Genomic DNA, 121,896 nt, shown 5'->3' with positions numbered 1-121,896 from the left:
AAGGAGAGAAAATATACAAGCATTTGAACTTTGTTAGAGGTTAAATTGGGGTTTAAGTTAATTTAAAAGTTACATTAGTTATGTAAAAGAAATTGCAATCTTCATCTCTTATTAAAATTCTGTTCATCAGTGTTCAAAGTTTATTGACTTAGGTTATCCAGGTCTCTTGTAATTTCGCACTCCAACTTACAGACCTAAATCGGAAAGAATTATGAGGTAATAGAAAAAAATCATGACATAATAACTCCTCATAACTCGATCCCGATATGGGAGTACATAAGTAAAGGCCCGGCGACCCAGTTCTCATTACTTGAGATTGACTGCACCTCCCAGTTTGAGTAAACATGTGTAAGTTGAACCATTTCAATTAAAGATCCAGCATGTTGAGAATAATTTTTCTGCAAATATCAACAGATTTTTAGCTATTACAGTGCTAAGTCCAACCAGTTACAGAAGGAAACTTGTGTTTCATAAAGCAATCTTTTTTCGCCTGTTCCTAGCAAGCTCATTCAATGCTGTTACAAGTATTAGGCAATGATTGAGATATAGTGTAAAAATATCTTTTTTTTTATTTTTCGGAACTTCAAAAAGTTGTTTTTCCTCCAGAATTTTTTAAAGTTCTTGTCCTTTGAACCAATTGCTGGTATTAGACATACACTTCAAAACTTTGGTGATAGACTCAGGATCAATTTTTATACTTTGCTGTTTGAAGCATGATTCCAAAAGAAAAACAAGTAAGCAAATATGTGGACATAATATTGCTCGAACTGAGCTATTTTTTGATTGTTTGATCAGCAGGCAAATGGATTTGCAAAGTGCTGATTGCGTTTGCCAAATTATCATAGAAGAAACAATGATGTAGTTAATGCAGATGATATTATTATCAATCAGTTGTATCATTTCTGTTTAGCTGGAATCTCAGCTTAATGACACCACAGGAATTGAAGATTTTTTGATCTCACCAAATGCATCTGTGCAACAAGAATGCACAGCAAAATTTGAACCTAACCTTAGAAGAATCACATTCCAGGTCACATTTAAAAACATTTAAATTGAACTTTGGAATTCTCGTGGGTACAGTAAGGTGGAACCACCATTTCAAAAGCACAAAGTTACACTAACCCCCAATGTTTACAGGCTATAAAAAAAGAAGAGGTTCATACCTTATGTTCCGTGTTACGTGTTATAAGATATTTATGTCAGCAAAATAGTCAGAAAGGAATACACAGACTAATCTCTGGAGGCCTACTGGAAATCCTAGGTAAAAATAAACATTTCTTTTTGTATTCATTTTTATAACTGTTGGTTTGATTTTGTGTTTATTTTGAAAATATTTTGTTTGATGTAACAGAAAAGTGATGCCATAACAGTAGCTTAGAATTTCGAAATGTGCTAAAACTTAACGTAGGATACAGTCTATATCGTATATAACTTATGAAATCTGTGTTTCACTCAACAAGTTTCTTGCTTTGCAGACAAAATAATGGTGTATGTACAGGAGATGGTAACTGAAACACAATGTGAAGGTTATGAAGATGCCTTCAGAATCTTTATGGAAACAGTGCCCGTTAGTCAATTTTAAAACATCCAAAATGAGATGTTGTTTAGAGTTTTATTTCCTTAATTTTTTTTCCTGAACACACATTTGTGTCACACAGACTTATCCAATTTTGCAGATGCTGGTACCGCTTTTGCGTGACAAGTGCAGCTGGTTCATTTCAAAACTAGGGTATTTTATTGCTCTAGCTTTTGACCGCCTTTTGGACTTGAAGATAAGCGAACGGGTAAGCAAGTATCTTTTTTATCTCCTTATAACTTATAAAATTGTCACATTTCAGTAAACGAGCGCATGTTTCAATGTTAGATCATGGAAATGTTGAACCTGATTATGGAAGACATGTCAACAGATGGTATATATCAAATACGATATGCTGTGGCTAAGTCGATAGAAATTCAGGATATGTGGTAGGTAATAGGCATACACACTGTGTTGATAGTTATCCCTATAGAAGGCTCTTGATAAGTCGTGATCTAATATTGTACCAACTTACATAATTTTTCTTGCCCTGAAAAGAAACAGAATTCTTATAAAAACTCTCTTTTGTCAGCGCGAAGATGATGGGCAAGATACACCAAGTTGGGTGTTACAAGGTGCAGTTCGCACTCGTTGAGATGATTATCAGAATTTTCAGTAGCAAGTATAGAGAAGATCATTATCTTGAATGGAACAACAACAACATTCAACAGGCTGAAGCATTTCTTAAAATCCAATACAATGATTTTGAAGAGGTGTGAAAACAGCATAGTAATAATTAATGTTATATACAATACCATCTTGACTGTTATGAAATTGAACAATAGAAATTTTTTCCAGAAACATGTATTTTATTTTGGTTTCAGACTGCTCGTATATACTTGAACATATGCAACAAGCTGTTTCATTGCTCATGGTGGGTGCTGGGTAGAACATATCATGCAAGTGATTCAACAGTCTATTAACTTTCATATGTGTTTAAAAGATTATTATGTTTCCAAGGAAATGTAGGCAACTTGATGATATACATTAATATTTCACAATACTGTGACGTCAAACCCATTTTTTCGTTAGGGTTTTGTCCCTGCAAGTTTTTGACGTTGAGATCGAAAGCACCAAGTACAAAGGAAGAGGCACATCCTGGGTCGATTTATGTAACCGGAGTAAACATGTAATGATAACATTCGTGGGCAATGATGAAGAGGTAAATTTTTTCTACTTAAGTTTTGGTTAATTCATCACTAAATGAATTAAATAGGTATCATAATCATATACATTTTTTTTCTTGTGCTCTTCACTCTAGTTGAGTCTTTGGGGCATTTAGGGGATAAACTGTACACAACTTTCTTCCATGTAACTGACAGGTTTATATATCATCCTTTACGCATCTGCAACAAATGCAAAAAAATTGTACACAAAAAAATCACTCGTACCTAATATATATTGGTCTGTTGTCAAAATTTAATATCATTTTGTTGTTTAATCTGTTTCAGTGCATTCATTCTGCATCTTTTCAAGCTGAAACAGTCAATTCATATTACATACAAGGTACCTACAACATGAGGAATGTTGTATTTGATATTGCCAACTACTTGCATTTAGTTTACAATGTTAACACTCACACGGCTATTTTAAGGTACCTACTTGTGTTAAACTTCTCGCTTTTTTGTTCAGAACATGGTCCCTTTATCTTGCTTACAATACAAGCAAGAAAACCCCTCAAGAGCATATTTGATGACTTCCGTTTTGCTTCTGAAACTAATCAAATTATTGTTTCGATTCATAAAGAAGATTTTCCTGTTTCAAAAGACATTCTGGATGCAAAATTCCAGCATCTACTTGGAAAACAAAGAGAACCAACGGTGTGCATTTGTTTTGATAAAACTTACATAACAATATATAGTATATACAATAAATTATATTGATATGTTGTTTGACTTTTTTCGTCACACTGCTTTCTCAATTTCCCAATGTTTCAATTTTTGTAACTTGAAGTGTTTTAAGGCAATTTTTTTATGACACTGCTGTTGTTATGCACTCATCCTTTTACAGAATGGAAATCCTTGGTGTTGTTTTTGCAAAACTGTAATGCTATAGGCTGTGTCTTGTCTCAAAAAATAATTGCGTTTGTTATAGGAGATGGAGGTTTAGGAAAAATATGCCGTTAAAGGTAAAAATGCCTTTGATGTTGTCTAATTCAGTTCTTTTCTTTGCAGTCTTCCCAACCTTCAGTAAATAGACAAAGTCGTCCAAAGAGCAGGGCATTTGTAACTAATAACAACAACAAGTTGCCCACAAAGGGAATTCACTCACAGGATGTGGTGGTAAATTCTTGTAATGCTAACTTTAAATGGCTGTTTGAGAAATGAACACTGCAAAGTTAACTGTACTTTCAGTCCATTACTTCATTGCATTTTATTGCTATTATTTGCAAAGTATTTTTTATAGATATCTTTTCTTTCACATATTGTTTTGCAGTTGAACAGCCAACCAGCAGGTCATAAAGAGAGCAAAACTTCATTCATACATGCTTATGGTAAGCCACTGCATAAACATGCAAAATAAGCTGCTGCATTGTTTGTGTTGCTTTTAAATGTTTAAAAACGAATTTATTTTGTAATGACTGCATATCAATAATATTATAGTCATATCAGCAACATTTAATAAGTTTAATACTGTAGTTGTTGTGAGTATTTCAATACGATAAAATGGTGCTCTCTCACTGAATGTATGGCTAATAAATTCAGTTAGTTATTACTTTCAGTTATCTTTCGAAACGGCCTAAAATATGCTGGCTAATGAATCCAGTTTGTGTTATAACAAATTTCATTCACATAATTAACAAAACACTTTTAATGTGGAAGTAACGAAGTTTTTGTAAACAGACTTCCAAATCCCACCGTAATTTTCAAATGTTTTCTATTGCGAATAAACAAAAACCTTTTTTGAATGAACGATTTCATTGTTGTCTATATCAATCTCATGCTAAGCTTGTGTTATGCACAGACGAAACTTGTCAATATGGCTTTTATTGTCTAACGAATAACCATGTTGCTTTGCTTATTTAGTGGTGGAAAACATGTAAATAAAACTATACAGACTGAAATTGATTTGCATTTCTGTTGGTGTTATGAATCAGTTTATGATTCCTCCACTTATGAACTTCCCTTATAAGGCACTCCCAGTAGAAGAGGACGTCAGTCTCAAAATCTACATCTTCACAATTTGGAGTCATCTTCTCAAGTTAGTGGACTTTGGAATTATTTATTTGAATCGTCTTTCATACAAAGTGAATTCTATTTAGTTTCTTTAAACTTTAAAACTATAGCCCAAGGTTTCGTCGTTACAAAACATTTCATTCGTCTCAATACCACGATCTTCTCGCCCAAGGTCTGGAAGGCATGCCTGTGAGTAGTTACCCCTCCTTTTATAAGTTATTACAGGCTAAGAAACCATTACGTTTACACTGAAAACTTAAAGTTGAACATAGCCTGCCTTTGGACTATAGTTTTGTTTGCTTGTTTTTCAGCGGGATGTCATTCTGATTTGGATATTATTCCAGAAACTCAGTATGAAGGAACCAACACTTTAAACAGCTCTATCAACATGCACCTTTCTCAACTTTACAAACGGCCATCACAGTTGTAAGTTTCCATATCACAAGTACCTGTCAATGTATCCAGTCTTTTCTGAGTGAATTAGGTTGCAGTTCATATATTTACAAGGTTTAATGGTCTGCAGAGTAAAATCACCAAGTTCTGTGGACAACTTAGCTAACCATACCTCCAGCAATATTCATCAACCATATGCAAACATTAGTTCAGTGCGTGTAGTGGAACTTTCTGGTCTTGCGTCCTCAACAGAATCCTCTGTTGAAAGTTCATACCCAAATTCTCAAGGAAACGAACCTGAATGTAAGGCATTTTTTTCATCAAACGAGTCCAATCACAATGAAAAGGAAGCAACTAAATTACTTGTCGAAGTCCCAAACAAAACTAAATCGAACATGTCTCAATCGAAACCTCAAAAACCAGTATTGAGCCAATCAGTGAAGTCATCAAAGGGATATGGAAATTCTGTTTTGGGAAGGAATAGAAATGCTGGTGAATCTGACCGTAAAGAAGAACAATCATTGCCTGAGGTTAGTCACCAACTGCCAAGATCACACACTTCCATTTTGGCCACTTTATTGCCGAGCAAGAGCCCAGTCAGACAGGAGAGGCATGTGAGAAAATCTTCCCATGAAAGTGGAGATAGTGTAAAAATCAGTAAAGCTCATCAACCTGCACAAAGTGATCCAAAACCTTCATCAGGTGAAGAAAAAATTTCTAATGAAAATAGCACAATCAAGTCTGGTCCAAACAATAAAAAGGGATGCAAGGATAAGAGAAAAATATCGACTGAATGCGCAAGAGAATCTGAACAAAAATCATCCAAAGCATCCCAGATCATCAAAGAGACGCAAGAGTTCCAACACTTCACAACAGACACTGATATTGATGAAAACAATTCCACTATTCCAATTAAAAGTTACGCCAAAGCTGGGAATAAAACAACATTTCCAGCGACCGAAACCCAAAAAGAAAAGGCTACCACAGCATCCAGCATGCAAGATAGCTTACAGCCAAAGAAAACAAATGAAGATACTCAAGATAACAACGCTAATGAGAAAAACAAGAAGAAAAGAAATAAAAAGAATGTTGTGAACGAAACATCTGACAAAGGTAATGATCTGCTTCTAAAAGCTTAAGATGCTCTGTACGAATTGGTAGATTCAAGAAGGAAGTTTAGTAAAATAAATGATGAGCTGATCATTGCTGAACTCAATGCGTAATGTGTATATCTCGTTGATAACTTAACTATATTGTCTTTAGACTCCTTGAAGAAGAATGAAAAATCATCCAAAGTAATCTCATCATCATCTGATGAGATACTTAAAGCTAGTTGTGTAACTCGAAGTCGCAAAGTTATTAATAGCAAGTCGCTTAATGGTTTGTGCTAAGAAGATTTTGTTAGCGATTTTACCATAAATCCCACAACCAAGGAATAAATGCAGAAGTGTCTAAGCTAACATAAGTTTCCTTTTCAGACACCAGATGCATTCAGACACGATCGAAGCAGAAAACTCAAACCAGAGCTAACAATACTAACATAATGAATTTGATTTCCAAAACATGTAAGTCAGACACTGTAAATTTTATATTTCAATGCTCTAATTTCATTGTTTGAAATAGTTTCCTCCACAGACGACCACACTACTATTGGTGCTGTAACATCTTCAAGCAATGAGAGTGAATTCGTTAGATCGAAAAAGCAGATTGCAGAAAAAGTTAATGCCCAATTTCAGGTGATTAAGCCATCGACTTGAAGTTATATTGTGGTATTGTATCAGTATGTACCATACATAACTGATATATTCAAAAAGGAATACTACTACAAAGTTGAGTTGGATAATTGTTAGATACTTAAGTTCTTTTAAACTGCTGATAACATTTTACAGGATTTGGAGAATACTTTGCTGACCCCTGAACCTGAAGAGGTAGATAAAATGTACTCTCGTAATTATTCATGCTTTGATATTGATTAATTACGTTGCTTGGTGTATTCAGGTCAGAAAACAACCGTCAAGAAAGAAAAATCCATTTTCCAGTGCCACAGATAGTACAAGTGAAGCAGTAGAACAACCAGTGCTTAAAACACTGAATGGAGTAAAACAAAAATCTGCTGACAATCAACTGGACAAAACCAAAGGTATAAAGATTCATGGATTGATTATGTTGGATTCAACTACAGTATATACTTTTTATATGTCAGTATAAAAATATTTTTACAACGGTTTAACACTTTAGCAAGCAAAAGTGCAATTGTTGCAGGGACAGTCTTGCGTTAGGTTTTATTTGTCTTAAGTTCTGAATTCATAACTGAACTGATACCTAAGTTTAAGTTAGTAGAATTGAATTTATCACTCAGTGACAATTGTTCCAGGCACCAAAGGGCAAAGCAAAGAGCCTGAACAGAAACGAAAGAGAAACACAGCGCGTAAATCTGCCCCGAGTAGAAACATGAAGAAATCACAAGCAAGATCATCACCAATAGAAACACCTGATACATTTCCTAATGAAGGTATTGCCACATCCTTTATTGTCAGTATTTTTTTGTATGTTCACTGTCTGTATACACCATTTCAATCGACCTCATTTTTGCCATATTCTCAAAATAATTCCATTTTTTAGATGAGCAACCTGAAACTGTTCGCCGAGAACTTGAATTCCAAAAGCAAGTAAGTTACACATTCATGTAATGCAATTTGGCTTCATTTCCCATGATAAGACATTACAGTGATGACCTTACCACTTTTTTGTACAGCAAAATCTTTTCCGTTTCACATCTGGATCAGACGAATCGATCAAGCTAAATGCATCTGGTTGTCGTGATAACAACGTATTCAATTTAAGCGAGTCACCATTGAAGGTAAAACTATGCAGGTTTTCGGCAACTTTTTTAAATGTAGCCATGAGCTCTTGAGCATTGCATACTTTGCTTCTTTGTTACTACATTGACGGTCAGCTGCAAGTAGGACAAGGATGGAAACTTTCAACCTTTTTTGAAGCTTTTCTTATATCTTCATGTCCTGTAGGTGATAACGACAGGAGCAAGCAAGAAAGGAAGAGTGTCTTTCGAGCCAGGTTATATTGATGAAGACAGCCCAGAAGAAGGTCAGTCAACCTACTGTAATTAACCACACACTGCGAAATTATTTAAAAATTTTAAAGAGACGAATGTAGTATCATACTGTGGTGTATTTTTTATTGAGTCTTTCTGTTGTTTTCTTGTTTAAAGATCACGGAGTTAAACAGAATAGAAGAAGAAGGAACAGCAAAATAGATAAACTTTTTGACACCAGTGGAGTTTCATCAGGTAAGTGTAACTAGAGATCACCTTCCATCAATTCTATGCATTCACTCACATGTAAGCGGAAGCTTCTAACTGAAATGTATCAAAATACCAATAATTTCTTCTAATTTATAAATTCAATGCTTCTTTGCAAGCTGCTTCAACAAGCTCTGAACTAAGTTGGGTGAAAGCACACAAGAAGAATATGGAGAAAGAACGCAGTGGGAAAGATTTATTTACAAAATCGATTAAGAAGTACACAGTGAAACAAAAGCAGCCGATTGGAAAAACTCTGACTCCAGTTTCTTTCAAGAAAAAGAAGCAAGCCATTGAAGATAGCATTAATGGAAGTGTGTGCCAGGTATTGTGTTTCTTCCACACGTCATAACATACAATGCTTGTCTGGTGTATGCTTATTTTGTCCTGCTTTTGGTACTTTGAAAGCAGTAGTTGAAGTTAATGTATGGCTCATTAGCTCAACTAGTTTTTTCCTGCCCCATTTGCAAACGTTGAGGATGATGCTGAAACTGATGCAAGAACAGTCGGCTCAAACTTTAGTTATAAACATTGACAAAGCTTTTTTATTAATTTCTCAACATTCAACCTAGTTTGATTCATAGAACTCCTAGACCTGGTACAAAAAAATAGACAATGAAAACAACTAACGCCTGTGTTGGTTGTTTTTCATTAGTTGATCGTTTTATTTCCCAAGACAGACAAGGCAAACATTCAAAGTATACGTACCCCACCCAATCTCAAAATAGTTACTCCAAATATACTAGTTAGTGTAGACTACACACGTGGTTATTCTTACAACTTTAACACTGGCAACTTACCTGTAAATTTCCATTTCGTAGGAAAGCCCAGAAGTACAAAGGGATGCGATCTCATTCTCACCCAGACCAGTAAGAAAACTGACAGAATATTAAGTTCATTTGTGACCTTGACATGCGTGCCAAGTTCTATGTGCATTGTAGCCCAGATGTACTTACGTAATGTTGTATTCTGCTGTTATAAAACTACAGAATCCTTTGAATCAATCTTTTGCGGAGATCATTGAAGAGGAAGAAAGGCGTCAGCAACAGAAGAAAAACTTGCAAAGTACTACCAGCACCATCACTGAGGTTCTTATCATGGTTTAATGTTCACTTATTCACTATATTGGATTGTTGACACCAGAATACCTCATATTTAATCACACACCTTTGACACTGCTGATGCCAATATACTTAAACACATTGATTAAAAGATTCCGTAACTGTTGTTTGCCTTATTGTAGAAAAAACTCACGGTGGAATTGCCAACATCACAGTGCAGCCATATATCTGTGATCACCACACCACCAATTTGCACTGATCTGCCTGTTGTAAGTGCTACCCAAATTTTTCCTTTAGTTTTCCGTCACTGTCGATTTATAGAAGTTAGTTTTTACATAAAATCTTTACGATCTTTTTTAGTCACCGTTTGCAGCCTGTGTTGAAGAAACCCCCTTCAACAATTTAACGAAGACAACGTTAGAATCAGTAGGAGAACTGTCACTTTGTTTGCATGATCCTTGACGTTATTTTCATATTAATGTCAAGACACATGTACAACGATCTATTTTCAAACAGGTAAATAACCATCCTGATACTACTGGTAGCAACTTGCTGCCAACGTCAGATCCAGTGGAAAAACAACCGACGTCAAAAATTCAAATATTAGAGACCATTTTAAACCAACAACCAGAGGTTAGTTACTGGTGCATGGTGAACGTACATTTAAATAAGGAACCAGTTTTTTAACTGGTGTGTAACCCCCAGGTACCATCCTTCCTCCAAGAGGAGTTGGATGAAGCGGATGCAAGTGAGATAAGGAGGAAGAATAACACTACTCCTGTGGAACCACTTCTTAAATCAGGATTTGTTACAAATCCCAAACGAAAGTTTAGACCAAGCAAGAGAAAGATATCCTTAAAAATAAATTTCGATGAACTTAGTTAACTGCAATAAGACTTATACTTTAAGTTATAGTATAGCAATATACAGTACAGTAATAGTAACATAGTTTAGATTATGGCAGACTGGTTTTAATTAGTTGCAGATTGATAGTTTAAACGTTTAGGATGAGTCAGTTTGTTTACTTTATGGAAATCGGTTATACTTCTTGACTAAACTGTGTTACAATGCTGAAGAAAATTTCACTTCTTCCGATGAATCCGCCAATGAAAAAACAGCCATGTCTAAACATTTGCCTAAAAAGCTTAACTTCACAAAAGCCAAAGTGTTAGTCTTTTTTATTTCTTACCAAATCAAATTGGGTTCAATTATACAACTAAAACTAAGCTACTTTGTTAATAATAATTTAATGATTTATAAATCATGTTCTAACTCTTCACCAGGGAAAAGAAGAGAAGTAAACCCAGCATGCCAGCTTCAATGCTCACAACGTCCTCTAATATGGTAGGTACCACCACTTGACATTTATAAACATGTCTTGTATTTGATTATGGTTAAAGCACCCAAAGCGTATTTTTGTGCAGGTAGTTTTCTATTTTTACATGGCTCCTATTTTACCAGTATACCGGTATTGCATTACCTCATTTTAGGTGAAACCTAATTACCCCTCTGTTTTAGGATGAAGATTGGAGCGATGAAGATATTGACGATTGTGAAGCCCAGATGAAGTACAGTTCTTTTCTTGATAAAAGAATAGCAGCATATATGGAATGAAATAACCGATAGTTATTAGTCAGAATGCTACTAAGACTTTTGATACAACAAATGCTACCTTATTGATACAATTTTTTTATGGTATCAGATCCAGCGTCAAAAAGGTGCTGCACATGGCTGGGCGCTTATACTGGCGAAACAGAGTATTCAAGCAACGGCCGGCCAAGCGGGTTTGCAAACTAATGAAGCATAACATGGAAGAAGTGGAAAAACTTTGGCGTCAATTCAGTGCAAAACGGTAAAATGATTCCAATAGTGGCAGATGTAGTATAAGCCAACTGCCGGCGTATTTTGGAGGTTTATTGACTAAGTTCTACTTTTGCATGGTGATGTAGTATTGCTTGTTCTTACAGGACTACCGATATTGGAAAATTTCAAAAGAAATTCAGCACAATATCAAAACGACACGAGGCATTGATGGAAAAGCTTAACACGATGGAGCAAAATACTACAAAGTACATCAGCGATTTACAACAAAACATGAATGAAATGCTGCAAGAATCAATGTCCAAGTAAGTTTTCAACATTTATCTTAAAAAAATTTGCGTGTGTGTTCAGTTTTCAGCTGAAGCTACTCCAAGTAATATTTTTATAGCTGTTGAAACAGTCTATAGAACCTTGCATAACTATGCAAATACAATTTGTTTACTGTATAACAAAATGTTTCATCATGCAGCTTGGAAGATCTGAAGAAAGCACAGGGTGATTTGAAACAGATTCAGGAAGATAACGACGATGGATTGAACACTGCCATGAAACAACTATCCGCCCAAGTTTCAGAGGATTTAAGAAGAATTATGGACGGTACCGTCCTTTAGGAGGCTAAAATATGAATTTTGCTACTAGGTGTTTGTACGCATTTGGTGCCTCTTTAATATCAATTGTTTTGTTTGCAAACTGCCAAATTGAAATTTTGTTTTACGTGTTCAAAATTTTCTTGTTGCATTTGTTTTTCATTGTGTTTTTTTTTTGGTTTTGCTTCTATAATAGGTTAGACAGTTATATTTGCAAGTTCCAATAAAATCACTTTTGAGTTTGCATAAATATTAGCATTCCAACAGACCGCTAGCTTTGCGGGATATCAATCAGGTTTTCTCGACTTCTACGCAACAGACTCGTATTATTGTTGTTTCTGTTTATCGTAAATATTAGCACGAAAACACGACCCATGAAAAAGACACAAAAACAAACACACGCAATGAAAAAAGTAAAAAAAAGCAATTGCAATGTAGTTTTTTTAATACTACTACATGATCAAAAAGAGCAATTAATATTGTTAAACGAACTCTGGGGCGTTGGCTGTGGTCCAAGCTCCTATTTACAACATCCTGCAAAATATAATCATAAAAACGGCGTTAGTTGCAGATCTTAGAAATTGAACCGGACTACACAAACAGTCAACATCAGCGTCAGAAGTTAGTTCTATGTAAAAGTATGCCCACTACAAACTGACCTACATCAAAATCTCACCTGAACAATTTAAGTGGTCACCAAGCTACTTCGGGCAGCACGATTTTGTGCACTTGCAAGTTTTTGGGTTGCAGTTGCACTTGCTGCAGTCAGTGCAGTTTTCGCATTTACAGACACCGGTTTCTAAAAATACAACGTGTATGTTCAAAAACCATCCCCAGTTGACACGAAGTCCTACAGAACGATACCATAATTTTACCGTTTATAACAAAACAAAACAACAACATACCAGCACAGTTGCAAGGATCCATTTTAAATTTTCCAAAGTAGATTTCTTCTCACGCTTCAAACAGTGACTGCTCACAAATTTTGAAATTTCCGCGAAGTGTAAATGAAAGTGACAAGCCTCTCTGTATTTATATCCATGCTATGATTAGTCAGTGTTTTTCTTTCGCACATAGTAGTTAAAGAACAACGAACAATAATGTTAGTTATATTAATTATATGGTTAAAATTTAAATTGTTGTTAGATAATAAAAATTACTTACAATTAGTATAAGTTACTTTTAATTTTTGTTTAACATAATGTTTTAAGCTTCTAAAGAAATTGAATTTTTAAATTTAAATAAATTTGGATAGTTCACTTTAACACCAGCTGATTTTGCACACGGCACTACGTTTTTACTTTGCGCACGAATCGATAAATACCTGCTGGAAATAGGTTTGAGCGCATTTTAGCGTCGCCGTGTGCAATTTTTAGTACTTTGTTATGCTGTGACATAAGGCAAAGATTAGGCGGTATAAGATATTATGGATACTTCTTGCGTTGCATGTAGGTCCATAAAAGCTGTTGTTTCACAACTAAAATATCCCCGCAAACGAATACCCGTCAGACGGGTCAAACAATTGACAAAATTGTTTGATTTTCCAAATTTGAAGGATTGTTATTTATTACGCTATTATTTATTCAACCAAATTAAGACCGTGTGTACTTTTAAGCGCTCCACACAATAGGCTCATGAAAACACGCGCATATTTGTGTGAAGTTTACCAGTTCAAATAAAAGGAAAGTTTTCGGATGAGGTTCGAACACGATGCGTGGTTTGGTGATCTCAGGTTCGTCGTGAGTTTCCACCAAATTTGCTTGATTGTGCTTAACAAGTACAGTAACCTACTGTACAAAACCGGTGAATACTGTTCTCTCGTATACGGCTTGTTTTACTAATTAAGTCCGTGAGGTAGAGTTTAGGGTCAGACAGCGCCGAACTTGTGCAAGCAAAACCCTCCTGTACTATTTGTCTCTGTGTGCGATTTACACGAGAATGCATATTTGTCCTGTACGTGGTAGGCCGGTTCTGTTTTAAAAGCGCTTCGTTTTTCATAATTATTAGTTCTTTTGCTTTTTTGGCGCTTATGCATGGAATCAAAATTAATAAAAAACCGTATTGGGATAATTTGTTGTTAGAAGTTCGTCGTGTTAATCCCATGAGCATGATTCGCACTGCCAGAATTTATCCAGTTTTACAACCACAGGCATAAGCGTGTGAGAAAATGTTATGACTCAATACCGGATTTCATCTTCCTGTTCCTTTTCAACCAGCTTTAATTATGCAGGCTTCGTGTGGTACAGTATGATCGCCAAAACGCCAGGATTTCTCAGAAACTCTCTATGATGTACTCTCCAATCAGAAACAGTTTTAAATTGATGACGTAGTGCACGTCCAAACAAAGCCCATTTAGTTGCACTCGTAACCAGTGAGTGTCTTTTTATTGATGCAATGACGAAGCAAACGATGTAATGCTATGATTAACTGCATGTTGAATTCCGCAAGAAACTTGCATTCTCATCAGAGTTTCCTATTTGCGCCACACTGTGGAACCAATTGTATATTTCATACAGAATCACCGACCGATATGCTATATGCTGGTTAATCACAACAAAAAACTCATCAACTCTTATTTTAATAGCATTAATAAGCAGTTTATTTATGAAGACACAATAGAAATTGACTTTTTGTTTGTGATACCAATCTTCGTCGTATTAACAAGCGCTTTGTTTTTATATATAAGAAACATTAACAGGAATATTACATCCATGAATTGGTTCAATAAACGCTTTCGCTGACCTTTTTCAGCCAATAAGTAAAATTAATGTTATGGAGAAAAATAAAGACAATTCAAAGTTCAGTACGCATAAACTGTAACGCAAAAAGCAGTCAATTCGGCAAGCAACAAACAAAAAGGTTAATATAAGAAGCTCTCTCATAGCAAATGTACTCATAATAGCAACTATTCTATCAAACATTACTTTACAATTACATTTAGGAAAAGTATACGGGCAAATTTCTACTTTTAATGGCGAAGTTATACGGAGGCGTGATCTAAAATTTCGCTTCATGGTGTAGAAATTGTCATGCGACATTCTCTAAGGCTATTTGACTAAATAATCTGAGATTGATTCATGATAGCAAGATTGAAAAATAGCAAACACACTGAGTATGCAATTGAAAACCGATTTACCTCTAACCCATTAAGTATTGTAAGTGTGAATAATAATAACGCTGCAAAGATTTATTTCTGAACTCAGGTCAATCTAATCACTGAAATGTAGCAAGAGCACATCAAGAAGAGGTAAAGAAAGTAAAATTTAACTTTTGTGCAAAATTTACGGTTTCACTAAAAAGAAGTATTCGCGGGTAAGATGAAGAAAAGTTCACACCTCAAAATTAATTTACCTACAGTAAGGTAAAATAGTGAAAGTAAAACCAATCATTGTGTCAAAGTGGTTCAAGAGAAAACGAAAATTAATAGCAAAACAGTTTACAACAGTATTAATCAGATAAGATTAACTCATATGACCTATCAGTGCATAGGATAATGTGCAATACTTGAGCGATCTGCCAAGCGCAACCAGCTTTCTTAGCAATAACAGTTTTGCGATTATCTTAAAAATTTTCAGTAAAACATGTTACATGAATACCCGACACTGTTAACAACGGCCTCTGTTTACAAGAAAATCGTTTATAATAAACTGCAACGTGGTATTTTTGCAGTAAAACATCCCTTGCATGACAGTAACTTGATTCTTATAATGTAATTAATCAAGGTCATCTTCATCAGAAGCATAGTTGAACAATCTTCTGCCAACTTTCCGTAATGATAGTTCAAGATCCTGCAAAAAATAATTAGTTACGAGGTGCATTCAACCACTAACTAAATTAAGAGATTAATTTACAAATGTAAGCATAAGCTTGCTTTCTACGTTTTCAAGAAAAATTTTGCAGAGTTTTAGTAGCAACAAAAGTTTGTTTATCTGCAAAAATATTCCTATGTGTTCAAGCCTGTTCATTGAATTATTACTCCTCAATATACTCACAGTAAGTTCACGTTGTAGATTTCTTGGGTTGCTTTTCTTGATGGAATGATGCAAATCATCATATATATGGAAGTTAAAATGCTTCACTAGTTCCTCACAAAACTGTATCCCACGCACAGAGTTTCCTGCTTGAAATCATACAACTTGGAATGGAGATTTTAATTTAATATTCAATAAAACAAAGTTAATCCAATATAGTCAGATCTCGTTAATCCGGACCACTTTGTTTCGTCATAAAATGTCGGTTTAGCGGGGTATCCGGGTTATCGAAAAGCGAAAAATCAATCAATCTTGCAAATGCAGCACCGTGTTCAAAAAGCAGTATGCACCTTACTCCAATTCAAAGTATGCGTCGGAGTTTAAAGAGTGAAATTGCAACGTTATTATGCGTAGATAAGTATCGGCTATTGTTTTCGTCAACTAACTACTGTATCTAGGACAATCTTGAATCATTTTCGCTTCACTCTTAACAATCCCGTTTATTCGATTTTAAAGCTATTTATTTAGCACATTTTATTCCAAACTTTTGTCTCGGAGTCGGACAGCGGAGTTTCCGGATTAAAGGAGTAAAATGCATAGGATGAAATCGGGCTTCGGATTAACCAGGTCTCACTGTAATATGACTTTTATAACAATTAGGTAGAGTTATAATTGTTGCGTGGTATCGTATTGGATCTACCAGTAAATCATCCTTAGACGAAGCAAAACCATATTCAAAACTCAGCAGTGGATATACATTGCGCAAACACCAGCTTCCAAGCTTGCCAATATGCATTTTCTCACAGAAACATTTTTATGTTTTGAAACTTCAAGTATTAACGTTTACAACAAATAAACACAAATACTGTTTCAAGTGTTTCAAGCCACTTCAAGTGTAGCAAAGTTAAAAATGCAAGTTTCACAATAGGATCGTATATATTACCTTTCTCATCCAGTAAGGGACTCCTGCACATTATTCCCATGACATTTGGAACAACCACAAAGAGCCCTCCTGCAACACCAGACTTGGCAGGAAGTCCAACCTAAAATTTTACTGTTTTAGTATTTAATGCTGAAATTTGTAACACAAGGAAAACTTTAAAAACTTTGTAATCTCCATTTTTGTTACAGATTTTCAAATGCATAAAGTCCACAAAAAAATTATAGAACAGCAAGAACATCTTACGTGAAAAGCAAATTTTCCAGAATAGTCGTACATGCCACAGGAATGCATGAGAGAGAGGGTGTTGCGAACAGCTACTGGGCCCAGCAACCTTTTCTGATGCTCAAAAAGTGGACTGACGCCTCCGTTAGCAAATGTAGCAGCTGCGACGGAAGCGCTCTCACATGTTGCCGTGATTGCACAAAGTTGAAGGTAAAAATCAAGTGTGGGCTCAAGTTGAGTATTTGGGGGGAAACACTGAAAGTACGATAGAATAAAAACACAACAAATTTAAATATTTAGTTTTATTTAAGTTGAACCAATACTTTAGAGATAGATACTCTGGCTTATATTATTTTTGGGTATCTGGTTTAGCTTGACAAAACACTGGATACCAAGAGTCTACTACGTCTTTAGTTTAACCCAGTGAAGAACAAAAAGAAGAGAAGCTAGTAATAAGAGATTAAGAAGAGAGATGAGAACAATAGCAATGGAAACTGAAATTTAAACCCTAACTGACATGCTTTTGTAGAATTGATTTTTCAATATAGTGACTAATATTTCAACATAGAGGTAATGGATACACAACAGATTACAATAAATTACAAACAAAACAAAAATATGAATTATGCACTAACATCTTTCTCCATTAGGTAGTAAGCAATAGCAAAATTACGGTAGGATGTTTCTTTCTCCGAAAGAAAGACTGTATTGTCAAAACCAACTTGCTCTCTTCCACATAATTCAGTTATATTGTCCAAAACCTGAATAGGTAAGGATCTTGAGTCAGAACTAAACAGTTTTTACTTCAGTTAGCATTTAGAAGTAATGCAAGGAGGTTGGAGTTTACTGATATTATTTGACAAAACACGTCAACTAATTCACTTGCACAGATTTATTATGACAATCCATTGCCACAAAAACATTTCGTAATGTAATACGGAACTATGATTTCTCAAACGCTCTTCTATTTAAGCTTAGCAGATAAATAAGCTGTTTATAACATCTGCATGCATAGGCCTATATTTACCAATTTTGTTCACAAAGCTCCTTCTATTTTAAATTGGCCACACATGAAACATTGCTATCAAACTTACATAGTGAAATCGATCAGCAAGTGGCAATTCTGGTTTTATCAAAGAACAGATAACGATGGATCCAGCATTGATGAGAGGATTGTGAGGTTTATCTAACAAGACACTGCAGCTGTAATTACTTTCGAGATGCATTTACTAGACATCCACAAAGGAAGCAAAAAGGCTTACATAAAGTTAAACATAAAACATTATGCAATTAAGCTGCATGGTGAGAAATACAACAATAATATACTGTGCTCATGTTTCAAGTTGTTACTGTTAATAATTAAATACCAGTATAGTAATTGTCAATAACAATAATATTGTAAATGTTACTAGGATTGTATTAAAATTTAACTGAAATTACAAATTATACCTTCAGTGTTTAAATGAAGAGCATTAAAATAAAGGCCACTTGGTTCTTCACCCATATACTGATGAATTGTGGATGCATGGTAGTCTGAAACAGCAACAGCATATGCAATTGGCTTCACACATGATTGAAGGCAAAACGGCTGGTCCGTGTCACCAAAGGAATATCTAACAATGGAAAACTATGCTTAACTTAGAATTAACTCAACCTACTGTGCAAAAAATAAACACATGATTCATGTTAAAGGATTATACCAATCAATGGAAGCTAGGTATTAACAGATATTTAACTACCGTTGACCGTCTATCGTGCAAACAGATACTCCCCAAAGGTTAGGATCGGCTTTTGCTAACTGTGGGATGTAGTCAGCCACCTACCATAAAAATACATTTTTCAACAGCTAAGATTAAATGCGTAGCCTACCAAAGCAATAAAACATGCATTTGGGCAAGAATGGGTCCTGTCTGTAAGTGCTTTCATTTTAGGTTGAAAATCTGCCTTAAATGAGATAAACTGACAATATATAAACAATAACATAGTAAACTCACCTTTCCATCCATGTTATTAGCTGCTTTAAGATATAGCTTCTCAATCACCTTAATAAAATTTTGAAAGTTCGGAATGGCACAAGATTTCGAAAAAACTTTGCACATCAACTCCAAAGTCTTGTTATCGTCATCATCAAGAATGCTGAAAGGTTAAAAATTATAAAACCTTCACAGAGGCACTTCAGACAAATTTAAATACCGATAGTAAACATTTTATTCTCGACTTGTGCATAATATATTAAGAAGTGAATATACGCCCAAACAATGAAACATATAACATTGTCATAGATATGTATCAAGTGATAATCTCATTAACCCTAAAACTATGAAACAAAAAAATGGTGAAACCTACTGCAGAAAATCGTTCAAATTGATGTCGGTAGCATCATATTCTTTTTCATTTTTGTTCAACAATGTTGTTATTCTGTCACGAAAATTTACTAATCTTGGGTCTTTCCATAGAATGCCAGAATTTTTAATTCCCTATTGAAATAGTGTAGTAATAAAAATATCAATTAAAATTTGAAACAATTACCAAATCAACAAAAAATAGGCGAAACACCTTTGTTATAAAAGATAATTCATAACAAAAGATATTATATTTACTTCACTAAACATAAATCAATATGACTGTCTGTAAATAAGCCAAAACAGGTAATTTAGCAATAAAAAGCATAGTTTATGATTATGAAACTGTAAACAAGTTGTTTGCAGTTAACAAATTATACAGAGTTTTGTTTAATTGACTGACATCTTGTATCTTTTTAACAGTTACTGTTGAGTCTCCATTAGCAAGGATGCGAAATATCAAAGTGCCGGCTTCTTTTTCATTTTCTTGGTGTGTAGAAAAGGCTGAAGTGTTATTCCTGGTAAAAAATAGACACAGAACTGCTTGAATTACGACTACAGAATTACTGATTAAGCTTTCGTTCTATTTGTCCATATTCAAACATAATGCAACAGTACTTTCAACATATAGGCAATACACATAGATTATTTTCTATTCATAACTTTTCTGATGTTATTAAACCTTAAATTACCTTGCAAATGAACATCTCTTCAATAACTTGCTTGGTTTGCATAAGAATAAACTGCCAATGCGATTCATTCTTTTAAAAACTCACTATTAGCATATATATATATATATCTGGGTTACTAGCCTATTAGCAACTGTTTACTTCAACACTTCATCTTTCAAAAGCTTTAGGTATCAGTTACACCTAAAACATGGATACATTACAACACACAATACATGGATATACAAGGCACAGTGTCCACGTTTAAATGTCAGATTCCAAAACAAACAATATCCACCCATAAGTGTAACTCCTTTACAAAACTGGTGACAAAAATCTTGAACCAATAAAAAAGAACTTACTATTATACCACTTGCACCGCAACCTAAAACAATTTATCAGCTACTTGCATTGGTAACAGACATATAGGAAATATGTCAGTCGTACGTATCGTGATGAAGTAATAGTACTGTAGTATGTTCTATTCTTACCATTTGCTTATTGTAGGGAACACAAGCGACGTCGGGTTAAAATGTATGTTTCGCTTTTCTCTTTAAGTACGCCCTTCAAGCAATGCTGTCGTCATGCTGGCAATATGAAAGCCAAGAAGCGTATCATACCATGGCAGGCAGTTGATGCATTTTCTGTCATATTTGATTGAATTTGCTTTTGGAAGTATGTGTTTGCTTTGTGTGGGTTGTTTTTGGGAATTGCCCCGGGGAATTACCAATTCCTACAAATGCTTGAAAGAAAAATACTAGTTGATATTATGAAAGTTTAGCCCAACGCGGTGGGTTAGCCGGCCGAAACCTTGAAAACTACAATAGTCTTGATGAGCGTGAGACAAAAACTGGAGCCGAAAAAAGTAGTTTTCAAGCCCATGTCTTTCCGTTTCTGGTTGGCGTCCGATAAAACTATAACAAATAAATATCATATTTGATATTTCAGAAATCAGTATGTAAACTTTGGACATTAGTTAAACTTTTACGTCCCTGCGAACTATCCTGACTGTTTCTCCAGCATTATGAAGAAGCCTTAGAGAAATCTCTAACAACTTTTCTGGTTCTTCAAGGCCAAATTTCGTTACGATTCTGAAAAGTTTGCGTTAAATTGCGTATATCTGGCTCAAGTAACGTCGCGAAATATTGCATCATTTTTGTGTTCTTCTTGTTGAGCACGAGTAGTAAAAAAGATAGTAAAAGTAAAAAAAGTAAAAGAAGCACCAACGCGTAGGCTACAAGCAAGAAAGGTTTATTTGGTCAAGTTTGAAACCAAAGTTGAATCGAAATGAATGGAATGAAACGAAAACATTTCTCAGACATATTTAATTGAGGAAAAGAATGAAAAATTTGTCTCAAAGACCTATTGCGACTTGACCGCAACCCTATTAAGTGATCTACTTCGATTTTAAGCTGGCTTACAGGCACCAGGCGTGTTTCGGAATTCACACATGGGCAAAGTAAATAAAACCGGAAAGATTTTTTACTAGAAATGCATTTATAAGAAAGGTTAGGGTGCCGCAGAAATTTTTGTGTTGAAAATCCTGCACCAGCTTAATCGCAGGTCCTGGCCGTTCAGTCGTGATTTATTTAAGACATAGTATTTAAAACTAACCAGTTTTGATGAACTTTTTTAAGTCTTTGCTTGAACAAACCTTGACCGTTAAAGGGCAGTAGAGGGCAATAATAATTTAAATTTCGAATTCTAATCGTTGCAGTTAATAATGATGAGACAACCATAGGTACCCCATTTCAACGGTTGCAAGTGGCGTTTAAAAATTACACATTACCGAATGGTTACAAAATTTTGATAAGGTCCGTTATTATCAAAACCAGGAGAAACACCCTAAATGACAAATGTGCGTATTTTCAAGTGAAATTGAACAAGTGGCATTGACTTCTTGATACTTGAAAGGGAAACCAAAAAGATGATAACTGATGAAAATGTCCTTTTAAGAATAATGCAAAAGACTGTATTACAAGCCAAGTTTGGTGGTGATGGACTAAATGTAGTTTTTTAATTTTCTTTAGGCCTTCTCTATTCATTTTTTGCATTTTTAACGGGGCGAAAAGTTACTGATATCGAATGAGATAAGGAACAAGTCGACATACCCCGTCAAGAGCCACATAAAGTGGCATTTTGACCGAGAGTAAAGTGTCAATTGTTTTAGCGTTACTATCCGGAAATCTTCTAAAAGGCATTACAGAGACGTCTTTTGTGCTTTAAGGTTAACGATGGTTCCTATCAATTCGTATGGACTTAGCCTGAGAGACGAAAGTCGAAGGATCGCGTGCCATGGGTTCAAAGTTACGTGACACGAAAGTGTTATTCGGAGTATGGGCAATTGCGCGTGTTACCATCATAATAATATGGCAATAATGGCAGTCGAAGTATTTTGAAATAAAGAAACATCAGCTATAGCAAAAATTGCTAAATATGCCAATTTTATTTTACACTATATCAACATGCCACAAATGAAGTCAAATTTCAAAATGTTTGTGTTTCTTCGTAAACAAACGAAACCAAGACAGATTTTCCAATTTATATTTTGTTGCTACATACGCAGTGTGACAGGTTAGCTTTCAAAAAAATCCATACCATTGTTTAGCACGTCAAAATTGACGTCTAAAATCAAGAACACAATCGTTAAAAAGAAAGTAAAAAAACATGGCGGTTGTAGGCTGTTATGTCACTCCATGTAAATGTAAATAAACAAACAATCGCTTAAAATACCAATCATAGTTTTCTTTAAAAACCGAATAAAATGTCGAACTCTAGCGTGGTTTTCATATGTGGAAATGTTCTTTAAACAAAAAAATCTCAGACAGGACTGTGGTAAATTTAGCTCAAAATTATAGTGTTAGAAACAAGCATGTATTTTTGTCAAGTACAGCTTTGTTTTTTGCGTATTGGTATTTAGACAAGTGAGAAGTTTGAGTGAATATTTTATCTCTCGAGGCACATAATTCTAATATTTAAAACGTTCCTCCATTGATGGTCTCATTCCTTTGATCAAATTAGTATCGGGTTTTTTTTTTCAGGATATAAAATGTCGATTGTTTTAGCATTTGAAACCCGGAAATCTTCTATAAAGTGGAATATGGAGAGGGAATTATTTGTGCTTTAAGGTTGGCGCTGTAATTATTCTGTTTAGCTGAATAATGAATAAATAAACCTGAAAATACACCACCTTATATAAGGTCGCAAGAACAAATTCTTGCGTGCAAAGATTTGGACATAACATGGCACAAAATTAAGTTTTTCCCAGTGTATGATAGAAACGTGTCGCTACACCAGAAACATATATCTTTCAACACAATGGTAACTCAATTGCAGTATCTTAAAATGACAAAACAACCACTGAAGCAAAATACCCCATTTCAACTACATAAAACACACCATTTTCCCTCAAATGCGGCCAGATAGAGAATTGTTTAGTTTCTTCTGGTTTCTTTTTAAATAAACGTTGCCATAACTGATTTTTGTATTTATTATTCGTCGCTTGGTAACGTATGACAAGCAATTACGAAAATCAATATCATGACAGCAAGACCACAAATATCATCCAAATCCGATCAGATTTACGAAATCTTTTAATCGAGGTATAAAATAGACATTCGTCTGTGTGCATATACAGTTGATAAATGTCAGTTAAACAAACACAGCTCAAACAACAAATCTTTTCTTTTAAAAACCAAAGCAAAATTTAATCTTGGGCGTGGTTTCTGTGGAAATTTTCTAAAAATAGTGAATTGAAAGCAGAGCACATAGTTAAAAATAGTTCAAAACTAGCCATAAGGTATAGTTTAAAACAAACATGTCATTGTCAATTGCGATGTGTAGAGCGTTATTGCGGTGCATTGGTTAACGCTACGTGTCACGTGTCACTAAACCCCTTATGATCAAACAACTATTCTTAAATGCAACCGTCAAATTTATCTAAAGAAGTCAAAAGCTTTGATGAAACAAAATTTTTGAAGCTAAAACTTTTTAAAATGTAATAAAGCTAAATCTTCAAAAAACCTTTTTATTGAAAAATTAAAGTACACTTTCCATAAAGGGCAAGCATTAGCATTGAAATAAAGGGTTGGAGATTCTGTAGCGAAATTACATTGCCAGTTCTAAATCTTTCAAAATAATGTTTATTGCATTCATTTCCGTATTAATTGCAATTCAACAACAATAAATTTATAGCTAGTTCAGGTTTAACCGTACACAGATTTTTCATAACTAATACGAAATCACATGCCCACTAAGACATAACAAGATGTGATAACAAAATGCCTGGTTGTCTATGTCACTGTATACTGGTTCTTTTCGAATTAGAACATGATCATTGATTTGTTCTACAATTTTAAGCCATTGCTCATTGAAATGACTTACTTTTAGCCTCAGAGCTAATTGTCGATATACTGTAAGTAATCACCTATGTAAATTGAAATTACATATTTGGAATGTTATTTGCCGGTAGATTACCGCATACACTTTGTAACATCCGTGGCATTTGACCAACGCCCACTGCGTACTTTAGACATGGATTAAGAAAACCATTGAAATTAAAATTCCGTAGCCGAAAAAAGCAGATCCATGATGACGGATTTTGTTGCCTAACAAACGGGTGGTTGTTGACGCAGATAAGGTTCGTCGTTTGGAACATAAATTGCTTCTGGACCGTTGACATGGACATTGCTAGCCTAAACCGCTTAAGAAAATGAAAGACCACGTATAGAATCGATTGAAAATATTCGGAGTTGTTGTCTTACCAGGCGATTAGAGTTCTGTTGCACCTGTTCGCTGTTGTGTGTGTCATTTTTTGACTCTTGCACTCACTTTCAAACCAATCCGGACAAGCGAAAGGAAACAGATTGTGGCAAAATCAACACCCACTTGTCAGACCCTTGTGATGACACAATGCGGACTATTTACACAAGGACGTCCGAGTTCGAAGTGCGTTGGCGCCACTTATGTCAGATTTGAAACAGATTTGGGCAACCTATGGTGAAATCTGTGTTAGGTACAATGGATATAATTTGCTCTTCCGCATTTAGTATTGACTTGGTCAAGTAAAGCCCTGTCAAATAAATTTAACTCAGATTTTCTGACTGGTACGATGACGCCCAAATGGCGGCAGATTTTTTATTAGTCCTTGTTTATTTCACAGGAAAAAAAATTGAAAAAAGTTATCAAATATTACAGAAAAATGATATATCATGTGAGTTTAGCCTCAAAACGTAATTTTCGTATTAGACAGTTTTCCCTATTGACTGGGACATGCCTTGAGCTAATTAGACTTCCAGATCTTTTCTCCCATTATGACATAATTTGATGGTACATAATGAATCACAATGCTTTTTTCTCTGTCTTTGAATATTCGTTATTTTATTTGACTGGCAGATATTGCCTGATTAGGATGTCCTTAGTACGTGGGTAGCTGATGAGTTATGATGTTAAGTACTATCAATAGGTTTCAGTTAGGCGTCGCATAAGCACAGGAAAGACTACAGCTATCTGGTGTAAATGATTTCTTATCATTTGTTTAGTCTAGATGTCTGCGAAGTTTACTAAGATTTCTTAATATTGTAAATGATTTGTTGCCGTTCACGTTCATTTTTCACTATCATTTATGTCACACAAGTCAACTTTAGCGCACAGTTTTAGGGAAACCCTTCAAAGTAGAATCGATTTTTCTATTTTGAATAGGCATGACGTTACCTTCAGACGAAAACTCTGTGGGTGGCACCAACTGGAATGTCAAAACATAATATTTGGTTCCAGTCATGGTATATTAGGCCTGAGTCAACAATTAAGACGCATTGAAACAATATCTAGCATTCTAGCCTGTTCGCTTTAGCGTTTGATGTTATGTCATGATGTTACAAACATTGACGACCTTTTAGCTCGCCTGCCCGGCTCACTCGGGACATAAATCTCGGGCAAGATGAAAGCCAAATTCGGCAGTAAAGCGCTTAAATTAGCTGGGGTTGTTTTACCTTGTGTTGGTTTCAGTTTTAAAAATTTTTAATTTTATTAACTCTAGCTTTCCTTTTTGATCTGAAGAGCATCGTTTTATTCACCAGAACGGGGTCCTTTGGTATTTCGAGATTCTTATTTGCGCTTGTCTGAGAAAAATGTAATTGCAAGACAGAAGGTAGCTCGGCGTTTCACTTCACTTGTGCGTGGGCGACGTAAAGACTCGCGTAATTACGTCGAAATTGTGCGCCAGCTCAGGCAAAGTGGTATAAGGAATGCAAACAATGGTTTAAATCCGGCAATAACATAATGATTAGTTAGATGAACTCAAAGACCGACATAATTAAGCTAATTCACATAAGCAACGTAAATTGTTATAATTACTTCACGTTATATCGGCGAAAAGTTGATTCCCAGGCTTGATGTATTTCAATATTTTTGAAAGTTTGTTATGAATCAATGTAAAATGTTTGATTAATTATTATAGTTAAGGATCTGTAAAAAAGTTTGCTACAGCAAAGTTGTTCATGTTACAAGTTAATTACGGGCTAAGGGTGAATTTTGCAATTATGTCAGCAAGAAATTTGAACTGACAATATTATCTTAAGTGAATGGTTCATATGGATGATGTTTCAAAAGGTTCCTGCCCAATGAAATCAAATACCTGGCAATTATGTCGTAATAAACACCTGTCTCCTTTTCCCGTAATGACTGTTATTGTGGACTTTTCGTGGTTATTAATCCTCTGATTGTCAGTAATTGTTGACAGCGTTTATTAGTAGTACATGAGGAAGCTTTTTCGGCGAACTCATTAACTTTGATTGCAAGCTGACGAAAACGCTTGTCCTTGCGTGTTGTGTTGGCTTCCCAAATTCGTAAACAAGGTTTGGCTGATCGATATTCACCAGGTATTGCCACTTAGTTTTATGTTATGCTGTCAAATTAATTTGGTCAGCAATAATCACGAACACGATAGAAAACCCCAGGAGGCGTATGAGATTAGCGGAAAATCCGAGGATAGGACGGATTTAATTATCCGCACGTCAGTTGGGTTGCCTTGTTTTTCTCGTCGCTTGGAAAGTTAATCTTTTAAGCTTCGAACGTCGTTTATCAAATAAAGAATTGAAAACGTGTTTTGTTGGAGACTGGTGACAATGCCATGTATTGGCATGCCAGCGGATTACTACAACTAACTTATTTTGTTAGCTGGAAGATCTCCTCAGAAATCGGTTTTTATGTGTTATAATTTTGTCTTGAATTTTTAAATTTTCTTACGTTCAGGTTCAGTGATTCAGGAGATAGTGAACGATTTTATAGATGGTGAATGAGAATTGTCACAAAAACCAGTTCAGATGGTTCAAGAACGACATACTAGGGTATAGGTGCGTGGTTGGGGCAATGTTGTTAGATTTTTATGGCGGTTGGTCAACCAATTTCCGGTCGATTCAACCCTCTGACCTGGAATAAACAAAATTTAGATTTGACCAATAGTTTTAAGAGGTTGAGTTGTCGGGAGCTGAATTCACATCGAACCGATTTCATTTTTTAAGCGGGAAAAGTTTTTATACGACTGAATTCAGATAGCATTGACCTGAAGGCAATGCCGCTGTCAGTGGCACGGTCATTAAGTTATTTATTATAACCAAAATCTCAAAAGCCCCAACGTAAACTTAACATTCACCTTAATCCCATCCATACGCTTTCATAAGCGCATATGCCAAGTATTTGGACCAGTCAAGTGGTGGAAAAGCCATCAGCATTTGAACAGGTTTTTGTTTAGAGAAGGATTCGGTGTCAGCGAAGTAAAGCTCAAAAAATTTCCGAAAGTTTCAGTAAATGGATTTCGATCCATGTCCAGCTAAACCTACTTTGTGTAATTTGGGTTTATCCGAATAGCTATTTTGGCTCAACGTATATAGGCTATATGTCCCCTGCCGTGAATATTTTTAATAAAGTACCTTAACCCAACTTAACGCTGTATGAGCCGAGTCACGCTTACCAGAAGTCAGAAATGGAATGTTTGCTCAAGTGACTTTATACCATATACATAAATTAAACTGACCATGTATGTGCTATTAAGCAAATACCTAATGTCTTACTCCCGCCGTCAATTAAATACGTGACCATTTATGACGTACTTTTATGGCATTGTACGCGTATGTGAGCAACAGATTGTTTGCAGTTCGTATGAAGCAGTCATAAAAATTTGTTTCTCATTTTTATGAGTTTGTTTGATCGGTAATGCTGTAATCTGTATGTGTATAATATAACCACCACGAATAGCAGTAGGTGTTAAACAGTTCAGTTCTCTTTTCAGAAAGGAATTCACTGAATGTAATTTGTATCTGATGCCTCACACTCCTCTAAATCGGAATGCGTTGTACAGGCATATTACAGGTATAATTTACAAGTGGCATATGTCACCGGCTAAAGTTGTACAGGTTGTTTAATAGGTCAGATAGGTTGAAAATACTTGTTTCTTCTCTACTATAAGGCAACCAAAATATGTGAAGATTTATGCTGCCGCACCCTGTAAACTACATCAAACCAATTTGAAATAGATATTCCTGCGTGGACACTGGTAGGGTGGCGTGCGGCCAAGTCGTTACGCAGCAATTTCTTTCGCCCTGTACACATATACACAGCGCTTATTTCGCGGCAAATTAGAAGTACTTAAGCAGTTATAAACCCTAGTTGCGTAGCAAACTGTGATTTACTTTTTTACGTGCAGCGATAATATTTGTGACCTTTTCGTCCATTGATATCAATTAACGTGTCATGGTGGCTTATGGGCGTAGGCCGCTTTTATAATCGAAAGTGATTTATTGAAACCTGTTTTCGCTCTTCGGGAAGATGTTGTCAACTTTATTTCCTTTTTGTGAGCTTATTGAAAATGATCCATGCTGCGTTTTAAAAAATATCTTTTCAAGTTAGTTAGGGCATACACCATTACACCTTACGCGTGTTCGGCGTGAATGGGATATAAGTAATATCGATCGTAACAAAGAATCTAATTTAAGCGAGGTCAAAAGTAAAACTGAATACGATGTAATAGATTGGCCTAGACCGGGATGGGTCATTTTGCGACGGCGGACTGATAATTTCGTCGCTTGGGCATGAAATGGGGGTAGTTTCCGTTCTATTTTCAACGTTAAGCCAGGGTCATGGATGCTTTCAGATGAAAACATGACGCATCACGCAAGAAAGTCAGAAATGGAGAAAGTCGGACTTGTCCGCTCGCGCATATCACAATAAATAACATCGTGAAATGATTTGTACCGACTGAGGTTAGAGCCTAGACATTCGGTTTTGTTTTGATGAACGCCTATGCGGTCGTTATGTTTCTTCGCACCTCATCCTATATTTAGGCCAAGGCGTGAATTCTGTTAAGCATTTCCTAGGAATAGTTAATGTTGTTGACATTTCAAACTTTGCTTTTATAACGACAGTGTTTTCGAGAAACGTAGTTTATTGCGTTACCTTGTGTACCTAATGGTTTTGCTATAGCAACGATCGAGTTAGATGTTGTTTAAAAACAGCTTCGCAAAAGCATGGGGTTAACAGCCGCATTTTAGGTGACGCTATATATACATCCCGTTTTCCTAAGCCAAATGATGTGATTGCTTGTTAAAATAGAATACGTCAGCGTTGTCGTGAGTAAGTCAAAAAAATATTTGGAGAAACACAGACGTGATGCACCACCAATCTATCATAAAACATTTTGTCGCGCTGTTAAACTTTGCTGTAGAAAGAAATACAAACGGCAATTGCTCACAGAGCTACTGACAACGTTATTCTGGAAGTCAAACGCCTTTGCAGAGCCAAGTCTCTGCAACCGAAAGTAAAAACCGCTCGACTTCAGGCTCAGTTTAAAGCCAAAATAAGTAAAAAAAGGTCGGCGGCATTTTGCCTGAGGGCAGCAGGTGCGTCCAAGGTTCGACGCGCGCATTCGGAACACTTGTCTACGGTTGGCTGATGCTACCTCTCAAAAGCAAAGTTCTATCAAGGTTGCCCTGGATGCATTTGCTAGCAGTCAGTAGCATTGATAGTGGAAAGAGGCATTGCGTCAGTGAGGATTTATAAGTCTTCCGTCAGTTTATGGATTAAGTGTTGCGCAACAGCGGTGGAGATCAATGATCAAAATCTAGATCGATAATTTCTGTTGTATATAGAGAAAAGCCTAATTGGAAGTAGCTATCGATTTTAGATGGATTTCTTTGGTTAAACTGCGCATGATTAATGCATTGTGATAGGAGCTGTTAGCTTAATGCACGTAACAGTAACATAGCGTTTGTGGAGCATTTTCTCATCAGTCAGTCGACGGTTGTTTTTCTACCTTCACAACAGTTTCGAACCGTTCAGGTAGCTGACACGTAGGCTACTAAGTAGAGTATCGTCAAGGTTTCGTTGAAAAACCTGCCATTACCTTCTTAAACATAAAATTGTGCCCCTTTTTTAGTTCCTTGTGTAGGTTACTAGTTACAAGCAACAGCAGGTCTTAACTTAGCCTAAAAGTCAATCTGGTAATTAGAGAGTTTCTGCGATATCTTTAAAAGGTCTGCCATAAAATTAATGGGAGCTATTTAAGCGTGTCACTTAGCTCAAAATTTACGACTTTCACGCGGGTAGGGTTATCGAGAAAAATTTCAATTTCCTTAAAACGTGTTTTTCCGATCAGTTTTATCGGCTTGTGTGTTGTCTTTGACTCATCGTCTCAACCCTTTTATCCCGCAGCTTGTAAATACGTTAACTGGATCTCGATTTTCTTGTGGCTATTTACGCACTGAACTTAACACGGCGTAAAGATTACGGGTGGACCTACTAAAATTTTAAATTTACCCTCGTAAATACTAGTTGACACTTTACGGTAACCGTTGCCAGTTTACTACCTATGCACGTTACGGGAAGGAAGCGAGCCTGCGTAGCGTTGTTATGTAGTTGAAGTTTATGGGAGTCAGACGCTTTCGTAAAATTTACGACTTTGCTGTTGCCTTTTAAGAATGCTATGTGTTGTTATTTATCCGGAATCATGATCACTTTTATGTTGATCATTATATGGGGCTCAGTAGTCAACAGGCAGAAGATGAAAAGCAGCGTGCGTTAGTCATAAGCTTTAGAGAGAAATCTCAAAATTACAAGATAATTAACATATCCCCAACGAGATACAAATCCCACTAATTTTCTTTGTGCTTTGAAGAAAGTTGATAGTTACAGGACATGAGTTGTTCGCTGGGAAAATTAATAGTCAAAAGTTTCACTGTAGCACATCGTCACCTGCTGCAGGTTTAAGGTAATTACACTGCCAGGGCACATAACCGGGAAATGACTCAAATTTTGGGCTTTATGTCGTCACATAGTGCTTCAGAGGTGATTATTAGGTCATAATCCGGTAAGTGTTGCTTTGTCGGCCACTCTGATTATTATTTATCGAAGAAGAGTCTTTGAAGCAAATTTTCGGGTCGCTTAAACCAAGCATCTGACAACCTTGACGCATTGTTTGTCTAAGACCTAAGTCCATGATCTTCCGTTTCGAAATAGCGTAGCAGTGGACCGTTTTGAGCTCTCTATGCTGTGTTAAAATTATTTCTTTTCTACCGTTGCTCAATGTCATTTTCGTCCGTTCCGCGATTGACAAACTGCTTCCGCTTTGCATTATAAAGGTTGAGATTGTGGAGCTGATTGATAATTCTGGGAACCCCGTGACGAACCCAACCCCAGAGGAGTGTACGTCATTGACTTGTAATGGAGCGAGACAACAAACTGATCGATTATGACGTCACAAAGTTGCGCGATTAGCAGAAGAAGTGAAATTCGTTTTCCTATATATATAAACGAAGTCCGCATCACTGTAGCGCACAGTTGAGAAGGCTGTTTGCCTGATCCCAGACGTATCAAATTCAATGCCGGGCAAGCTGTGTTGGACGTGGCAATATAAATCACTTTTTTGTCTTAGGTTTTAGCCTGACAACGTTATTGAGTTACTGTTAATAGATTTTAGCGCGGAAATCCTAGAACTCACTTAAAAGCTCGAAGCAGTGAGATTATTAACTTCTCCATTTTGCGTTGCAGGTTCATTAAATTTTTATGCGTTAAGTCTAGACTAATTGCTCGAAAAAACGATGGGAGTGCTCAAAGAACTTTCCATTTCGAATAACTTTGACGTGTCTCGAGGAGCTCTGGATGATTGTTACAAGCCTAAAGAAAAGCAGTGTCACTTGAACAAGCGAGCCAAACTGCTGGCGAAAAGACAGGAGCGCCACATGACCGAATCTGAAAACCATCATCCCAGCACTCTGACATCACTTGGATGCATCCACGATGGCGTCACACATCACGAGAGTGACGTAAAATCGACGTCATCGAGAGGCAGTAACGATGTGGAGTTACCGTGCGATGTGTACGATTCAAATTTGGAGAACAGCGATTGTTATTATGACGCCAGTTTGGCGCAGAAGTGCCATAAACTCCTACATCAAAGCGGGAAAGCTTCCAGCAGCCGTATCCTCCTCTTCCCAGAGGAAGAATGGGCGAGAAATGCTCCTGGAATACAATGGAGTATTAAGATCAACAGGTGAGAACTTCTGCACGTATTAAATTTTCTGAATATTAATTTAAACCGTCGAAATCAGCAATGTAAGTTTTTCATTGCTTTGTATATACGTTAACTGTTCGCACTATATTCACATGGTAAGTTATTGTTATGTACAGTGTTTTTTGTAGCAATACTTAATCTTGAACGGCATCGATTATATCACAGCTATTTCTGTTTTGTAGGTGGTGGAAGCGATACTGCACCGTAACCGAAATCCGAGCAGGAGGCCGACAAAGCATTTCGGCGGTGGGAAAGATCGTCCAAAACCGGGACGGGACCCTCACAATCCTCGGCCGTTTCAAACGCAACGAATACCCGGACTTTCGTCTTCACTTGACCGCCCGCGTCACAAAGGACGATTTTGAGCACGGTTACGTTATGACTGGTGCTCTGCAGCTGGGTGACCTCAAAGGTCAAGGATCAATGGAAATTACGCATTTTGCCGTTATGCCAAGATACCAAGGCAAGGAAGAATAGAGGGGCGTTGAACTGATAACTGTTGTAACCAGTTGGAACCCCCTTAAAAAGACGGGCGATCACGGAAAAGTTATCCGTTTCTGCTAGGCGAAGAAAACACACATTTGTTGGAAAAATACGGATCCGTTTTCGAAAAGTGTGTTGTCGTTGGATGTTGTATTCGTTGTACAATGCAGCCTGCAGCGTTACACTGTTACAGTGGGCCTGTCTTAACAATCGTTTGTGCAGCTATAAAGTCTTAAATTATTTTTTCAACGCGGACTAAGTATTATGACGTACGTAATAGCTTATCTTTTCATCAATCAGTTGATTTACTTTTCACTGGAATCGGCATCGTGTGAAAATTTTCGTTATGCTTCGGAGCGAGACCAGATGAAGATAGATGCACAACAATGGAGGCATTGTTACGCATATTTATTACGTTTACGGCGATTACGTGAGGAACACATCGTCGTCGTTACGTCTTGTTTCAAACTAACAGTGCGAACAGAAAAAGTGTTTTCTGTAGCACCAAACAGTGAAATCTTTTCGAATACTCAGATCTTCAATCTTGTTGATTGACAGTTTCCTTGTAAGCGCCGAGGGAAAGGAACAAATCAGTTATTTCAAGCTATGATATCACGGCCCAATGGTCCGTATTTTTTCAGCAATCAACATCTTTCATCGTTTCTCAAATTACGTCGTTACTCAATATGTGACGTCATTAGTTGTCGATTATTACAAAACTGAAATCATTGTGACATACCACGTATTATTTTTGTGTGTCGAACACTGCATAGTTGTTTGTAACCTTGTCCCAAACGACAAGCAACTACGCCGATATTTGTAAACTGACGACAGTTACTTGATGGTGTTGCTCGGAGGTAAACAGATTGTTTATCGGAATTTCGCTGCGTCCCTTTGCTGAAAGTGTAAGGGCTATTTTATTCGCTTCAAGACGTTTATCAACGAAACCTTTTTCTTTTTTGCCTTTATTTTACACGTTACAGACGATCTGCTGCTAATACTTTAAAAAGTCAAACTATTTGTAAAAAAGTATTTGCCGCTGGATTTGACATTTGTTAAAGTTTGTCTGTTGTATTTTACTTTCCATTACACAACCGTGTTTTGACGTAGAATCGATTCGATTCTTATTATTTCTTTACAGTTTAAGTTCAAATTCCATTCGCTATCATCCGTCCATGGCACCGATCTTATTGCAGTGTTAGTTTTGAGATGTATTAATACGTTTTTCAGCGCCACAACTTCCGATCTAATTTAGGTGTGTCAAGTAACGCATTTTTTCCATAAGTAAAATGGCTTACGTACTCCAGTACCAAGCCTCGTCCTGTACCGATACGAACAGTGGTAACTTGCATATGTTAATTGTAATTAACATATCGTGTGTTTGGTAGCTTTCAGTTTCTTGATGGCGAAATTGCTTGCACAAGTTTCTTTAATTATCATGTTTTTTATTTTATGGTGCCAGTTTTTCACTTTTTTCTGCAATACTAACAGGTTTTACGCTTTATGTGACCTCATTACTTGCTCTCCTTCATTCTTCTTCTTCTTGTCATTGAAGTGTTTTTTTTTTCGAATAAAATTTGAATGAAAACAAATATCTTGTTCATTTCACCGCTGCAATTGAAAATTATAAGATAAAAACAGCAGTTGATAGGTTTATGTCAGTTTTAATTGAGCGAATCGAGTAGTGAGACAGTTAGTCAAAAAACAGTTTTACTTAAACGCGGCATCACTGCTGTCACCTTCCGCGTTATGACGTATGAGGTGATCGATTCGTTAAATTCTAATATTGCTTGAGTTTGAAAATAACAAAGTTATGATCTGTATTGCAAAAAAATATGTTTTTAACTGATCACTGAGTCAGTTTGATTATAACTTACGTATAATTTTCATGGTAGGCTATTTATTTTTCATGCCGTATGTAATAGCGACTTTATACATATAGTTCCATAACCTACTGTATTAATAGCACTGCAAGTATGATATAAATTCGGCCAAAAGACACAATAACAATGCTTGTAAGTATTGTATCGTCATGGTGATGCTATATTCACTTTTCTATATAGGTGTTGGTGGTGATAGTAAATCAGTATAAGATTAGGTTACAAGATTATCCCAAAACCTGTCGCCGATTTGAACCGATTTCGTTATTTGCCAGTTGATTTGAGGTTGTACACTTAAATAGATTGATCAGCTCAGAAGTACACAAATGCCTTTAACATGACAAATTTCTTTAGTGCAGCTGTGAGTTCCAACAACGAAATACGATTCATTTGCATTCATACTGTGATTAAAAGTGCGCTGCTATATTTAAAAAAACCCATTGCTTGAAATTCTAAAACTGCAAAACCCTTACACTTAGACTTAGAGGCATTGCCTTACTATCAAGACAAAGCAGTTTATAACGGGGGATACTTGGCAAAATGTTGTTAAAATAAACCCCCCTTTGTGTGTATGATTGTGTGCAAAACACTTTTACAAAAGGGAAGAGTCTTTTGTAGCTATAATTAGATGCTAGTCTTCTTTATTTTGATCAGCCAGTCCTTGCACGCAACAGGTTTAAAGTCCAAGTTAGACACGACGACAATTTGTCGAGATTATGTGATGATGTACATAAAGACAATCTATTCGAAGAAATATGTCCGCTGTGTGTATTCACTTGTTATGAGGCAACATGCGTAGTCATTTGGGGGACAAGGCGCCCGCGAGCAATATACTAGAAAAAGAGATTTTCTTACAAAAAACATACAATATAAAAATTTATTTCCGCTTGATGAAGGGTCTGGCGTCGTATAGCCGACGCATTGCGACCAACGGACTAAACTTCTGGCAAATTCAAAGGATTTCTCGTCCTACTATGTGCGTGTTGTATTCTTGTTTGGAGCCCCGCCTTCCAGCACGTGGTAATCACTGCCGCCACCTGCGAGTTAGGAAAAAACGTCGAGTTGAAAACTGGTAAACAGGTCATTCGCGTGCGAGCTACCAAGCCCCACGCAAAGACACTTCACTACAAAGCTGCGCGGAAAGGGTCCTTTCTTCCTCAATCCTGTCATTACTGGTCACGTGGGGTAAGGATCTTTCGCAGCAGGTGTTTCGTTGCCAAAAACATTCACACGCTTATGATTTGAAAATGTTTCGATGGTCTTCAAAAAAATTGGAAAGCAAAACCTTCTCAATTTTTCAAATTTCTCCGTAAAAATAGCTCCCACACAAGGTAAAAGCAATGCGAAGTGTATCCATAGAATTGCTTATGACTTCCACTTATGACCGTATTAGATGGTCAGGCAACGTTAATGATTTGTTTGAAGCTTTTGAACTTTTCTAAGATGAAACAACATACAAAATTGCTTTAGAGTAGCCAGTTACAGACGGAATCTTTGGTTACTTTACAGTCGAGTGCACGCTTGATTGCACCCGCACAGTTTTGAACCGTCCATCTGAAAAACCATATCAAAGAAAATGCGATAAACACCTAGTCCTGACCTAGATGAAACGGTTTTGAGTAGACTTAGGTAACGCCCCCATCAAAGCCTAACAGTTCTTAGCAACGTTGAATACCTGTCAAGGTTCAAAGACCCGTTAAAGCACAATTGAAGTGGTTTAACGTAACGACCGTTACCAAACTCCTGGTTAGCCAATCCACGTTGGCTTTGAAATGTTTGAATGCAAGTTTAAGCCCCTTTTATTGCAGTCTTTGAACTGCAACAGCTGCTTCCTGGGGATCTTTGTTGTAATATAAGCACTTTGTCTACGTCATTATATAACGTAAATAACGTTAACTTTGTCTTTACTTCTCTGTCTGGGGTCAGGCTGCCAGCCATCATTTACGTCAGTCAGTGTGCTGTTGAGGCCCGTTACGTATAAACAGTAGTACATTATTGCCAAGGCATTATGGGCAGACAATGTGTATAATAGCAAAACTTTTATTACCAAAGGAATACAAAAAAACTTATAAAAAAGTAAAAACGCTTCAAGTATAAAAATACCTGAAAATCTGAAAAATATTTTAAGTTATTTACTTTTACTTAAATATTTCTTAAAAATTTTTCAACTTGTCTTACATACTTATACTTTAAATATTTTTTAAAACAAAGTCTTTACAGAGATATGACAAACAAATTTGAAAAGTTAAACGCCAGTAATTAACTCATTTAAGAATAATTAAGCTTTTGTAAGCAAATGTCAAAGTTTAAAAAATTAAAAGAATACTGTAAATAAAGATGGATACCAAAATAATGTAGCAAGCTTTTGGAGATCGTAGCCTCGAAACCATGCCATACATGATTATGACGACGGTGATTCTGACGTATGACTATTTCCCAATCTGTACTGTGTTAACGCAAGTACACCCGCCATGAATCAGCTGCTTCTCACCACCATCAGTCGGAACCGTGGCGCTAATCAAGCGACTTATGCGGTTTCCATCCAGGGTTGCCTTATTGGCAACACTGATACAAGATCGACAGAGGCATGAAGCTTGCCGAACACCACCAATTAGTCTTTCCTTGTACGGTGACAGGCTTTTTCGTGACGTTTGGGAATAGGTAGGGTCGTACAAGTAATCCTTAATCTCATCGTCTTCCAAGCACTGATCAGAGGGAGAGCGTTTAAGTCGGAACAGCTTGTTTAGAATAAACTTTCCCCCATTACTTGAGTCGTTGTCTACTTTCCGTCCCAGGTTTACGTTGCCTGAAGAACGCAAATCGGTCTTGTCGCTTCTGAGGCTAAAACACAGTATTTTATGTCTCGTGAGCGACATCGTACGCAAGCAACGAAATCATATAAAGTAAAACGGGAGAAAGCAAACAGTTTCTTGAAGAAGATTGTTAAAGTATATAGTCATATGCTAGGTTTTATTTTTCATTTATGGTTGACTTACCTGCCATATGAATGCAAATGTTTTGCTTCTAATTCGCCATAAATATCAAGCATGGCTAGCAAAGCAATTACACGTATAAAGTTCCGGACTATCTTACTCATTTTGTAGTGAACAAAAACAATTACTTTCCAGCCTAATCTAAAAAAAGATATTTCTTTGCAATTATAATATAGTTTCAATAACTTATATAAAATGAGTTTAGTTTTCTGGCAAAAGTTTGCTTTTATAGCCAGAGACATTGATTACAGTTGCTTTTGAATGATGTCATGTTTTAAAGTTATCACGTCACGTCATTTATTATGCAAACGTCGTCTTTGGGGCGAAACTACCTTCTTAGATGCTTAGTCTTTTGTAAGGCAACATAATTTTTAGTTGCGTATGAACTGTTTCACGTTTCTGTCGTAAAAATGATGTATTCTGCTTTTTTTCAGCACTTCCTTTCTGGTGACTTAGTCTGTTTACATCTGAGTTGTTGCTATGTCTGTGACCAATTTACACCGACCCTTTCAGTTTCTTCAAGTTTCGCAAAAAAAAAAACTTTTAGCATATGTACATGGTATATGATTGGAAACTTTTAAATCGAAATTAAAGTCCTTTATTCGGAAAAAACGTTTTCGCTTTTGTAGTTTTGTATGTGATAAGGGTGTATAGAGAAACTTGTAAACACTAAATCAAAAAAAAAACAGCAAAATCACGTTAAATAAAAATAATTGAATAAGCTATATACACAAGAACACAACCCAAGGAAAAAGAAAAACGCGGTTGAACTTTACAAAAACACAAAATTACATTAATGACCTAGGTGACTGTTAACGCCCAACAGTAAAGTAGAAGACGAATACCAGAAAAGCTTGGTATAAGTGCATGGCCTGCACAGCATTTTATCATATTAAGTTATATTAACCATATTAAGCTTTACTTGATTATAACTCTGATTACGCAACACTGTTCTTGCAAATTCTAGACGGTAAACAATAGTTTTTAACCAAACACTTGAAGACTCTGCGGGAAAACTCATACAAAGACATTCATGCAAATTATGCACGCATAAAAGCGAGTGCAATTGTTTTTCTGGCCACAGGAGAGTTAGTTTGTAACCTAAAATATATAAAATGATTATTTAGTAATACAAATTTACGTTATCTTTTTTGCATCCAAATTTTGTAATAAAATATTTATTCAACTTGAAGTTTGTACGAGAACTAGTGGCTATTTTCTTGCAGTAGAAATTCTTTCAGGCAAAATTGGGACAGCAGGTTTTGAGATATTCAATGTTAAAATTTCGTATCATAACGTTGTAACGCATAATTGATTTTGCTCTCTGGTGGTTAACACGAGTAAAACATAAGATAGAAAATAACACATCTAGTAGAGTTTTCATTAGGTAAAAGAAAGGTTTTAAATTTGAGCTATATTAACAAACAAGCATTATATAACTACTGTGCAAGCATTATATAACTTCTGTGCAAGTTTTACACTTGAGCGATTTCAAAAAAAGCTAAAGATGTTGGCTTTTGTACTGTCTTAACTCTGGAATCGCTGGGTCGATTTCAATATTTTTTTGCATTACCGCAGAATTTGCGCGCATTCATCTCTGATATCATTGCTAGTCACCCTGGCGAATTAGCTATGTTATCAGCTGAAAGTCTTAGTACATGTCTTCTGCTGAAGTAGGCTATTGCCTATATCCAGATAATTACTTTCGGTAATTACTCCAGATATTACGAATATCCGATATCTAAGCATCTGAGATGAAGGCAGGCTCGGTTAGTTATTCAATTTTACCAGAGCTGCCAGATTTTATTCCTCACTTCTGGCCAAGCCAAGTAAAAAATGGCGATCAGTAAAAAGAAAAAACACTGTTTATTATAAATCATATCTAATGTCTTAGCAAAATAAAAAACGATGTTTCGTCAGTATTTCACATATTACTAAGAATTTCTCAACTAAATTTCTATGACAATAATAACCATAGTAACAAACAAACAAACGATGTGTCTAGGTCAGGGCTTCTTAACCAGGGGTGCGAGATCTGTTCCTAGGGGGTGCGTGGTTATAGGTCTATATAAATACGAGGCCATTATATATGTTGCATCCATTATGACCATTTTAACGTTTAATCCATCAATTTACTTCTTTGTTAATGTAAAACTAATTTATATTTTAGTATTGTGTTATTATGTAGTCAGTTACTTGTATAAACATTGAATTGCAATGGTTTTGCTATTTAAATAATTCTAGAAGAGGGTACGAGAATTGGTTTGTGATTTCAAAGGTGTGCAGCAAGGAAAAACGCTAAGAACCACTGGTCTAGGTTATTAGCTGTGTGGCGGCGAGCACCACGCTTAGGACATTTTCCTTTAAGTTCCCGTTTTCCTTAATTAGCATTTCTTCGTTGGTTACTTTTCTTTATAGACCTATACCCTTCTGTTTTCAACTTTCTTCAGTACCTTACTTTACGTTACGTCTATCAGCTTGCAAATACAATTTCACAGTTGTCGGACATTTACTTCAAAATACAATACCTGACGAAAAGAGCAGTACAATAGGTCGGACTGCTCTATTCAATATATAAAATGCACAGTTCACATTATAGTGTTCAAGAAATAGGTTAAAAACTTTAAAAAATGTGTAACATTAAGATGCAGTACAACAATATCAAAAGAAAATTGCACTGCCAAGGTGTTGTAAGGAAGCAATGTAAAAGTTGGGTAGTCTGGCTGGCAAGGCATATTAATTTGGAACTACGGGAGAGGTTCGATACTGAATGATTGTTCTTATGAACAGATAAAATTAGAAAAAGTGCAAAAAAACAAACCTTAATGTCAGGTGCAATTGCAAAAATACAAGTTCGGTGACAGAGCCCTGGAGGGCTGAGGAATCATCGTCAAGATTAAGAGCTGCAAAGGCCGATTACCAATCCTGTTACTTTGAAAGTATTTAAACAAATTTAACCACGCACGTCTGTCATATACGACTGCATCATCAATAAATACTTCAGACATTTTTAAAGCATTTTATCAAGTGCTGAGCTTACGAAATATTTGCATCAGTTAAGGGAACCATCAAGATCAAGGGAACAAAATCAAAAAATAAATTAGATCAACCCGAGCAAAAAAAATCATGATAGGGGCGGAACAGAAATATGTGCTGCAATTATCGAACACATTACGACAGAATCACATTCTGCTGAAAGAAATCCTGCCTTCAATATTGCCACGGCAGACAAAACACTCCGTCATTGCATCTCCGCACTCGTTGCAGCATGCGATGTGACCACAGGGTACAAACACTAGGCTTCTTTCTCTGGTTTTACAATTTATGCAAATCTCTTCCCTTTCTAGCCGACGAAGTTGTTCACGTTTAGCGGGCATCGATACGTCATCAAGCTCAACATGACAACTTCCGAGCTGTCTTCCACCAGCATTCAAATTCGACGTCTGGGCATCTAAATGGAAGTTTGACACGATTTACGATTCAGTTTACACGATTTTAATTTGCGGCTTGTACATCGCAAGCTCTTCCGAAAACGCAAGAATCTGACAAAACTATGACAAGGCTTTTATACAGCTAAAAAGATTGCAAAGTGCGCGGTTCTAGCGGCACAGATTACAACAAAAACAAAAATATTTGCTTCTTTAAATTAAAAATAAGTTAACAGCGTAGAAGTTCACTGCGCTATCATTTACGAATGATACCATTTTGTTGTCATATTGACAGGAAAATGCGCGTTTTAAAGTAGAAGCGCCTTATTGTCTTAGCTGAGAGCAAAAGAGTCTAATACGTCATGCACAAATGAGCGCTTATTGACCCACAGCATTACCTGAAGACTGTGGTACAGGCTCCTCAATATCATCCTCATCTGAAAGATCAACCAAGATCTCATCACTGGCCAAGAGTGCGTTGATTAATTGCAACATTGTCTGAAAGCCACGAGAAGTTCTTTTGATCTCCTGCTTTACCACATTCCGTATCTGAACCTCTGTAAATCCCATTACAAGAGCATCCAGTGCGAGTTCACATTCCATAAAACGACTCAACTCATCACTGATGAAAAGAAAAGGTAAAGCAAACGATGGGAGGATCAGTTACCGTTGCACGATTCATCCAGTAGCTACTTTGAATACGGACAAATTACAATGACCCACCTGGCACGCTCGTCATTTCTTTGTGAAGCCAAAGAAGTTGTGTTGGTCATTTCATCAGAACTGCTGAGAGGTTGGGTTTCCCCGGGTTCATCTAAATGAAAATATTCATAATTCAATAAGAAAATATTACGTTTATCCAAATCATAAATAACAAACTACAACAAGATAGCATGTTGTATGTAGTCTGTTACATCTAAACAACTGACATGATTATAAGCACATAAGTCTGCATTTACGAACAAAACAATCAGCAAAGTAGCTGAATATGGATTGTCTATGAGTTATTAAGTGTTAACTTCAAGGTACAGTGTGGTGATCAGTGAATCCAGTTGACCTGGTTTCAATAAATCAAAACCAATCCAAACAGGCTTGAATTTGTGGGAATTTGTACTCAGTATGTACATTGTATATTACTATTTGTATCGTGTGTCTTTGATATACCTATCAAAGATTGAGCTTGTCTTGTAGAAAGACTTTCTTCTCCATCAGATGAAGACATGTCAATCAAATCCCGCTCATAGGTCAATAAAGCTTCCAATAATTCCTCAAGAGTTTGGAAAGAGCACAAATTCTCTTCGATCTGCTGCCTCATGACTTGCTTAATATGTCTCTCTTCAAATCCCATGCTATGAGCCAGTAATGCCATGTCTGATTCCATGGCACGGCGCACACCGTCTCTGAATAAAATGTCACGCCGTGTACAAGCATTAACTGAGCATAAATATTGCTACGTGATGTTTATGTTACTTAATAACATAATAATTGGAAAAAACATTAAAATATAAAAGTTTTGTACTGTATATATGGTACACACAACAACTACAACATAGCATAGAGATACAGACTATTAATAAGCCACTAACACGTGATTACAGCTAATACAAGCAGGCATTTGTATGTGGGTAGAACAAAGACTAACTTGAAAACATCTATGACATCTTTTTGTTTGACGGTTGAATTTGAAAGGATATCACTTGGAACAGTGGTATCAGTAGCAGGCTGGCAATTGCTTATAAAGCTTACACTGCGATTACGGAGTAAGTAGTGACATCTTGGGTTCAGCCTAGCATGCATTTCCCATGCTGTAGAGTTTCGTGCCCAATTCTCAGACTCATAACCACAATACCAGCAGCACACACGATCATTATTTACTCCTGCGACAATACAAGAAACTCACATTTATCACAACATAAAATACAACATGCAGTTAATAAAAATGCTCACACAATACAGTTTATGAGCATGCTGGTGGTATTTGACATCACTCATACCAAATGCTTACCACAATAGAAAAATCCTGCATTAGCGACTTCATTCACACAGGACAGGCTATTGACCGCAGGCCACACATCTCGCAAGGTTACCAGACGTTCATTAAAATACACTAAACTAGGATGTTTTGGCTCTTGGCATGGATACAAATCCTGTTTTTCAGCTTTTTCTAGGGTTGATAAAGGGCTATCAAAGCAATCCAGCTCATTTATGGGCAGTCGTGCTTTCTTCTTCTGTTGTTGTGTTTCTGGGCTAGCAGCTCGCGACTCTGGTGAGGCAGTGGACAGGTATTGAGGCTGATTTATTGACACACTGGAAGTGGACATCGCTGAACTTTTAATGGATGACAAATCTTCTACTTTTACTGGATACCGACTCGTAACGAGACCCATTGCCACGGATGTGGGGCCACCATCAGCAACCTGATCACTACACAAAAGCAAAGCAACTTCAAAGTATATATATATATCTGTATATATACTTTAGTAATCAGTAATGGAATAAATTTTAAAAAGACACTGTTCGAGCAACGAACAGAAATAGAGACATACATTCAAAAAGATAGGATTACAAAGTTATGTTATTCCGAAAAAATAACAAGACATTGTCTATATGTTTGCATACATCGCATATTGTGTGACGTTCTTGAATATTACCACGTATTGCCACTGCTAAGGTGTTTGTGGTTCGGCAGGTATTGGTTCGCTTGTCTGTTGGTTACATTACTCAAAAAGTTATGAGCAGACTTTCGTAGGAAGTTTTGGTGTAGATCATCCCCAAATCACATGATTTTAATGTTTTTTAGCAATCGCTTTCCTGGAAACTCTCTATTGAAATCCTGGAATTTTATATTAAAATGTCAGCTCAGTTTGAGGGATGAGATATCATCTGATACGTGGATTCATTTTATTCTAAAACAATTTACATTACCGGCCAGCCATTCCTTTATCAGACACAACAGGGTAAATGCAATGAGAATAAAGCTTTAACCAAGTCAATACTACAGCGAACACTACAATACAATGGCCAATGGATATGTGATTCAAGTAAGAAAATCTTTTGAAGCCAAATTGCTTATCTTTGACTCTATTGTTTTGTCATATTATTTGCAAAGCAAAGGTGGTCGCACAATCAACCAAAAGCAACTTTCTAACATCTAAACAAATCAACGATAGTATTGTGATCATCTCTTTGTAAGAAACTGTAAGTCAAGCAAAGTGTGGAACAAATTCTTCAATGGCAACATTCGTTTCTATAACAACGAGCAGCCTCCAAGTGAAGTGAAGCATGGTATTAGTACACAAACTATGTACTTTTGATGTCGACTAAAACCATTCTCATTATGTTGACCGCCAACAAATTTTGCGCCTTCTATAAGTATGTAAGCACATATTTGATCACAGAGCCAATAATATGTAAAAATTTTCCAAAAAGAGTTTTATTGCATAGTGTCAAAAGGTATTTGGCAACTCAAGTAGCCTTTTGATGTGAAAATAGTGCGTTGTTTTGTTGGCAGACATATTTTTAACCACAAAACGTTTTGAAAGATAATGCATAAATTTATCATATTTTTAAGACAAATCTTATGCTTAGAACGTAAGCTATAGCTTATATATATATATTGATATCTGTTTTTTTTTGGTTATCATCTTTAGCTCAAAGAGGGGCTAACGCACTCTTTTGTTTGGTATGTAAACAATACTTTTTCTATTTTGAGAATCTTGAGAAACCTGTTACAACAAATATCCCAGGAAATATTTTTCAAAAGATTTTAAATTTGCTCGCACAATCCCGAAAATAACTGCCAAAAATCTATGAATAGCTGTGGTTGCCTGGTGGAAAACACATACATATTAACATGTAAATTTAGGATGGACCAAATGACATACTAAAACAGCACGCACAATTTACAGTTTGTCTAATCTATTCTACTCTATTTTACTTACTTTGGAAGTTGTATGTTGTCTTGTGATGCTGGTGAAGAAGCATAGCTGTTTGAGGACGCACTAGCTTCACCTTCATAGCAAAAAGTGATTTTAATTTCAAAAACACAGCCATGCTAAACTACTAACTTTAATAATATAAACAGATATTTATAAGCTTCTGTCAAAGGCAGTTTCAATAACAACTTTTCTTAAGCAAAGTGTTTAAAACTACATGAAGTGTCATACTGCGTATTACAGCATATTATACAAAATTAGAGTCAACATATACACATGTAAATATTGTCTAGCAGCGTTTACCGAATAGATTATTGTTATCACAATCTTCTCCACCACAGAAATTACAATTTGGCTTATGCCATTGCTGCAATCTTGGTTTGTCATTGGCATCAAAAGAACTCACACAATTTCCACATCTAAAAATTTTACCATAGGATTTTAAAATCATACGATATGTTTGTTATTTATAATGTCTTACAAACACTACAACCTATACCAGACCTTCAACTTGAAAAGCAAACTCTTTGTTATTTTAAATTTATATCAACTTACCTGAAACACTGCATACAATCACAGTGTTCCACATAATAGAATCCAGCCTTCACATATTTCAATATCTGATCTAAGCCTTGAAATTTCCTAAACGAACTAAAAGGACCAAGGCGATACACTGCATCACTGGCTTGACAATCTAGAAGCAATATAAAATCTTATACATCAAATTGACAAATCAAAGAAATACAGCCACTACCAACTACGGTTGTGGCTTCTGAGAACAGCAGTGTTAGAAATTTAATATGAAACAAAGAAAAACTTGTGCAGTCTTGTTACCTGGAGAAGGAATGTTTTGATTTTGAATCGATGCGGTGGGCTGAGATTTTGACTCCATGATTTAATTTAAGCTCGGTTAAAGGTTGCAGTTTCAGACCAAGCACAAAAGTATATACAAATTGTTTGCACCACAAGCAAGTAGCACCAAACCAGCAGCCTATCCCTATGTCCTACCTGTGAAAATGGAAACAGTGTGAAAACGAACACCGTTAGTTTAATGAGCATAATACTCAGTCAGTCTGGGTACTGTGGCAACATTCATGACAACCTGATAATTGTGGCAGTGTAAATGCATGGTCAAATCTATTAATGGTAAAAACAGTTTTCTAATAGTACAATTCAGTGTTTGGAGGTATCAAATTTCACTTCTCTCACAATCAGTTGTAATAGAATACAGATAGTTAATACATGTTTGCTGTATATTGAACTATTGATGACACAAAATCCAGAACAAGTGGCCAGCCTGACTAACGTTTAAATGAGGTATACACATTTTTTTTATAAAAAATCAACACTCAGATTAAATAAACAGCTTTGAAACACTTTGAAGTAATTATATATAAAGGAAAATTACAAAACAAACATGAAATGCAAAGAAAAAATTAAAAAATGATAACAACCGTCTCTGAAACACATAACCATACAGTATGACAATTAATTACAATTTGCACAACACAACAAAGATAGAAAAAAGCAATCTAAAACAAAATACTTCACAGCAATCTTATAAAACCCACCTTGACTCGATTAAAAAACTTTCATGTTGTAAATTACCATAAATACATACTTTATTCCAAGCATTGAAAAACAAAAAGTCAAGGTAAACAGTACCAGGCAAAAGCTGATAATGATTCGTGAATGCAACAGCAATGGTAAAAATAGTAACTCACACCTATAGTGAATAATATAGCCTGGCAACACCTTCAAGGCTAAATTGTTCTGCACGAAAATAGGCAATGGCAAAGTCATCGTAATAGCATTATTCTAGGAACCAAACTCATGATGGGTGTAAGCATAATAACCCAGCACTACATGATCATAGCATGACCGGCTCTATATTAAGGCTTGAAAAATATGAAAAACTCTAAAGCATTGCAGCACTAATGAAGCATAGATCACAAGGTACATCTTACTGGTAAGGTTTCAATTACCTTTAACCAAATGATGTATTAAGCAATTTTTTAAGTCTGTAACCTTAGCATTATAAACTTTCAAACAAAAGTTATTTCTATGTTCTTTGAAACTGAATCTTCTGAATAATGTGTGTGTGGCAAATTGGGCATTCAATGATCGATTCTCCACATACAAGGCAACATGCAATGTGTTGGCAAGGCAAGAATAATATTCGTCTTTCTTCGGTTTTGCAAGTGAGACAAACTCGCTCGTGTAGTAAGTGTTCTAATCGGTCACTACTGTCTGCAGTACTGTGAGGAGATTCGCATTGTACAGCATCACCTACAATACGTTGGTCATTTTAAGTCAGATTTTATCAGAACATCATATTTGATATAAAATATAAGGAAGTAGTTTAACTGTGTTTAACGGAACGAAGCTCAAATATAGTAGCTTTTGTTTGATTTTCAAACTATTTTAAAAGAAAGTAACTATGTTACTGTACATATATTGGTCATGCAGCCCCTTGTTAAAGATGGGTGGTTAGGTAAGGAAGAGAACAGGCTATGCAAAAAGTTGATTTGAGTTAGCTACTTAGGGTTAAAATGAAGTTAAATTTACATTACATGTAGACTTAAGGTATACCTTAAAAGGTAAACAAGAAACGCTAAAAATAGCTTTAAACATACGATAGGCTATGCTTTTTTCCAGAGTAATAGTGATTAGCGACAGCCTATTTTAAATAAACAGCTACTTGGGTTATGTGTACAAAACATACTTTGGTGCAAACTCTTTTAAATATTTTTCAAACAGCATAACTTTACGTTGCTAATTCCAAGTATAACAAACCTTGGCAAACAGAATTGTTGTTGGATGGCGGTGAACTATCATTGCTGTTCATATTACTGCATTAGATTAGTGCAAAGCAAGCAGTTGAAAACAATGTCTTTTTACAATCATTCAACAAAGAGATGTATGTTAAAGCAACAATGACTGCTAAGAGAATAACATAATACATTCAGTTATTCCCAGTTTCCCACCTATGTGAACTGGTGTGTTTTCCCTGCAGTCTATATTAGATCACACTAAATTACTCTCAGCATTCAGCAATGCCACTTGACCATTCACTATTGATCAGCCTACCACTGACATGCTGCACCAACTAAAACAAAGTTTGCGCCAGTCTTTTTCATATACACACTGATGGTTCCCTTGGAATTGCAAGGATGTGAAACTTACATTTCTATACTCACTCAGTTATACAAAATAATATTTATGATGAAACCATTAAAAAATAGTATACTCACAATGCATAGCTTAACGCATTGGACTGTAGAGCATCAAAATATTGCGTGAGCTAAACAACTCAAAAATGGCAAGTGAGGTTGAATAAAAATGTTTGCATGCACTTTTAGGTGTGCAATTACAGAATTACATAGTAATGTAAAAAGTTTGACTAATTTAATCCCTTAATCAATTAAAAATTGAGTGCACACAAGTTCTGTGCAAGTCAATAAGTGCAAAATTACACATCTAAAATGCACCACTGTAGCCCCGACTGGAAAGTATAGCAGGATTCGACAAGAAATTGTATGCGCAAAAGTGAAGATGTTGGTGTGATGGCATGTATGTACTGAAGCTTCAATTCTTTGTTTATCACTCTTTCTCATTGCTGAGATTCTCAACGCTATCAGCACTGAGAATGTTTCTATAGACTGAAACGAAACGTCTGCTCATCATGCTTAAACAATATTCTGGCTCTTTTATTCATCTTTCGCTATACAGACCAGTCCAAACATAACAGCATTATGCACTGAAATTTAAGAGTTTGTTTCTTGTTTATTTATCTCAAAATGTTTGGCGCAATGATACAATAATGCTTACTTAAAGTATTAGCCAAAGCCTTCTGTTTGTATGCCTTCGTGAGCATTGCCTATAGCCTATGCAATACGCCTAGGCCCTATCAACTATGAGGAAAAATGAACAGTCAATTAAGGAAAAACACAATAAATAGCCTAAAACACGGTTTTCCAAAAAGCTTGTAGCCGCATACAGCCTGAGCCTTGCGATAGGTTATCTTAAGATAAACTTATAAGTTAGGTATCACAATCTCTCTTCGTGTTCTCCACCAATCACAACACTTTACCGAACCAAGCCTAATGCCGACCCTTAATCATCTAACCTTCATACTCAAAACATGCTTTAACCTCATGGTATTCGCGCAATAACAAAATAAGAGAACGGTGACGTCAGGCAGAATAATAATATGGTGGTCACAGCATAGTATAGTAATACTTTAACATAGATATAGCATAAATACGTGTTCATTTTGGTTGAAGTTGTATCTTCAATAACTATTTCAGATATTTACTGCAATTGATGCCGGCCGCTTATTTATATTTTCAAAATAAGATTTTGGAACCAATCAGTAGATTTAGAGTTCAAAGTTAACATTACGCGAGTCATCAATTTCTAAAATAGAGATTTTCTGTCTGCTGACTCAGCACTATTATTGGACAACATCCTTCGTACATCACTGTCGAGTTATAAATACCTACCAGAGAAAATTTCATTATGCAACGAGCAACAATGGCACATCTTCCTTCTTTTGTGGATTGAACCAACTATGAGTTTAGTGGCCATGCTAGTTGTTACCTTAAATATTTTTCAGTAAATTTAAGCCTTTTTGACTTTTTCTCGTTCATTGGCGCATGCTTCACTTTTTGTCCCACTGCGCTTTTGACGAAAAACAAATAACCAGTTTGATTGATCATATGTGTAGTTTTTGTTGCTTCTTAATGTAGTATACTTTTAAATGCATGCCAATTTACGTTAGCTGATTCTTTACTAAGCCTGTTTACGTGGCTGAGAAGGATTGCACCCGATTGAGGATTGACGCTCAAGTAGCCTACATTTCTGCTTTGCCGTTTTTGAATAGGGGAAGTACCATTGCAATTTCTATTGTGTCTGTGGCCATAACAGGATGTTAATACAAGATGAGGCTTTGATGATAGAAAAGAAAGCCAGTCGTATCTACAAAATACTGTATTGGCAGATCTATACAAAGAAAAAATAACACAAAAAAGAAAGTGGAACTTCATCCCAAGGCAATAGAAGTACTTAAAAACGGAAAAAGTGTAATTGATGTAATTAAATACAGTAATTCGCAAAAGTTAAGGCAAATTTAGGACGTTATAAATAAATATGACGAGTTTCAAAAAACTATAGCCTTAAAAACATTCACAGTGTAATACTGTAACTAAATCAGCTTTTCAAAAGTGAAAGAGCAACAAATTAAACCACAAAAATATGTTTTTTGAAGTAAATATTTAGTCTGGCAGTCCTTTGTACGATTCGACACTATAACCAGAGAGAACACTGGTATAACAATGATAATACAAAACACAACAGCTACTATTAAAATGTATGTTGAATTATTATCTTTGCTATGCTTCAAATTAATAACCATTGATATTTACTAGACTTATAACTAAAACTTTAAATATTTAAAGTAAAAGTCCGAAAACCATATGAGCACGTTAACTAGAGCTTGCGTGGTGAAGAAGCACAGCCAAGATGACTGTACAAAGACTTTCAGTCCGAGAATAGCAATTTCAGAAACATATCAACTGCATAGGCGCTCACAATCAGTTTCGTAATGCAAAACACGTCAAGTCTCAGCTTTCTTGAATTAAACCCGACTTTTTCACTTCTACAAATGTTGCCAATTTCTTTGCCCCGACATGGCAAGATAAAAACAGATGCGTGCGTCTGACCAAATGAAAACCACAAGAATACAGAAACAAAATAAATATTGTGAAAACAAAAAAAAATAATTAACGGGTAGTCGTTAAATAAACTATTAAGCACATTTGTCCTACTTTCATTTACAACCAAGATGACTAAAAGCAGACAGCACATTGGAACGTTAACAATCATGCCATCACACTAGCGCTTAAATTGAACTGTCCAGGAATATTTGATCAAACTAATGTAATAAAACTAAAGGATAACAATTGCAGTGCCACACCATCCATCATATGCATTTTTCGTAAGCGCACCAACTTATGCTCGTTGAAATGGCATTCGTTCGTCGATGCTATAGTGGCAAATGGGACATTCTAAGGCTTGTTCACCACAAGTGCGGCAGCATACTGTATGGCGACACGGTAAAAACACAACACTTCTTTCTTCTTCCTTACAAATCCGACATTTTCTCTCTTCAATTAACTTCCTATGATCGTCAGCAGGGTCAGTGAGTCCACGGATCCTTTCATGGACTTTTCTTTGTCGCTCAGTTGTACCTAAATGTTTAGAGACAATAGTATAGTTGCAAGGTAATCATTTAAACAGGGCAAATCAAAAGCTACGGTTTTCTAACAAAAAGCAATGCATTCGAACAACACAGAAAAAAGCTAGTTTTCTTTGGTCTGTGGTAACAAGCATATCTAACTTAATACCAAGGCTACTTGCTTAATAGTCCAGACCCCAGGGGTTCATAAATTATATATACAGAGTGACTATTTCATCTCAAGTAAGTCCGTTGGTAAACATAGGCAAAAAAGTTAAGAGAATGGGTATGCAAAAAGTCAATTTAAGGTATTTGGTGTTTAATTTAAGTTATATTGAGATTATAAGGCAGATTTGGGTTACTATGTTATAACGTTTAAGTGAAGTTAAAAGAAACCATGAAAAATGTGGGAGGCTACCCACATTTCTTGACAGTCTTTTATGTATCAATGGTATGCGCCCCACCGGTAAGGTTGTCCAGGTAGTATGCAAACTACTTATTTAGGTTAACTAGAAATCAATCAAAAGAATTGCAAAAGAACGAAATTAATCTTCTAGTGAGCATTAGTTTTATTCACATAGCGCTACCTTTTACGATTGAACAAATTTCACACTCTACTTCCTTGGTGTATTTGAAGCGCTGGATCTCGCTTTGTTTTATGAGGTCATACTGCAGTTTGAAACTTGAACAATTTTGCATTAAATTTGTGCAGTACAGTAGTATTGTGGCATTAAGAATTTTATCAAACTTTGATTAACAAAACATCAGAATAAAACTAAGGATTTTTTAAGACTAACGATAGTTACTCTATTGTATTTCGTTACGGGTGTATAGCCCAGTGCATACAAAGTACGGATTCATAGCTATCATACAATGAAAAGTGTGGTCAAGGCCTGAAAAAGACATTTCGCAATATCTTTTGGGGGGGGGCCTCAAGGCTGAAAACATTTCCTCTGATTTCATACTACATGTCCTGTAAATCTACATGCATATGCTCTTAAATTCATTATAACGTACATAGTAAACACACAGTAGCCTACTTCATTAACGCTGAAGTACAAACGATATTCCCAGTTGCATTCCATTAATAATTAATGTTTCAAGTTTAACCAAAGTAAAAATATAAAATTTCTTTCTAAAGGTGGTTGAAAATTTGTTTATACGAAAATGGTTAACACTAAATACTAGATAAAAATGCTTTTTCGACTTATTTTGGACTATTAAATCAATTGATTTGCCAATTCATAACTGAGTCATGGCAGATCAACAAATCTACTTTGAAATAGCAGACCAGCTGAAGATAATGTAGCTGGAATAGTCAAAAACATTCTCATGGAAACAATATAAAGAAAACAAAAAATTTCATGCAATTTTCACTTCGTTAATAAACTTGAAAAAATTACAGGTTTTAGTTGTCAACAAAAAATTGTCCTTTACAGTCAACAGTATACTAATATAGTTTTTTAAAGTCATAAAAATTGTTAAACAGCCCGCTCTAGTTTTGACCTATTAAAAGTGGCTAAAATTCTGCACTCTCTTTAGGCTTTAAGGAAGTAATAATATAACAAAAATAAATAAAAAAGTTTCAATTACCTGATAGTTGCGACTTGTGACGAGAAGATTCTTCATCAGAAAAATAGACCAAGACTTCGGGGATGGTTTCCAGAGAATCAATGAGCTCCTCCAGAGTTGGAACATGACGAGGGACGCTTCCAATTATTTGTTTCACTACTTTCTTGATATGAGGCATTTGATATCCCATACCAAGAAGTCGTGCAGCTGTTTCAGATGCCATAACGTCATTCACCTTTTCTCTATAAAAGGTAACACAGATAAAATGTACAGCATATTACACATAAAACGTGAAGAAAACACTTCCTAAATTTATGTTTGTCCATTTGCAAAAAGGTTTCAAGATAATGAAAATAACTTTGCATTTGTGCTTATCTTATTAACTGACTATTTAATTATCTTTGTGATCTAGAAGAAGGATAAATATTCATTTGTAACAAATCAACCTATCTCTAGCCGTTAGGTAGTTATGAATAATGACAAGAATAGACATTATTAATTTAGTTTGACACATTTTTCTGCATAACTTTGCCATCATGATCAAATAGCTTAAAAATATACCAAAAGTATCAATATGTTACCTTAAATATTCTTGGTTAAAAGAAGTCACATTCCAAATGGCAGAGCTACTGGTAGTGGGAGCAGTCTTCAAACTCATTCCATCTTCTAGTTGTCCAACCAAATTATCACGTGGTCCCACTTCAATAATAATTATAGATATAAAATTTAAGTTTTCCAAACATTAAGTGCGTTATGCATATTATCTGAATACTGAATACATGCAGTACTAAGAACAATGCAGGTACAAGATTGCAAAATTACAACGGTTTTAAAATGCTCGATGAAAATTAAGAATTGATATTTTAAAAAATCTTAACAAAACAAACCTTCACTAGATGCACAACTTGGCTGTAATATTTGGTCCTCTTCATCTGAAAACTCCATTAAGTTCTTCATATTGCTAAAACAATCTAACATGGCTCTAGAAAAAGCAGGTAATAAATAAGTGTCCATATGGTAAGTAATAAATAATAAAGCAGGCGTCACATGATCATCACTGATAATAATTAATTTGTGGGGTGCAAACTGTAAATACCAAACCTTTCATCAGCTGATAAAGCAGCAGCATCATCCAAGACTCTGTGGTCAGATGAACTTGTCGACGCAGCAGAATGCGAATTTTCAATGGGTAGTTCATCAGTTTCGAAGGAATGCAAATCATGGCAATCAGACACAAACTTGTTCCCACGATTTCGCAAAAGGTATTCGCAGCTTGGATGAAATTTTGCATGTATTTTCCACGGATCACTTCCAACAGACCAATTCATACATTTTTCACCACAGCAAAAGCAGCGTACGTGGTCATTCACTCCTACAAATGTGCAATATACGAAAGTTAATTTATTACCTTCAATATTTCACTGAACTCACAACAAAATATTATAGTTACAAAGATGTAAACGAACGAATGGTAGCCAACAAGTTATACAGTTGGTTATACAGTTATATTTACCTACCCAAATAGAAGAAACCAGCTTCTGCAACCTTTGAGGTATTAACACGACCATCAGGCCATGGTGCTTTAAAACTACCAATTCGTTGGCCTAGATATACCATAGCAGGGAAACGTGACTCTTTGCATGGATACAGAGCTTTTAAAACATTTTTGTCTTTTTGAGACACATAATCATTTGAAGTATCCAGTTCAGTTTCCGGAAGCAGCAAGGCACCACATACATCTGTTCCTAAATCCTTCTGTTTTGGAACCTTGAAAAATGGGTCGAAATCTTGCATGAAATGACGACTTAACGGACTCTGATCATTTGTATGTGTTGGAATGTGTGCAGCTACCAGACTAGATGGACACAACCACCTGCTACCAGAAATATCACTTTTATTTGCCTGTAAACAAAATAAATGCTCATTACATTAAGCACAACACCGAAATGTTCAAATAATAATAATAAAATACAATATCATAAGCACATACCACTTATGGGAAACAATAAAGATACATCTATTACTTAAACTTTAAACCTCAAACACTAGCAATAACTTGCATAATTACTGTTTTACACTCATATCATCATACTCAATCATATAACATCTTTGCAAACATGACTACAAAATTACTGGTGTACACAAGTAATAAAACAATTAAAAGTAAAGGTTTAATATACAGTAGAACCCCGATTAATAACCACCCCAATAATGCGGCCACTTCACTACCACAACCACTTAAACTGGTTCCAAAATATTATTACTTGGCTTGCTAATCATTCGTGTATTAATGCAAGCAAGTTTCAAAAGTGTATATAATAGGCAATGACATAGATCAAACATACTCAAAAACTACTACACAAAACATAAAATGTTATCTTACAGATTGAGTGCTTTTTCGAAAACGATCTGTTTCAAAGGCAGATATGGAGGTGGAAGGCTGATCCTTAGAATTGGAGAAGTTAAACGCATTTTCATTCTTGATAAGATCCGGAGCAAATGAAATGGTTGGGTAATCATTTTGACCATCAACATAATCTGACAATGAGACAACAGGCTTTTTAAGGTTTTTCTCATGCAATTCATATCATAGAAATTATGGGAAATTTTTTTATAGTTTTTGCTGATGTAGTAGGCAAGTTAATTTAAGAAACCAGTGGCATGGTGTGCCAAGCTACTACAACACAATTAGGGAATTTTATACTGTGTACTCACTTGGTGCCGGATCAAGACTGCAAACGGGACTTTTCCAATTCAACCTTGATTCACACGTTCTCCTCTCTTCTACGTCAGGTCCTGGGCTAAGGCTGAAAGATAATATTTACAAGATTATAAAACAGATTAAACCAATTCTTCGGAGAACCACTTGGAAATTTAAAAATCTGGTTTGCAACAAAATATCATCTTTATCAAGTCAATTTTAAAATCTTTCATTTTTTAAGTTTTTTTTTCAGGACTTTGCTGCTTTTTTCCATTTGTTGTTTGTTCTCGGAGTTTCTATTTTTATTGAGCCATAATGGTTGGCATTTTATTTTTCACTCTCCAATAAGTTATGACAAAAAATAAACAACAGTATAATGTCCAAATTTATTAAACTTGTAAAACAAGGTAGATAATGTATTAAATATATTTAGCTTTTTGAAGTCATCGATAGAAAGGTAATTCCTCACATAAAATACTAGATTTTAATCTACAGTGGAATATTTTGATATTGGCACGCTGCATAATCTAATGTATATCGCATTACTATTAGTTTTGTCTCCAGTAAACATTCATAATTGATGGCTTTAAATGAGGACTTGCAGGTAAATGAGATACCAAAATTTTGTGGATGATAGAGTTAATGGTTGGGAGCACGGGACTAACTGCAACCATCATGGAAGCAAAACATTTATGGAACCGTATCAAAATAATAATGCAGATGAAGACAATGCCATTTCCGACAAACACAAGACGATCGCCTGAAACATATTAGAGCAAGACAGAACTAAATTTCATGTTCTTGGCTTATATGACCAAATGAATACAATTTAGCTTAGGACAAGCTTCTATGTAAGTTAAGCAGGGAATGGTGTACAAATCGAGGAATTAATGTCATTCATTTCCGGCAACTGATTTGTAAAAAATTTGTTACAGTAGAACTGGTATACAACGGAAAAGTCGGGACCAGCGATATTCATCCGTTATATATGAAATTGACCCTCGGCACAGCAAGCAGGCTCGCTAGGTCCCTATGCATTACGTCTCACACGAATGGTTAACACTGGTTGATACAGTACGGTACCACGCAACACTAGTGAAAGATCGAATCAAGTCAAATCAAATCGAATCTATCTTGCTCCGCCTTGCAAATATTACAGGTAGACACATATGTGTGAAGCATCTGATAAAAAAACTTCTACTTGTATTAGGTAAAATGCATAAAAATAAATTTAATTTTTTTTATTTCAGTCCTAAATACTTGCTAAACACCTCTAAAATTTAAATACAGCACTTGGCAAAGTAAACACAGAAAAATTAAACTATAAAGGAAAACATATGCAACTGTAGTATAAAGGTCATAAATGACAAAATAGCAATGTTTAAAAGAAGAGAAGTAGCTTAACATCGAAGAGAAGTAGCTGAGTAGTGAGTATATCTACATAAAAATTACCATTAATTAACATTGATAAACTGCTAGTGTTAGTAACAGTATTAATAGTTGCTATAATAACCATGTAATTACTGAATTTTCTTCACAAATGAGGCTGTGATGTCATGATAAGTTGATTAACATCTACCATGCTTGACGAACAACAACTCATGCAACAACAGAAATTGACGAACAACATGCAATATGCATTTGTTACTTACCTTTCATTATTATTATTATTCAAATGTTAAGATTAATCAAAAAGCGAAGAACCTTAAAGATAATTTTTGCTTATTTTTGCTTCACTTATCTGAGTTTAGGTATATCATGCTTACTAAATTCTTGTTGTCTTTAACAATTAAGCAAAGTTAATCACTTACCGAAAACCATTTCTTTATAGTCCAGATACATTGAATAATAACATGCCCTACCCCAACAGACATATTTTTTGCATTTTATTAATTAAGCCCTATAATACCCAAGGCCCCCTAAAGTTTAACAAAATTTGGTTTTGTGAAAATGCACTTAGAAAATATAAAATCATATAAAACAGATATCACTTATAAATAACAACTGTGTAAATGTTGTATGTACCAGTACTGTGTATGTATGTGCGAATAACACTAAAATAAAGGTTGTATATTAATTTACGTTATTATTTGGAAGCGAATACTTCTACTAATGTCAAAAACACACTTACCTTGACCTTACCATCGATTCCTCATCGTCATCAAATGAATTAGATTTAGCATCCACAAACTGCCTGCTGCTGAAGTCCTAACATTAACAAATGAAGCATATAGATTATTATCTGACAACTAACAACAATCTTCATACGCAAAGTTTTAGCCTTTAGCAACCTTTTGGTTAAGTTGGCAGTTGCCTGTCGCGGAAGGTGTTCTTTGCAAAGGTCCTTCTGTTGTTTTATTGAAAATAAAACTGATTAATTGTTTCTTATGTCATAAGTCCAAAACCTAACATTACCCCAAACCAGATATAGAACTTGCAGCATTAGATAAATTTAAATTGTACCTAGCTTTATATTTCCACAATTCTTTCCCTGCTTAAAGAGGCATCTTGGGTTGTGATTGCCCAACAAGACTTGAGGGCTATTTTCATCAAAACTGATAAAGTTTCCACAGCTAAAACAAAAAATGGGTTATAGTGATATAACATTTAACCTTTTGCGATTGTAAGTATACTGGTCATAAAGTAACTATTCCTTGTCCAATGCTGAAGTGGTGATAAATCTGTATAGTTGTTATGGTAATAGTCACTCCGCCAGCCACAGTGTACGTGACAAAACAATTTAGGCAATTAAAATTTTATGCAGTTTTGGCAGCCCAGATAAAAATGAGCAAATACAACTAAAAGTGACCGAATGCAGAGTGGCTGGCAAGTATGAAAAAGTAAGAGCATGATTGAAAGCAGATATTTGGTTTGGTAGTGGCAGCAATGCAAGTGCTTTTATCCAATTTTTGATGCAAATAGACCAATAATAATGAATGCAATACGTTTGCAGAGAATAAGATCACTTGGTATATATTGTATATGTGAATTTAGTGATAGGTTCCTAGAAGTGACATTATCTTATTGCGGACAAAATACTATAAACTGAGAGTTAAAAGGTGGTAGATTTGGTTCAAGATAGTGCAGTGTGTTGTGACAGGAAAGTAACGCAAATACAAATTGTGTATCATTGGTAAACATGTGCAAGGCAACCTGGGCTACATCCTAATAAATGTTTCCAAAAGTATCATAACAAACAAAAAGAATATAAATGAATATTCTGGTTAGCTAATGGTATCTGTAAACCAAAATAGTTTTTACCAAAATACGGATTTTCACCTGAAAACTGATTTTACAATTACTTCATTAACACAAAAACTGTTAAACTTAACCATTACTTTAATACAAACAGTGACCACAACTAGGGGAAAAATGTCCAACAGCAAAGGATTAAACCTACAAGTGTGAGTAATTTTCATTGCATTTTTAGTTGAAGTCTTTAATAGCCTTCTATTTTTCCATCACAAAATTTACACCAAAAATAGCAACCTGAAGCACTTTGCTACTGCATCCGGGCCAACATAATAGAAACCAGCTCTTGCAAAAGCGACGGCAGGAAAAGGAAGGTTAGCAGAATATGAGTACTTCTCAAATGATGCAATTCTGAATACCTCCCGTTTGGCTTCTGCACAAAGTTAAAATTCTGTATCAGCTTTTGTCTGATGTTAAAATACAAATATATATTTGATAGAAAACACCACAAAAAACAATAGCCTACCAAAATACTTTCAATATAATACAGAATTGGAAAAATCGAAACTTTCCTTAAGCATAAAGAATTTTGTACCATACTACTTTCCAGTTTGGAATTTAAGTTAAAAATGTTGCCAACCAAAACTGGTGAAGTAGCTTAAGCCAGTGGTCCCCAACCTTTTTGTCTCCGCAGACCGGTCTACGTTTGATAATTCTACCGCGACCCACTAAAAGGGTGGGGGAGACGCAGATTTTTTTTAATTTTCTTGTATTTGAACATGCATTCAAAATGAAATTGAAATAGCAACAGCCTGTGAAAATAAAAGTTTGCGCGCCTCCTAAAAAACTGAATGTAACAAACTTACTCTCCTGATTAAAGGGCATCGGGCAGTTAGAATGGGCAAGGGATACTAAATTAGGAAGACTAGCTGATACACTCAAGATAAGAATTCAAGAATTTTTAGCATAACAAGGGCTTGTGATGTAATAAACTAAGGTTATTATGCGATAAAATGGCCTCTCCAGACAATCGATTTCGAGAACTCAAGCGTGCCTACGCAACAAAAGGGGTTCCCACACTAATTAACAGTACCCTGTGCGGACCGGTACCAACTGACCTACGGACCGGTACTGGTCCGCGGACCGGGGGTTGGGGACCACTGGCTTAAGCTATTCCAGACTGAAGTAAAACTGTTTGGATAAAATCATTTGACAAGTTTGATGTGAGTGACATCATGTACTGGACACTTAATTCTTTGTTTATTTATTAATAAATTGGCGAAAAAAAACCTTTTCTGTTTAGGCTATGCCAGTTGTAAATCAACATAAATAAAGTTAAAAGTTCAATTTGACAAAACTCATGTCTGTGTGCTGTGTGTGCATCAACCTCATCACATACCGATCTCACATCACTGTGAACATACTCCAATAATATCAAAATCACGAATTATTATTAAATGTTTTTAAACGAACACAAACTAAACCAAATATAGGCTTGCTTGTTGAAACTATTTTTAACATTAAGGCATTTAATAACCGACAGACATCTTGATGAGTCTAGCACAAAGAGTAAACTTTATAGGTTTCGTAACAATGCTTTCTGCTTCAACAGCACATGGTGAGCTACCCTTTACGATAACACTCAATGAAGGGAAGATTTAGAGGCAACTGAAATATTACGAAATGGAAAAACAGGTGTTTTTCTAGTCAAGTTTCATTTGTCAGAAATTTGCAGGTACAACAAATAAAACATGCTGATGAACAAAATGTAATCAAATTGTTGTTGTGGACATCATTTTGGAAGTAATTAAGGCTAAACACCAGCCTAATAAAACTGAAACGCAGTGACAATGCAAAAAAAAAAGGTGAAAAGCCGATGTCCAACACCAATAGGCATAAAAAAGAGACGCTGGCAGGGATGTAGCAAATATGTGGTGCAAAGTGACTTCTTCACCGTTGAGTAAGAGGGTGAAACATGTGGAAAACTCACAATGTTAACCGGTTGATTTCAACTATTGGTTTATAACCTCCGTTTTTGCCAGTCCAAACTCGAAAGTAGGTTACAAGACCTGGTAGTTACTAATGAGCCCTCATGGTTGGAATCCGGCTGGGAAGTACTTAGAGATATATTATATATTATTACTGTATTAAAGAGTGTGTGTGGTAGCTAGTATGTAGGTTTGCATAGTCATAAATAATTAGAGACGGCCAAAGTAGAATTTCGAATACACAAGCATTCGGATCCAAATTTAACAAATCCAGTTTAACAAATCCTGAGATTCGAAAATCCTTTGTTACGTATAAGCCAACTTACGTTTTTCTCGTTCCTGCAACAACGAACAACATACGCATGTACGTGTATGAACCAAAGCATTACCTTTTTCTTGTTTATCGTTTCAACATAATTCGCTTACACACTCTTAAGCTGTGCTCGTCTTGTTGCAAGTATAAGAACGAAAAAGTTTGGTTGCAATACCATAGTGGCCTTACATCGATTAATTATCAGGCATTTAACTGAACCTGTTAACTTTAAAAATATTTTTATCGCAATGTGTTTGGAATTTTGTATATAATCTTTAAAAAAAATTTTTGTTGGTAAAGTGATTTATTTTTTGTAAATTTTACGGAATGAGGGAACTGAGGAATTTGACGCTAATTTCCGGTGAGAAATTAAAGAATGTTTTTTCAATGTTTGTAGTAATTGAAATCAAAAATATAACTTAGTTAATATTATTTAGCATGAAGTGTCAACTTTGGAAAAAGTTTTTTGTCGTACTACCTACAATATAAAAAAGATTTTCGCCAGTATAAATGATTTCTATAGTAGTATCTAAGCCTACATGCAAAAAGTTTGGCATGCACGTTGATAAACCTTGTGCATGCAGGTGCAATATTTCCACTATGGCCTATAACCGGTTAGTCGTTTACTCGTTTAGTCGTCTACTGTTTTTCCAAATTCGTCCAATTCATGAATTTAGTAGGCCAGTGAAATAAACGTTGCCTTAATACAGAACAAGCCTACGATATATGGTAATGCATCAAGAGAAAAAAACCTTTCCGAATTGCCAAGTTTTTTTGGGTGGCAAGATTTTTTAATCACTTATACTTAACAATGGAAATTGTCGACCCACTTTGATTCTCTTAAATTACAAGCATTCTGGGCATTGGATTGTAAAGATTTCACTCAGGTGAGAAGCATATTAATTCCTTTACACAATAAACAAATTTTGAAAATATGTTGCCCATATAGCTATGTCTAGATAGGCTACATGGTCAGCGTAGAATTTCATGAAAAATGTATGCGGCACGTTACATAGGCTAATTTTGTTTTGCATGGCAAGAAAAGTTTAAATTAATCAACTAGAAGAAAATACAAACCGAATTATTACATTCAAATGCGTTGCAGATACCAAGTAAACTCTTACGCAATTTATATAGGTCGCATGCTACGCTGACCACAAAATCTGACTTTGTATCGAAAAAGTCCAGTGCCGACAGTGCATATCACTGGTCACACTATTCTTGCCACTTTGCAGAAAGTAACTCGGAAAGGGTCCATAGACCAGCAGCACACTGACTACACAACCTACCATGTAATGAGAAGTTGTAAGAAGTTGATGCCATCACCAGTTATGGACAGACAATAGGAGTTAGGCTAGTAGCCTAACGAGGCTAAATGCCGTTAACGATCTGATGGTAGGCTCCAGTAGCCTAGTCCAGTACAGTAACTGTGTTCGCTTGGGCAATGACAGTTTTCTCTAGTCTCCGAAATGCAAGCCGATTCTTGTAGATGCTCAGCAGACTAATGACTTGAGACAGAGAAGTGGAAATATCAGACTATCGGCTGAGCTTGTATCAAGCGCATTAACTAGTGAGTAGCCTATACAGGTAGGCCTACGTGGTAACTAGGAAGTAGGGATAAAGCGTTGACCGAAATTTCACTGACATCGAAACAAACACCCGTCACCAAGTATATAGATGTATGCCACAAAGGCTAACGTACAAACCAACAGTCGAGTCGAGACCACTGAGATTTGAGACCTAGGGATTCAAGTGAAACTTTTGAGTCATGTGTTTGGTCACGTGACATAACGTTGACGTAAGAATTGGGAATGACGTCATAATATGGCATCACGATTTTTATACACAGGCTGAGAGAAGTCTTCGCATGATTTTAACTGGGCAATGATCATTGCCTACAAATGAGGGAACATTGTTATATTCTTGTAATTGACAAGACATTGTAAACTTGTGTCTTGTAGAGTGGGAAATAAACTATCCGCTGAAAATTGCTTCTATGTCATGTTCATGTAGGTTGCCAAAAAGTAGGCCTATAGGCTGACACTATTTCACTTGAGTATTAAAAATACTATTTCACGTACGTTCAAAGCTATTTTTCATGGTTTCTTGGGAACCTAACTTAAATGCGATAACGTAATAACTAGGGCAACCAGTTTTTTGACCTAAAAATTTTAAATTTTGACCTTAAAATTTTCAAATTTTGACCTCATTTTGACCTAAAAAGGTTATATTTTGACCTCATTTTGACCTAAAAAGTTTACATTTTGACCTTATTTTGACCTAAAACGTTTAAATTTTGACCTCATTTTGAAAAACGCTATACTGATAGTCTCTACACTGTCTACAGCAACTTTCTAATCTAAAGCTGCATTTAAAAATGACAAAATGCTTTTCTAGTGTTGACTTTTTTTTCGTTTCTGCGTATTAAGATTGACAACTTGCAGTTTCAAATGCAATGCCGTCACATCGTGACGTCACCAAACGCGCTGAAAAGCCTTCCCTCTCTTTGTGGCTTTGGTTCTGAGTAAAATTTGCGGGACTGGAATTGTTTGCGGTACAAGAAAAGAGAAAAACGGAAGAATAATATTACAAAATGGTTACAAAATTACAAGTTTAATAGATTTTGACCTAAAAAAAGACCTAACGAAACAATTTGACCGTATTTTGACCTAACATAACATTTTGACTTTATCTGACCTAATAACTTCTATACCACACGTCGTACAAAGCTGAAATTTGTTTTGTGCTTGTTTCATAGCATTCTGAGCAGGTAAAAAAAAATTGACCATATTGACTTTTGGTTGCCCTAGTAATAACCTAAACCTTACCTAAATCTTCCTTCTAATCTAAATTTAACTGCAATTAAACCCTAAATAACTCAAACCGACTTTTTACATTCCCATTCTTTTAACCTGGCCGCCTATCTTCCACAAAGGGCTGCGTGACCTACTCACGATGAAATTGCCACCCTGAAAAGTATATGAGAAATGAATTTTAAGAGAACTCAACGAATTGCACTGCAGTACGCTGTACGCATAGCAATTGAAAATATGCCGCTTAGACGTTGTGGTAAGTCAATGCTAAATATATTTGAGGTGTCATTAATTCAGAAGCATTGTAGAGTTTCATGAAAAGTCAATTGATTTCACTTCATGTTTGCTACTGAAGTTTGACTAACATTGTTTTGAGTGTGGCATTGTTTTGAGTGTGGTTTGTGTGGTATTCGTGTCGACCTTAATGATATTCGGATTTGCACGAACGCAAAAAAAACACATCCCTGGTCATAAATCTTTGAATGTTATCAAGTGGCAGGCAAGTCTAATCGCTACAGCGCTCTGCCCAAAACTTGTACCAGGAGGCCTTGTAAAGCCATAATCATAGAAAGGAAAACAGGAAAAGGCCGCAAGTACTTAAGCTAACACTGTGAAAAATGTTTAGAGCCATCAATACATTACAAGTGTTAGCCGAGATTGCGCTAGAAAATGATTGATCCACTGACATACAGCACTGAAGCAATTTTCATTCATCAGTTGCTTGAACACACCAACTGCTCGTTTGCTTGATTTTCGCTTTTTTAACTTATGTTTTATGGATTTGACTAATTAAATTATAGGTTTAGTGGCCGTGCTAGGCTAGTTGTTACGAGCAAATATCAACGTTATTTCTCTTGAGCATGTTTTAAGCCTTATGGGCCTTGTCACTTTTTCCTGTTCATTGGCGCGTGTTAGTAACCTTGATTTTTCGTCCCCACCGTGCTTTAGCCGAAAAATAAAATGATTGATCAAATAGATGCATACTTGGATACCTGTGTTAGCGCGTCTGCACACCCGAGATCTTGGCAAGTTTTTCCATAAAATACAAACCGACGGCAGCCTATGTAAAATTAGCCTTCGTTGCAATTTCTCTGCTGTTGACTCGCGAAAAAAGTCATGAAAGCCAAAAAGTGCCAGGTGCAGATGATATAATTTGGAGCTATTTTTAATTCGTTTGAAAGTTTGATCCACATTTGAGAATTTTGTCTATTTGTGTTTATTTTATGTTTTGCAGATTTAAATTGTTTAGCCTTTATTCATAACTCTTTTTCCGGTGTTTTATTATGGTTTAGGCTTCTAATTTAGCTTAAGAAAATGGGTTTTACTATGAATGTTATAGTGGTTTTAACTTTTTTTCTATTTTGCTGCTGTGCATTGAAGTTAGTCAAATCACAAGTTGAACACTTTGACAAAGAAGATTACCCCCAGGATAAAATTGAACTGGTGCACAAGGATGGATACTGCATGATGTATGGAGAGTGTGCCATAAACAATTATAATGAGAAAAAAGTCAACTGCTTCTACAACAAAGAAGCAAAACGATTAAGAAACAAGGAAGGTCTACAAATTTTGCAGCAGCTCTGTCCTTACTTATATAAGGGAAATGGAGATACAATTACTTGCTGCAATACCAATCAACTGATCACTTTAAAAAATAATATGAGACTACCACTTCAGTACTTGTCTCTCTGTCCATCATGTTATAGAAATTTTATTGCACTTTTCTGTGAAATGACGTGTAGCCCAAATCAGAGTAAGTTCACAACTGCTGTACGGGTTGGACAGGGTTACGATCCAAAACTGAATATTCGTCCAATCAATGGCACCCAGTCTAATTATGTTAGCGCTCTGGGATACAATGTCAATAATCAATACGCTGATTCAATGTTCAACTCGTGTGTGCATGTGACTAATCCATCGAACGTTCCATCTGTAAAAGTTCTTTGTGGACCGTACGGCCATGAATGTACTGCTCAAAAATGGATTACATTCATGAATGATATTCAGAATGGCCAAGCTGCTTATGATGTGCAAGTAACTTTTTCATATACCGCAATGGTTGGTATGAATTACAAGACTCAATCATGTCAGGAGAAGTCTTATGCTGGTGAACCTGCCTGTGCTTGTAGTGACTGTCCACCGTCATGCTTAGCACCTTCAACACCTCATTCCATGGAGAAATATTTCAAGAAAACCTTTGGACCACATTATAGATTAGAGCAACTTAACATCACTGCCCCACATAGTTCAAGATCCATATATGAGCAATTTACTACTAGTACGGATCCTGCTGACCAGAAACAAATTCCATTTGGTCCCATTTTGCAAAAGAGTATTTTGCATAAAATTTTAACTCTTCAAAGGTCAATCAATCAACTCACTGCTCAGTATAACGGCAAAACTATAACTCTCCAAGATATTTGCTTCAAAGCTCCAGACAATAAAACATGTATAGTTCTATCACCTCTTAATTACTTTCAAAACAACCACACTAATTTAAACAAGGAGGCTTTTATTGCTGGTTTTTTTCTAGCAGCTGACTATCATGACCATTTGATGTCTTGTGTCCAACATCCCAATACTAACGATGATAGAACTTATCTACGTATGTCATGCCTGGGAACGTTTAATGGCCCTATTATTCCATGGGTTGTGTTGGGAGGGTATGACGCCTATAACTACTTAAACGCTACTGTTGCTACAGTAACATTTCCGGTGATGGGATACCCCGATGATGTCCAAAGCTTGAATGAAACTTTAGCTTGGGAGAAGGAGTTTTTTTCTTTCATGGAAAATTATACTTCTCATGCTGGTGATTTGTCAGTGAAATATGCTGCTGGCTTCCAGTTTGAGTTGAGGGAAAATTAATATTTTGTTGATTAAATGGAAATGAATTGAGATATATTTGCTTTTGTTACTGCATTTTTCAACATCATAATTGTTGTTGTAGTCTGATCATTGGCTTTTGTTATGTTTTAAATTTTTTTAAACGAGTACTGCCCAGATCTGGTTAATGTAACAACATTAAATGCATTTTAGTAAAAATGGAATTGAATTTATTGAAAAGTTTGCGTTGTATACAACATGCATATATGCATTGCTGTCTAACAATCTGTAATTTTTGTTCTTTAATCTCTTAGTAAGTCATATTTGTAACTGCAGTATTAAAGTGGTGTTTTGAAAAGTTGCTTGTTCAATATTCTATGCTGCCTCTTAACTAAGCTCTTGTTGAAGTATTTGTATTTGTTGATGTAATTTGGTTTGTGGAAAGTGTTGGAAAATTTCTGTTTTGCCTTTGCCCGCTATTCTTATACCACTTTAAAGTGTTGAGTTTTATTAAGCAATATTTTTGCCGTATTTGCCAAAGTTTTTTACCTATTGCTAATTTTGTTATACTATCAGTACTGTTGAGTGTAGATTGTAGTTCACCGTGGCAAGTGTATTTGCAAGTTAATACAGATAATCACTTTTCTGAGGCCATTGCCATTTTTGCATTAATAATTTTTTATCTAAATGTAATCGCACATGTTGCTTGTTTCAGGCAATTGTTTTAGTTTGTAGGGTAGTGTATTTATTAACCAAAAAAATGCCGCGTGGTATGCCACATGGGAATAGCTTTCGAAAATTCGGAGGCCCAGATAAGCGCTTGCATTTGTTAAAGACTCTTGTTAATGCCTTGATCAAGCACGAGAGACTAGAAACAACATTTGCTAAAGCTTATGAAACTCAGAAGTACGTGGAAAGGCTTATTGACATTACTAAGTATGGAAAATCAAATTTGTACTGCAATGACATGGTTAATTTTTGGGTGCCAGAAGAAGCCCAGCAGAATAAACTTTTTAACGTCTTGCTTCCTCGATATTCCGAACACAGTAGAAAATATACAAGGTTAGCAGTGTTAACAGAATGGACCGACAAGGATATGAAGTCTCATGGGAAAATGGCAGTTATTGAACTTAAAGGTAACCCTTTACCACCTCTTCCAGTAAAAGAAGATAATCCACACACTCTGCAAAATGTATTACTTGCAGCTGCTAAGCAGGATTGGGATTATCAAAGGAGTAATGTAAAAGAAAATTGATGCAAGGTATATTTTTGTGCCCAGTTTCACTTCATATGCGGTTGAAAACTGTTACATTCAATCATGTTGGTTTTATACAACTCCCTGTTTTCGGCAAACGATGCCCTTGAGTGTTTCAGCCAGTGCTCTATTTTTTCCACATAAATTAATAGTTATGTCTATTTTACAATTAACGGATCTTCAAGTTCATATGCATGGTAAATCATTCATTCGTAGCAAATGTGTTCAATTTCAGCCTGCTGTTGCAATGTATTTTGCTTTATAACTGAAATGACATGTCTTTGGTTTTGTCTAAAATGGTGATCAGTTGAACCCAGTTTCATGTAGATTGGTTTTTAATGTTTATAACCATGGGAAAAAGTTTTGTTTTTAGGTTTATGTATTAGTGTAGGCAAAAAATGGAAGGGCTCTGGAATTTACCATTCAACGACGAACTGGGTAGTGTGTTGGCATCTGAAGAAGTGTGCGTGGTTGGAGTTTTTGGGAAAAGTGTTTGGGGAAACACATCGAAAGGGATTGTAATTAATAAACTTGCAAACACTTCCTTGTTCATGCCCCACTATCCAAGTTATACGATTGGTGGCCAGACTAAAGATAGAGATTGTGAAACAGCCAAGTTCAATCCTGCTTTGAACGGCTACTATGATAAAGAGAAGCATATCGTTTATCTTCATTTAACGAACATTTTTGACGCTGCAACTTTGTCAACTGCTTGTGCAGAGATGGGAAATAGATTGATAAATCATAACGATGCTCACAATTTCTGGAAAAGCCAAGAAGTGGAAACTGTATTTTCCCTTGTTTATATGTTCTCAATCTGCCATATTCTGATTGTAGTGCATCCTGTACCTACGTTTGACATCAGTTATGACAAGTTGTTCCACCACGTTGGCAATTTACGCTCAAAGATGCTGCCTTATGTTAAGGATGTTCTCAAAGAGTGTTCAGTTGGCCGAGACTGGTGGGTGAATGGCAGACCATGTCCTCCAAGGCTTCTCTTCGTGATCATGAGGTGTGATTTAGTGAATACAAAATCTTCATCTGATGGAGCGTCTGCGGAAGGCGCTAGCAGTAAAAAACGAAAGCCTCCATTGAAACGGCTGCAGCATACCCTTGAAGACCAAGTTTACAAGATTCTCAGGAACAGTCGAGTTTTAACAAATAATGCCGTGAACTGCTTGTTTACCGTTCCACCAAATCAGGCATTTATTCATATTATGACAGAACAATTTGACAAAGTAAGACGGGAAGAAGACCCAGTGAAAAGCATGCTCCGACTTCTTCAGAAATCCTGTGCTACCCATCGAGATCCAACTGCACGCTCCAGGGCGTATCGGTTGCTTACCAATCCTCCAACGCAATGGAAAGATTCTGATGAAGAAGAACCAAACAATCCACTCTGGAGATTCGTGGAGCAACATACTGATCTTGTATTTGAAAAGAAAGGATTTAAAGACAGCGTGGGAAGAAACCCTCTGCCAACACATTTTGAAATTCCCCAGTTAAAAAACTGGTTAAAAGTAGCAAATAGCTTGTTTTCGTTGTTCTTCACTCAATCATTTCAAAATAATGATGACTTCGTGAAGCCTGTGTTAAGTGCAGATGCTAAACTTAAACCTGCTGAAATTAGATCACAGTTAAGGTCGCAGATGGACCCCGAAGCACGATTTAGTGAAGCAAGGTGTAGTAAGCTTGTGTCTTTAGCCAGTGCCGCTTACCAAAGCAATTTGCCACTCCACTATACCAGCAAAGTCCATAACAATCAGCTTGTACAAGCCTTGGCCACTTACACCCTGCATGCAAGAGGCCCAGCTCGAGATAAGTATGAGCAATGTGTCCGTGAGGAATGTGAGGCCTTTTGGAATGATGGTCGAAGGTTATGTGAAGTTCGATCATTAACAGGCCGACACTGTGTCCATCGATTTCATGATTTACCTGGGCATCTTAAACCACAGCCAGATGCTAATCCACCAAGGATGAATCATTCTTCTAGATCAAGATCAGTTGCGGCCAGTAGCTGTGGTCGCATCCAAGGCTCAAGAGATGATCCTTTTACGCTAAAGGATGCTAACTATGATTTTTACACACGTTTGGATGGCCGAGCACCATCAGTTCCCGATCAAGATATTTTCAAATTTCCCATTCACATTCAAGAAAAATCAGAGAAAATGATACCAGTGTCCCCAGAACTCTGTGAAATGGTTGAGCAGTTAAAGATCACTTCTCCAGAACCAACTGTGAATCCTGAAGAGGACACAAGTGGGTATAAAGAAACTCAGCCTAGCGTGTCTTGTCCGGATGATGCTGAAAGTGATCAAAACTCCACTCAGGAGAGTGAGACGGATGTTAACAAAGAGGATGAAGGAGAAGAAGCAGAGAGGAAGCCAACAGAGCAGGAAGATCGTCAGAGAACAACATCCACTAACTTTGAATTCAGCCTCGATTCTGATTCTATTCCCGAAGTGCAAAGTGTTGAATACAACGATGACAGCTTACTAACCCAAACCTTCACAGAAGGCATGATACATTCACTAACACCTGAAGGGATCCTCCCTTTGTTTTCTTCGTGGAGCCTTACTCGAATTGGTCCTGCATCAATGTATATTCCAAACCATGGCCTAGACATGCCAGGATTTATTCCGGGTACCAACCATCTTGTCCCGTGGGATATCCAATTTCATACAGATGACCCAACTGTTACCCACTGGCCTGTGCCTGGAGAGGCACGAAAAATGACAATCAAAGAAACTAAATTGATGCAACGTGACTCCACAACCCGCGCGTATGTTGGATTTGAATACGAGACACCAAGAGGTCAAAGATTTATTTGCTCATCTCCAGATAAGGCTGTGAAAGTCAGTAACAGTGGTGTAGTTAGGGATTCAATTCAACCTTTACTGGATATGGATATGCCTTTGTACACAACAAGCCCTGTTTCAGGACGATCAGGAAAAATGCTTATGGGTCAGCTGATGCGAGTATTAGTCGTTACCCCTACTGAGCAAAACGTTCGCATCACAATTCGACCAAAGGTTGTTCCAGGTCCCCCTCCAACCCCGACCTTTCACCCCTGTCAACCAGAAATAACACTCAGATCTAATTCTCTTTGGGTTTTAAGATTTCCATACGTGTATGTTAGTGAGTCCGGTTCACATCAACCTCCAAAAGACCAAAGTCAATTGTCAGCTTGGCGTGTTTTGAAAATGCTTAGTGCTACTACTGATCACTAAAAGATCTGTTTTCTGTTTTAGTTTGAAAGTTTTTTGAATCATCAAAAGTGATTTTAAATGTTAAAGTACTGGAAACTGCTGATATATAAATGTGTAATTTATGATAACAAGAAACTAGTCAAATGTGTTTGGATAATGCATGCTTCTTATTACCGTTAAGTTTTATCTTTGATTGATGAACTAAGGAAGATTCATTGATTCAATGACAACGCAAAATTAGTAAGATAACTGCACAGTTTACTGGGTTGTATCATACTTCGAAGTATAAAATCTCATGAATAAATTTTTGGTTTCTAAGGTAACATGGATTGATTATTTGTATGTTTTGTCAATTGTATACACTGTAACAAACAAACAAAGTGCTCTGTGTATTGGAAAGAACTTTTTGATTTTTAAACGTCTTCGTTTTATTGACTAGGATTTAAGATGGGTTTCTGCTTAGCACATAGGAAAAAAGTATTGCTTCTTGGTACTGGCGTGTTACTGCCATTCATTTATATGATTAGCGTCTGGTTTAACGTTAGAGGAATATGGGTTGTCAGAGTGGACGTCAAAGAAAATTCATGTAAGAAGTTCAACATTGAGAAGACCATTGCGAACATCACAGAAGACATGGACTTGAGACAGAGAGAAAAGGTGATGAAAGCTAGGAAGCTTAGCATCCTTGATGCATGTTCATCAATGAAACATTCACAAACAAGAAAACCTCAGATGCTTGTCAGTGAGAAACTAAACTTAATGGTTTGTGATACATCAGGAATTGGTGACAAAACCTTTGAAAAATTTTCCTCCTCATTGAACGACCTTGATCTTTTACCACTGCAAGAGACTGATATACCACTGCAATGTCTGGCACAAAATTATACGACTGTGATATTTTTAACGGATCCTTTAGAGCGTCTTCTGTCTTTATTTTATAACAGTGTAGCGCAGACTAATGGCGTGAAAGATTCTTTACAGCTCACTATGGTTAAAGTTGCAGATGATAACTCAGAACTATCTCGTAACTTTAAGATGTTTGTTACTCGGATGTTGAAAAGTAAGCGCAAGTTTGTAACGTCCAGCCTGTACTCAGAAAAATGTGATCCATGTAAAGTGGACTATGACATCATAATAAAAGGTGACTCAGGATACCTTGACATGGAGTATTTGTTCAAACTGAAAAACTTGCCAATCGAAAAAATACCAGTCCTAAGTGGTAACTTCAAAAGCAGTATAAGAGAACAACTTCATGATTTGTTGGCTGATGATGGGTGGGCCAATGTGTTGGAAGATCTGCATGACATACATGAAAAAGATTATCAGTTGTTTGCTTTTGAATCTTATCGGGAATCACTAAAGAATTAATCTTTGATAGCATTTCTTGAAACTGTGATCAAAATAACTTGTCAGATACATTTCTGTCTTGATACTTTTTTGTGTATAAAACCATTGTAATGTTTTTGTTCCACTGTGTTTTCACACATTGCTCAGTTTTAATATTCTACTGCCTAAAACCAGTATTATTTGCAGCGCCTGGTAATGCAATTTGATGTTGTTTGTTTTTTTCGTTTTGTATCTATACTTATGTGTTTTTAGAAGTAGATGTCTAGTACCTTAGATAGATGGCTGAATGTCTGACGTATGTGTCTCAAAAAATCCACAAAATTCGATGGAAACCAACAAGCACCACAATTCAGAAGTCGGAAACATTTGCCACAGGCAGCTATGAAGACTTGGTATGCTATGATCTTATGTCCAGATATCTCTTGATAGTAACTGGGAAATATAAAACAAAGTATCAATGTTTGCTTCGTGAGCAATTTGACCACCCATACGTTGTATTTTTATAGCTGATTTAAACCATCAATTTTTCCAAAAAAAATATCCGATTTAATTTCTTTAAAAATATAATATTCAGGCCAATTCGATTACCATTTGGGGAGTTGGTCACATGACCGGTGTGGTCAACCAGGACAAGTTTGAAGTTGCTGATCTTGAAAATAGTCAGCCTCGTAGGCAGTGCTGCTGTAAAATACCAGGTAAAATTTTTCTACATTTAAACACAATATAGCTAACCCATGTTTTCAAAATTACACTAAATATGCAAATGCTTTAACTATGAAATAAAAATGCTTGAATTGATGTTGATAAATTTTGATGTAGGTGATGTCAATGGCATGGAGTTTGCTAATTCTGAAATAATTGTTGCTGGCTTAAGTTCAGGAGCAATCTACCTTGTAAGACTAGAATCTCAGTCACAGGTCAGTGTTTTCCCATAGAATCGTAAATTTATTCTAAATTTTACATATGCTTTTATGCCCTTTACAATCTCGTGGTTATTCTATTTCTGTTTCATTTTACCAAGCCACTCAAAACTTTATACGCAGAGGAAGTATACAGTTTTTAGAGCTAAAAAGAGGATTACAATCGTCAGTTTTCTTACAGGAGTTAAACGTCCAATTTAACTGGGAAAATCTTCACCCCTATGGTGGCTCGACAGACATCGCAGCCAACCTCCCAGAAATTGTTTCTGTTGGTGAAGATGGTTCAATTCACGTAATGAGAATTGACAGCAAACGACCCCTTAGAACTTTTGGTGAGGAGAATTCATATTTCTTGTTTTATTGTAACTGCCATGTTTTTTCTTCTGTTTTTTTTTAATTGGTACACACAGTTTTATAAGACAATCATTAAATTTGTCGACTATGAAGATTCATGTTTGAAAACCGCATAGTTTGCACCAAGATTTCATGTAATGCAGCAGTTAATTTGAAAATGGCTCTTGCCTGGAAGGCATTTTCACTTTCTTGCTGATGCAAAACTATCTGAAACAATTCAGATAAGAATCAAATCTGTAGGTGTAGATAAAATATTTGAAATCATTGTTCAACATAGAAAACTAGAAGAAACTTTAGTTTAGGGTGTAATAGTTTTTGACAAAGTAAATATAACATTTTCGACCTGAACCTGCATAAATAGCATGCATTTAACATTCACTGGAAGAAGATTATTTTATGTCCCAAGAAATTTCATGTCAGATGAAGTATCCTCTTGTAATTGTTTCATAAAATGACCTTGATAGAAGCTTTACAAAATTTCTTTGTTGATACATTTTGCAAGTCTTTCTATGTTTTTCCAGCACACAGTGACAGCTGCCCTATTACACAAGTACAATATCTCAATACCCACGAACTATGCACAACAAACACGGTGGGTCAGTTAAGAATATGGGACGTGCGTTCACCCACTGATGCCTCGACAAGGGTTATGTCATCCAGCGAAACCCTTGTCGCCTTAAGATGTGTAGATCAACATCCAACACAAAGCTACATACTTGCGAGTGGTGGCAGTGATGGTTGTGTGACACTTTTCGATATTCGTAAAGAGTGCTCTCCTCTCACTAAACTTCAAATCCACGACGAAGACAGTGAGTTTAAGTTTATTTGGATTTGTGTGCTTTGAAAAAGTTTGTTTAGTTAGTGTCGCATTGTTCCAGTGCGCTATATATATGTTTAGCTTGGGGTACGTTCATAATTATAATTTGCAGTATTTTTTCCATTTTGTATGTATGGGCAATGGACATCCACAAGTGAAGTTGACCGTATACAATTTATTTTTACCAGTTTGGGAGCTTCGTTTCCACAGGACGTCTCCATCATATATATTTTCATGCTCCGAAGACGGCAGCGTTCGACGATTGAACAGCTCATTTGAAATGAAAGCCTTGTCACTTGGCGGCTCGAACATTGACGTCTCTGAACTTGTGCCAAAATGCGGCTCTTCCATGAACTCTTTAGATGTCAGTGGTACGCGAATGCTGTGTGCTACAGACGCTGAATCAGTTTATGTCATTGATGACGTTATATGACGTCATTATTGTGAAATTTTTTGAACACGAATTACTTTCAGCTGCCCTTATTCTTTCAAAACCCTGTTCCCCAAGTAGTATCACAGCCATTTCTCGCTGCCTTGCGTATTATATTTTACATGAATTATAGCTGATTTTCGCACATGATGAGCGGATTAAGTTTACCATTTCAAAACTGACCAGTGGAGATATTTCAAAATAAAAATCATCAAACAGTTTCCGTGACTCGATTTATTTTATGACGCCGGCATTTCGTTATAAAATGAAAGGTGTAGCTGGAAGGATCCGGTGAAGCAGGTCTACTTCGAATTTTTTCAAAATGGAAAAAAACTATCGCAAAATGTAATTATAAATGGTTCTGGACACTGCCTCGACATTTTGTTAGTACCGGTTAATGCGCCAATCTAACATAAACATTTATTCGAGTCCACAACAGTACCACTGTTGGTGTGTGATTATCATATGACAAAAGCTGAAGTAAAGGCGAGTGCACTGTAGGCGATTCCCACGAAAAACGCCAATTGTGACTCCGTGCGATTAGGTCTATATTATGAACGCAATTGCCAAAACATTCGTTTGCATCGCACCGAAACAAATGTTTGTTATTCCTCATGATCGTGTGCAACTCAAGTTAGCTTAGTGATTTGTTATGCACTCGGCTATTTCAGGCCTACATGATTGTAGCCTATATACGCAGGTCTACCGTTTTTCCTAATAATTAGACAAAATTTTATCAAAGCAAATTTCAAACAAAGAAATAAAAGACGGATATACAAAACGATTTAAATTAATTAATCACTTCTTGTTTCGTTATTTCAAGTCATTTTTTATTTTCCTGTTAGAAAAACTCCATTTTGTAAAATCCCAGACTAAAAGTTTACACCGCAAACAGTTTGTTATTTTCATGTTATGCAGTTCATCGTATATATCCATATGCATTCAAGGGATAAACAATTTCTGTTTTGCAATTTTCCAGTTAAAGTAAAACCTGCGTTGATATTTTACAGTGCCCTATGTTTTCTTGTACGAAATTATCTAATGTATAGAAGTGTCCTGCTTTAAATATAATTATGTGGATTTATTTCTGTCCCGACACATTGTACTTTTTTATTTTATTTTTTGAAATTGTTCACTTTGATAAATTTTTGTATAAACTAATACAGTTTATTTATTTCTGGTTTGGACATTTCTATTTATGTGGCGGTTTCTAATTTTTTTATTATCTTGTTTGAAAATTTTCAATTAGTCTAATTAGATCAGAATGTGAAGTACAGCTTGCATTGTCGCGAGTATCCTTGAAAGAAGCCCAATCGTCTGTGACGGTGTCACCAATACAGTAGAATTGTGCCGTAGCACAACATGGCTTGTGACAATGATATTACGTGGCCTTCAATTACGGCAGCCAATCAAGAAACGCAAAACAGCTATAATAATAAAAATCGTAGTGGTGTATTTTTTAATCAACAACAGCGCCTATACATGCTACAAGCAGAATCGAACAGCAGTATCAAAAAATGGCAAAACACAATTATAAGTTGTAAATCATATGCATAGCAGACAAGCCCTCCATTAACCATAACGAAATTTTATATAGGGTATTATTTCTTTTTGCTGAACATCTGTTTGATTTTTCAACAGCGTTCGACAAATAGCGCTATAAGTTAGACCGTTTACAGTTGTTATATTTGGAACGATAAAGAGTAAAACGCGCTATTAGCAATAAGCAGTTTACGGAATACCGGAATACCGAAGAGTGAATTGGTGTACCGAATGCTGTGAGGCCAAAGGCTTTATTTATAGGCTCTAACGATAGAATGGAACCGGGAATTCCACGCTCGGCCGCATCATCAATAATATTAAAAAGCATGCGAATGTTATTGCCAGCAATAGAGTTATCTTTTATAAATTTGATAAGTAAAACGCAAATCGTACTTTTGCGAAACTACCCCAGCCCAAATAAAGTTGTACACAAATTTTTACGGAAACCTTATTAATTTATTATCTTTATAAGAGCAACGAAATTGTTGCTTACACTAATCTATTGCAGTAAACAAATAATATTAAATAGTGCTTAGTAAAACAATTTTTACTCGGCGGTGTCGTGTAATTATAAATTTGTAGAAAATAACGGTACACTGTATTCTGGCGGCCCTCTAAATGATCGAAATGTATTCTAAACCAAACCCACAGGTTTAAATTTTGGCTCTAATTGCAAAAACGTTTGAGAGCAACTGGCTTTACTGGTAGGCTATTTAACTTTACATAAGTCCAAGTGTGGCGTTATCAGTTAAACAAAAAAAGTGGGCTGTTACTCCGAACTTCTCCACTATTTTACATCTTTAAATTTGATGTATTGTTTCATTGTCCGTTTGCTTGCTCGCCTGATGTTTAACGATCTGGCAAACACGGTAAAAAGTAAACGTAAATGTTTGCTTTCCAAAAACCGTTACCTTGAAGCAAAAACTCTACAACGATGAACAACGTCAAGATGCGGTGATGGAAATTAACGATCAGGTTCGCCGGGGGTACAACGTCGGTAATTTTAACATTTGGTGGTGCAATATCAAAAAAAGTCTAATGTTGTCGCTGTATACAGTGTACAAGGTCGTCTAAATTTTTTAATATAGAGTTTTTAGCCCTGAAAGCAGTGGTGGCTCGTGAGTTTATAAGAAGAACTGTAGCTTAATTAGGCACTTTTAAACCTTATAAATTTTTCTATTTTCAAATAAATGAAATGAAAGTCTTGATTAGAATAGACCCTTTCCGGGTTACTCTCCGAGTGGCAAGATATTTTTGATCGCCTATAGCCCTATACTTAACAATGGAAGATGTCGACCCACTTCGAATCTTTTTTAAATTGCAAGCGAGTAGTATAGTGCTGCCGCCCCAGGAGGCGGATGGCGGTGGATGGCGGTGGATGGCGGTGGATGGCGGTGGATGGCGGTGGATGGCGGTGGCGGAAAAATGGCGGTGGATGGCGGTAGGACTCCTGGGGCGGCAGCACTATACTACTCAAGCGTTTCAGGCACTTGTAGTCTTTCTCTTTCCTAAAGATTTTTAAAAGATTTGATGAATTTAAACTAAACTTTTGTAAATGAAATTCATGTAATAAAAAATATTACATAAGTTCGTGAATCATTTGGAAATTTTGATTAGATAAATATAATCGTTTACCTAAGGCATTCTAGCTTTCTTATACAAGTATAAAACTTATTTGTGATAGCTTATAATGAAAGAATTTTGTCAAACAGATATCTAAGGCAAAAACAGAAAATGGTTACGCTGATTTTTCAGCAAAAGTGCTCGCAAACTTTTTCTCGAAAAATAAAAATTTGTTTTTATGCGACAACGATCATTTGCATTTTATTTTTGTTTCGACGACTATGTTTGAATCAGTTATCATGGAAAAGTTATCGTTCAGCAATAGCCTACAAAATTTTCCAACAAAAAAAATTCAAACTAACAAGCAGCAGAAAACGATAAATATCAAAAATGAGTTTATTCTACCAAGTAAAGATTATTTGGATCCGAATTCAGCATATTATGGAAACTTGTACAAAGACATATATGGTCAGGCTATTCGAAATGCCGGCATTTATACAAATGAACGAAGTAACTTAACCTGGAAACAATACTTTCCTCTGATTATGACTTCACTTGGAAAATATAAGCTTGAAAATCCTGCTCAAAATCCTGAAAAGTTTGCCAGGACCACAACAACCATTAGTGTGGAAACAAACACCACAAGGTTTGAAACTGGTGACACATTGGTGGCTTACATACAAGCCAAAGACAGATTGAATCGAAATAAAACATTTGGAGGTGATTACTTCAGAGCAAGGTTAATTCGCAAAACAGCTGACGGAAAACTGACAGATGGAATTGCTTGCAGCATTAAAGATCATTTAAATGGATCTTACACTTTGCAAGTTCCGCTTCTAATGGCTGGTACATTTACTTTGGAAGTGAAGCTGGTATTGCCAGTGGAGGGAATTGCATGGTTCGTCAATTTTACATCAATGCGAAACAACAAAGGAATTAGCTATGAGGCAACTCTAAATACAAAAGAAACTGTGGAGTGCAATCTAGATTTAAATACCTAAGTTACGAAGGGTGAGAATTTCCTAAAAGTTTCTTTACACTTATCGTGTATAGGCCTACCGGTATAGGGAAGTGTTACAAGAAAATATATAGTTTAAAGTTTAAACAAATCCCGCTTAAAATCCATTGGGAGAAATTTCATATAGGCTACATATTCATTTAAGGACAACGTGTAAAATTACTACATAAACTGAAATTTACTTTGATTACCTTAGCTTATGTAGGCCTAGTCGCTTTTTTCCTACTATCTATATTAACGTATTAGCTTAATTGCAGGCGTGAAAACAAGCTCATGTGCGACTACGGTAACCCGAGGAATGGCGAACCTTGGTTCTGCGACCTACCACCTTCAGGCAACTGTTCACCAATCACCTGGATGATTAGTCGTGATATTAGCAGAGAAAAATTTCCCAAACAATTCGGCGAAGTTGCTCAAATTGCCGGGTCAGGAATGGAAATAAAAGTTTTGAATGGAACCTACAACCGTCGTGAGTCAGCAAGTAATATCCCATTGGTCTATTTGCACGAAGAAAAGTGGGTAAAAACACTGCGCTCAGAAATAGTTTCATTTAAAGAAGACTTTCGAAAGTGTCTCGAAAACAAGCCTTTTTATAGGTTTGGTGATTCGACAATAAGACAATTTTTCTATGAATTTGCAAGAATATTTCACTTAAAAGTGTATGGTCCAGAAAGTTCTGGCATTTGGCAAAATCCTAAAATAGGTCGAAGTGACAATAGCTCCAGCAATATCATTGTTTATTACAGAGGTCATGGACCACCATTTAGAAACCCAGACCCTCCAAGTAGTCGACCTTACATAACTGATTCCATCCATGCAATTAATGTTCAAAACGTTACTCAAAATTACGTGCTACTTCATTTAGGATTACATCCTATACTGCATGAACCCTCGTTTTATCTCCGTCGTTTGTTAAGTATCAAAAAGGAAATTATTCGGCATCATAGATCTGTTCCAAACACGATATTTGTTATGAAAGGAATGAACGTGGTTGAATGGGGTGAAGAATGGCTGATATAGAGATATGAAAGGTTATTGCGAGAAATGTTTAAAAATATGTCAAACGTATTTTATTTGGACTTATGGGACTTAACTATAGTGACACCGATCCAAAGTTATCATCCAACACAACCGGTTTTAGAATAGCAAGTGTTGCTGTTGCTTGATCTTGTATGTAGCAAATAATGTTTTCAAAACTGGTTATATAACTAATTGCCGATCCTGAATAATGTTCGTGTTCGCATGGAACCCGGTGCTAAAAAACATGGTGGCTTATAGTAACCCTTATTGGGACATCACTGAGTGACCGTACGACCCTCGTTTTCGGGCTCTCCACTATATGTTTGTTGTGCTTGGCTCATAGATATTGAAATACTGTATTGTACTTGTGTAGTTATTGTAGATAGCTGTCATTTTGTGTTAGTAATATTTCGGTACATTATTATTTGTTATTAATTTTTTTATTTTATTTCTGTGGGTCGTAAACGTTTTTCTTAAAATGTGTAAATAAAATCGGCATCCAGGCAGGATAGCGACTGTCAAAACAGCGACTGTCATAATGGCGACTTCATAATAGCGACGTAATCAAGTGAGCGACATTCCAAACAGCGATTGTCTAAATGCCGACCGCATTAAAACAGCGACTGTTATGATAGCGACTTAACTAGGCTTTCCATTTTTCCAAATTTTTTTGTTGTTTATCATTGCTTTTTGAAATAGGCTTGAACATTTGCTTAATTGCCTATTGTGATGGGACAATACAAAAGCTTATTGAAATTTATCACCCGCAGGGAAGGCCTATTGTGATACACTAGATTGCGGATTATACGAGAAGACAGCTGGATACAGTGAAAATGTAACATATGATTTTATCATATAAATTTATTAGCGTGTTTTTGTAAAAGAAATAAAAACAAAAATTACATTTAAAACTTCTAATATCTCTCTGACTTTGGTAAATAAATAAACGTACCCAAAGTTACATCGAAGTGCAAGAGTGTTCATAAAAGAGTGAAAAAAATATAATACTGTACATACAAGGATCGTGAAAGCGAGATAAATTTAAAATTTGCAAAAAAAATAATGTTTAGTAAAATGCAGAGCTGTAATGGGGCCTTATATTTTTAACCCAAAACCGGCCCAAAAGTAAAAATACAAGTCCGAACTGGAAAAGTTAATTTTAAGTCCGAGTTAGGCCCGAAAATTAAGTTTACCGATTGAATCAACGTCGTCTTATGATGTCATCCTTTTCTAAGTCGCGCTTTACTCTCTGCGGGTTTTTTGGCATCTAATCTCATCTAAAGTCCGTCATTTACTGTCAAATTGCAACAGAATTTTTTCACGGGATACAGCAAAATCGAGGCCAGTATGATCTGCGGCAGTTCCTTCGAGCCCTTGCTCGCAATTTAGAAATAAACGTGTCTTGATTTTTATTGCATTTTTATTGCATTTTTATTGCATTTTTATTTTATTTTATTGCTTTTTAAATCATGTGACTTCATGTGACTATGGATAGTCCAAATAAAATGTTGTTTTAAAGTCCCTTTTGGTTTCAATCTTTCACTACGCAGTATTTGCCTGTTTCTGCGTGCATACGTGTGTAGAGAGGTGTGGGGGATGGAAGTGCGTGTGCGCGTAAGCCTTGGATTTAATAAAAGAAGTGAGGTCGCTGTTGTGGCAGTCGCTGTTTTAAATGAATCGCTGTCGTGTAGTCGCTCTATTGACAGTCGCTGTTTTAAATGAATCGCTGTCGTGTGGTCGCTCTATTGATAGTCGCTGTTCTGACAGTCGCTATTTGGAACCCGAGCCATAAAATCAAACTAAGTAGGACGCAGCCTGTACATCTGTATATTACTTAACGACGTTTGACGAGAATGTTTCTTACATGGATAAGTCCAAACCACATGTATTTTCAATCGAAACGCTTTCTACTTGATAAGTCGTTCAGCCGAGTCCGACTTTTGATCACCCAATGAGTCATCTTTTTTCTCAATTCTCGGTTCGTATATCGCAGATTCCACCAGTCGATCTAGCAGGGATGAAAGCATCGAAGAAAATTTAAGCTGCTCACTAAAGTATAGCATTTGACCGCTCGTAAACTTGCAGAGATGTGACTTAGCCACATATTTTTATGTGCCATTAGTTTAACAAGTAGCAGGCAAGCTCAATCGCTTCTTTGTAAGCCTATAGATGTAAATAGTTTCTTACTCTTAATTTCTACCGACCAGCCGCTAACTATATACGCAAGTCTATCATTATTTCTAATAATTAAACAAAATTTTATCAAAGAAAATTTAAAACAAAGAAATAAAAAAGCGGATATAGGCCTACAAAACGGCTTAAATTAATGCAATCACTTCTTGCTTGGTTATTTTAAGTCACTTTTTATTTTCCTGTTTGAAAAATTCCATTTTGTAAAATCCTGGACTAAAACTTTACGGCGCAAACAGTTTCTTATTTTCATATTATACATTCACCGTATATATTCATATGCATTCAAGGGATAAACAATTTCTGCTTTGCAATTTTCCAGTTAAATCAAAATCTGCACTGATATTTTACAGTGCCTTATGTTTTCTTGTATGAAATTATCTAATGTATAGAAGTGTCCTGCTTTGAATATAATTATGTGGATTAATTTCTGTCTCGTCACATTGTGCCTTTTCATTTTCTTAGAAATTTTTCACTTTGATAAATTTTTGTATAAATTAATAAAAATTGTTTATTTCTGGTTTGGACATTTCTATATATGTGGCGGTTTCTAATTTTTTTATTATCTTGTTTGAAAATTTTCAATTAGTCTAATTTTGTAGACCTACAGTAGTTTTTCAGCGCTTTAGTAATCTAATTTAGTGGTTTCATGCTTAGAGTCTTGTTTTCATGTGTTTCTTCCGTTATGGATAATCCTAACTCCTTATTTATTTGTTAGGAATTTCCCGATTTAAAAAAATCTTACCAAATTAATCCAGTGTGTTTATTTGTTGTGTGGATATTTTATGTTAATAAATTCTTGCGTGATTGTTTGGCGTGGATGCTACACACCCACTTTCCACATACAAATGTTAAAATGCTGTAGTTACGGTTTTTATTATCGGTCAGGGGCGGCCCTAGCCAGTGCGGGATCCATTGCAGGAACTGAAGGCCCTCCCTTTTCAATTCCAAATAAACGAAAAACAAATATCGACTCTTTGCAAATCAGCTTCCATCAAAGTTTTGGTTCGTGATACATTTTCACCAAAACATTCTCATTCGAGAACAAATTGACAAATAAAACAGAGATTTGTGCAAAATAAAAAACTAAATTGTTATTTTCCTCTTAGTCCCAAACAGCGAGGGGCCCAACGCGGTCGCATCGCTCTCATCGGTCTAACGCCAAACCTGGCAGTATAGTTGTGCATTTTTCATGGCTGTTGTGTAGTTGAGTTGGTTGTGTTTGTTTGGAGCACACTTACTTAATATATGAGGCAACAACTAGTTTATGAAGCAACAAACTAGTGCTGCCTGGGAAAAACACCTTCCTTCTTTATGATAACGAGCCTTATAACAGTTAGGCCTATAACTTCTACAATAGGCAACTATACGCCTCTATAGACAACCAAGAAGCCCTCAATTGTTACCAAATGTTTTAATTTTTTGTTAATAGAAAATTTCAATTTGTTTAAATTTGTGTAGGCTACAGGCCGATTAAAAATTGAGTATAGGCCTACCACTTAATTTAACATTTATTCGACGCGTAAAAAGCTTCATTTGTTTATATTAAATTTAAGAGTACACGGAGTTAGAGTCGGCAAAAACAGCAATTTGTTTTAGAGTTAGTTTTAGCAAAAGGAGTGAACTAGTAACACTAGATACTGTAAAATGCTATGTGAGAGAGGTAGGCCTATAGCGTTAAAATAATTCAACAGCCACAGAAAAATAGTCTAACCCCTACATCATTTTTTAACTGATGGGATTAAAAATACTCTATTTTTGCAACCACCAATTTTTATGCTGCTTATTCAAGCAGGAGGTTAACATGTCATACACCCTTCTATAGCCTTGTTTATGACGCCCCAAAATATAGATATTATATTAGATAATTATATTGTTTTGTAGCTTAAGAAGGCCCTGCAAAAACCTTGGCGTCCAAAAAGTCCCAGGGTAGGGCAACGTATCGTGTTAAAACCGTATAATTATAATGTACATCCCCTGTACTATAATGTCCATCCCATGCTGAAGAGTTTTGTCTTGGTCACACCTGCCTCAAATGACTAATAGACGAGTATAAAAATTTTTCTAGAATTGTAAATCTTCGGTCTTCCCCTACTTCTACACTATAGCTCACTAATGACGCCTGGTTTAGAAACCCTGTTATAAGCAATTATTAATTATATAATTATTAACTTTGGTGTAAGACTTACACTGTAAGTCCAAATAAAATGAGCCTTCATTAACTTAACTATACGGGATTTTTCAAGGGGATTTCCCGTGGGAAAGATTTTTTTGCTTTGTTTCACCAGTACAGTATATAGATTTATAGACTAATCTAGTCCTATAGCCTAGTTTCGGCTTTCGAACTTCCGAACGTAATTTCGAATTTCCTCCACTGCCTGTTTGCTGTGTAGTAGCCTAGTTAGGCTACTACATCTTGACAATAATCTGGTAAGGTCATCTTAGTCTGTGATTGTTATAAGGGCAAATATTATTACAATTTTTTTGTAATGTGACTAGAATTAATTTTGGTGGCATAGCTTAAGAAAGTCTACGCCTAGGCCTGTAGATCTAGGCTATATAGCTTTGCTCAGTTTATGGTTGGCTTGGTTGCTAGGTTATGGTTTGTATTGTGGCTGAAATTTAAATGACCTAGACTAATCCATAGAAGATCAATACCACTTTCAATAAATTGCAATTACTGTACGCCTATTAAGGCCGGCCTGCAGCCTAGCCTAATTTATCCAGAATAGAATGTGTGCTAAGTGCGGGGATAAAACTTAAAACAGTGACTATTTCACCGAAAGTAGGTCACGCAGCCCATAGTTGAAGGTAGGCACTTAGGTAAGAGATATTGGTATGGAAAAACTTAATTTTTATTGTTACTTAGGGTTTAATTACAGATAGATTTAGAAGATAGATATAGGTTTAGGTTACTATGTTATAACATTTAAGTTAGGTTAACAAGAAAATGTGCAAAAGAGCTTTCAAAGCACGATTTTTTTCTGTGAAATAGTTGCAGCCAAATATTGGTTGCTTATGTAAAAGCTGTCATTTCATCTTGTTGTGCAGAGATTTCTTACCCCAAAACGGTAAACTTTCCGATCCGGGATTTCATGGCAGAACTCGCCGAGATGTTGAGTGTATAGACTCCCTAACTCATGTGTACCTGTGTACAGCTAGCCAATTGTGCATCCCAGCATCTGTTCAATCTTTTTCGAAAATAAATGGTTCTTATAACTTCTCAAGTGTCACAACTCAAAGGCGTGTACATATTAATATACTGTTTATCTAAGTTGCCACTTTTTCTATTCTCCTTAAGGTGGCAACTTAAGTGAATTTTGTTGTACCACAAACATGGAATGCTACTAAAACCAGTAAAAATCCCTTACAAATACTAGTAAAACTTATAATTCTTTAAAATGAAAGGCAGCGTCTATTTCACTGGCAGTGAAATTATACAGTGAAATATTACAGTATTACCGCAAAAAAACGAGTGCATTAGTAGGAGAAATTACTTGTGGCATGTGGCAGTTAAATTATGTAATTAACTTTACTATTAATGCTGCAGAAATGTTTACCTGTGTATGTATGTTGTAAAAAGCGGTTTTGGTGTAAAAAGTGTATTGTACAGCATAGCATTCATGTACATTTTTGAAAAGATTCATTATGATGAATGTAAATACCAGAAAGAATGAAACTTTTACAAGGTACGTACATTTGTTTTTTCATTCAGGATTTTGTGCCACTGTAAAAGAGGTGGCATTCACACAAAATGTTCAACATAAACATGCTACTTTATTCCAAAACATTTTTGATCGTACTGCGTATAAATAATAATGTATTTTAAAGGCAGTGCATACGGTAGAGTTAAATTTTTCTCTTCTGCACACATGGTTTCACATCAAAACTGCCTGATTTTCAACACTGGATACTGCATATAATACACATACCTATTGTTAATACATTGATGTATTTAATTAAACAATTGATACGCAAAGTATAATTAATTGTTAAATTGTAAGTTTACTTCATGGTTATAAACATTCACTGCCCTGTTTGTTGCATTCATTACTGGTAAGTAATGTAGATACATAAATATGCCAATAACGCTAGACAAGTGTGCAGCATCTTGTATCTATTTTAAAGGTCCAATAAGGACAAAAAGCTCAACTACCAAGATTTTGGACAACGTGGATCAGCATCACCGCAGCAAGCTCCAAAAAATTATTATGTCCCAGATTATAAGTATGTTGTTTGATTTCTATGAAGTCCGGTTAAGAACGTTTGATCAATTCTATTGCTTCTTGGGTAATTAACAGTGATGTTAGGATTACAAAGATCAATGTTTATATTGACAGTTATGGACATAAAGCAGGAGCAGCAAGAAGTAGTTCTAAAAATAATGAAAGACTCGCAAGTGATGGCATAATTATCAATATCTTAGACAATGGAACTCCTGCCCCAATTGGTATATGGATAGTTTATTTTTTAAATTCAATAATAACTTATACAAACTCAAACATGTATCTGTAAGTATGTATTTTTGTTAACTTCTGCTATTGCACTAAAAGTATTATTAGTAATATTATTATGTATGCAAGTAATAAAGCTACAGTTTTGGGGTCTTTGAGAACAACTTCAGTAAATTTGTTAAAGCATTATTAAAAAATATTACAGAAGCAAAACGTGAAACATTTCGCCTCGCTTCCTTCAAACAGTGCCCAGTAGATGCAATCCAGGTTGCTCCATTGAAACTGGCCATGGCTGGATTTTATTATGTTGGACCCAATGATCGAGTGAAATGTTTTTGGTATGCAGGAGATTTATTTAGAATTTACACTTATTGATACAGTGCAGTGCAGTAACCTAGTTTATTTCTTTTCACTCTAAAATCAGAAAAACTTCTTGAAAAATGTTTTGTAGTATTTCTGAACATTTCAGTTCTGCATGAATGACATCTTTTCAGTTAATGTTTATTTTTTACTTTCAGCTGTGGAATGTGTGTAGAATCTTTTACCAATCAAGATAATGCTTTAGCTTCTGAATGGCACAAATCAGATTGTAAATTTCTTTTAGGTGAAGATTCTGGTAACATACAGCTTGGTAAGATACTTAAAAAAATGTAGTTACGCTGTATTTTGAACAATTTTCCATTAAATAAGCTTGTTTAAAAAATAAAAAGTGATAAAATGTTCTAGAAGTTCATTGCTGATGAAGTTGGCTTGATGTTAAAATATTAATATAATTTTGACAGTTTTCCTTTTTTAAAGGTGCAATAGCAGATTTATCCGCACCACGGACTCATCCACGCTCAGCAGCAGCACAACCAACGTCAAAAGTCAATGCATCTATAGATATTCCAACAACATCATCACAAGACTTCTATCCTGTTCCATCCAACTTGGGGTTTGAAGATCAACCTCCATCGGCGGTTAGTTATTTAACTTAATTAAAAGCTGCTCTGATTGTGTTTTATAATAATCTTAGGTTTTGTTATCACTTACATTGTGGCGTTAATTGATAAATTTTCGTTTACAAGTTCACAATATTCAGAAAATATCAAGCTGAAGGTCTGTTGGTCCTACGATAAATGGCTTGTATTTGTCCATGTTTAGGCTATTATACTTTAATGCTCTTTGCTCTTTCAAAAATGTTGTATTGGAAGAAAATGGTTCAAGGATAATGATAAAGTGTAGCGATAGAAATTGTTGTTAAGTGTAAATGATAAAGAATAATTATGAGAGTGACTATTCGCTAAAGTAGGTCAAAGGTCACGCAGCCCATAGTCAAAAATATGTAGATAGGTAAGGAGAATCGATGTGTAGTTGATTTTAGTCATAATTTAAGGTTCAACTTGATTTAGATTAAAAAGAAGATTTTGGTTTAAGTATATAACAAAGTTTAAGTTAGGTTGACAAGAAACTGAAAAATGGCTTCAAACCAGGGCTTTGGAGCCGGAGCCCCGGAGCCGTGCATTTTCAACGGAGCTGGAGCCGGAGCTAATTTATCATAAAAGAGAGCTCCGGAGCTGGAGCAATTTAACATTTACCCCTGCTCCAAAGCCCTGCTTCAAACACACAATATTTCTGATGAAATAGCAGCAGCCTAAAATTATTCTTGCAAGTCCTATGTCATAGACCCTATCTAAATAAACAAGTTTTGTTAAAACTGGATCAGAAAAAGCTTTTGCTTTAATTTAGCTTATGGCAATGGTGGCTCCAGCTTGTTAACTAAGTAATCTTTATTGGTATGGTATCTATCACCATATAATTAATTAATGGGATCGGGCAGAATTTAAGGTGCTTAAAATGTAGCTTGGCTTTTATTACTTAAGTTTATTCAGCTCTGTTGTTATATTACGGTTGAGATACATAGTAGTAAAAGTACTTCACTTTATGTACAACTTAATTCTTCGTGACCTGAGTACATCAAATTATGTAAACTTGTTTCAGGTGTCTGGTATTAATCTTTGTTATCAGCTTTTAAATTAAAATTGCTGCATGATATTGTGTTGGTTTTTTTTTTACCACAAAATATTCTTCATAACAACGTTATGTCAAAATTTTAGGCTGCATTGCAAAGAAAATTGGCTCCAGTCTATGTACCGCAACATGAAGATTTTTTGAAAACACTGAATCTATACAAAGAAGCACACCGGAGGTACGGTGCTATGAAAGTCATTACCAAAATTTGAAAAGGATTTTTTGTTAACTGGCTTTCATTGGTACTCAAAATGGACTTGTTTCTGCATTTGTTACTTGTGAAACAAACTGACTGTAAATTAAACCTCATGTGACTATCGAAATAACTCTATCCTTTGTAGATATTACTGGGATTACAATATTTAGTCGTCTTTGTAATTGTTACTTGTTGTTGTTATATTGCTATAAGTTTTATAGTATAAGTCTGTTATTATGTACAGTTTATTTTTCTTTATAAAATAGTAATGTCTAATATGATATAACAAATTTAAAGGTCAACGTTTAATGATTTATGGCCTGAGGAGTTAAAAACTCTTTCAGAAGATTTGGCAAAATCTGGATTCTTTTTTCTGGGTAACTTAGATCGAACTCAATGCATTTCCTGTGGAGCAGTACTGAAAAATTGGAGCCCTGATGATGATGTGAGCCGGCTTCATGCTGGTACTTTTGAACGGTGCAGGTGATTTTGACAGTTCTGAGAATTGTTTTTTGTTGGGGAAGTTTTGAACCTAAAATATCTGTATACTGTTTTGGGTCTAAAATAGGCCAATTTGTACCGCTTTTGGACATAAAAGATTGCTTTTTATCAGCAAAACTTTAAAAGTATGTTAAATTCAGCATTTTTCTAAAATTATAATACAATGATTACATATTCAGTAAAAAAATTACATTTTTCTGTTGTAATTTAAAATTTTTTTTAAAAATTGTCTTTTGCATAAATAATTTAATTTCATTTGGTACATGCATTTGTTGATAAAATAACATCTAGAAATGTTTTGTTGAAGACTTACTTTTTGCAAGTAACTTTGCTATGTCAATAGATTAGCTAGGAATGAAGACCCAGAAAATATTCCAATTTCAGAAGAAACAGCGGTGCTTCCTGTTCTCAAAGAATCTCAGTAAGTTTTTGTCAAACTCTTTCCGAAAAGTTTTCGCTTTCCTTGAATTGGACATTTTTATATCTCTTTTTTGATTTGGTATCTCCTTTTTTATTTTGTACAAACCAAATTCCTTTATCACCAATGGCTACAACAAATTACAGGCAACCCAGTGAAAAAACTTTAGTTCAGCAACTTCCACAGCTGTATCAGAGTTCAGCTTTTCAAAGTCAACCATCAACTAGTAGTGGTTTACCAATAAATAGTCAGCTTCCGCAAAATCCACCCCCTTCGATTCCAGTTCCATCGCAAGCTGCTAATCGAAAAATTAGTCAACCGGCATCAGGAGAAACACTTTACAAGACGGTTGAAATATCTGATCTCAGCACAAACTCCAATGTCCTTCAGCCTGTTCCTAGTCATTTTTTAGAGCAATTTCTGAATGATTCAGACGCAAGACCAGGAATAACTGGAAATTCTGGCTCAAACATACGTTTTCATGAAACTGCTCGACTTCAAATCCCAGCGCAATCAAGATACGTACATTCCTCAAAATCTCAAGATCAAATGTATCAAGCTACACAAACAATTCATAGCCAGACACCAGAGTTGATACGAGACTTAGATCCTTTTGCTGCTGTAACGGGACAAGACATGGAAATGAATCCGCCGCTCCCTGCTTCTGAACTTGATGTAGATGATGATTTTTTGTCTACACAACAAAAACTCCTTTTAGTGGACATGTACCCTTGTCAGTCACCTCAGAATCCAGGAATGGTGTACTTAAGTCAGCGGATTTCTACCTTTAGAGCACCTTGGCCCAGCGACAGTCTTTCTCCATTAAATGAGGTGGCTAGTGCTGGATTTTATTATCTTGGTAAGTTTTTTTTGGTATCGTTTTACTGCAAGAAGACATATCAAAGTCATTCTGTTGTCGGCTTCTAAACTTGTGATTTGTATTGATCAGTTATAAGAATAAAACAGAAAAGATTCTCTTCAACAGGTGATGGTGATAATGTGTGTTGTTGGTACTGTGGTATTGAAGTATCAAATTGGGCAACACGTAACCATGCGTGGAAGGAACATGCCAAGCTTCATCCAAGCTGTCAATATTTGCTTCGAAATCGTGGTGTGGAATTTGTGGAGTCTGTCTTAACAGAAATGCTTTCGGAGGAGATCTCTTGTGAAGAGGAGTGTACGCCATCTATAGCAGAGCCATCATCATTGAGCAGTATGCGCTCTCAGGAGGGAACGGGCCACATTCAGAGTGGACCAGATAGATTACCAACTCCACCATCGTCATTCCAAGGCCAACAAGGAGAAAACCTACGGTAACAATCAAGAAACTTGAAATTTTAATATATTTGTAGCATCATAGTTACTTAGTTAGAGCCACAAGGCTTTCAAATAAAGATTTAACTAATATAATTTCTATTGCAGGGAGGAATTGATACGTGCTTTGAATTCGGAACTGGCAGCACAGGCTCTCACGATGGGATTTACGAGACGTCACATAAGAAAAGTAGTAAAACGACAAGTCATGAACAATTCCTGTAATTATCAAACTATGGATGCTTTCCTGGAGGCTCTGATAACAACAGAACAAGACTTAATAGATCTTTCTGATGAAGAAGAAGAAGAACCGGTTCAAGAGACCAGATCATTTCAACCATCTAACAGTGGTAAGTTGAAATTATAACACAAAACCGATGCTGGAATTAGCATTATCTTTTGTATTCATATCATGGAAATGGAACAGTGAACATTATTAATTTTTTCGGTATATTTAGTATATTGGTAATTAGGCTTTTATTGCTTAACCTTTGTACTTATTGTTTAAAACAGTAAGTAAAAAAAGCTCATTGTTGGTAAAAGGAAGTTTGTATTTAAATGAGCTACTTAGATGTATTTTACCTTGGGAATTACCCTGATAAATTTTGATTTTGACAAGATTGATGATTAAGTCACTGTTAATGATTAACATAGGATAGAAGAGCAAGTTGACAACGATGTTTCGCTGTGTCACAGAATTACTAAAATAGTATTACCAACTAATGTCAGAGGAAATTATGTGTGAATGCTAATCACATACATTGTATTTGCATCAAATAATAATCTATCAATTATATCTGTATTTTAAGTCATAACAATGCCAACATATGTCTATTGACGTTCAATCTAGTCACCTTCAAACAAACGCTAACAACTGACTTCTCACAGTTTATTTTTTTTAACGTAATTTGTGGTTATGGTGTCGAATAAATATCGTGAACAATGAACCAATCTTTATATATTTTTTTCCTGATGTTTCAGATTTATCATTTGAAGATGTTGATGAGAATGCAGATTTGTATCGAGGGAATGAAGAAGTTGCTAGTTTGAGAAGTGCAGAGCCACACAGTGATCCAAGTCAGGTGGAGGAACCAGAACAAGAGACTGAGAGCGTAAGATCAAATGAGCAGGTAACTTCTACAGAAGAAACTTTCTCCTCACATTCCTCTGTTAACGAGGAGGAAGACCGAAGACAGATGCAGGATCATCTTCGAAGACTTCAGGATGAGCGAAGATGCAAAGTTTGTCTTGATCGTGACTCTGACATGGTTTTTGTGCCTTGCGGACACATTTGTTCATGCATGAGATGTACGCAGTCGCTCCGAAGATGTCCAGTTTGCAGAAAAGATATACAGCGAGCGTATCGAACTTACAAATCCTGAGGATACTGAACAATTTGGATTCCATTGCAGACCACAAACTAACCACATGCGAGCAATGAAATTATAGCAGAACGCTGTTGTGGTGTTCATAGTCGACATGAAATGAACATTGTCAACCCCTTTTAATCTACAACCTTCTGTGATGTCAGAGTCGGAAACCTTTACCCTTGAGTGTTAAAGCTGTGTTGAAGTTGCGCCGAAAAGTTGGGTTATATTATGGCGAAGGTTAGGGCTGTTACGTTGTTCCGTTGCTGACTCCTGACTTAGAAGGCTGCTGCTTCAGTGGTATGCTAGCTTCGCTCGTATATTGAAAGAAAAAAACACGACCTTCTTAGTTCAAGGCTTTAATCGAACTGGCATTTTGTGCGCAAGCAATGGGATGAAAGGAATGGGAGAAAGGTACGGGATGGAAAAACGGACGCGCAGTGAGACAGTTACCACGTGCGGGGGAGTATTCTGAGGGCGCCAACCAGCGACAAATCAATGAGCACCCAATGGCCGCTACAATATATCTATGAAACCTGGCTGTCTACTGCTGACAATTACCTCATTTGAAATCTTTCAACAAAGTAAATGTTTCAGTCTTCGTAATTTCCAATGCGTTATGCGAATTGCTCTCAAACTAAACGATTTTTACTCACTTGGCACTTAACATCTTTCATTCATTATTCTTGGAACAGCTGTGAACTGTGTGGAATTATTAACATGATTTCGTAAAATGCTGCGCTAGTACATCCAAATTCGTTTATTTTGCATTACAAGACAAAGAATGGCAAATTGCTGACTTATGGTATATCAAATTTGTGCATGCCGAGATTGATGTTCGTTTTGATTTGGTAAAATTGCAATTTGTAGGTGTGCTCATCAATGCTTGTGGTGTGTGGACGGTTTCGCATGTGTGATAAATGATCTTGATGTAACTTATAATTCTACTTTCACTTTTCAGATTTTCTGCATAATCAGATACGTAGTTTAGCTACTTGTAGTAAGTAAGAAAAGTAAAGAATGCATTTTCCATAGTTTTCCCATTTTGCAATATACGTAATGAATATTATGATCCAAAAATACAGTACCCAGTTTTACTCATCATTAGCAACAATGTATTTGTTGAAGTATTTTTAGTTTTTCTATTCTGCATGTCCATATACTTGTATCGTTTTTCCGTACAATATGCTACTAGAATTTGAGTTAAATATTTTGTTAAGCAAAACGATTCAACATGTCATTGTATAGTGGGGCAATTGTTGGCTTTGTAAGTTAGAGTCATCAGTATAACTTGTTAAAAAGTAGTAAGTTACAGCAAAATGGACAACTTTATCTTCAGCATAAAAACAAGGCTAAGATGAGAAGTGAAACGCTGAAGTTCCAGGAAATCCCAGGTTTGATAAGGTAAAATATTTTCGTAGCACAGAAAGATAAAATACAGCGCGTGTTCGTCATGGTGGTACACAGGCTTCCAGTTCACGACTGCACAGAACTGGAATGAACTACATGAACTGGACAATTTACTTTATGTGGCATTACCAAGAAATAAAAGGAAGTTAACCGGACAAGCGATATTAGGTTGAATCTAGTAACATCTTTCTCGCTGGCGGATTTTACAATTGTTTAGCAATCAGCTTGCCCGCTTAGGCCAAGGGTTGGCAAATACCTTTTGGCGCAAACCACTAAAAAGAAATCTAGTCTTGCGATTCATATGCTTTGTGGACGTGATTGGCCAACTGAAGGAAAATGGAAACCTGTAGGGTCGCAACACGAGGAGAATTGTTTTGATTACTACGGACACGAGTATCGTGAGTAGGTCATGTACACGAACAAATACCGAAACTGTTCTCATCGGCACCATATTCGATAAACTTTCGTCAATATGTTGGCTGGTTTGGTTTATAAAATATTTGTAATCCTCACGACAAATTCTTACTGAAGATAAAACCTTGACAAAGTCGTCATCTTACCGCAATTGCGCATCGTTGTATAGACGAGTAGGAAAGTTAGTTCTGACCGAATTTTATGTAACTTTAGACTAAAATACAGTATATGTTTGCATAATGCAAGTCGCCCTAATTTACAAGCCCCCACCCCTCAATGTAAGTCGCCTAAAAACGACGACAAAAATAAATATTAGCCGCAGCTTAATCGATAAAATGCGGTAATTAACATGCGATTGAGAACCAAAAGCCGAATGGTGACATAATTAAAATAAATGTCCATTATTTTTAAGTTAAGCTACGAAAATAATTAATCAATTTCGATAAATCTACATAACATTGTGTAGTGTTAGCTTAATGAACAATCAAATGTGCCTTCGACTTACGACGTAGCCTACTGAAGCTGATTTTATTCGAAGCGCGTCCTATATTTTCCGCCTCTGTAGTCATATTAAGTTTACTTGTAACGCAATTACTGGTTCAGTTTCCGTTGGCTAAGTCCTTTGTACTGTGCAGGGCTGTAGGCTATCGTAAAAGTCAAAAAACTTGTTATAAAAAAATTGTTTTACCTCAAGTCCTCGATGCTGAAACCTAATTAACAAGGGTTGACAAGTGTAGTTATTTATGCAATTTCTTAGAAAGAAACTATCGGTTTTGGCAAAACGTAATGTGGAAAATAGCTCATTTTTTGCAAAAATTGTGCGCTTTTTAATACTGGTTTATACGCTAGTTTATTTGTTACTGTGAATGTCATTGGGAATACGAGCGAAAACGTGATGCTGAACCCACAAAAAAGTGAGTCTAAGTTATAAATGCACATCGCTGAACTGACTTCTTAAACGTGCCTTCGCATTTACCCTATTGCTACTTTGCTACTTTGCCTATTGCTACTTTATTGCCTAAAGTTCTTTCAAGGACACATTAATACACAAAACAGCAAGGCGGCCAAATAACCGCTTCAAATCACCTTCAGCTCTATCAGTTTTAAAATATATGTTTACCAGTAAATATTGCTGTTTTGGCTAAATGAAGATGAAATCTCAAAATCGTTTTTATTTCATCTTGCAACGACTTTACAAACTAAGAGTACTTTTGAACTATAGGCTTATTGGCGTTTGCAAACAAATCTTGATCTTGATCTTGGCACAACGAAATTTACTGATTGATCTCGACGTTCTAATGGATGATGTGCTAGATTTTGCAAAATATTCGGGGACGCAATTTTCTTTCAATCTCTTTTTCTCTTTCTCGCGTTTTTCTCAATATCAGCTTTCTTCATTTTTATTATCTTTTTCTTGAAATACGGAGAATTTTTTTAGTTTTGGGTATTTACACCCAATATATTTCGTTTTCACTTTATAAAGCAATGCGTGCATGTTATATACTGTGCTAGAAGCCTGACTTAAACTTATCATGTTATGCTTTTGTTTCTAACTTCTACCGGTAAAAACTTCTTAAAAATCATTTTCACAAGGTAACAGCTTGCTTATAAAATTGCTTATAACTTGAAAAACCAACAGCTTATTAGGCTACTGTTACTATGAAACTAAAATTTGTTAAAGTAAATTGGCCATCAAATTTTGGCATAGCCCACCAGTCTGAAGTTTGGAGAGAGAATTTAAAGGCGATTAACTTGACTTTACAATGACTTTTAGAACACACGACGCGAATACAGTCGAGTATATTAGGCAGTCATGTGCTAACAGTGTTCAAAACCATAAAAGGTTAACAGCGGGCATTTTCTATTTCCAGTTTTAACTGGAAATGTTTATGATTACAACACAATAAGATTATACAGAAAACGCCAGAGGAAACTGTTTGCGAAATCTTAAAGCACCAGACAATTGATTCCATGTTGATTAAACGCTTGTTAAGTGGAGTAAAATTTTAAAATTTAATTTTTGTTTATGAAATTGTATATACTGCATAGGCTACATGCATGGCGGGCCCAACGCAAGTTCTGATGCCTGATGGTGACGCCCCTTGTCGATTTGAAATATCTTAATTTAATAATGATATAACTTAATAATAATAATAAAGTAAATCAAATAACTACTTTGTGCAAATCAGCTCCCAGCGAAGTTTTGTTTCATGATACATTCTCACCAGAACATTTTCTTTCCAGAAGAAAGAAAACATTTACATTTGCGATATTAAAAGCTAAGATGTTATTTTTATTTAGGTGTTAGACAGTGCATTGACCTAAATTCGGCTCTATGTATATGCTACGTCCGCTGTTTTCAAACAAAAGTTAGTCTTTCGTGCATATAACACGTCATCTGAGTGTACTGACAGAGCCTCAGTCAATCGGACCACCGCGAAATTTCCCGAACACCCGGTGGTCTAATCCGCCTATGGATGTGATGTCAAAACGATTTTAAAAAACGTCCATAGACAATAGCCTATATACCTACCAGGGTTAAATTATCCTATAACTTATACAAACTTTTCCAAAATATCTATTTTATGGAATGAAAAACGAGGTATTAAAATCTGATGTGCCTTTTTCCACGCGCACCAATAGGGCCTATAGCTCAACAAAAGACTTTACGCTATACATACGTTGTTAAGCTGTTCCTGATCCACGACTGCGTTTAACTTGATATTATTTTATTGGCAAATAACATGTTCCGAAGCACAGGTACAACATTACGTGGAGAGGCGTCTCAAAAGAGCGTCTGTGCACTGGGAGCACGACATATGGCCGCTGGAAAGTGGCCGCGAACAAACTCACCGGGGTCAACTGAACGTGACGTAAATTGACCGCAGACAAACTGACTGTGACATAAACTGGCTGGCGATCAAATTAACCGTCGATAAATTGGCCGGCGATCAAATTAACCGGCCATAAATTCGCCGTCAAAAGGTCAAAATTTTAAACTCGGTAGTATATGATATGTAAAGTAAATATTTGTTTGTAACTATTTCCTTTGTTTTTAACAAAATTGTTTTTTATTTCAATACACATTGAAACGTTTATTGAAATAAACAGAAATATTTCCGGAAATACGAGAAATACGAGTAACAACATTAAAAGACGTTCACTGCAAAACACATGTGACACTACATAATATGGGCACTAAAATTTACACAAGCTGTTATTTGACAAACAAGGAAGTTTATTGCGCAAATTGTAGGTTGTGGGCGATGCCTCTGAGAAAATCTAATATGTCACGGTTTGCAAAATCTTCAACGATGGTTATTGCAATAAGTCCATTGTTACAACATGAGATAGGCTACAACGCATTGTTTCATAATCTCATCAAACAACTCGTCTAGACTGGGAAAATGTATGTAACAATAAGAAATCTATGAATATGGGTCACCGTACAAGGGGCCAAAAAACTCTACGAGTGGCAACCTTGACTGCAATACACATACTGGATAGTGACTAGATAGTGAATTAGAATTTTGACCTTTTGACGGCCAATTTGTCGTCGGTTAATTTGATCGCCGGCCAATTTATCGACGGTTAATTTGATCGCCGGCCAGTTTATGTCACAGTCAGTTTGTCTGCGGTCAATTTACGTCACGTTCAGTTGACCCCGGTGAGTTTGTTCGCGGCCACTTTCCCGCGGCCATATGTCGTGGAACCCTGTGCACTCCCTGTCTTTAAGTCGACTGGCTCGAAAAGTCGAAATATGAACTGTGGAAAAAAATAGTAAACACAACAATTTTTCGGCAAATAAACGTGGTTTACTGCCGTTAGCTAGTGAATAGGTTGGCGAACGCTGCACTAAATGCGAGTCGAATTTCGCTATCATGGCGAGTCGAATTTCATCTTCATTATTAGACATTGCTAATAAATAAAATGGGCTTGTTAATACCATCTCAAAAAATTAATGGTAAAATTAGGCTGTAACATTGAATTAATTGACCCAACTGGTTGACTTAATTGAATCGCAGACAAACAGTTGCTCTATTTATGTGCTCATTCGGTGCACTTTGCTTTCCGAACTCGCCTCGCTATGCTACTGGCCTACGATATGTCATGTAATTTTGGCTTAATGCAGCAGTTTTCTATTTTTGATAGATTAGTTCTGTTCTTTAGTGACAACTTTTTTAGATGAGTAATTAGTAACAGTAGGTTTTACACCACCATAGTTTGTTGTTTGGCCCATGGCTTTATCCAGCATATCCAGAAAGGATGTCTATTGCACAATACATACATTACATCTTTTTCTTTTGCAATGTTTTATCCCTTTGGAAGCAAGATTATTGTGCGCTAATACTCAATGTGCACCGATGTGTGACGAGCAGAGAACCGTGCCGCGTTTCGCAAGTGACTACGTTATTTGCCGAACGTTGGAGGAGGTGTTGGATCTTGGTTAATCTTGTTGGATACGACATGAAATACAACGACTTAATGAAGAGAGTCGATTAAAAGTTTTCATGTACGCGTAAAACCAGCAAGAGTTTTGGAAAATCTCTTCCTTACGGCTCTTGTGAACTTTAGCGCCGAAGAAGCAACAGGTAAAAATGTTTTGTTTGCATGCTTATTATGTGTTTTATTAGTTTGGGTTATTCGTTTAGTTTTGTGTGCATTAGTTCATGTACCCATTTGATCATAATTATAGCAGAAGTACTTTATGATGGCCAAATATCTAGGCCTACTGCAGAGTCACAGACGTTGGGTCGACTAGCCAGTGTTCGGAAGTAGGCTACCCAATGTTCGAATTTTACCAAAAAAATTGCTAAATCTTAGTATTAATTTTTGGCCCAATTTCATGAGTTTTCGCCTGTAGTAAGCACGATTATTCTAACTGCGTGTACCAAATTTCAAATCTCTATATGGCTTCCGGCTAGCAGGGTCTAGTACAGGGGTGGGCAAACTATTTGAACCCGAGAGCCGCTTTGGTTGTTAAATTTTTACTGACGAGCCAAGTCATAAGAACTTATGACGTCATAAAGAATTTATGTCGTTTAATTGTTCCATATCTGCATTCCTCAATCAAAAAATATCATTGAATTTGGATAATTAGTAACTTGTCATCAATGCTGGCCTAAATAAGGAAAAGAAAAAGAGAGAAACGTTCATAAACGGTACTCTTGGTAGTCTTTGCAATTTTATTGAAATTTTACGATTCGACTAGAAGAGCCACAAAAAACATGCCGAAGAGCCGCATGTGGCTCGCGAGCCGCAGTTTGCCCACGTCTGGTCTAGTATACAAGTGCACAACCAGATGATATCACAGTTTGAGTAGCTGGAGTCTAATATGCGAAAGCATCCTGTGATTGTGCTCTTATATACTAGAACCTCGATATTTCGATGCTGATAAAAAGAAAGTTTTTTAATTATAAGCTTAATCATGTGTAAATAAAAAGATTAAACATGTATCGTTAAAAATATAATCGCGCAGTAAAATATATGAAATACAGCTGGTATGAAATACATCTAGTTAGGGCTGTAAAACCCGAAAATGTTTAAACAGGAAATAAAGCCTAAAAGTTCGTCAAAAATTTGGAGTAAATCACAAACAAATAGCAAAATTTATATATAGCACGTGAAAATTAGAATTAATGTGGATTTTGTCATATATTATGCATGATTTACGTTGTAGCAAAGTGATACCGGCTATTACACAAAAAAACCAACACTAAAAAATTTAAAATATTTTGTTTTTAAATAACAAACTAACCATTTGGAAATAACTTAAAGGAAAGACCATTAACGTCTAAATCATAAAGAAAACGTATCGATCAGAAATTAATACTTATCAATTTGTTTAGGATTGTTAAAGAAATTTGTCCGAAATTAAAGCAGTTGACGATATAAGAATAGATTTGAAAATATTAAAATTAATTATTAAAAAGAAAAAGTTAAAATTAAAGTTTGTTTTCGTACATCATAAGCAGTGGCGGATGACATGTTGCAACATGTCCTTCAAAAATTTAACTTGCTATTATCCCTCTCATCGCCTTTGTTGATTTGAATTAGTAAAAAGCTCAAGCTGCAACACATAAAATAATAGAAAAGTACCCTTGCTTGTGTGTCATCTTGACCTGAATAATCTGCATCTAGAGACAGTAACAGCAGACAGACCTGTTTGACATGATATGAACCAGACAATAAGATGAGACTTACAAACATAGGCGCTGAGGCGGGCTGGTAGGGCGGCGTTTTCCGAATAATAATAATAATTAACCAATGGCTTTTCATCACGACCTATTGTCTTTGCATCTGGTATTTTTTGCCACATTTACGCCTGGGCAACTAACAAAGGCTTGATGTTATGTGCTATGTGAGTGGTTGTAACGAATAATGTCATTATCCCCTGGCTGCTTCTTGTTAGCAAACTTGCAGTTACGCACGAACAATCACGCACTGGCCGTTGGCGTCTCGTGATTTATGACACTATGATCACGCATAAGAAGCGAGAAACTTTTGTGCCACTTAAACGTCTTCTTTGCTATCCATAAACTCGCTGGGATGATACTAAAATAATTCATTAACTTAAATGATTTACCTTCAACTGTTTAGACTCAGTGCTCACATATCTACGCATTTTCACATACTAAAATTAAAGAAAGCTAAACAAGGTCTTGGTGTTGTCTATAGCTTTTATCTCAAGGTTTTGTCGATTGTCGCAACAGAGGAGTTATGATGCCAATTGTAAAGCAACTAACCTACTGCGTAGCTGGAAACATTTATGCACTTACTATTGCATTGTTTGAACCGGAGTCATCGCGTTTGTTTACAATGCTGCATTCAGTACAACGCAACAGGATGCATGAGGCGTCGACGGCAAGTGTGTGCCAAAAAACAAATAGTTGTCTGGGTAGTTTCAGTGTAGAACTCGAAATTATGCCCCAGGTTTCACCTTTGTCTTTTCGTGTGCTTGTCTTGTTATCTTTCAAGCAGTGTTATTAAAAGTTACGCAATGAATTTCTTGCATATAGTGCTTGACAATAAGGGTAACAATGAAACTGTAATCGTTATTGTTATGCAGCGGTAACAATTAAAATTTGAAAACTAACCAACCATTGCTTTACTTTACAAATCACAAAACAGGTACATTTATGTTATACTGCGAACGCGACTCTTGAAATATTACGGTCAGGTCAGAATAAGTCACCTGTTATAAACTTTGATTTCTATTCCTTATCTCTTACCGTCGTTTCCACATTCATTTTAAATAAATGCGATAAAACCGTCTGTACCCTACATTTTACAATTAAGTGGTACAACTGCTTCTTAAATTAGTGGAATCCCTGCTTTATGTAAAGAACCGCCTTGGAATTTGGAAAGTTCGGCACCCATGGTTACGAACAAAGCATTGTCCTTTGACTGTTTGCACATTTACAAAGTTTACGATTGATTTTGTGCCTATTTCAATTAAACTTGCGTTCTAAACAGTGCAACAGCGGGAATGTGCTTGCTTTTTTTTATACCATTTGTCTGATAATCTGCTTCCTTTTTAATTATTTCGAACAACGATATGACATGATCATGTAACAAGAATTTAGTATGAATATATATATATTGCTCTTGAGCAATGTCGAGATAAAAACAGTCTTATGAGACGTCAGAATTTTATGCAACTGAAATGAACAGTTAACAGAACAACACAATTTTTTTGCATCAAGGAGGGGAATGTTAGTATGCCAAAACCATCTTTGCCACAGTTGAAATTTATAATTTTATATTTATGATTTTATAATATATGACCAACAAATCAGTGTTGGTTGTTGTGTTGGCTTTGGGTTTCCCATTGGTACTGTTGATTTCAATCCATTGGTTCCCCCTACTGACATATAAAAATATAATCCTAGAAAGCTAGGAATAAAGCTAAAAAGATTTCTAACTCCAACATGAGCATTCTGCGTACTATATTTACTATAACCCAGGGGTTCCCAACCTTTTTATGTTCTCGTACCACTTAGCCACCACGGATTGTCAACACGTACCACTATTTTCAAAACAACTAATTTGATCCAATATTCGCACAGCAGTATTGTATTAATAACAATGACAGCAGGGAGCAAGATCGACAAAAGTAGCTTACTGAGTGCAGAGAATTTAGTACGGAAAGAAATAAAAGTGTTGTTCGCATATTTTAGCAACTCAAAATTAAATTGTTATACTACTATACTGTATATCGCATGCAACGGAGAGCTGCCCGCGTACCACCGGTTGGGAACCCCTGCTATAACCCCATAAAGTTTTATTACTTGATGAAAACAAAGAAAACTTCTTGTTTTACAAAATATTTTTATCGCATGTATACATTATTGGTAAAAGTCAGACGTCTGAATAAAGTGGCTGAGGTGTATATTCTTCTGCAAAAAGTATATTGCAAATAGCATTTATTGGTAGCTAGCATTGGTGATTGCTTTTCGAAATTAGAAGCAGAGCTGTCCTGGTGGTCTTAAAATGTGTGCAAGACTGAAAGTATGGGTAGAACAGTTTTTCTTGTAAGCAGTTAATGACCAACGTGTTGTAAAGCAAATAGGTTGCTGAAAAAATGCTTTAGAAGATTTTGGTTTGCACAAATCAATTAACATTCCGCTGTTAATGTTAACAAACTTATCGAGTTTTTAATACTAGAGTATAGGAATTTTCAGTAAAAAGCTTTAATAATGTTTACTTGAAGTTTGTCTGTGAAAGTATAGATTTGATATCAAGAGATATTTATATAAATCTTATATACACATTGTGCATTCATTTGTAGGCCATTTATTTCCGAAGTGCTATAGACACAAAATCACAAGCAATGGATGCAGTAAAGGCGTTCAACGAGGAGGTAGTTTGTAATGAAATATATATTATTATTCTACTTTTGCATGGTATTCTAGACCTAACACTTATTGGACTTACATTATATGGATAATTTGCAGCTTTCTGGCATATATGAGGCCAAGCCTCCAATATCACGAGCTAAAATGACTCAGCTCACAAAGAAAGCAATCAAAGGCATAAAGTTTTACAAGCACATTGTCCAAAGCATGGAGAAATTCGTACAGAAGGTTTGCTTCTAAATCTTTTCGAGCAAATGGCTAATTCTAAACTTACGATAATATACATAATCTTGTAGTTTAATGGTATGGTTAACTACTTGGTAATGCTGTAGCATATATATACTAAACAAAATATATGAGTAGGATTTAAGATTACACCACGTTGATTGCATTTCTTCTTGTTTAGTGTCGACCAGAGTACAAAGTGCCTGGCTTGTATGTGATTGACTCAGTCGTAAGACAATCAAGACATCAGTTTGGCCCGGAAAAAGATGTTTTTATGCCCAGACTATGCAAGAATATTATAACAACCTTTCAGCATATTTTTAAATGCCCTGTTGATGACAAGGTAACTTTATCGTACCTTTGGCTATGGCAAGTATAAACAAGAACATGCACAATGATGATTTCTAGATAGGGACAACTGATAAGCTCTGATTATTTACATCTATCACTGAGTGCATCATTATCTCGGTCCAACAATGAAATGGGACATACTTCAAAATTTATCCCAAATTTAAATTAAAAAGTTTTTGATTTAACTTTCTTCTTTCAGCCCCGGATATTGCGAGTATTAAATTTGTGGCAGAAGAATGCTGTGTTTCCACCAGAAATTATTCAGCAGCTCATGGTAATGGCTGGTGCTCCCACCCCAGATACTACTACGGCTGGTGCTTCCATTGAAGCTGCTAAAGTATGTAGCATGCTCAGTTTTAGGATCAATTTCATTTTTTCTTGTGACAAAATTCGTTCATGAGTGTTTGTGATAATTGGAAATATACATTTAGAATCCGAGCACATTAGCAGTGTGGTGTTACTTGTTGCTAGATGTGTGCTCATGTTACTACAAGCTAGCATGGGAAGTGTGACATTGGGACCCATTTCCTACTAATTGAATGTCAGACTTAACCAGCAATTAATCTTTATCGATATGCAGAAACCAGCACAAAGTACACAACCAGATGCCACTAACCTGACCAATTTACTTGCAAATTTGCTCGCCAACCCAGATCCAAGTCAGATTCAAAATCTTGCTGGTTTGTTATCGTCATCTCAACAAAGTCAACTTGAAGACTTGTTAAAGCAAGTTAAAGGGACTGACCAGGTAAAACTTCAACTTCTTAAGGTTGTGTCTTTGGAACTAGGGCCGTTTTGATGCATAAATCAAAAACAGTCAGAACTTGTGTCAATAGATAGGTCTGTTATTCCCGGGTGTATTCTGGCTGTTAGATGTTTTTTTGGAGCTTTATTTGTAAAAACCCAATGTAGCAGTTATGAGACCCGTAGTACTTGTCTGCTTGTACACACACTGCTGTTATAGCAGCTGCATAAATTCTTTTAGTGGCAGTTGATCAAGAGTGAGAAGGATGAGCTTGAATTGGTGTGGCAGGTCAGTGAGAGGCAGTAGAGGTGCAAATATGTAGACTGTGTTTAAATATTATGCATTTTGTGACTCACTTTTGATAGTCTTTATTGTCTTCTGATTCTAGAACGAATCTAGTTCATCCAGCGTCAACCATAACGAAAATACCACAGTCTTTCAGCCTCAACAGAATAACGAGCAACCGCCCTTTCTTCATTCGTCTCAAGTAAGACAGCAAGTCACTTGTAGATCAATCAAATATGCTGGGATGGTTTTAAGCAATATTATCATTATGAAACTATATACACAAACACAGGAGGTGGAGTCTCGGCCGCCTGCGTTTAATCGAGATGTTTTGGATTTTGATTACAGCGATGATGATCAAACTCCACCCTCTAAATCAAAACCATCCACTCATTCTCATGGAATGTAATTATGAATAGTTACATTTCTATGCCTTTTTTACATGAAAAACTTAGGCAAAGCTACATGCATGCATGCTTATAAGGGCCAAAATTCATGGTATTGCATTGCCAATGCCTTGGTTGTAATCCATGTAAAACGTTTTTTATGTTTTGCGTAATAACTACCAACACTGATGATAGACAGAAAAAAATAGTATATGGATTGTTAAAAATATTAATTAAAGTAACTTGAAAAGCGAAAGTGCTTTGAAACATTTTGATACTTATTTTGTACAGAAATTACAATCAGTTAAACTTTCTGTTTATATTTTTCAGTGACCCGTCACTTTTAGCCAAACTTCCAACCGCAGATCAAATCCAGCAGCTAACAGAAAGTCATTCAAATACACCAAACAACCACACAGGGCTTCCATCGCAGCATCAATATCCTCCCCCTCCTCCTCCCCATAGAGGAGAATTTCCTCCTGGTTTTGAGCAGATGAAAAGATTGGAGCAACAGCAAGAAATTTTCAATAAGCAAATACAACAGTGAGACAACAGTGTGAAACGTGCAACTTTTTCCATATCGAAGTGTAGCAAAATGATCCAGTCTAATATCCCAGTTAATTTCCACTTGTGTCTCAGGATATCTGAAACAAGTGACAGAAGCAGTAGTCTTCAGGCAAGTGATAGAAGTGAAAACCACAAGAGAAGAAGAAGTAGATCAAGGTGAAGAACCCAGAGCATCTTGCATTAATCTATTCACATGATATAATGTGCCTGTCTCATTGTGTCTCATGTTCTCTCGCATCATAATTAATTTTCACAATAGATCACATGATAGACATCACCGGCATCATCGTCGCAGATCTCGTTCACGGGATGGTCATCGTTCAAAAAGGTCACGATCACATGACCGAAGCAGAAGGTCACGGCGCTCTCGTTCAAAGTCCTATGACAGAAGAAAAGAGAGAAAGGGGTTTCCCCCAATCAAGGATGGTTGTATTAGTGGTCAGTTGATGTATATATTTCTCTGTCATGTTTTTAGTTCTTTAATTCTTCGTTATTGATGTAACTTTCAAGCAATGGAAACCTAAGTTCAAGGATTCTGATGTTGCTGTTGTGCACAATAATTTACAACAGATACATTTAATTGAATTTCTTTAACTTAATTCTAAAAAGTTGATTGTTTGTTTAGTTTGTACTACCACGTTATGGATTGGGAACATCTCTGCCAAGGTAATGCAGCATGACCTTCAACAGCTGGTAGAAGAATATGGAGAATTTGAGTCTCTGAACGTAAGGATCTGCCTTTAATTTCAGTGAAATTCGATTAAAATAAGGTTATATCAACAATTTGACGGGAACTATCCATTCACAGCAGAAGCTGAACAGGAAACTGCTTTTTAATATTTATCTGTCTTTTATTCATTCCTATCAGGAAAATATGGCTGAATGAATTTCAATATGCATCTTCTACATTTGGTATTGTAGTCATGATAAAGCTATTCCAATAATTTGCTAAACAATAAGATAATCAATCTAACCCCAGCTTTCTACAAACACACACAGATGATTCCACCGCGTGGATGCGCGTACGTTTGCATGAAGAAAAGAAATGACGCAGATAAAGCACTTCAGAAGATCAGGCATGCAAGATTGGCTGGCAAGGTAACCACAGAAGTAGACTGTTCATTGTCTATGTATAGCCCCTAAAACACTCACATTATACAGCGTTTTAGGACTTCTGTTAACGCTTTGCATTTTCCTACATCTCTCTACAGTCTCTGAAATGTGAGTGGGCTCCTGGCAAAGAAATGCCAGAAGAGGAAAAGTTGTCATATTCAAAGGAACACGGCGTCAATTATATTCCGTTATCATCTGACCCAAATCAACTGAGAGCATTGTCTACATGGGGCACAATTGATCCAGAAAGTTTACCTGAACACAGAAGGGGTAAGATAGAAATTATACTATCATGTGGTAGTTATCATTGATAGTCTTTAAAGGCTCAGCAAGTTTTTGTAAAGCTTGCTAATATTTACAAATTACAATACTATGCATAATTGCATATCAATAACTTGGATTTTGATTACATCTTCATCAGCACCATGACGAAATGTATGTGTTGACATCAAAAAGTGATTCTCTATATCAGTGTGTCCAACCTTTTTCGCCAAAGGACCACATGCGATTTACGAATGATTGCGCGGGCCACTTAAGTGTTTACTGCTAATTTCTAATTTAAACCCTCACATCAAAATTCTAATCTTAGAAATATGTATTATCCTCTTTTACAATTATAAGAACAATAAACATACCAAGATATAGTAAAGTCAAGTTTTTTCTACACGTCGACTTTTCAATGTGAAGTTTGGAACTATTTTTCTCTAATAAGTTAGACAATATCCGGTGAGATGAACGACGTAGCAATGCGAAGCGAGTTTTTCATATGGCTGTCAATAAATGCCAATTTTTCGGAATATAAGTTCGCCATAAATTACGTAGGCGATTCAGTTGATAGTAGAAGTCACTTCGAAAAATACCACGCTGAAGATTTTATAACCAATAGCAATAACCTCTTCAGTTACTAAAACTAAAAATTGCAAAAAATCCCAGAAATGAAGAAAAGTGTTCAAACTGCAATTTCCCAACTAATGCAAAGTCAAATTTTGTAGTTGAATTAACTGCCTTGGAAAGCAGCACAAATGAGGACATTCAAGAGACCCCTGAACCCACACCACCCCCTGCAATGGTGTCAACTTTTGCCAACCCTGCCGTGTCTATGATGTCCGGTGTCAGGATGGTAGCTCGTCCACAGGTTCCTATGATGGTGCGGCCATTTCAAGTCGGTCCTTTTGGAGGTGAGCCCATTTTTAAATTAATATCCTCATCGTTTCCTCACTGATCTTACTTGCATTATGATTACAACTGATAGGGACAACTGACAACGATGATTAACGATCTTTGTAGATATTCCTGAATGCAAGTTTTTGCTCAACCCTTACCTAAATGCCCAGGCAAAGTGTAAAATCTTAAAATCCTTGTAACTTAAATTTTTCCCAGTGCCCCCACAGCGAATGGGTTTCCAGCCCCGGCCCCCAGTGCAACAAGTGGTTAACAAGCCACCAGATGTTTCGTCTGAAGCTGGTAATCTTACACCTACAGCGGATGAACAGGATGAAGGGTTTCCTCCACAGGCCAGTGTCGCACGTTTCCAAGCTCCATTTGGGGCCGTTCAAGTTGCGCGGGGATTCCCCGGGCCAATGCCTCTGCAGGTAAATACTTTTGCATTGGCCGAAATTCAAAATTTGCGATGATGATAAATATGATGTATTTTCATATAAAAACATTTGCGGTAGTAAAAATTATGTGATCAGTTATGTCAATGTGGCCCTGTGATTAACGCACAACATTAAGCATGATGATAAATTTCATTGCATTATTTAGGTTCGCATGATGCCTGGTATGGGTCAGCAGATCATGCCCCAGAGGATGGGTGTGATGCCGATTCGAATGGGGATTCCAATGCAACTTAGACCAGGTTTTCACTCTGGAATGCAACGGTAAGTTGATGTTTATTATGAACCAGTAAACATTAGTATGTAGTATACCATTCGAAGACGTCAAAACTTTGATATCATTCTCTAGTTTTCACTAGCTTACTTTGCTCTTCTATGGCCTGCATTAACTATTTGGAAAAATACTATCATTTCTCTTGCGTAGAATTCCTGTACAAGGTGGTGCCCAAATGTTACCAAATCATATGCAGCAACAGCAGCGACAACAATTACAACAGGTATTCATATTTCCAGTATTATTTGCGACCAACAAACTGTAACTGAGATCCTAGTCCAGGGGTGGGCAAACTATTTGAACCCGAGAGCCGCTTTGGTTGTTAAATTTTTACTCACGAGCCAAGTCATAAGAACTTATGACGTCATAAAGAATTTATGTCGTTTAATTGTTCCATATCTGCATTCCTCAATCAAAAAATATCATTAAATTTGGATAATTAGTAACTTGTCATCAATGCTGGCCTAAATAAGGAAAAGAAAAAGAGAGAAACGTTCATAAACGGTACTCTTGGTAGTCTTTGCAATTTTATTGAAATTTTACGATTCGACTAGAAGAGCCACAAAAAACATGCCGAAGAGCCGCATGTGGCTCGCGAGCCGCAGTTTGCCCACGTCTGTCCTAGTCCATTGTTATCTCCATTACTGTAACTGCTGCTATGTCAGTGATCCTATTAAAGTTGCATGTATATTTTTTTAGCTTCAGCCACAAGCCATGCGTCCACAGAGATTTCCTCGTGTGGGCGTGATGCGGATGCCTTTGCCTGGACAAATCCGACCTGCTATTTCAAGTGCCGGCCCAATCCCAGGAAGAAGATTTCCACTTCCCCAGCAACTTCTTGAAAGGTAAATGGATACAGTTCATTTTCTTGAACTTATTTTTTTTATCCGTGCAATGATGATGACTGTTTATGCACAAGAATCGTTTCGATGAGTGTTTGATCGATAGGACTGAATTGCATCTCATGATGGAGATTAAATTAAATAACCATTTTGGTAAATATCTTTTGATGAACCTCTCAATCTTTTGCTCCAGAAGAGGTCTTTCTGATATGGATCAAGGTCCCGAAGAAATGGAGGTTCAAATGAATGAGGATCAGGCAGAGGTCAAGATGGAAAGATTCGGCGGTGGGCCTCCAAGAGGTTTTGATAGACCAGCAAGCACCGAACGCAGATTTGAACCACCGGCAAGAGAAATTCCACCCCCTGAGTTAGGTCGGCGTCCATCTGGTTTTGACCAAGGACGACCTGAGGGTGAGAGACTGCCACAAGACATAAACAGACCTCCTAGGGACACAGATGGTCCTCCTAGGGATTTAAACAGACCTCCTCGAGATGTGGATCGACCTACCAGGGACATGAACAGGCCTCCTAGGGACTCGGATCGGCCTCCTAGGGACTCGGATCGGCCTCCAAGGGACTTGGATCGCCCTCCTAGGGACTTGGATCGCCCTTCTAGGGACATAGACAGGCCACCCAGGGATATAGGGCGCAGTCGAGATCGACCTGATTTTGATCGTAGTCGAAGAGATAGAAGTCCAGATAGAGACAGAAGGTGAAAATTATGAAGCATCTCTTCAGATACTATTAACTTTAACTTAAACAAATTTTTCAAAGTTATTCAATTGTGTAAACAATAAATATATATTGTCTTAACTACTGTACATTTCAGTGATACAAAATTATCGAATTTTAAATTTATTGGTGTTACTGTTGATAACTACTCACATCGCAGGCAAAAAATGTGCATTTAAATCAAATCCGATCTCCTTACTCCAGCAAAACTTTTCAAACCTCTTTCCTCCTATGGTAGTGAAATAGCCATTTAACACTAACAGAGATCTTGATCGAGATCGGAGAGGACGTGATTATCGAAGGGGAGGAAGAGATTTTGAAAGAGGAAGAAGGAACTTTGATCGCGATCGTGGAGGCAGGGATCGGGATTACAATGGTAGAGATCGAGGCCCGCCGTTCCGATCATTCAGAGGACGAGATGACAGAGGACACAGAGGCATGGATCGTGGTGGTTTCAGAGGAAGAGGTTAGTAAAATGCTTTTGTTTGGAAAGCTGTGTAAAAACCACTAAAATAAGATACATATACATTGTATACCAGCAAGCAGTAAGTAGTATATTGTGACTGAAGTATGTATGGATGGTAATGATAACACTGCATTCTTTTTAACTTTGGTCTCTACTTCATCATGACCATTATCATACACTTTAAACCGTAAAAAGAAACATGTTTCAGGTTAGCTTATATAAGCCTAAAGAAAAAGCAAACAAACGACTGTAGAAAGACGCAGTTGTAATTTGAACAATTTTACATACAAGTAAAACGAAGTTATACTAGTTAGCTAGCTAGCTAGCGAAGTTAGCTATAAATTTTACATACAAGTAAAACGACTTACGAACGAGTTACGTTTTAAACGACAACATAATTATCTTGAGCTGTCCTTAAGTTGATACTGGTATAGCAGAACTATTTCGACACATGCCTTTGAAGTTTGTCATTGCTTGCTTTGAATGCAAGTTTGCAAGAATCATTTGTGAAAAAGGCAATCAAGAAAAATTTGAGTAATTAATGATTTATTTTAAAATCACATACTTCCATAGACAGAACGTGTTAGTCAGCTTTCATTCACACTTTATTTCCGTGATCCTGTTGTTACATTGGGTTTATTTTGATTTGTTTGAGCATCTGAGCTGGGAACCTCACTTGTTTTTTCTTGAGCAAGCTAATTGAGAGTACAAATGCTAATGAAAGTGGTTCATAATCACTAAAGTGTATTCAAATGCTTGAAAACGAAGAGAATTTTGCTACATGAGAAATCATTTTGTCAGTTTAACTGAATTGTTTGGTTAGTTCCAGGCACAGATCACAAACTGAAGAATCGTATGCTGCATTATATACCTTTTTAATATCTTTTGCAGTATCTAGCACGACATCTTCACCAATAATGTTTAGCTTTGCTACTTTTGCACCAAGCATAGATATTCTATATGAGCCACTGTGTCCATAATCCTGCCACTTGAGCAAAATAAGATCGTGGGTTCTTGTTTTTAATCTGGAAAGTTGTTGAAATCATTGCATATTTGTGTGCAATTTGTCAAGGTGATCTTTCGATCCAACTAAGCTTAAACGCTTCAAAACATCAAAACAAGACATTTTGGACGCAAAGTGTAATGATTCCTTACTTCAAATATTTGATTCGCTTCCAAGTATACAATTTTTTGGTAATTTTGATGGCGGTTGAAATAAAGTTCTTGATGACACCATTTTTGAATGTAACCTCTGCTTATGGAAATACTCTCAAAAATAATATGTAACGCTGGAAGCGCAATACAAGAAATGAGCACCTTTGCACTTATTCATATATTGCATACAACAGGATGGTTGTTCCTGGGTGAAGTCAAGTTTGCAAGTATGTTAATATTCATTTCAACTTGTTTTGAATGCTTTATAAGCTTAATCGTTTACTTCCTTAGGGAACTTTCTTGTCATGAGTATCACCATCCAAGTGTGATCAGTGCCATTATATAAATAATTAAATATGCTCTAGGTGAATTGCTAATCTCAGGAGCATATTGCATCACAAGCAAGGAAACAAGATGCATGTCTGTTTTATTGCAACTTAGTTATGGAGTGATATTGTTCACTTCAAATGGGAAACATGGTTATAAAGGATTTTTTTGATATCCGGCATCTCTTTCCATGCTATCACATTTTACCAGTTATTTGTCATTTAAGCTTCTTAACATCGTGCTAAAGCAATGGTTTGCAAAATACACTTCAAATGCTGCACTTATGAAAAACTTAGTGTCCGACGCCAAAAATAATCGCACTTAAATGAAATATTTTAAATGTTACAACTGGCATTTGGTTGCTTCTATTGTTGCTGGGCACAATTTGCTGCAGACAGAGACTTTTAAAAAAAATCCTGTGCAGGCCGTGGTGGATGGGGAGATGATCGTAGACGTCGATCGCCGCCTCTACCTAAACCAGATGATGAGGAATACAATCGCAAGAGGCAGGAGACACTACGAAAACGACACGAAGAAGATGAGGATTATGTGCCCGAAAAAGTTGACTTGTCAGAATTTGGCCTCCCCAGTGGTTTTGGTGGTCTGATGGAAAATTCTGAAAAAGGTTGGTGAAAAAGGTTACATAATTATGATTTCTAAGCAAATGTTGTAGTGATTGACGGTGAAACTTTGTACTTTATACATACATACATACTTTGCATACAAGTAGACCACGTTATGGCTTGATGGTGCCATCTTGTGGGGGATATTGTGATGCAAAATCAAATATAGAGGTTTCTGTTCAAAGCTCGTTTTGTATTGAGTCTTGGCAGCCCAAACCTCTAACAAACCTTAACATTCATAACAGCAGGATATGCTCAAATGCAATGCAGCAAATTCAGTTGTGTGCTGTTATGCACTTTTGCATCCTAGCTAGAATTACTCAAATGTTTGTTTTTTTTTAGGCGAAAGTGATAAAAATGACGATGAAAGATCTGCCAAAGGTAAGAAAAGTTATCTGTGCCATGTTTAATCAATGATATGCCATGCTTTATTTCTTATTATAATATACATTACATTATTATTATTATTATTAGCGTACCTGTAAAAGCTAGTTCCTTACATTTTATTGTTGTGTAATTAAGAGTTATGCTAAAATATTACGGTAAAACTTGTACTTAAGAGCTGTTTTGGTATGAGCTGTCGCAAAACTTTTTAAAGAAAACTACACTGCACACCAGGATGCAAACATTAGCGGTGCAATATTAATATACAATTCTACGGTCGTCCAATTATTATACCTTGGACAATTATTTACCAAATCAAAATTTTTTTAAATAATGAGTTCATTTCAATTTTTACAAAAAAGAGATAAAATGTTAAATAACCAATAAATAATAATCTTTGACTTTAATGCACTAATATTAATGGTTATAGGTCAGTATCTTTACTAGTAAAGATTATGAATATTTATGATAATAGATTCAAGGTTAATACGCACACAACAAAATAGTCCAGGTTGCAATTTTAATTTACTGAAAAAACTTTAAAACACAAAGATGTTACTAGAGTAAGTGTTCAATTAAACAACTGCAGTTAATCATCAATTTTCATCGTTGCTTTGTTTGCAATTTGAAAGTGTTTGTATACAATTTGAGTCTAAATATTTTGTTTTGTCTGAAGTATTAAGACATTAAGTCCACACATTGTGACTTTTTGTAGAATGGCCTACATAAGAAAATTGGGTTGATCATGTTGATTCCCATCATAAGTTGAATTATGAAGTAAAATCAAAAACAGTTTATTAAACTGGCTGTAGATGAGTATGGACAAGGTTTTAGTGGTATGTTGCAGATAGGCAGAAACTATAGCGTGCCATGAAAGTTAGGTAACAAATGTGGTGTTACAAGCATGTCCATGATAAAGGCAGCTCACGGGCCACATTAATTATGCTCAATTTTTTGATTTTTCTTACAAAACTGTGCAGTCACTTGTCTCCATATTGCATACATACAAGTAGACCACATTATGGCTTGATGGTGCCATCTTGTGGGGGATATTGTGATGCAAAATCAAATATAGAGGTTTCTGTTCAAAGCTCGTTTTGTATCGAGTCTTGGCAGCCCAAACCTCTAACAAACCTTAACATTCATAACAGCAGGATATGCTCAAATGCAATGCAGCAAATTCAGTTGTGTGCTGTTATGCACTTTTGCATCCTAGCTAGAATTACTCAAATGTTTGTTTTTTTTTAGGTGAAGGTGATAAAAATGACGATGAAAGATCTGCCAAAGGTAAGAAAAGTTATCTGTGCCATGTTTAATCAATGATATGCCTTGCTTTATTTCTTATTATAATATACATTACATTATTATTATTATTATTAGCGTACCTGTAAAAGCTAGTTCCTTACATTTTATTGTTGTGTAATTAAGAATTATGCTAAAATATTACGGTAAAACTTGCACTTAAGAGCTGTTTTGGTATGAGCTGTCGCAAAACTTTTTAAAGAAAACTACACTGCACACCAGGATGCAAACATTAGCGGTGCAATATTAATATACAATTCTACGGTCGTCCAATTATTATACCTTGGACAATTATTTACCAAATCAAAATTTTTTTAAATAATGAGTTCATTTCAATTTTTACAAAAAAGAGATAAAATGTTAAATAACCAATAAATAATAATCTTTGACTTTAATGCACTAATATTAATGGTTATAGGTCAGTATCTTTACTAGTAAAGATTATGAATATTTATGATAATAGATTCAAGGTTAATACGCACACAACAAAATAGTCCAGGTTGCAATTTTAATTTACTGAAAAAACTTTAAAACACAAAGATGTTACTAGAGTAAGTGTTCAATTAAACAACTGCAGTTAATCATCAATTTTCATCGTTGCTTTGTTTGCAATTTGAAAGTGTTTGTATACAATTTGAGTCTAAATATTTTGTTTTGTCTGAAGTATTAAGACATTAAGTCCACACATTGTGACTTTTTGTAGAATGGCCTACATAAGAAAATTGGGTTGATCATGTTGATTCCCATCATAAGTTGAATTATGAAGTAAAATCAAAAACAGTTTATTAAACTGGCTGTAGATGAGTATGGACAAGGTTTTAGTGGTATGTTGCAGAAAGGCAGAAACCATACTGTGCCATGAAAGTTAGGTAACAAATGTGGAGTTACAAGTATGTCCATGAGGCAGCTCACGGGCCACATATGCTCAATTTTTTGATTTTTCTTACAAAACTGTGCCATATTGCAGCAGTGTAAGCAGGGGTTGCTATTTGAAAGGAAGTTTTTAGAACAGCAACAGATATGATACTAATTATTGTGAAGTCAGCTTTGGCGTTACAACACTGAATATGATAATAATAAGAATGTTATTATAAAAAGACAACATAGAACTACCAATTGTTAATTATCTTTTGCTTGAAGTACTGGCAGAGCACCATTACACTTCATTACTTTTTATTATAGTCAGAATTTGGGAGTATGGTAAAGCCAAATTGGTTTTGGTGTGTTAAATGCTAAATGCATGACTGTGAGCGGAATGAATCTTACCTCAGATATGATGTGTATCTTTGTATGCTGCTTAACATATGGGAACCTGGAAATTCTATCTTCCACAAGTGTTCGCCAAATGGATAAGAAAATGCACGACCCTTGGATTTTAGTTTTAACCTGCATGCATTTTACATAAGTTATTGTAGCATATTGTACTTTTAAAACACTCTAGAGTTACATGAATGTGGTGACCAAAATCTTAATTCGATTGTTGTTGTGCAAGAAAGAATCGTGATTCCTGATTCTTCAACGTCTCTTACCAGCATTTAAGCAACTTGCAATTTGTATTGGCAAAGCAGTTACACAATGTAGAGGCTGACAGTTTCCATTTCATGTGAAATCATGTTTTGTGACTGTCCGCTGTGTCGCTTTGTGTCATTGTTTCAGTCTTTTCTGTCGGTGCTCGTGTTGATTACAACAAGCACCCAAGAAAATAAAGTTTCAGTGGCATACCTATCTTCGTATCAGTTTAATTTTGCTCACCGGTGATGTTTAGGATAATCATGGCAAATTTCTTGGTTCATAATGAGGAAAGTCGTATCAAATATGAAGTTGATACGTTATGACCAGAGGTGTCAAACTCAAATTGCAGATAGGGCCGCAGTGGAAATTTTTTGTTAAATTTTTTAAGTTGCTGGCTGCTACAAGAATTAAGATGAGCTTTTCCAAATACAAACAGTTGTCGTTTTTCTCTTGTGCGTTTTTCAGCATGGCTATGTTGTTGGCATCGAGCGTTGAAAACTTAACATTTTGCTTGTGGTATTCTTTTATATCTTTTACCGAAATTGCAGCTTAGTCTTTAAAAAACAGTAATCCCTAAAAGCTTTCATAGTAAAACTGCAATCATTAAATATTGACCAAGCCTATTTGACACCAGGTTTACAACGTTAGTACTTATTTTGCACACAGTACTGTTAACTCATCGATTACAAATTCATATTTCTCATTGTAACGTCACAATTAAATTGAGCCATTAGCATTCAAACATGGCGCCGCAAGTTCGACACCTCTGGTCTACACTAAGGTTAAGCTTGACGTTTCACATTTGGCTTGGCGGGCCAGGAGTTTAACATGTGCTCAAGAAGTTACTTATGCATGTGTGTATGGATGTGTCATCTTGTATCATCATCACACATTCTCAAGCAGAGGTTTTTGTAAGTCGTAGACATCAGATGATTGACTGCTTTTACTAAAAATAATTAAAGGTATGATTTGCATTATAATTCCATGTAGCTAGAAATATGAGAAGTATGTCGGAGCTGTTAGTATATAGTAAACTGCTGTGTCTGGTAAATCAAAACATTTACCTGCATTACTACTAGTTTAAAACTAGCAAGATGTTTTAAACAAAAGCTGTTAAACAAGATGAATCTTTTTTGGATCATATCACTATTACTCATCTTTGGATTCGGAACCAGGAAAACCTCATGGAGACAAGCCAGTTGGAAATTAACAGCTAAATATTATTCCACATGACACCAATCTCATTTTACAAATTAACAATGAACGATGCTATTTATTGGCTTTTAATTTTTTAATGTTATAACTTCTGCATATTACTATTACTGAGGTGATAGTTAGTGTTTATTTAAAATGTCTGTTGGATGGGAAAGAGCAATTGGCAGCAGTTAATATACCGCCAAAGTCAGCACAAACGAAAACCTTGGAAGTGAAGAAAGCTATTCGTAGTACGCAGCCTGCAAGCAGGACTGATGTTATTTCTTCTATGTGTCTTGCATAATAATTAAGTCATGTTAATTTAATCATAATGTGTAGTTGTTAGCTTAAAATGCATGCTTTACAGCAACTGGTGATGTTATTTTTCGGCAAGGATTGGCCACATGACTTTATTTATGAAGAGAAACCGACAATTATTTCAACAGCTTCATGGTTAAATAGTTGTAATCAATGAGTGTGATGAGGTGTTCTAAAGTGTGTTTTGGATGTGGTCTAAATTTGAATTTTTTTAAAAAAGCAGCTGAATTAGTTTAGCCAAATCATGCAATGTGTCTTGCAAGTATTCGTAATCTTTAGTGAACGAAACAGTGTACCTTGGCTTGTAGTATTAAGGCAATACAATAGTTGAACTAACATGTATTTAGTTGTAACATGCAACTGAAAGGTATGACAAATTTGGATTTTCTGTTATATGCAAAAACAACCATATCTACTGTTGTTATAGTTGCTGCAATGAAAGACCTTTTAAGCAGGTTCATAGAATTATTTTAATTTGATTTCAGCCGAAAACCATATGTGGAAATTTTTACCTGATTTGGCCGAATTAATTTGGTTTGCTGAATTTTGTCTACACCTTTAGTGTTACTTATTGAGGTAATGCAGCTTCATTTATAGCTAAAGAAGCACAATGAAGTATTTAACCTGGCTTAAGTTCTGTCTGAAGTCAAAGTCACTACCAGTGTATGTGTCACATTTTAAGATCTGTTTTTCATACAATTCAAGTTGTTTGGTTTTCCTTGTAGACCCTGTAGAATATGTAAATAAAGGATTTCTTATGCAGATTTAAAAGCAATGTATTATCAACATTTTCAGGAAAGATTGACTATATATTAAATGTTCTTTTATATCTTGAACTGTTATTCTCTGCTCTAAAAACACATATATGATTCACAGCTAGTTTTCTTGGTCATTAAAATACTAGAGGCTACATAATTCCGGTGTTACTGACACTTTTACTTTCACTGGGTTATGTGTAATTGCCTGGTTAAATGTTGGTGATTAGTTTCCCAGAAGCTTCATTAAATTCGTTTCCAAACAAACTTTTATTACGTGAAAATGGCAATTGAATACCTCTAGCATATCAACCTTGCTCACCAATCAATCAATCAATCACTTAAAATAAGATAGCCAAGTGGCAGGAATGGCAGATGACAGTTATGGCAAAGAAAAATTAAGTTAAATTAACTATTCATCTGCTATGCCAATTCTATTTTTTTTACAAAACGTGCTAAAATCATGCAGGACAGTTTCACCTTAATGTTTGGAAAGCTTTCTCAACATAGTGTTGATGTACATTGCTACTGGTATACTGGCTGGTTGTTTCAATGTTCACCAGTATACACTAATTCAGTATTACTCAACTAACGTGTTTCGATTAACATACACCTGATTGCTAACACATAATTTAAAGTAAGTTAATCAAAGAAATTGATTGCTGTAATGGTAAATATATAATTAATCGAATACCTAATTAGAAAATTTTAGAATTTCAATGCTGGAAAAATTCAAACCACATAAGAATCCAGGTTGCTAAATAATCGTTGATTCTGAATGAAAAAATGATTCTTATTTCTATTCAGTGCTATTATTAGTATCTAAGATTTATGCTGTTCAGTTAACCACTGCAGAAAGTTTCTGGGGCTTGCACCCATTACTGATTAGACTTCTGGAGATGTTTTGAATTCCAGAATCATGAGATTTTTTTTTAGACTTCGAGCATGATGCTGATTCTAAAATGGTACATTTTGAAAGTAGTGTGATGTGTGAGAATGTTTTTTTTGTAGTTTTCACTTTTATTTCTATCTCTTTAATGACCCTGACATGCCATTTTTGTTTTATTTTGAGGAAATACATTTTTTTTAATTGCAAAGATTTTTCAAAATTTAGCCCATTTTTCAATGAAAACAAAGTCAAACTGGAATGCTTCTGAAACAAAATCTGTTCGAAAACACACACGGTTTCCATTCAAAGAATTGGAAACTTTAAAAGGGCACGGTATATTTTTAAAATAAATTTGTATAATTTTGCATGACAACAGTTAAAAAGATCATTGTTTTCGAGTTTTAACTCGAAATATAACATACAAAAACTTAGATTGGGGGTTGTACATATTTCTTCGGAGGTTTCTTAAATTTAGGAGAAAATAACAAATGCTAACCTGAAAGCATGTAATTTTCTGCCAAAGCACATGCTGCAAGCAGTCATTAACATTTATTAAGGTATGATGTGATAGTCTTTATCCTCGGCCCGAGGAAAGTCTGCACGACTAACCCACAGTGATTAAGAACAATTTTGTAGAGTTTGTTATTTGACTTGCTATGCCACAACCAGTGAAGTTAAATTTGGTTGCAATCACATAGGTATGTTTTTTCCGGTTATATCAATAACCTATCCTCTTTCATTCTTTGCAATTTTTTTTATGTAGTTACCTATTCACGATACAAAGTTTTGTAAGCAAGAAAAACCTGATGGTTCCAAGAGTATATGCAAAAAATCCAAACATCAAGCTATTTTCCAAACACTTCTAAATAACCATATGTTTTAAATGGGAAAATGTCAGAAGGTTATGAAGGAATGATGAAATGCAAATATTAAACAAAATGCCATAAAATTGGCCAAATATCTTGTGTATGAAGGCAAATCAGTTATATATCAATGAAGTTGATAATATAACAATCTATTCCAACAAACTAGGTTTTTAATTAAAACAATTTTGAATATTCTCCAATAAAAATTGTTTATGCCATTAAATTAAAGTCTAATTCAATTTCAAAACTATTTATATTTTTTGTACAAATTATACAAATTTGATAATTATCAAACACGATGCACAAACAGAATGTATTTTTGTTTTCGGACAGAGCAAAACTGGGTAGAAAATCGCACTTCGTGATGATAACACTGCATACAGTCCCAGAATTTGTATGTTTTGTTGCATTAAAATTGAGGATTTTTTACAACAAAGTAAAAGTTAAAATGTTAGTTTTACAGAAATGGGCTTCTAACAATGTAAAAAAATTTCTAAATTTGTTTCACAAAACTCAGTTCCAATTTTTTAAACACAGGCTAATGCTGACTATTTTCAAACTGGTTTTTGTTGCTTATTTCACAAGCTCCTTATAAAGTTTTTTTGGGTTCATTTGTGAATAGGTTGAGCTGCAATTTCTGGCATTTTGAAACCTAACTTGTGAAAGCGCTAAAATGTAATTTTTAATATCAGTGCTACTGATGGTCACTACCTGCTTTACACAGGTATGAAGTAAAAAAAGATTTTCACCACATCGATAATGTTAAGCTAGTGTGCCCTGGTTTATGAGAACAGTGTGGGGAGCAGAAACAGACACACTACTAAAAGAAATACGTCAGCAGTTCAACTATGACAATTTATTTTTGACAACAATAGTTTTAAAACAAACTTGTTAACATCTGCAGCCCAGTTTACAGTTAAAGTAAGGGGAAGGTTGCTTCATAATTAAACCAGTAGAGTAAAAATAGCCTTTGTATTAAATGATGGCTTGGCACAAACTGTCATTTACTACTTAATGTATACCTTATTAAGTTATTACTATCATTTCAGCAATGTCCTCTCTAGAATTACAATTATGTGTGTTTAATGCAACCTCATTTTTTTGCAGATGGTAAATCTGGAAGAAGTTCGAGCCGGGAAAGAAAGGTTTGTTTCATGGTGTATTGTAAAATGATCATTTAATGCACATAATATAAAATAAGTGGTCTTATGAACTGCCTGCAGCTGCAGTAATACAGTAGATGCTTTTTAACTCAAGCTGAATTGAGCCCATTAAAAACCATATTTTTTGGAAGCTCGTGTAATATTTGTTCCTATTTTGGCAATTAAATTTGAGTTACTCGTCTTGACTGTAGTTATT

At 35.8% G+C, this 121,896-nt stretch overlaps 12 protein-coding genes and 3 long non-coding RNA genes across 26 annotated transcripts in view; 9 read left to right on the top strand and 6 right to left on the bottom strand.

Moving 5' to 3' along the window:
• The first annotated feature begins 576 nt into the window (after window positions 1-576).
• On the top strand, window positions 577-12,176 carry LOC143470587 (uncharacterized). Of its 2 annotated transcripts, none has more exons than XM_076968811.1 (40): window positions 577-734; window positions 911-1,030; window positions 1,138-1,261; window positions 1,476-1,567; window positions 1,677-1,784; window positions 1,865-1,965; window positions 2,109-2,289; window positions 2,401-2,450; window positions 2,609-2,738; window positions 3,028-3,082; window positions 3,209-3,396; window positions 3,751-3,858; window positions 4,013-4,070; window positions 4,710-4,777; window positions 4,863-4,941; window positions 5,064-5,178; window positions 5,276-6,258; window positions 6,409-6,525; window positions 6,624-6,710; window positions 6,781-6,881; window positions 7,035-7,073; window positions 7,144-7,285; window positions 7,520-7,657; window positions 7,768-7,814; window positions 7,901-8,005; window positions 8,172-8,250; window positions 8,375-8,452; window positions 8,584-8,789; window positions 9,286-9,333; window positions 9,454-9,552; window positions 9,708-9,794; window positions 9,886-9,951; window positions 10,042-10,158; window positions 10,231-10,375; window positions 10,593-10,692; window positions 10,809-10,869; window positions 11,044-11,093; window positions 11,228-11,377; window positions 11,493-11,651; window positions 11,816-12,176. In XM_076968811.1, exons 1-40 carry the CDS (start codon window positions 714-716, stop codon window positions 11,955-11,957), a joined length of 4,944 nt encoding a protein of 1,647 aa, XP_076824926.1. In that variant the 5' UTR covers window positions 577-713; the 3' UTR covers window positions 11,958-12,176. The 2 variants fall into 2 exon arrangements, with proteins under 2 accessions (XP_076824926.1, XP_076824925.1); XM_076968810.1 differs by having other exon boundaries at window positions 6,769-6,881.
• Window positions 12,177-12,259: 83 nt separating this feature from the next.
• LOC143470588 (uncharacterized) lies at window positions 12,260-12,995 on the bottom strand. Its single transcript, XR_013119380.1, has 3 exons — window positions 12,839-12,995; window positions 12,610-12,732; window positions 12,260-12,467 (listed from the first exon to the last, which is right to left on the bottom strand). It is a non-coding gene; the product is annotated as an uncharacterized LOC143470588 (long non-coding RNA).
• A 1,499-nt stretch (window positions 12,996-14,494) lies between these two features.
• On the bottom strand, window positions 14,495-20,996 carry LOC143471103 (glutaminase kidney isoform, mitochondrial-like). 3 transcript variants are annotated; one of them, XM_076969456.1, is made up of 13 exons: window positions 20,571-20,996; window positions 20,104-20,172; window positions 19,815-19,929; window positions 19,416-19,546; window positions 19,064-19,205; window positions 18,809-18,888; window positions 18,519-18,682; window positions 18,164-18,255; window positions 17,705-17,830; window positions 17,091-17,324; window positions 16,848-16,947; window positions 15,926-16,053; window positions 14,495-15,721 (listed from the first exon to the last, which is right to left on the bottom strand). In XM_076969456.1, exons 2-13 carry the CDS (start codon window positions 20,169-20,171, stop codon window positions 15,647-15,649), a joined length of 1,455 nt encoding a protein of 484 aa, XP_076825571.1. In that variant the 5' UTR covers window position 20,172; window positions 20,571-20,996; the 3' UTR covers window positions 14,495-15,646. The 3 variants fall into 3 exon arrangements, with proteins under 3 accessions (XP_076825571.1, XP_076825570.1, XP_076825572.1); XM_076969455.1 differs by lacking the exon at window positions 20,571-20,996 and having other exon boundaries at window positions 20,104-20,542; XM_076969457.1 differs by lacking the exon at window positions 20,571-20,996 and having other exon boundaries at window positions 15,926-16,050; window positions 20,104-20,540.
• On the bottom strand, window positions 14,495-64,192 carry LOC143471106 (uncharacterized). Its single transcript, XR_013119478.1, has 2 exons — window positions 63,506-64,192; window positions 14,495-15,580 (listed from the first exon to the last, which is right to left on the bottom strand). It is a non-coding gene; the product is annotated as an uncharacterized LOC143471106 (long non-coding RNA).
• On the top strand, window positions 30,948-34,716 carry LOC143471004 (uncharacterized). Of its 2 annotated transcripts, XM_076969317.1 has the most exons (3): window positions 30,948-31,438; window positions 31,710-32,620; window positions 32,824-34,716. In XM_076969317.1, exons 2-3 carry the CDS (start codon window positions 32,169-32,171, stop codon window positions 33,116-33,118), a joined length of 747 nt encoding a protein of 248 aa, XP_076825432.1. In that variant the 5' UTR covers window positions 30,948-31,438; window positions 31,710-32,168; the 3' UTR covers window positions 33,119-34,716. The 2 variants fall into 2 exon arrangements, with proteins under 2 accessions (XP_076825432.1, XP_076825431.1); XM_076969316.1 differs by having other exon boundaries at window positions 30,948-32,620.
• On the bottom strand, window positions 40,492-46,364 carry LOC143470786 (putative inhibitor of apoptosis). Its single transcript, XM_076969058.1, has 10 exons — window positions 46,195-46,364; window positions 45,916-46,054; window positions 45,664-45,779; window positions 45,367-45,436; window positions 43,431-43,849; window positions 43,068-43,302; window positions 42,590-42,825; window positions 42,149-42,239; window positions 41,824-42,047; window positions 40,492-41,448 (listed from the first exon to the last, which is right to left on the bottom strand). The coding sequence occupies exons 1-10, from the start codon at window positions 46,250-46,252 to the stop codon at window positions 41,180-41,182; spliced, it is 1,857 nt and encodes a 618-aa protein (XP_076825173.1). The 5' UTR covers window positions 46,253-46,364; the 3' UTR covers window positions 40,492-41,179.
• LOC143470787 (uncharacterized) lies at window positions 46,369-49,529 on the bottom strand. Its single transcript, XR_013119404.1, has 2 exons — window positions 48,157-49,529; window positions 46,369-47,649 (listed from the first exon to the last, which is right to left on the bottom strand). It is a non-coding gene; the product is annotated as an uncharacterized LOC143470787 (long non-coding RNA).
• On the bottom strand, window positions 50,338-63,094 carry LOC143470538 (uncharacterized). The gene is made up of 13 exons (XM_076968743.1): window positions 62,654-63,094; window positions 59,361-59,496; window positions 58,335-58,444; window positions 58,163-58,218; window positions 58,003-58,079; window positions 55,886-55,977; window positions 55,554-55,708; window positions 54,688-55,072; window positions 54,272-54,542; window positions 54,058-54,152; window positions 53,752-53,869; window positions 53,192-53,412; window positions 50,338-51,611 (listed from the first exon to the last, which is right to left on the bottom strand). Exons 1-13 carry the CDS (start codon window positions 62,685-62,687, stop codon window positions 51,373-51,375), a joined length of 1,989 nt encoding a protein of 662 aa, XP_076824858.1. The 5' UTR covers window positions 62,688-63,094; the 3' UTR covers window positions 50,338-51,372.
• Window positions 64,193-65,908: 1,716 nt separating the features above from the next.
• Window positions 65,909-67,045, top strand: LOC143471391 (NPC intracellular cholesterol transporter 1-like). Its single transcript, XM_076969852.1, has one exon. The coding sequence runs from the start codon at window positions 65,909-65,911 to the stop codon at window positions 67,043-67,045; it is 1,137 nt and encodes a 378-aa protein (XP_076825967.1).
• A 718-nt stretch (window positions 67,046-67,763) lies between these two features.
• Window positions 67,764-68,629, top strand: LOC143471105 (large ribosomal subunit protein bL17m-like). Its single transcript, XM_076969460.1, has one exon. The coding sequence runs from the start codon at window positions 67,764-67,766 to the stop codon at window positions 68,256-68,258; it is 495 nt and encodes a 164-aa protein (XP_076825575.1). The 3' UTR covers window positions 68,259-68,629.
• Window positions 68,630-68,656: 27 nt separating this feature from the next.
• On the top strand, window positions 68,657-71,906 carry LOC143471102 (nonsense-mediated mRNA decay factor SMG8-like). Its single transcript, XM_076969454.1, has one exon. It carries the CDS (start codon window positions 68,657-68,659, stop codon window positions 71,486-71,488), a length of 2,832 nt encoding a protein of 943 aa, XP_076825569.1. The 3' UTR covers window positions 71,489-71,906.
• A 1,159-nt stretch (window positions 71,907-73,065) lies between these two features.
• Window positions 73,066-75,556, top strand: LOC143471104 (nucleoporin Nup43-like). Its single transcript, XM_076969459.1, has 6 exons — window positions 73,066-73,206; window positions 73,389-73,509; window positions 73,634-73,731; window positions 73,916-74,066; window positions 74,610-74,897; window positions 75,094-75,556. The coding sequence occupies exons 1-6, from the start codon at window positions 73,093-73,095 to the stop codon at window positions 75,336-75,338; spliced, it is 1,017 nt and encodes a 338-aa protein (XP_076825574.1). The 5' UTR covers window positions 73,066-73,092; the 3' UTR covers window positions 75,339-75,556.
• A 3,037-nt stretch (window positions 75,557-78,593) lies between these two features.
• LOC143471389 (NXPE family member 1-like) lies at window positions 78,594-80,863 on the top strand. Its single transcript, XM_076969851.1, has 2 exons — window positions 78,594-79,437; window positions 79,716-80,863. The coding sequence occupies exons 1-2, from the start codon at window positions 78,722-78,724 to the stop codon at window positions 80,476-80,478; spliced, it is 1,479 nt and encodes a 492-aa protein (XP_076825966.1). The 5' UTR covers window positions 78,594-78,721; the 3' UTR covers window positions 80,479-80,863.
• A 4,208-nt stretch (window positions 80,864-85,071) lies between these two features.
• On the top strand, window positions 85,072-94,184 carry LOC143470577 (inhibitor of apoptosis protein-like). 2 transcript variants are annotated; one of them, XM_076968802.1, is made up of 13 exons: window positions 85,072-86,357; window positions 86,797-86,895; window positions 87,009-87,118; window positions 87,328-87,460; window positions 87,641-87,753; window positions 87,921-88,078; window positions 89,219-89,310; window positions 89,626-89,811; window positions 90,173-90,250; window positions 90,394-91,106; window positions 91,233-91,560; window positions 91,670-91,911; window positions 92,543-94,184. In XM_076968802.1, the coding sequence occupies exons 1-13, from the start codon at window positions 86,317-86,319 to the stop codon at window positions 92,941-92,943; spliced, it is 2,694 nt and encodes an 897-aa protein (XP_076824917.1). In that variant the 5' UTR covers window positions 85,072-86,316; the 3' UTR covers window positions 92,944-94,184. The 2 variants fall into 2 exon arrangements, with proteins under 2 accessions (XP_076824917.1, XP_076824916.1); XM_076968801.1 differs by having other exon boundaries at window positions 85,074-86,357; window positions 87,921-88,081.
• A 4,966-nt stretch (window positions 94,185-99,150) lies between these two features.
• Window positions 99,151-121,896, top strand: part of LOC143470165 (uncharacterized) — a 24,486-nt gene continuing 1,740 nt past the window's right edge. The window contains exons 1-26 of one of the 7 annotated variants that reach the window (XM_076968106.1): window positions 99,151-99,344; window positions 103,544-103,615; window positions 103,710-103,838; window positions 104,017-104,178; window positions 104,386-104,523; window positions 104,767-104,934; window positions 105,172-105,219; window positions 105,320-105,418; window positions 105,509-105,621; window positions 105,933-106,145; window positions 106,242-106,325; window positions 106,429-106,607; window positions 106,795-106,895; window positions 107,169-107,267; window positions 107,381-107,552; window positions 108,275-108,460; window positions 108,663-108,874; window positions 109,047-109,162; window positions 109,323-109,395; window positions 109,872-110,017; window positions 110,208-110,726; window positions 111,010-111,212; window positions 113,119-113,319; window positions 113,660-113,698; window positions 114,950-114,988; window positions 121,645-121,682. In XM_076968106.1, the coding sequence (XP_076824221.1) occupies window positions 103,586-103,615; window positions 103,710-103,838; window positions 104,017-104,178; window positions 104,386-104,523; window positions 104,767-104,934; window positions 105,172-105,219; window positions 105,320-105,418; window positions 105,509-105,621; window positions 105,933-106,145; window positions 106,242-106,325; window positions 106,429-106,607; window positions 106,795-106,895; window positions 107,169-107,267; window positions 107,381-107,552; window positions 108,275-108,460; window positions 108,663-108,874; window positions 109,047-109,162; window positions 109,323-109,395; window positions 109,872-110,017; window positions 110,208-110,726; window positions 111,010-111,212; window positions 113,119-113,319; window positions 113,660-113,698; window positions 114,950-114,988; window positions 121,645-121,682 (3,507 nt within the window). In that variant the 5' untranslated portion in view covers window positions 99,151-99,344; window positions 103,544-103,585. Of the gene's footprint in view, window positions 99,345-103,543; window positions 103,616-103,709; window positions 103,839-104,016; window positions 104,179-104,385; window positions 104,524-104,766; window positions 104,935-105,171; window positions 105,220-105,319; window positions 105,419-105,502; window positions 105,622-105,932; window positions 106,146-106,241; window positions 106,326-106,428; window positions 106,608-106,794; window positions 106,896-107,168; window positions 107,268-107,380; window positions 107,553-108,274; window positions 108,461-108,662; window positions 108,875-109,046; window positions 109,163-109,322; window positions 109,396-109,871; window positions 110,018-110,207; window positions 110,727-111,009; window positions 111,213-113,118; window positions 113,320-113,659; window positions 113,699-114,949; window positions 114,989-121,644; window positions 121,683-121,896 lie in introns of all 7 variants that reach the window. The other 6 variants (XM_076968105.1, XM_076968104.1, XM_076968110.1 and 3 more) reach the window with 6 other exon arrangements.

The sequence above is a fragment of the Clavelina lepadiformis genome, chromosome 9 (genome assembly GCF_947623445.1).
Source record: "Clavelina lepadiformis chromosome 9, kaClaLepa1.1, whole genome shotgun sequence".
In the NCBI taxonomy this organism is placed as follows: Eukaryota; Metazoa; Chordata; class Ascidiacea; order Aplousobranchia; family Clavelinidae; genus Clavelina; species Clavelina lepadiformis.
This window is presented reverse-complemented; position numbering and strand designations above follow the sequence as displayed.

What these genes read in the sequence shown, in the direction of transcription:
- LOC143470587 (XM_076968810.1), top strand. Translation starts at nt 714, where the DNA reads ATGATTCCAAAAGAAAAACAA. An exon ending in TCTTTATGGAAACAGTGCCC is followed by an intron (nt 1,568 to 1,676) that starts GTTAGTCAATTT and finishes CCAATTTTGCAG; the next exon opens with ATGCTGGTACCGCTTTTGCG. An exon ending in TAAGCGAGTCACCATTGAAG is followed by an intron (nt 8,006 to 8,171) that starts GTAAAACTATGC and finishes CATGTCCTGTAG; the next exon opens with GTGATAACGACAGGAGCAAG.
- LOC143471103 (XM_076969456.1), bottom strand. Translation starts at nt 20,171, where the DNA reads ATGAATCGCATTGGCAGTTTATTCTTATGCAAACCAAGCAAGTTATTG. An exon ending in CTAATAACATGGATGGAAAG is followed by an intron (nt 18,889 to 19,063) that starts GTGAGTTTACTA and finishes TTTTTATGGTAG; the next exon opens with GTGGCTGACTACATCCCACA. An exon ending in TTGCTGATCGATTTCACTAT is followed by an intron (nt 17,831 to 18,163) that starts GTAAGTTTGATA and finishes TTACCTATTCAG; the next exon opens with GTTTTGGACAATATAACTGA.
- LOC143471004 (XM_076969317.1), top strand. Translation starts at nt 32,169, where the DNA reads ATGGGAGTGCTCAAAGAACTTTCCATTTCGAATAACTTTGACGTGTCT. An exon ending in TGGAGTATTAAGATCAACAG is followed by an intron (nt 32,621 to 32,823) that starts GTGAGAACTTCT and finishes TCTGTTTTGTAG; the next exon opens with GTGGTGGAAGCGATACTGCA.
- LOC143470786 (XM_076969058.1), bottom strand. Translation starts at nt 46,252, where the DNA reads ATGGAGTCAAAATCTCAGCCCACCGCATCGATTCAAAATCAAAACATT. An exon ending in GATTGTATGCAGTGTTTCAG is followed by an intron (nt 45,780 to 45,915) that starts GTAAGTTGATAT and finishes TAAAATTTTTAG; the next exon opens with ATGTGGAAATTGTGTGAGTT. An exon ending in GATGTCATAGATGTTTTCAA is followed by an intron (nt 42,826 to 43,067) that starts GTTAGTCTTTGT and finishes CATTTTATTCAG; the next exon opens with AGACGGTGTGCGCCGTGCCA.
- LOC143470538 (XM_076968743.1), bottom strand. Translation starts at nt 62,687, where the DNA reads ATGGCATCAACTTCTTACAACTTCTCATTACATG. An exon ending in TTGTGGAAATATAAAGCTAG is followed by an intron (nt 58,219 to 58,334) that starts GTACAATTTAAA and finishes ATAAAACAACAG; the next exon opens with AAGGACCTTTGCAAAGAACA. An exon ending in TCACAAGTCGCAACTATCAG is followed by an intron (nt 51,612 to 53,191) that starts GTAATTGAAACT and finishes CTAAACATTTAG; the next exon opens with GTACAACTGAGCGACAAAGA.
- LOC143471391 (XM_076969852.1), top strand. Translation starts at nt 65,909, where the DNA reads ATGACGTGTAGCCCAAATCAGAGTAAGTTCACAACTGCTGTACGGGTT.
- LOC143471105 (XM_076969460.1), top strand. Translation starts at nt 67,764, where the DNA reads ATGCCGCGTGGTATGCCACATGGGAATAGCTTTCGAAAATTCGGAGGC.
- LOC143471102 (XM_076969454.1), top strand. Translation starts at nt 68,657, where the DNA reads ATGGAAGGGCTCTGGAATTTACCATTCAACGACGAACTGGGTAGTGTG.
- LOC143471104 (XM_076969459.1), top strand. Translation starts at nt 73,093, where the DNA reads ATGGCTGAATGTCTGACGTATGTGTCTCAAAAAATCCACAAAATTCGA. An exon ending in GTGCTGCTGTAAAATACCAG is followed by an intron (nt 73,510 to 73,633) that starts GTAAAATTTTTC and finishes ATTTTGATGTAG; the next exon opens with GTGATGTCAATGGCATGGAG. An exon ending in TCAAATCCACGACGAAGACA is followed by an intron (nt 74,898 to 75,093) that starts GTGAGTTTAAGT and finishes TATTTTTACCAG; the next exon opens with TTTGGGAGCTTCGTTTCCAC.
- LOC143471389 (XM_076969851.1), top strand. Translation starts at nt 78,722, where the DNA reads ATGTTTGAATCAGTTATCATGGAAAAGTTATCGTTCAGCAATAGCCTA. An exon ending in TGCAATCTAGATTTAAATAC is followed by an intron (nt 79,438 to 79,715) that starts CTAAGTTACGAA and finishes GCTTAATTGCAG; the next exon opens with GCGTGAAAACAAGCTCATGT.
- LOC143470577 (XM_076968801.1), top strand. Translation starts at nt 86,317, where the DNA reads ATGATGAATGTAAATACCAGAAAGAATGAAACTTTTACAAG. An exon ending in TACAAAGAAGCACACCGGAG is followed by an intron (nt 89,311 to 89,625) that starts GTACGGTGCTAT and finishes ACAAATTTAAAG; the next exon opens with GTCAACGTTTAATGATTTAT. An exon ending in CAACAAGGAGAAAACCTACG is followed by an intron (nt 91,561 to 91,669) that starts GTAACAATCAAG and finishes TTTCTATTGCAG; the next exon opens with GGAGGAATTGATACGTGCTT.